Below are 144,179 nucleotides of genomic sequence, written 5' to 3'. Positions count from 1 at the left end.
TGCTGCTGTAGGCCCTCCTTGGTTCAGAACAGAAGCACTAGATCATCAACAAACAGTAGACATTTGACTTCAGATTCTAGTAGGGTGAGGCCAGGTGCTGCAGACTGGTCTAGTGCCCTCACCAATTAGTTGATATATATGTTGAAGAGGATGGGGCTTAAGCTGCATCCCTGTCTCACCCCACGGCCCTGTGGAAAGAAATGTGTGTGCTTTTTGCCAATTTTAACCGCACACTTGTTGTTTGTGTACATGGATTATATAATGTCCTATGTTTGTCAATTAGGGTGTGCAGGGTGAATGCGTGGTTTGGTCTGTCGTACAGTCATTTGGTAAAAAGCCAATTTGACATTTGCTCAGTACATTGTTTTCCGTGAGGAAATGAGTCTACTGTTAATGATAATGCAGAGGATTTTCCCAAGGTTGCTGTTGACGCATATCCCACAGTGGTTATTGGGGTCAAATTTCTCTCCACTTTTGTGGATTGGGGTGATCAGTCCTTGGTCCCAAATATTAGGGAACATGCCAGAGCTAAGGATGATGTTAAAGAGTTTAAGTATAGCCAATTTGAATTTGTGGTCTGTATATTTTATCATTTCATTTAGGATACCATCAACACCACAGGCCTCTTTGGGTTGGAGGGTTTGTATTTTGTCCTATAGTTCATTCAATGCAATTGGAGAATCCAGTGGGTTCTGATAGTCTTTAATAGTTGATTCAAAGATTTGTATTTGATTATGTATATGTTTTTGCTGTTTGTTGTTTATTATAGAGCCAAAAAGATTGGAGAAGTGGTTTATCCATACATCTCCGTTTTGGATAGATAACTCTTTCTGTTGTTGTTTGTTTAGAGTTTTCCAATTTTCCCAGAAGTGGTTAGATTCTATGGATTCTTAATTACATTAAGCTGATTTCTGACGTGCTGTTCCTTCTTTTTCCGTAGTGTATTTCTCTATTGTTTTAGTGGTTCCCCATAGTGAAGGCATAGGCTCAGGTTTTCTGGGTCTCTGTGTTTTTGGTTGGATAGGATTCTCAATTTCTTTCTTAGGTTTTGGCATTATTCATCAAACCATTTGTCATTGTTGTTCGTTTTCTTAGGTTGTCTGCTTGAAATGTTTTGATTTAATAGGGAAGCTGAGAGGTCAAATATACTGTTTAGGTTTTCTACTGCCAAGTTTATACCTTCACTATTACATTGAAAAAAAAATTGCAGGAAGTTGTTGCCTAATTATTTTTGGTAGTATTTTTTGGTAATATTATTCAGTTATTTTTGGCTTTGATCCCTCATGATTGAGTATTACTCTGTTCAAATGCTCAAGTAAATGTTGCTATGATCTGACAGGAGTGTCAGTGGGCTGACTGTGAACGCATTGAGAGACTCTGGGTTGAGGTCAGTGAAAAGGTAGTCTACAGCACTACTGCCAAGGGATGAGCTATAGGTGTACCTACCATAGGAGTCCCCCCGAAGCCTACCATTGACTATGTACATACCCAGCGTGTGACAGAGCTGCAGGAGTTGTGACCCGTTTTTGTTGGTTATGTTGTTGTAGTTGTGCCTAAGCGGGCATATGGGGGAGGGAATACTGTCACCTCCAGATAAGTGTTTGTCCCCCCCTCTCTCTCTCCTCTATCATGGATTGGCAGAGTGGTGACATTTATCCTGTGTGTCTGTGGCTTTTCTGGTTGGGTACTGGTTGGGCCGGGGCAAGCAGTGTGACCAACTAGGCTTTGTTTTATCTCTCTGCAGGCCATCACCTAACCATGATAGAAATTGCAGGGGACAAATTAGCCACACATGTTGAATAATAGTTACACCAATTGATTGGCCACAGATGCCATGTCTTTCTTCCCTTGTGTGTGTGTGTGTGTGTGTGTGTGTGTGTGTGTGTGTGTGTGTGTGTGTGTGTGTGTGTGTGTGTGTGTGTGTGTGCGTGCGTGCGTGCGTGCGTGCGTGCGTGCGTGCGTGCGTGCGTGCGTGCGTGCGTGCGTGCGTGCGTGCGTGCGTGCGTGTGTGTGTTTGTGCATGCATGCGTGCGTGTGTGTGTGTACAAGTGTGCCTAGGCTTGCGATTTATTGTGCCTGCCCGTGCTTGCCTGTGTGTATCTTTGTACTCACACGAGCATCGATTCTATGTCAATGGGTTTTCACCGCGCAACCATAGTGGTTTCCATACCAAAGGTGGCATTCCCAGGGTGGGAGGGAGAGAGAAACTAAAAAAAACAGCTCTGCACAAGCGTGATTCATTCTGTGATGCTTCTCCAACTGAGCCTCCTGCAGTGCCAGAGATGTTCACTTTGATACACTGCCTGATGTTTAATTGTCGGCTTTGGCCCATTGATCTTTTAATAAGGTTTGTTTTGACACGCAGAAAGGTGGTCAGACCGATTACTGGGACTCACTCTATTATCATACACAAGAAATACAGATCAAAAGCAAAGATGAGATTCTGTGTAATGAATCATATGATTGACAGGATCTGCATGGGCTGTTGTAATACACACTGGAATAACCTGATGACTTTGAGTCAGATGTTGATACAGAGAGAGGGTTGAAGTTATGGAAGAGAGAGAGGGGCAGTAATAAAAGAAGAGAGAGTTACAGACAGGGTAGGGACAGAGACAGAGACAAAGGGAGAGAGAGAGGGGCAGTAATAAAAGAAGAGTTACAGACAGGGTAGGGACAGAGACAGAGACAAAGGGAGAGAGAGAGGGGCAGTAATAAAAGAAGAGAGAGTTACAGACAGGGTAGGGACAGAGACAGAGACAAAGGGAGAGAGAGAGGGGCAGTAATAAAAGAAGAGAGAGTTACAGACAGGGTAGGGACAGAGACAGAGACAAAGGGAGAGAGAGAGGGGCAGTAATAAAAGAAGAGAGAGTTACAGACAGGGTAGGGACAGAGACAGAGACAAAGGGAGAGAGAGAGGGGCAGTAATAAAAGAAGAGAGAGTTACAGACAGGGTAGGGACAGAGACAGAGACAAAGGGAGAGAGAGAGAGAAACTCTGACAGCACACTGTGAAACACTTCTGGGAGAGACACAGAGGTGTCGCCATAGCGCCCAACGCTCTCCAGGATGATGAAGTGGCCAATGCTGAGCCATCCATTCCCGGCACCTCCTGTTTGTTTTTATTTCCCGCCGTCTGATTGGCTACCGGAGACGAGCGGCAAATGAGCTGCGAGCTTCCCTTCCTGGGCCGATGACAGATCTAAAGGATAGTTCCCTATCCCCCTTGTTACAAATAACTTCCTCTGACATGTTTGGGCACGCTGACAATATTTTGATTGAAAACAGCTTTCAGGCCTGGCCGGGAGACAAGCTTTCAACCCCTGGGGTGGGCTACTTCTTCAATTGCTGTTTTATCCCTCAAAAGAGAGACAGAGCGAGGGAGAGAGGGCTGGATTAAGGACTTTTGCCGTCTTCATGACAGAGAAGCGCCAGAAATAAAACCGTCTGGACTGTTGGTGTTTGGCTTTGTGGTAAGGAGTAGACTACCCCAACACACACACACACACACACACACACACACGCACGCACGCACGCACGCACACACACACACACACACACACACACACACACACACACACACACACACACACACGCACGCACGCGCGCACGCACGCACACACACATGCATACTCACACTAAAGTCAGTGGAGGGGAAGACATTACGAGGTGTGCCGTTGTTGACTCAGACAAGGAGGAAAGCATTGGCAGCATTTCAGATTCTTTGGCTGTATCTATTTTCTGAGGCTCGAATCATGTATTTATAAGCTGTTCCAGTTTGATGCATGTGCATTTTGTTATGGACAGACAAGAGCAGTTTCTACAGTATGCCACCCAGGTCAAAAATCATCAACCAACTAATTTGTATCTTCTGTATAATCTGATCTCTGTCTCTGTGCCTATTTCCCTCCCTCTTTCTCCCTCCCTTTTTCTCTATTCCTCTCTTCCTCTCTTCCACCTCTTCTCCCAGTGGTCCTGAGGGGCGAGTCTCAGTGATCAATCCCGATGTTATTGGAGTGTTCTTCTCAAACGCCTAATCAGAGGAGATGGTGAAATCAATGGGCTGGATCGTAACAGGAATCTGAAATGAATATCCAGTTGGATCAATGTGTTCTTGTAGTGTGTGAGATGAGGGGCTGAGCTTCGACCTTCCTCGGGACAACACTCTTATCATCCTATATTGGATCACTTTTGGGAAAGGTTGTGGGAGAGGGAGGGGCTGAGAGAGATATTAGAAATAGAAAAGAAGTAGAGGTTTCTAGAAGTGAGGCACTAAGTCAGCCACCACAAGCCACTTGAAATATTGTAGAAAACTACCATTCAATCAAAAAAAGAGACCACCTCTCCAAGGCTAACTGATGCTATAATTGACATATTATGCACCATTATGAAGGCTTGGATGAGTTCACTCAAAGAGGAGATGGGCGAGCCAATAGCCAAGAGATGCAGAAGAGGAGAGGAAACTAGACACAGGAAGTTAAAGAGGAGAGCAGTTTAGACAGTTGGATGGGAGAAAACAGGAGCACTGATGATTGGAGAGGTGAGGAGCACACACAGACTGTTGGATGGTTGGATGGGAGAAGAGGGGAGTTGGATAGGTGAGATGAAGAGACTTAAAGGAGGAGGCAGGAGAGGTGAGGAGATGAAGAGACTTAGAGGGGGAGGCCGGAGTCTCATCATCACCACTGTCCCATCTGGTCCTGATCACCTTTCTGATGGTCCCGCTGATGTCACCGTCACTGAAGATGTTAACTATTAGCGTCCATTGAAAACATCTCCTCTGGGGCTTATCCAGGTTGACTAGGGCCGGGTCGGGTTGGGTCTGGGGCCCTTGGAGCAGGGTACTGATGGGGTGCTGGGGGAGTGATGGAGCTCTGTGTCACTAGAGCAGAACGAGGGAATCTGAGAGCTTTGGGGAGATCCCTATCACTCCAACCAAGAGAGGGGACAGCCAGGGTAATATGGCCATGGTATAACCTACAGATGCCTTCATTTGAATGACAGTACTGATGGCAGACTTCAATATTGATCCCTTATAATAGTCATAAGGAGAAGGTTATTTTACAAAGGCAGAGTGAACATTGTGTTTTTCCCCATGATGTAGATAATGGCCGTCTGGCTGGGGGAAAACACTACATGACAAAGCGGCTCTGTCACCTCGGCACGAGTCGAGCGGCGCTGGCTTAGCTGGAGCTCCTCTTATTTCTTTATCAGGACCGGAGACGGGCTGAGCGCTTTCCCAGAATCTGTCAAGCTCTGGCGGCTTCAACGGCTCATCCATCACCAGAGCAGCTCCACAGGCTTTTCATTTGAGTCAGGAGTCAGACATCAGACCCCAGCCCCATTAAGTTTTCACATTCGTGTCCCAACGCCTGTCACTCGCCTCACATCAACACAACGGCAGCCTCTCTTTCTCCCCCTCGTTCTCTTTCCCTTTCCTCCCTCTTTTTTTACGAGGAGTGAACTCGTTTTTTAAGTTGTGACGTGATCTGGGGGTCAGGACTGCAAATCAAACACACGTTTCTGCACTCACCCAGACAAAGGGAGCGAGAGCACACATCGCTTCCAAAATGACACTGTGTGTGTGTGCGTGCGAGAGTGAACAAATGTGCATGGGTACTTGCTTTCCTTTTCCTCCAGACAGATCCACGTAAACACATCAATCCAAGATTGTCCATTTATGGAGAATATAGCTCCCTTATGATTATGTCAATTAAAAACAAACCTGTCACATTAAACAGGCGAGATTATGGCTTTCTCCTTTCCCACAATCAAAAACATTGTCTGCAACATTACACAGTAAAAGAAATAAATTCTGAATTGGCCATAAACAATATCAGATTCCTGCTGTTACATTATTTCCCCCAAATCATGGCGTGCAGTGTGTCATTTTTGAGTGTTCATTCAGGGCTAATGTTGTTGACAGTCAGATTTAGTCTTGAAAAATATCTGATGGCCTGATCTTTTTTCCCCTCAGTATTTTCAGGCCATTTGAAAGTGGTTCTGGGCTTCTGGCACAACAGAGCATCATTCCACAAACATTTACCCTAATAAGAATCCGATGACTCAGGGCAATTTAGCCTCATTTTGGAGTTACCGAAAACTATTGTGCAGGCGTGCAGCTTGACATTACTAGAGCCATGTTCTGACAGCCTCTATGGATTCCTCCTCCACCATCCTCACCAAGGCTACACTCAGAAAAAAGGGTTCCAAAAGGGTTCTTCGGCTGTCCCCATAGGCACACACTTTTTGTTTCCAGGTAGAACCATTTTTGGTCCCAGGTAGAACCCTTTTGGATTCCGTATAGAACCCTCTGTGGAAAGGGTTTTACATGGAATTCAAACGGGTTTTACCTGGAACCGAAAAGGGTTCTTCAAATGGGTTCTCCTATGGGGACAGCCGAAGAACCCTTTTAGGTTTTAGATAGCACCTTTTTTCGAAGCGTGTACAACACATACCTGAACTATACTATTTGTATTTATTATGGATCCCCATTAGCTACTCTCCTGGGGTCCAAACACATGAACCAAAGATATAACAGTACATCATATAACATTATTACACCACTACATATCTACAATACAAAATGTATAATACCACCATACAGCACTATTACAATGTACGTGTGTGTAGAGTGTGTGTGCTAACGCTTGTGTGCGTATGCATGTGTCTTTACCTTTGTGTGTGTCTCTTCACAGTCCCCGCTGTTCCATAAGGTGTATTTTTACCTGTTTCTTAAATCTAATTCTACTGCTTGTATCAGTTACCTGATGTGGAATAGAGTTCCATGTAGTCTTGGCTCTATGAAGTACTGTGTGCCTCCCATAGTCTGTTCTGGACTTGGGGACTGCATGGGTATGCATGGGTGACCAAGCTTTGTGCTAGTAGTTTAAACAGACAGCTCGGGACACTCAGCTGGTCAACACTTCTTACAAAAACAAGTAGTGAGGAAGTCAATCTCTCCTCTACTTTGAACCATGAGAGATTGACATGCATATTATTAATGTTAGCTCTACGTGTACATTTAAGGGCTAGTCGTGCTGCCCTGTTCTAAGCCCGTTTTAATTTTCCCAAGTCCCTCTTTGTGGCACCTGACCACACTACTGAACAGTAGTCCAGGTGCAACAAAACTATGGCCTGTAGGACCTGCCTTGTTGATAGTGTTGTTAAGAAGGCAGAGCAGCGCTATACTATGGACTATACTTCTTCCCATCTTAGCAACTGTTGTATCAATATTTTTTTACTATGACAGTTTACAATCCAGGGTTACCCCAAGCAGTTTAGTCCCCTCAACTTGCTGAATTCCCACATTATTCACTACAATATTTAGTTGATGTTTAGGGCTTAGTGAATGATTTTTCGCAAATACAATGCTGTTAGTCCTTTCCACCCACTCTGAAACTAACTGCAGCTCTTTGTTAAGTGTTGCAGTCATTTCAGTCGCTCTAGTAGCTGACGTGTATAGTATTGAGTCATCCGCATACATACCGCATACCACTGGCTTTACTCAAAGCCAGTGGTATGTCATTAGTAAAGATTGAAAAAAGTAAAGGGCCTAAACAGCTGCCCTGGGGAATTCCTGATTTTACCTGGATTATGTTGTAGAGGCTTCCATTAAAGAACACCCTCTGTGTTCCATTAGACAGTTAACTCTTCATCCACAATATAGCAGGGGGTGTAAAGCCATAACACGTACATTTTTCCAGCAGCAGACTATGATCGTTAATGTCAAACAAAATGTCTAACAAAACAGTCCCCACAATCTTTTTATCATAACTTTCTCTCAGCCAATCATCAGCCATTTGTGTAAGTGCTGTGCTTGTTGAATGTCATTCTCTATAAGTGTGCTGAAAGTCTGTTGTCAATTTGTTTACTTTAAAATAGCATTGTATCTGGTCAAACACCATTCTTTCAAAAGATTACTAAGGGTTGGTAACAGGCTGATTGGTCAGCTATTTGATCCAGTAAAAGGGGCTTTACTATTCTTGGGTAGTGAAATGACTTTTGGCCTGAAAGCACACACTTTCTAGTAGGCTTAAATTGAAGATAGTAGTGGCAATATTGTCCGCTATTATCTTCAGCAATTTTCCATCCAGGTTGTCAGACCTGATGGCTTGTCATTGTTGATAGACAACAATAATTTTTCACCTCTTCCACACTCACTTTACGGAATTCAAAAATACAATGCTTGTCTTTCATAATTTGGTCAGATATAGTTGGATGTGTAGTGTCAGCATTTGTTGCTGGCATGTCATGCCTAAGTTTGCTAATCATTAAAGTAGTTGGCAATATCAGTGGTTTTTGTGATGAATGTGCCATCTGATTCAATGAATTATGGAGCCGAGTTTGCCTTTTGCCCAAAATTTACTTTTAAGGTGCTCCAAAGCTTTACTATCATTCTTTATATCATTTATTTTTGTTTCATAGTATAGTTTTTAGTTTTTTTTGTCACATGATTTCTCAATTTGTGGTACGTTTGACAATAAGTTTTGCTGCAAGACTTATTGGACATACCTTTTGCCGCATCCCTCTCAACCATACAATTTTTCAATTCCTCATCAATCCAAGGGGATTTAACAGTTTTTACAGTCATTTTCTTAATGGGTGCATTCTTATTAGTAACAGGAATAAGCAATTTCATAAATGTGTCAATTGCAGTGTCTAGTTGCCCCTCATTACACACCACAGACCAGCAAATGCTCTTTACATCATCAACATAAGAATCCCTACAAAAACGTATTGTATGACCTCTTATACACTATATTAGGCCCAGCCTTTTGGAAATTTGGTTTTCCTAGATTGGCTACTATATTGTGATCACTACATCTTATTTATTTGGACACTGCTTTAAAGCACATATCACGTTTCAGGTAAGACCCAGATGCAGACAGTGTCGAAGTAACAAAAGTAGTAACAATTACTAGTACAGGGGCAGGCAAAACGACAGGTCAAGGGCAGGCAGAGGTCAGTAATCCAGATAGGGTGCAAAAGGTCCAAAACGGCAGGCAGTCTCAGGGTCAGAGCAGGCAGGGGTCAATAATCCAGTGTGGTGTGGCAAGGTACAGAACGGCAGGCAAGGTCAGGGTAGGCAGAATGGTCAAAACCGTGAAGAACTAGAACAGACAGGAGCAAGGGGGAAAATGCTGGTAGGTTTCACGAAACAAAATTAACTGCCAAAAGACAAACAGAGAACACAGGTATAAATATACCGGGGATAATGGAGAAGATTGGCGACACCTGGAGGGGGGTGAAGACAAGCACAGACAGGTGCAACAGATCAGGGTGTGACAGCACATTTCTGCAGCATTAGTAAAGATGTGATCAGTATGTGTTAATGATTTCATTCCTGTGTTTGTAACTACCCTGGTAGGTTGACTGATAACCTGAGTCAGGTTACAGGCACTGGTTACAGTTTGAAGTTGTTTCTTGAGTGGGCAGCTTCATGAAAGCCAGTCAATATTTAAATCACTCAGAAAATATACCTCTCTGTTGATATCACATACATTATCAAGCATTTCACACATATTATCCATATAATGACTGTTAGCACTTGGTGGTATATAGCAGCTTCCCACCAGAATGGGCTTTAGGTGAGGCAGATGGACCTGTAGCCATATTACTTCAACAGTATTTAACATATTATCCTCTCTAAGCTTTGCAGGAATGTGGTTCTGAATATAGACAGCAACACCTCCCCCATTGACATTTCTGTCTTTTGCGGTAGATGTTATAACCATGTATTGCTACCACTGTATCATCAAAGGTATTATCTGAGTTTCAGAGATAGTCAAAATATGAATGTCAACTGTTACAGGCAAGTTATTGACTTCATGAACCTTGTTTCTTAGGCTACATATGTTAATATGGTCTATTTTTGGCACTTTTCTGGGTTGTTTGATTGTTTTTAATTCTTTCCTGGGAATCTTATCAGAAGTAGACTTGCTCATGTTATTTATATAGGAGCTGATAGTGCACGGTGAGCTGCACACAGTGGACTTCCTACTAGGGCACACCGCCTCAGTGCCAACAGTGTAACTCTGGGTCATAGGCACATGATTACTGCATACAATAGCTCAACAGAGGTATTCAGGGCAGTTAGGGGGACATAAATTAAGTTACTTACATTGTGTCTGCCAATGCCCCTGAGATAATGTACATTTCAGGCAGCATTATTACAACTCAGCATCAGAATGGTAGGAATTAACTGAGCTGGTCTTGGGTCATCGATAAGTCATTGTCTCAACGCAGTCTTGAAATGCAAGTCCAGGACCCGAGATGATTTGGATGGACTACGTCATTCCTGTAGCGTATCTTCTGTTTCCAGAAGGTGTCAAAGTCATTTATAAAAGTGATTCCAACAGAGCTACAGTAATCTTTTAGCCAGGTGTGTAATGCCAGTAGTCTACTGAATCTTTCACACCCGCGGCCGAATGATGGTACCTGACCTAAAATGATTGGCCGCTTTTTGGAATCTTTCAATGCTAGAATCATCTATTTAACATCCATTTTCAGAATTTCCGAGCTAGCTCCCAACAGTAGATCTGGTGTAGACCTAATTTAACTCATTTTCTAAAAACAACCACAGCTCCCAACTCATTAAACATGAACAGGCATGATTCCTGCTCGATTATCCAGGCAGCTAGTTTTCATGTTGGTTTTGGTGTTGTTGACATAGGTTTACGTGGGCAGGAGGAAAGTAGGCCCCTGTGATAATGTTAGATCTGCGATAAAGCATTATTTGCATATCAACACTGTCTGCGCCACACTCACAGCACAGGAATGTCTACACTCCGGGCTGTCTGGTGATTCAAACCATACGCAAGGTGTGTCAGGTTCAACAGAGGTGTTGTCCCTTCATGTGAGATGTGTTAATCCTGTTATTACTATCTAAATAGTGATGAAAGAATGGGGTGTTGATAAATGCCAAAGCAAGTATTGATGAGGACAGACTCCCTATAGAATGGTTTATTTGTTTTCCTCTGTTTTCCTTGAAATTAAAAGTTTTGGACAGTTTTTCTTTATTTTTACTATTTTCTACATTGTAGAATAATAGTGAAAACATCAAAACTATGAAATAACACATACAGAATCATTTAGTAAAGGATTAAATCAATCAAAATATATTTTAGATTTTAGATTCTTCAAAGTAGCCACTCTTTGCCTTGATTACAGCTTTGCACACTCTTGGAACTCTCTCAACCAGCTTCATGAGGAATGCTTTTCCAACCGTCTTGAAGGAGTTCCCACATATGCTGAGCACTTGTTGGCTGCTTTTCCTTCACTCCCAATTGAGATCCAAAACCATCTCAATTGAGTTGAGGTCGGGTGATTGTGGAGGATTGTGGAGATTGTAATTTTTGTACTCTGACTGTCACGCCCTGACCGTAGAGAGTTTTTTATGTCTCTATTTTGGTTTGGTCAGGGTGTGATTTGGGTGGACATTCTATGTTCCTTTTTCTATGATTTGTATTTCTGTGTGTTTGGCCGGGTGTGGTTCTCAATCAGAGGCAGCTGTCTATCGTTGTCTCTGATTGAGAACCATACTTAGGTTGCCTTTTCCCACCTGTATTTGTGGGTAGTTGTCTATTTGTAGTTGCCTGTCAGCACTAATTTTTGTATAGCTTCACGGTTCGTTTGTTATTTTGTTAGTTTGTTTAATGTTCGTTCTTTGAAATAAAGAAGATTGTACGCATCCCACGCTGCACCTTGGTCTCCTCACTACGACGGCCGTGACAAACAGCACATCCCACGCTGCACCTTGGTCTCCTCACTACGACGGCCGTGACAAACAGCACATCCCACGCTGCACCTTGGTCTCCTCTCTTTGACGGCCGTGACAAAAAGCACATCCCACGCTGCACCTTGGTCTCCTCTCTTTGACGGCCGTGACAAACAGCACATCCCACGCTGCACCTTGGTCTCCTCACTACGACGGCCGTGACAAACAGCACATCCCACGCTGCACCTTGGTTTCCTCCCTTTGACGGCCGTGACAAACAGCACATCCCACGCTGCACCTTGGTCTCCTCCCTTTGACGGCCGTGACAAACAGCACATCCCACGCTGCACCTTGGTCTCCTCCCTTTGACGGCCGTGACAAACAGCACATACCACGCTGCACCTTGGTCTCCTCCCTTTGACGGCCGTGACAAACAGCACATCCCACGCTGCACCTTGGTCTCCTCTCTTTGACGGCCGTGACAAACAGCACATCCCACGCTGCACCTTGGTCTCCTCTCTTTGACGGCCGTGACAAACAGCACATCCCACGCTGCACCTTGGTCTCCTCCCTTTGACGGCCGTGACAAACAGCACATCCCACGCTGCACCTTGGTCTCCTCACTACGACGGCCGTGACACTGACGTGAAGGGAGTCTGGGATCTTTGGGTTGTCCGACAATTTATAGCCTGGCTTTTGATAATCCTTGGTTGCGGTCTGAGCAGATTATTTGCAAACGTAATAAGTAAGTCCTGGTTCTGAAGAGCCCTACTGTTCACTTTCACTCTTCACTCCTCTCTCTCATCCCATCCCTCTCTCCCCTTTTACCCGGTGGTTGACTTGGACTGAAATAGTTGCCGGTGTTCATGTTGGGTCCTTAAATACTGTTTATATTTAGGTGCAGGAGCTCCACAATACTTTTGTGCTAATATTCAATAAGAGAAACAGGAGCTCAAGCATTAGAACATACTCAGCTCCCGTGAGCACATACCAAAGTCAAGCACCGCTAGTAACTCCAGTCAGGAAAGAAGAAGGTGTTGTGAAACACTCTGCCTGCTTCCTTCACGTTGCATCTGTCAACTCCCTCAGAAAAACAGCAAGAAAAAAATATGTTTTTTTGAAAAGGACCTTGCTCAACAAATGTGTTTGTCTGTCTTTCTGTCGGTCTTTCTCTCTCTCTTTTTTCCCCTCCCTGTCAAGGTGTTTACATAATGAACATATTGCATTTGTTACTGAGGCTAAGTCTTATTTCCCTCTGCTCGGGGTAAATAAAAGGATAGCCCTTATATTAAAACATATGTTTAATTAAACCAATTAAAAGTTGTTTATGGTCCTGGGCTTGGGTTATGCCCACTTTGGGCATGCAATTGAACAATGTAGATCTTGTTTGGCTGTTGAAGCGGTCTGGCTGTTTGGAGGGTCCTGTTAACCAAGACTTTTAAAGAGCTGTGTTTTGGATCTCTGTCATTTGCCGTGCACTCGTACCTAATCCCTGGGCTCCTGGAAGCCCGAGGAGGACATTATCACATTTAGCAGAAAAACACACACTCTGTTTAATATTTTGTCAACCATACTCACCTCATAAACAGGGTTGCTTTTTTTCTTGGAGCTTTACTTCTCACATATTCAACCCAAATGTGTTGATCACATGCATGGTCACATAGCTCTCTGTAGCTGGCCATGTAGAGGTGAAGTTGATGGTTTTTAATGTAGGCCCATTTAAAAATTTGAAATTGAATCTAAGACAACAGTGCCAAATATTGTGTAGTTTTGATGAGCTAGTTTGTGTTTGATAAAATGTTATTTTCAAGTTTAGAATTTGTATTAGTCGTATATACGGGATACGCATTGTATACATCGTCCAACCAAATGCTTACTTGTAGGTTCCTTCTCGACAATGCAACAACAAGAAGAAATAAGAAAAGATAAGAATAGAAACATAAAGGCTCAGTAGAAAAGAATAAACATTGTAGCATAAGTATATAGTCCAATATTTACATGTGTATTGGAGAAGGGGGGATGGGGGGAGCGTATAAACTCAGCAGTATAATAAGAGTCTAGTAGCAGCAGTTATGATGTACGTGTGTGTGTGTGTGTGTGTGTGTGTGTGTGTGTGTGTGTGTGTGTGTGTGTGTGTGTGTGTGTGTGTGTGTGTGTGTGTGTGTGTGTGTGTGTGTGTGTGTGTGTGTGTGTGTGTGTGTGTGTGCGTGCGTGCGTGCGTGCGTGCGTGCGTGCGTGTGTGTGTGTGTGCTAAAGTGTGGAGAATCAGAGCAGGTGATCAGTCCAGTTCAAGTGTTCATCAGTCTGATGGCTTGTAGATAGACACTGTCTCTGAGCCTGTTGGTATCAGACCTCATACTCCAATCCTGTCTGCCCGACGGTAAAGGAGAGAATAGGTTGTGGCTGGGGTGTGTGTGGTCCTTTATGATGATGCCTTGCGGTTGTGGACAGAGAAATTCCTGTACCAGGCCGTGATGCAACCAGTCAGGACACTGTCGATGGTGCAGCGGTAGTATTTGGCGAGAACCCAGGGTAGCATGCCGAATTTATTCAGCTGTCTTAGGAAGTAGACGCTGTTGGTCATTTTTTTTCATTTATTTCCATTTATTCACAAATTAAAATATTCTGAAAGAACTAAATTGAGACTAAAAAGTATTAATGTTTCCTTTTTGTTGCTATAGCCATATGTCTGCAATGGGTTTGTTGATGTTTTCAGTTTCCTGAAGGTGAATAAAACAATCAAAATTATTCTCTGGCCCAGCTGCCACTATTAATGAATGACAAAAATCCAACTGCATCAATTACAACACAGTGTGAAAACTGGGAACTTCACCATTTAGCCTCTCGACAACTAAACTTTTTATGGATTGAATATAAATGACGAGCTAGAATGATGCATGATGGGCAGCTCCTGTCTAGTACACATGCATCATTCCAGCCCTGTTATCCCTTTTCCGTTTCAGAGAATGCTTTCAAAGACCACTGTTAAAAAGGTTTGTCTCAAGTTAATGGGCTTCTATTCACACTCGAGACTGAACATAACAAACAGAAAGCACTTATCACAAACAATATCCTTCATTACATCCAAGAGAGAATGGTTTAATAACAGCAAATTACCCCCACACCTGCCATTAAGTTTTAGATTACAGTAATGTTATTATTATATGAGTGGCTTAGAACATCTTTGTTTGATAAACAACATACTAACAGCTTTCTACTTGCATCAGACAGAAGTAGTTTAAAAGTTATACATCATAACTATTCAAATCTGCTCCTTGAGGTAATGATTTTAATTTCATTCTCACCCTTTAATCAGACACTGTTTTACCTGGGACACCAGCTGAGTGGAGTCTCTGACCAATCAGTGAATACCTTAAATGGTAAACGAGGAGGTGTGAGGGTGGTTCTCTGCATCATGCGCAGCGTTGTTTAGTTTTGAATATCAAACGGTTTCGTCTGCAACCATCGTGAACCCAGAGGTCGTCTTGTGTGGGAGGATTTCTTCTGGATAACCATTATCTTACATCAGGTTTGTTGTTGCAGGCCACGGCCCAGATCAGGTCTGAAATAAGTGGTTAATGAGAAATGTGTGTGGCGAGCTGGTTTGGTTGGCTCCAGTCAGATGGCATTAGCTGAAACAGCCCCACTAGCCCAGCTCTGGGTTATTTTTACTGTCTCCTATAAATGCCCCATTCAGGTCAGTATCCCCCAACCGTCCTAGCAACTCCAGCCAGAATACCTTCACTTCTGTGTACACAGGAGGACCACAGTCAGGCCTGCCAGCTGTTTACACACACACACACACACACACACACACACACACACACACACACACACACACACACACACACACACACACACACACACACACACACACACACACACACACACACACACACACACACACACACACACACACACACACACACACACACACACACAAATACAGACACATGCACACAAATACAGACACATGCACACAAATACAGACACATGCACATAGAGTACACACACATGCACACACACACACACACACAAATCTGTATACAGTAATTCTTCACTCACTTCGAAGAATATAAACACACACATAGCATATGATTTGGAACAGGACTGTCTGTGTGTTGGCAGATGAGAGGAACGGAATGTGTTAGCATGGTGCCCACACGTAACGCTGCCGCCCAGGCTGGCACTCCTCTCAGCCGGGAAGTGTACCCAGTGAACAGCAGGAAAGGAATGCAGACAAATAGCTGTCTTTATTAAACAATACTGCTGCAATTAATAGTCTCTCTGCCTCAGACTGCTCTTTATACATCTCCATCCAACACTCCTCCTCCTTGTCCGAACTGTGGCTGATCTGGGAGTCAATAAAGGCGACACGATCAGTGGCACAATCTGACGAGACAATGCTCATCACACTCCTTTATAGGATAATGAATCATAGTGATGAAACAGCTCTCTCTCAGGTAATGCATTTCTCCTAAGCAGAGCGCCATCACCAAGACTGACACAGAGTATACAAGCAAAACCGACATCCAGATGTTTCAGGGATCAGACAAAACAACATTCTTCGTGCGCTGCAAAAATGGCTTTTGGGAACCGTGTTAGTTTTGTGGAAGACACGGGACTCATCTAGATATAACTCTAATTCAAACACGTTGTCTTCCTTCCCTCAGAAACTTCCAGATAAAGGTTTTGATTGAACAGAGCGTTGAGTGTCAGCCACTCTATTAGCAGTCCAGGGCCTCTGTCTCTGTTCTTTTTCTTAACGAATGAATGAAGCAGTGGATGAGTTGGACTGTATTTTAAGGGCTGTGTGCCTGTGGTCTGTGTGGTCTGTCTCATTCACAGGAACCATGGGGGGATATTTTGGGCTGCAGGCTGAGCTGAGTCAGGCCCACACAGAATCGCTGACAGACACAGGCGAGAGAGAGGGGGATGTTTTCCTATGGGAGGAAGCCATTCCTGTATATGGAGGGGAAAGAGAGAGAGAGCGTTAGAAAGAAAGAGAGAGAGAGAGAGAGAGAGAGAGAGAGAGAGACAGAGAGAGAGAGAGAGAGAGAGAGAGAGAGAGAGAGAGAGAGAGAGAGAGAGAGAGAGAGAGGGAGAGAGAGAGAGAGAGAGAGAGAGAGAGAGAGAGAGAGAGAGAGAGAGAGAGAGAGAGAGAGAGAGAGAGAGAGAGAAAAGGATGTTCTTTAAGTTGTGCTGTTTCTCACTCTTTCACCCAGTAATTGTACTGTGAGTGATTTGTAATTCTTTAATTCAATTTGCTGTCTTTCTCACCCTGGACCAGGGTTTTGATATAGGAAATTGAATATAAAGCTTTCACAGTTGGGTCTGTGCCTCTTTAATGACACCCTAAGTCTGACCCCTTGACCCTACGTATGAGCGTTCTTCAAGATAGGTCCCACTCAAGGTCACGCATGCATGATGGCATAAACGAAACAATAACCACATGCATATGACCTTTTCCTTTCTTGTATAGTTATACAGATAACTTGCAGTAATCATATAGTTGCTATATTATTTTCCTCTTACTCCTCTCTATTTGTTTTATTAATAGTAAGTATATCAATGATGATGATAATAGTGAAATTTGTCCAACCTTCACATTTCTATTTCAGTTGTCTCACTGATTGGACTGATTCACGTGTTCCGTGTAACGGGGATACAGCTTTCAGGGTATAATTCCTCCATTAATATTTAATTGCCATCAAAGTGTGTTTTCAAAGTATAGGGTGACGTTCCACCCTCCCAGCCCAGTCACGATAGAGCCAATTCCGGACCAAGACGCTGAACACAGTGTGGTTCCAAAGAGCCGTATTTATTGTCATCTTATACCTCCCTCCTTGCGGGCTAGCACCTGTAGCGCCTCTCCAGCAACAGTAAATCACGTGACCATTTCCTTGCGAGGAAATCCTAATCCCCGGGCAGATCCGCCAGGCGCGGCCTGCTGCACCAACTCAAGACATGTTGAAACCCGAGGCTACGGCATTAAGAATCAAAAACGCTGGAAAGTGGTCCCCGTGCGCGGCTTGTTTTGTCATCAATGCTCCATTAGTGTCACTTTATTCTGTGCTGCCCCTCCTTCTCCCCTCATTGTGTTTGAGTCAATATCGGGAAAGCCTGCCCGTTTCTGCCCAAATGGTTATAATACACCTTCTTCACACCTAAAGAGCTGACAAAGGTTATTAGGCTGACCCACGCTGCAGTAGAAGGGGCCAAACGGATAAATCAGATCTGGACCAGCTATGTAATGTTGAGCCCCAAGCCCAGGGAATAGGATGGGGGGTTTTCAGATGGGGCAAGAAGTTAGGGAGCAGCATCTTGATAAGAATGTATCCCTAATAAACTATAAAACAAAATCACTTTAAAATAAACATTCCGGCATTTTCCTCTTGTTGGTCCTTTCTTTCCATCAGTTTTCCTCCACTATATCTTCCCTCTTCAACATGGTGTTCCATAGAGTGCAATCCTACATGTTGGACAAGCCAATTGTTTTGTAGGTCTCTCCTGCAACTACAGGTCAGGACTCAGGAGAGATGAAGCCTAAGTGAAGGTGGAGCCTGAGTGGCCTGCTGCATGGTAATGTCGACACTATGGCAGGCTGAGACAAAGCTGTTGTTTATGATGTGGCTGGCCCAGGTGGTCCACCCACGACCACAAGCCAACCGAGCCCATAATCCACAGATCTATAGCCTGACACACACACACACACACAGACACACACACACACACACACACACACACACACACACACACACACACACACACACACACACACACACACACACACACACACACACACACACACACACACACACACACACACACACACACACACACACACACACACACTGCCTGTCTTTACATATTGAGGACAGCAGCTAGCTCTGCTCTCACCCAGTAAAAACATCCTCTGCATAAAAGTAAACTGGGAAGTTTTATTAATTTGGTGATGCCACATAGCTAATAAGCCATATCTAATGACACTAATATAATGTATTATTGTGTTATTATTGGGTAATGCACACACTGCATATTGTCTTCTTCCATTGTTTGAGTCCTTGTTTCTTACAGTATACACAACATATATGTACACTACACTACACACACACACATACATCAGGGCCAGTAACAGAACTCTATAGTGCCCAGCCCTAGTGCATTCCCAGTACTTAAATAAATAAAGCAAATAGCATTAACAATAACTTAAACTACTTGATTGGGGCTCTAATATGATGAAATTAGCATCAATGTTTTAAGGTTTGGCCATTTAGGTGAAATCCTAAGCCAGAGAGGGAGTAATTTGGAGGTAGGGAAATTGAATTGGACCATCAGCACTTTCTCATTTTCAAACAGTGCCAGCAGCTAACCAGGTTAATTTCTGTTAAACACATTACACAGGTAGCTTCTCCTTTCCTCCATAATGATTATGTGTCTCAGTTGAGGAATTGATATTTAAGAAAATTATCATACTGGAAGGAGGAAATTAAGACAGAGTGAAACCTAGAAGTAGGTCTTATATTTTCATTTTTGTGAAGGGTGAACGTGTAGATATCAGATTTCTCCTGCTGCATTGGAGAATGGCTGTCTGGACGCATCACTAAGAATACAGTGATACAGGGCCCACAGTAAGTGGTGCAACAGGGACATGGGCAGGAGCAAGTGGGCCATCTGTTTCAAACGGACAAAAGTAATGTGCTGTGCATGCTATTTTCTGTTTATATTTCTAAAAGAGAGCTAGATCTTTTTAGAATTTTCTGTTGCTTCATTGACTTGCTCTAATTCCGAGGTGCTTCTCCTGAGCCCATTTTAATTGTAATTTGCCTTTTGCCTTGCCGCTGATAACCCAATGGTCAGTTAGTGTAATCTTTCTTCACAATGAATGCTCTAGCTGGGACTTTAATCAGCTTCAATAGGCAAACCTGTCCATTGAAGAGTAACTGTGATGATCTATGGTCTCATATGAATAGATAAGATTTTCCCTTAGAGCAAGCTAGACTACGTAGCTTTTTACAATGAAGTGTCTCGTGTTATCAGGACAGGAGTACTGCACCCCAGTCATTTAGCCAGTGTCTGGGACTGGGTCCTCCTCACCCCAGCTCTGTGGCCTGCCTGCCTGCCTTACTGTCTGTGGCCCAGCCATGGTGGTTTAAGTGGAACCACATGCAGGAACCTGATACTGGTGATACTGGACTAGAGAAGGAGTTAACCTGGCCAGGCAGCTATAGACCTCCAAGATGGATGGTGATCACAGCCATTGATCCTGACCCTCCCCATAGAGACAGACAGAGACACAGGCACACACACACACATCTACAGTATACATGCACATATGGACACACACAACTACACACACACCTTATCCATCCTACACCATCTCAGGGGTTTCTGCGGCCATATTGCCTTCCAGAGTGGCCGACCAACGAGGAGCATTTACCGTAGGCCAATTGGCATGCTAACAACACCAAACACACTAATGGGAGAGAGGGAAAGCCACAGCCCACAGATATCCAGTAAACAGCAGACCAGACCACAGTCTAAGAGATGTATGCTTCCTGCTCCATTTGAAGGTACAGGTACCCCTCACACAAACCAGGGTTGTGACTTTCTCAAGTCTTTGTGTATTATTTGCTGTGTGGTCAGCTGGCTGCTGTAACTTAAGTGTCTACAGAGCACATAGGAGAGAATCAGCTACTGTGGGATAACAGTGTCATTACCTTGGCTTCTCTGCAACACCCTTCTACCATGATGCAGTGGGGCAGTAGAGTGAGTTTTGGGGTTGACCAACCTGTCATCTTCTGTTAGGCTATGTGAATATTTCTCTCTGTCTGGAGGTGTGGCCGGACGCCCCCTGTCGGCTCTGAGAGAGATGGATCTGCTGAAGGTGGAGCCGGCGGCAGAAGGCGAAGCCGTCTCTCTAATGTACACTGTGCCATGTGCTTCCAGTTAAGGCAGCAGTTGGTCCTGAAAAGGGGTTAAGTGAAACTACCTGCTCCTCTGTGTCTGGCGATTACTTGCTTTGTTCACTGTGATGCCAGATCATAAAACACTTGTGTCCACTTCTCCCCCTCTCCCCCAGTCCCTCAGGTCATTACTGTTACGCCTCCAAGTGTGACCAACAGGACCTGCTTTCTGTGTCATGCTGTGACAGGGCAAAGATTGTTTTCGCTCACCTCCATCACCAACAACACATACTATAAACAATATTTCAACAAAATCTTATCACATCTTCTAAGACCTTTCCAAAATATTTGACAATGGATGGGCTTTTCCCATTCTTTGATGGACACAATATTGATGAAGTTCGAATGAGCTTGTATGAAAATAATAAATAAAGAAAAATGAGGTTTCTCTTGGAAAATGAAATGAGACATGAAAGCAGTCCTGAGCTCTGGTTCTAGTTTCCTGTCTGAATCGTTGTTAATTAATTTCCCAGACGGACCATAATCATTCACTGGCCTGCTGCTGCCTTCACTCAGGCATCCTACAGGACTACTAGTCATAACCTTGGTTTGCCACTCCACCACTCCTTAATGCCCTCTCTTATTGTATCTCTCTCTCTCTTGCTCTCTCTGTCTCTCTCTTACCCAGTTCGCAGGGAAGGTCCAACTCAGATCAAGACATTTTCACCCCCTATCAGTTTTGAAAGCCAGTCCGATGATTTCCAAAACCAGATGTCATACATTTTTTTCCCTCCTCCTTATTTCATTTGTAGGATCCGAACATCAAAAGGGCATCGAGATCTTTTGAGATGAGCCCTAATCGCTTGAGCTCCAGTGCAGTCATTAAATGAGGTAGTATGGATGTCTTGCCCTGGTGCCAGCTCAAAAGGCCCTCTCTGCATTTCTGCTCTCTTTAACAGACGCCACTTATGGGGAAACATTGGCGCCTCCCATAGACTGTGATTAAAGTAAATGAATGAAATAAGATACAAGGAAATTTAAATGATTAGTTTTTATAGTAACCACGACGACTGGCAAGGTCCCACTGCCACAGAACAGGAAGGCTGGGCCAATAAACCAACTCCATTCAACTGTGAAGAAGAATGAAAAAAGAGGAGGGTGAGAGCAACATAGCAGAATAAGACAAAAATGACATTGATTATATATCCCAATCCATCCATGTACTTCTCTTGGAAATATGATAGGCTTTCAAACATGGTTGAATTTCAGAGGTAAAGTAAAAAAATCCTCCAAAACAATGTCTGGTTTAGATCATTGACAGACACTGACATTTCTGTCATGCAAGAATGTTATTCACTGCAGAACTGTACTTTGACGTCTCCTATTTCTGTCCAAATGTTTAGAAATATAGAACCTAGAATGTTTAATGAGGGAGGGAATACAACTGTGGATGAAAAAGAAATGTTCTGAAAATGTTACAGCTCAATGCAATACAATTACAAATGTGAAATAGTGCACTGTGTACAAATATGTACTTTCAACATCCTTGATTATACTCAGGGAACATCTACGGAGAGGATACATAATTATATATATATTATATTATTCATTTCTAGTTCCTCACACATCCAACCGTTTCTCATACTTACAAAAAAATAGAGATGCCCATTCTCAAGTGACTCAAATTATGTTCAAGCCATTTCATAAATATTAATTTATTGGTCGTGTACACAGTTTAGCAGATGTTATAGCTGGTGCAACAAAATGCTTATGTTACTAACTCCTAACAATGCAACAATCCAGACATAATGGGACCCATCTCATCCAAAAACTTGACTAAAGTTTGCCAAAAAGCACCTGGAAGCACCTGGATGATCATCAAGACTCTAGGAAGAATGTTCTATGGACAGATGAGTCGAAAGTATAACTTTTTGGAAGACATGGGTCCCATTATGCCTGGCGAAGACCAAACACTGCATTCCACAGTAAGATCCTTATACCAACGGTCAAGCATGGTGGTGGGTTTGCCTTAATAGAATGAACCATGAATTCTGCTCTGTATCAGAGAATTCTACAGGAGAATGTCAGGCCATTGTCTGAGTTGAAGCTGAAAAGCAGTCTATATGAAAATGGCTAAAAAGCAACAAATATGACATTTTGGAATGGCTTAGTCAAAGTCCAGACCTGATCCCAATTGAGATGTTGTGGCAGGACTTGAAACGAACAGTTCATGCTTCAAAAGCCACACATTTCGCTGAGTTAAAGCAGTTCTGCATGGTAGAATGGGCCAAAATTCCTCCACAGCGAAGTGAGAGACTGACCAAAAACTATAGGAAGCGTTTGGTTGGAGTCATTGCAGCTAATGGTGGCACAACCAGTTATTCAGTGTAAGGGGGTAATTACTTTTTTACACAGGGGCTTCGGCTGTTACATAAACAAAGTTATGAAATAAATTAAATAATTGTAATTGTTATGTAATTGTTATGTTATTTGTTCACTCAGGTTTCTTTTATCTAATATTAGGTTTTGGTTGAAGATCTGATAACATTTAGTATCAAAAATAGGCAAAAGTAGTGACAATCAGAAAAGGGGAAATACTTTTTCACAGCACTGTATGTCAAGAATCCAGTATATATACTGTAAATAAATATGTGGTGGGTAAACAGGGTAACTAAAATACAATGTACAGTTGTAGAAATATTAGAATGATCTATGTCGAGAATGAAGTATTTAAATACACAGGACAAAACCCCATGGCAAAATGGCTAGAATTGCAGGAAATTAGCTTCTGGACCATAGAGGCCATTAGATTCCGGAATATAAATATATACACTACATGACCAACAGTATGTGGACACCTGATCGTCAAACATCTCATTCCAAAATCATGGCCATTAATATGGAGTTGGTCCCCCCTTTGCTGCAATAACAGCCTCCACTCTTCTGGGAAGGCTTTCCACTAGATGTTGGAACATTGCTGCTGGGACTTGCTTCCATTCAGCCACAAGAGCATTAGTGAGGTTGGCCACTGATGTTGGGGAATTAGGCCTGGCTCGCAGTCGGCGTTCCAATTCATCCCAAAGGAGTTTGATGGGGTTGAGGTCAGGGATCTGTGCAGGCAAGTCAAGTTCTTCTACATCGATCTCGACAAACAATTTCTGTATGGACCTTGCTTTGTGCACTGGGGAATTTTCATGCTGAAACAGGAAAGGGCCTTCGCCAAACTGTTACCACAAATTTGGAAGCACAGAATTGTCTAGAATGTCATTGTATGCTGTAGTGTTAAGATTTCCTTTCACTGGAACTAAGGGGCCTAGCCCAAACCATGAAAAACAGCCCCAGACCATTATTCCTCCTCCACCAAACTTTACCGTTGGCACTATGCATTGGGGCAGGTAGCGTTCTCCTGGCATCCGCCAAACCCATATTTGTCCTTCGGTCGGTCACTCCAGAGAACGCGTTTCCACTGCTCCACAGTCCAATGGTGGCAAGCTTTACACCACTCCAGCCGACGCTTGGCATTGCACATGGTGATCTTAGGCTTGTGTGCGGTTGCTCGGGCCATTGAAACCCATTTCATGAAGCTCCCGACAAACAGTTATTGTGCTGATATTGCTTCCAGAGGCAGTTTGGAACTCGGAAGTGAGTGTTGCAACCGAGGACAGACAATTGTTACGCGCTACGCGCTTCAGCACTCGGCAGTCCCATTCTGTGAACTTGTGTGCCTACCACTTCACGGCTGAGCCGTTGTTGTTCCTAGATGTTTCCACTTCACAATAACAGCACTTACAGTTGACCAGGCAGGGCAGAAATTTGACAAACTGACTTGTTGGAAAGGTGAGCTCTTCAGTAAGGCCATTCTACTGCCAATGTTTGTCTATGGAGATTTTATGGCTGTGTACTCGATTTTATACACCTGTCAGCAAAGGGTGTGACTGAAATAGCCGAATCAACTTATTTGAAGGGGTGTCCACATACTTTTGTATAATGTTTTTCATGCTATTTCATGCCATAATTTTGGGACAGTGCACTATTTAAAAGTGAGATGTGCACTCTCTCTCCCATCTCATCATCTCGACTTAATCCTCTTCCTCCCTCTTTCCATCACTCCCTCCCTCCATCCCTTCATCTCTCTCTTTCTCTCTCCATCTCAACAAGCATTGGTGGAAGTGGCTCTGTTCAGAGTGGGATCGTCACATGAGGAAGTGATTGGGTTCTAACCTCCAAATCATCACTGTACTCTCCTCCCGCCGGTATCTGACCCACTGAGTGGCGGGTGGTTTCTCCCAGTTTTACCACGTTTCTGGGGTTTGGTTTCCAACCCAGAAGCCACAGCCATGGTTGGGAGGCCTGTATAATCACACACTACTGAAGACAACAACGGCAGCTGCATCCTCTCTTCATACCATCATGTACCAACATCAGCCGCAAGCAAAATCCCCAACTTTAGATAATACAGGGTATTGAAAACAGTATTTCTGGATCTTTCCTCCACTTGCTATATCATCTGCAGGCTCACAGGAGCACATTGTGTAGAGTGGCGTTTTATGACGATCAAAATGTATGTTATTAATAGGATTCATATCAAGGTAGGAAATGAAACACAGCAGCTAACGTCTTTAGGCATTGAGCACTAATGACTTCAGTAACCCAGCCCAGGCAGTGAGCTGAGCACTGAACAGCCCACAGTGGTGAAAATCCCCATAAACAGACAGACAGAGAGAGAAACAGACAGACACAGACAGACAGGAGAGAGAGAGAGAGGGAGAGAGAGAACATGAGAAAGGAATGGAGGGGGGTTTCTGGCATGATTAATCTTATTTGAATTAAAACTGTCCACTCAATTTACCCCCCCACCAGCATCACCCCTCATTGCCTCTGCACTGTTTGATCCCAGCCCTGTGTCCACCCACCCTCCCTGTGCCTCCCCTGCCTCCAGCCCCCGCTATGTTTGCCCTCTGGCCAAGGAAGAAAGGCTGTTTTAACAGAACCCAGCATGGGCCGGGCCAAACGGGCCTTGTGCCATCCGTACATTTCCACATTCTCTCATCGGCAGCACTGCGTTTCCTCTCCAGAAGCCATCCATCACCCGCCACAGGCCCGCCGAGCGCCTGCCCCGCTCTGCCTCGCAAAACAACAACAAAGACCTGGACTAAATAAGACTAAATAAGAGGGGAGGAGGAGGAGGAAACGTAGGATGAAAGGTAGGAAGAGAGAGAGGAGGAGGAACCGGCATTAACTGACACTGGGCATACATCATTCCGGACACACAGTATAAAGCTGCCCTCTGAAAAGGAAATCATAGGGACGGGGGCTCCTTTGTGGACTGCAATAGTTTCTGCTGTGGGCAGGGTGGTGGGTTGGGGTGGGGTGATGGCTGGCTGCCAGGTTGGCAGACCCCAGTCTTCCCAGTAGGGCACAAGTTGTCACAGCCATCGCTGGCCAAGCCCAAACCATCATGACCAGGGGTGGAAGTGACATCATGCGCAATGGCTTGGCAAGCAGTAGTGATGGTCTTATAATGGGGATGGTGTAGCAGAGGAGGAGAGAGCCAATAACCAGTTAATCACAAGGGGAAAAAGCCATGGGGGTGCAATAAATGAAGAGACAAAAGGGAAGATTGCTCTTTACTGTCGAGGCATGTTCCAGAACAACAATCTAATTTGTATAATTTTCTCCACATCCCAAGTCCTCAACCCCCAACAGAATAAATAGTATGGTATTCTACGGTTTGTTTCTCCAGACAAGGCCACAGACCAGACCGATTCAGTCCATACAACCATCGCTGGTGCAGGATTTTGAGATTTGGAGGTCACTGTGGCTTATAAATAGGGGTGCAAAGGGAATTTTTCCGGAAATGTTCCATGGGAAGTTAAGCCCGGGTATTTAAGACAGGAATTTGGGGAATTTTGCTTAAATTCATTTTAAAAAGTTAGCTTATAACAGGTAACCTTTTTTGTGGGATACACAAGGCAATTCTAGGTCTTGTGGCATATTTTGGTTAAACTACCCCAATTCAATGGAATTGCAACTCTCTGCATGTACAGTGCATTCTTCCATCACATGTGCAGTGCACTCATCCATCACATGTACAGCTGATTCTCAAGATCTTGCACACTAATGAGATGCTATTGAGCCCACACTACTACACTGTCTGAGCCAAGGACTACATGCTTTCTGGTAAGTTTTGATTACAGTACTGGGTGGGGTGAATATATTTTATATGACATAAATATTCAGAGGACAGATTAAACTAAAGTTGAGATGTTTGGAAGGAACACACAACACTATGTGTGGAGAAAAAAAGGCACAGCACAGGAACATCAAAACCTCATCAAAACTGTAAAGTATGGTGGAGGGAGCATCATGGTTTGAAGCTGCTTTACTGCCTCAGGGCCTGGACAGCTTGCTATCGTCGACGGAAAAATGTATTCCCAAGTTTATCAAGACATTTTGCAGGAGAATGTAAGGCTATTTGTCCACCAATTGAAGCTCAACAGAAGTTGGGTGATGCAACAGGACGACGACCCAAAACACAGAAGTAAAAACCAACAACAGAAAGGCTTCAACAGAAGAAAATAGGCCTTCTGAACTAACCCAGTCAGAGTCCTGACCTCAACCCGATTGAGATGCTGTGTGCATGACCTCAAGAGAGCGGTTCACACCAGACATCAAGAATATTTCTGAACTGAAACAGTTTTGTAAAGAGGAATGGTCCAAAATTCCTCTTGGCCGTTGTGCAGGTCTGATCCGCAACTACAGAAAACGTTTGGTTGAGTTTATTGCTGCCAAAGGAGGGTCAACCAGTTATTAAATCCAAGGGTTCACATACTTTTCCCACCCTACACTGTGAATGTTTACACGGTGTGTTCAATAAAGACATGAAAACATATTATTGTTTGTTCTGAGTTTAAGCAGACTGTTTGTCTATTGTTGTGACTTAGATGAAGATCAGATCAAATTTGATGACCAATTTATGCAGTCCAGGTAATTCCAAAGGGTTCACATACTTTTCTTGCCACTGTAACTACATAATCTCCACCCCTCAACTACTATTCTACAAGAGCACAGACACAAGGAACAACAGACACACCGGTCTCTACATTGCAGATGAGCTGAAGGCAGTCATCAATAACCTTGGACCACTGAAGGTATTTGCACTGGTGACAGACAATGCTGTGAGCATGAAGGCTGCTTGGTCTAAAGTGGAGTAGTCGTACCCTCACATCACACACATTGGCTGTGCTGCTCATGCATAGAATATGCTCCTCAAGGACATCATGGCACTGAAAACAATGGACACAATCTACGAGAGAGCCAAGGAAAAGGTTAGGTATGTGAAGGGTCATCAAGTTATAGCAGCAATCTACCTCACCAAGCAAAGTGAGAAGAATAAGAGCACCACATTGAAGCTGCCCAGCAACACCCATCTGGTGGTGTTGTCATCATGTTTGACAGTCTCCTGGAGGGGAAGGAGTCTCTCCAAGAAATGGCCATATCACAGTCTGCCGATATGGACAGCCCCATCAAGAGGATCCTCCTGGATGATATATTTTGGGAGAGAGTGGTAAGCACAGAGTGAAACCTATAGTAGTAGCCATTGCACGGATTGAGCGAGACAATGCCATCATGTCTGATGTTCAGAAATCCGTACTGCCCTGCACACTTCACTATTTGCTCCAAGCAGAGGAAACTGCAGTTCTGAAATACATCAAAAAGTATGAAGATTTCTGCCTGAAGCCCATACACGCCGCAACGTACGTTGGACCCCAAATATGCTGGCAAGAGCATCCTGTCTGGTGCAGAGATCAACAACGCCTCTGGTGTCATCACTACCGTGTCTCACCACCTTGGCCTGGACGAAGCAAACAGGGGCAGTCAAATGACAGGTCAAGCAGGCAGGGGTCGATAATCCAGAGTAGTGGCAAAAGTACAGGACGGCAGGCAGGCTCAGGGGCAGACAGAGTGGTCAGGCAGGCAAGCTCAGCGTCAGGACAGATAAGGGTCCAAAACCAGGAGGACGAGAAAAGAGACTGGGTAAAAACAGGAGCTGAGAAAATGCTGGTTGACTTGAACAAACAAGATGAACTGGCACAGACAGACAGAAAACACAGGTATAAATACCCAGGGGATGAGTGGGGAAGACAGGCAACACCGGGAGGGGGGTGGAGACAAGCACAAGGACAGGTGAAACAAATCAGGGCGGGAAACTTCCAAGCAAGGGCTTTGGGATGGAGATGCAATATGGCAGTCGTGCCAACATATCTCATCAGCCAGCCACCTGGTGGAAGGGATTTTGTGGATCTGAGGCTCTTTCCCCTGTTGCCTCCATCATCCTCCAAATCCCACCAACATCAGCCGCCTCAGAGTGCAACTGGTCCTTGTTTGGGAACACACACACCAAATCACTCAACAGGCTGACCAACACAAGGGTTGAAAAATTGGTGGCCATCCAGGCAAATTTGAGGCTTTTTGAGCCTGACAACGAGCCATCCTCAACAAGGTTGGAAAGTGACAATGAAGATGAGGCCTCAGAGTCTGATGTACAAGAGGTGGACATTGAGAAGGTCCAGGGAGAAGACATGGAAGCCTAAGAGAAAGACAACCAAAAATTGAGTTTCTAGACTATGTATGTTGAAAAAGTTTTTGGGAGATGCGATGGATCATTGGGGATCATTCAATATTTCCTATATTTTGTGGTTCAGTGAAATGATCCCATGTGAAGAGTCCTCATTTAATTAAAGTAAAATTTGTAACTAAATTGTTTTTTAAATTTCTATTGGAAGGATTTAATCATTTGCAATTATGTCTACTTATGATGATGTTAAAGTTTATGTTTCTGTCTCCATATGATATGGTAAATATATCCAATGCAAAAAACATCTACATTTAAATGGTATTAATATAATTTGCATATATTTCCGTTAATTCCCATATATTCCCGTTAATTCCCATATATTCCCGTTAATCTCACGGAAAGTTTCCACCTCTGAATATTCCCCAAAATGTGAAACCCTACTTATAACCTCACACTAAGTGCCAGTTTACATATTGCTTGTGGTCAAAGTTAAACAAATATAAAAAAGAAAGGTGGACAAAGAGTCCTGCTTTAGGCCCTATTTTCAAAATACTAAAGATCTATACAGACACACAATAAATTATACTCCTGAATGTGTGTTTATAAACAAGGCTCAATAATATTGTGAATTTTAATCTGAATCCGATAGATTATTCCTCTGTCAGTTCAGCTTCCTCTGCAATATGATCTGACATTACCTCCATCAGCTAGAGGAGACAAGCGCCTCTCTCTCTCTTTCTCTCTCTCTCTCTGTTTCTCTGTTTCTCTATTTCTCTCTGTCTCTAGCTCACTTACTATCCCTGTAACATCATCACAAGAGCTGGACTGGGCTCATGAGGGGCTGTGAGTCTGGAAACACCCCAACCCATTACTCACTCCCAGTCTGGTCTGGGGAGAGTCTAGCCGGCCTGCTAGTTACAGCAGGGAACATGCACCTCCATAGTATAGACTAACCCCATGCCAAACACAAGCCTTTCCCTCCGAGGTATTAGGCTTTAATGGACTCTGCTAAACACATTCTCTCCCTATTGGGGGGATATCTGGTTTCTACACCCTGTTTACACAGTTTCTCTCTATTTCTCTCTCTTTCTCCCTCTCTCTCTGCTTCTCTCTCTCTGAGACACACACACGCACACACACACATTATTTGCTGGAACTTTCCCCTCATGTATCAGGATTAAGAATAAATTCACACAGAATACTTTACATAGTACTCTGTGAGCTCTCCCTAAAGGGCTGGATTATAACCCACTGTAGAGGAAACACCTCATACGTTTACATACTGAACCCACAATCTCTACATCATTGGAGTGTTTAGAGAGCAATATGTGAAACAGTCCAACAGCCCAGGTCAGTTACTCTGGGATTCACTACATGACCAAAGGTATGTGGACACCTGCTTGTCGATCATCTCATTCCAAAATCATAGGCATTAATATGGAGTTGATCGCCCCTTTGTTGCTATAACAGCCTCACTCTTCTGGAAAGGCTTCCCACTAGATGTTGGAACAGTGCTGCAGGGATTTGCTTCCATTCAGCCACAAGAGCATTACTGAGGTCGGGCAATGATGTTGGACGATTCAGTGTTCCAATTCATCCCAAAGGTGTTTGATCGGGTTGAGGTCAGGGATCTGTGCAGGTAAGTCAAGTTCTTCCACAACAATCTCGACAAACCATTTCTATATGGACCTCGCTTTGTGAATGGGGGCATTGTCATGCTAAAACAGGAAAGGGCCTTCCCCAATTGTTGCACAAAGTTGAAAGTACAGAATCGTATATGTCTTTGTTTGCTGTAGCTTTAAGATTTCCCTTCACTGGAACTAAGGGGCCTAGCCAAAACAATGAAAAACAGCCCCTGACCATTATTCCTCCTCCACCAAACTTTACAGTTGGCACCATGCATTGGGGCAGATAGCGTTCTCCGGGCATCCGCCAAACCCAGATTCGTCCGTCAGACTGCCAGATAGTGAAGCGTGATTCATCACTCCAGAGAACGCGTTTCTACTGCTCCAGTAGTAGACGCTTGGCATTGCGCATGGTGATCTTAGGCTTGTGTGCGGCTGCTCGGCCATGGAAACCCATTTCATGATGCTCCCGACAAACAGTTATTGTGCTGACGTTGCTTCCAGAGGCAGTTTGGAACTCAGTAGTGATTGTTGCAACTGAGGAGAGACGATTTTCTTCAGTCCCATTCTGTGAACTTGTGTGACCTACCACTTCGCGGCTGAGCTGTTGCTGCACCTAGACGTTTCCACTTCACAATAACAGCACTTACAGTTGACCGGGGCAACTGTAGCAGGGCAGAAATTTGACGGACTGACTTGGTGGAAAGGTAGCATCCTATGACGGTCCCACATTGAAAGACACTGAGCACTTCAGTAAGGCTATTCTACTGCCAATGTTTGTCTATGGAGATTGCTCAGGTGGCTGAGGTTCTTGATGTCCTTCTTGGTCTTCCTGTGACACCAGGTGCTGAAGATGTCCTGGAGGGCAGGCAGTGTGCCACCGGTGATGCGTTGGGCTGACCGTACCACCCTCTGGAGAGCCATGCGATTGTGGGCGGTGCGATTACCGTACCAGGCGGTGGCCCGACAGGATGCTCCCAATGGTGCATCTGTCGAAGTTTGTAAGGGTCTTCGGGGCCAAGCCAAATTTCTTGTAAAAGACAATAGTTTAGAGGGAGGCCTGCTTGTTGCACATTAAACAAGTGGTCATGAGCCTCCACAACTTGTGGAAAACTCAGTTAATAATTGATACCGTTGTTCTTAAAGAAAGATCTCATTTACCACTTGAATGTCAAAGAAGCAACCTGGCAGTAGCTTGCATCACCAGATTTAATATTATATCATTGGTGGTGGTGTGAACTGGAGATAAAAATACCAATCAGTTGTTTTTTTTTACATGTAAAATGGTTTGTTACTGTTCCAAATGTTCTGATGGGAGGAAGCTGCTGTGTGTGTTCCGCGGTCAGTTGGTTTGATGTTGGGCCTGATTTGCTGCGTTGACCAAAGGGTAGATAGGAAGGACTGTTCCCCACACAGCTGTATATCCAGAGGCTGTTGGCAAGGCCAGGTTCCTACGCAGCTGTCCACAACAGAGTATTGTGAAGCAAAGTGAGAACTGTAATATCTAATTAAGCTTGTGGGGAAAGACGATGGGAACAGAGATGCGTAAACACATGACACTTTTGGCAACGCACAACCATGTGACACCTATATTGAACTTGTGTGTTTATGAATTAGTTTCTTGCTTTCATCAGTGCAACGTATCCAAATCTATTGATCTATTAATTAATTAATCTATTAAATCTATTAAGCTTTGATGAGTTCGAAAAAATAATGGTGTGCTTATTTCTATGGAGCCACACTACATGTCCTGTTTATGGTATAATTTTATTGATTGAGAATGGCCCTTTAAAAGTGATATCTATATCAACTATAGGTTTTTGGTTTTTACCCTATTACACATAGTTGCTCATTAATGGTGTTGTATGTCGCCCTCTTGTGGTCATGGGCATCCCATCCCCCCAGGTCCAGTAAGACATCTGCTCAACAAGAAAAGCAAATGCCCACACTTCTAATTCTCAAATTCCATTTACTTTTGTATTGCTGTCCTCAATAAAGGCTGCTCTCTCACTTTCATTTTGATCAGTAGAGGAGAGTTGAGTAAGTTTATTTATTTTTTACATTCAGCATCACTCTATCAAGGGAAATATAGTATTCTTCTAACAAAGATATCTACAGACAGTATATTTCAGGATGTTGTGTATCCCTGGAAATAATCAGTATTCATGTAAACATTACAGTTTTTAAAACATAGCTTGTCCAAACAAAGTGGTCTCTTGGCTCACCTTACACAACTTATGGGGACAGGGTAAGTTAAGCCACCTACACATTTCTGTACTGAATGAAATATTACCACTAACTTTTTAAATCATGTCTATCTTTATTTCCCAAACACAATTCAACACAATCACAATTGCTTTTTTGTCTTTTAATCGTTTAAAATATATTTTAGTCCAAGCTTAACACCTAACAAACACGTTGTACTTTAAAAAAAAACTTTTAACATAGTTGTTACTGTTGTTACCTCATATCCCAGTGATAATGCCTTGCAGTACGCCTGGGAAGAAAACGCTTCCATTTGCTCAACTTGCAATTGGCGCAACCATTGGCTCAACTTACCCCACAGCCATTGGCTCATTTTGGCAAACATTTTGACGATATTAGCCCACACAGCTACAAGGATGTACTTTCTTGTAGATTTAGGACCTCATATCGAAGCTTATGGAGACCCCAACTGATGTATAGAACAATCTTAATGATCTACTTTGGTTTAGATACAATAATTATGAAACCTCTAACACAATAAATTAATTTAACGTGGTGAAAATCTGTTTTTTGGACCTAACTTGCTTACCACTTTTCTTCCTTCACAGACTCCATGAAATGTTGACCTCTTCCTAAATATTTGGTCAAATGATGGTTTCCTAGAAACAAGGGTGGCTCAACTTACCCCTTTGGCTCAACCCACTCTCCCCTAATTATGATCATAAAGTTTGTGGATTAGCCTGAGTTCCTTTGGATAACAGCACAAGAGACATCTGTTTACCCACAATGTTGAGTCCGTGGTGCTGCTCTCCGTGGTCGTTTCTAGTGGAACAACCATAATGGGCTTTAATTGGGAATGTAAGTGTGTGTGGTGCAGAAAGAGCATTGACTACAAAACCAGTGGTATTTGAGTGCATACATTCATCGTTGTGTATGAATCACTCTCTAAATTATCTTATATCGCACACTTAATCCTTTTCCACTCGTGGATAATAAAATGGTTCAAGAAGAATCAGAACATTCCTTTCCATTATACAAAACATACTAATGTGAGGGATAGTGAAGCTTTTGGCTGAAATTAACGTGTGTCAAGCATTCATCACCATGTACGTATGCAGATGCAAAGATACGTTTGGTGTGACACATTTTACAAGGAGATGCATCTATGTATCCATGTGCAGCCTCCATTCATCTGTGCCCGTTGGCTATGTGTGAAGGCAGTGGGAGCTGTGAAATCAATGGGACACATTACAACTGCTAGAAAGAGATGATAATGACGTATTGTAGAGCTGGTTTCCGTTGATAATTCTGTGTGGGACATATGACAGTGTGAAAGATTGTGATTTCCTTCCAGCACGTGTCTGGGGCAGGCAAGAAGGAGAATTGCTTTAACACCTCTGGAATTATGGGCACAGGCTGGCCACCAGGCTGGCCACTAGACTGGCCACCACCAGGGCCATGGCTGTCATCACCACAGAGAATCTCACCTTCACCAGCAACCACACAGACAGGGAGGAACAGTGGGACAGTCAGAGTGTGTGAAAGAAGTGAGTGAAAAATTGTTTTGGAGAAAAGAGAAGTACTGAGCTATAGAGAGAAAAACGGTAGGTCGGTCATTAAAGGCATGTGTTGAACATACTGAGAAGCAGTGAAAGAACAAGGGAGAGAGAGAGAGAGAGAAATAAAGAGAGAGAGAGAGAGAAGAAGAGAGAGGGAGAGACAAAACAAGAGTGGTTGCGTCTGTCATGGTTTTACTGACTTCAGTGGTGGATTTGGTGGGGATGGAAAACAAGACGCCATTTCGTGTTCCATTAATATATGCGGCACCATGGCCTCCTATCCCCGCACATACACGGGGGGGCCTTGATCCCTTACATGTGGGGCTTCCAGCCCAGTGATAGCGCTCTGTAGTCGGGGTGATGCAGCTTCAGGAGTAGCTCCTCATATTGGAGGAGTGTGTTTGTGTTGGCCCAGAATTAATAACTTTTCATTTAGTGCGGAAATGACAGGAATAGTAATTAAGGAAATGGAATGATTTTATTGGCTATGATGTTTATATTAAGTTCCAGATGTAAGGCAGCTGCTCATGCAGAGAGGCCCTGCCCCCGGAGCGATATCACTGGGCTACAAGAAAGGGGGTGGGTTATTAAAGGAAGATAACAACACAAGCCAAATGCATTTCCCCATGTAAAAAAAACATATAGCAGTGGTGGGTAGCCAATAAGACCAATATAATGTGCTGTTTTATGAATCAGGAAAGATTATGAAGTACTCTGCTATATGCCATATTTATAAATGTCCCCTGTAGCATTTTTGCAAGTGTGCCTTGTATTTGCACATATCAAATTACCCTATTACAGGCCCGATTTGCCTGACTGGAAAAGTTAATATTGAAGAGTGGTGGTTCAGCATTTTTTGGGTGGCCCAAACCCATGGTCGTCCCATCTCCTACTGTAATGGGGGCTTAACATCCCTTAACAAGCAGTGACAGAACTGTTGAGTCTCTCTATTGGAGGGCTGTGGGGCCCAGGGCCAGCCAGGGTTCCTAATTTAAAGTCAAGAATTTGAACCTTGCTGGGGCCTACTCTCCTGTATGTCCATAGAAAAGACTGACACTGGTGGTTCTAGAATACGCCATCTTTGTCCACACTAACCCAGGTCTATTGGAGGTGGCGTGCCTGGTAACAGCAATCCCCAGTATGCGTCAACAAGCCTTTTGTCCAGATGGACACTTCCAGTAAACACAATATGGGTGTCCTCCTGGCTCCTGGACTAATTGTGTCTGATATGTTGTCTCTAAAGCTGATCTCCAAACAGTGTCATTAGAGTAATGGTCATGAGTGAGCTGCTTTAATCAGCCTTTACAGCTCTGGATGAGATGGGGATTTATTCAAGAAGGGCTGGAGGAGAAACAGTCCTACACATTGGAACATGGAAGGACTCTCTCGCTCCCTCTCTGAGAACATGCTTCCATTGATTTGGGGTGTTCACCCATTCAATTTATTTGTAATGGAGAACTCCTGAAGGAAGTTATTGGTTAATGTGTTGTGTGTGTGTGTGTGTGTGTGTGTGTGCGTGCGTGCGTGTGTGCGTGCGTGCGTACGTGCTAGCGTGTGTGCGTGTGTGCATGCTGTGTAATTACACGCGTGTGTGTGTGCTTGCCTGTGAAAGTGTGTTTATGATATACAACTGAGATACGTGTCAAAATCTGGAAAGATATTAATGGCACTAGAGTGATGTATTGCTCTTGAGTAACAACAAAGAGGACAAGCCACACGCTCATATTCAAAATTGCAGATACTCACACACGTATCATCATTTGCCAGAATTTAAGGATAACACGGAGGCAAAAGAACTGTTCCAAAAAAGCCTGTGTCAGGTTACTTTCTCCTTCACAATATCAAGATGAATGTTCTGCAAGCCACCATTTTGTGTTGAAATAGACAGTCTTTCAGTTGCTGTTGTTTTTAATGCACTTTGCCCTCTTTTTTATTTCCTATAACAGCAATGGCAGGGCCCTGCCCATTCCTTTAGTGCTGTTTTGCTTCGCTGTGATGTGCTCCCATCTGGTTCCCAGTGAAAATGCATCACTCCATTAACATTGCCTGTGATCTAGAGGATGCTTTAATCTAAGACTATAAACTCCACTTAATTACATCCTCAAAAAGAGCTCTATTAGTATAATGCAATCAAATAGGGAATACATCCATTCTGGCAAGTCAAACATGCTAAAGTTGCCATTTAACAGGGTTCACTATTGTCTAAAGAACAGATCTTAAAATCATATTTAATACATTCAGGCCACTGCATACTGTATTGAATTTGCCAAGAAAAGGATGTATTGTTGATTGGCATGAGCTGCCATTTTTTGTGCAGTGAAAGAGCATAACAACTGAGACTTCAAACAAATCAACAGTCACTGTCATGGTCTCTGGTCTCTGTCAGTGTGGAAAACTGAGGTCTGACTTTACGCTTGACCTTTCATGCTTTCTATTACTTCCAGTCATATCTGTAATCACACCATTATTTGATTAAACATCAGGAGAAAAAAAGTTAAAGTCTGGTTATAATTTCAACACAAAGACATTATTATGAAATGCAAGATGCAAAGCAATGACTTTTGTCATGGTGTCACGATAATAGATCTGGCTCTCACACAGTGACATAATAGCTACGGTGAATACTCAGATTGCTCTCTATCTGTTCATAATTTAACCTTTTTTTATTGTTTATGTAACTAATGCCTGTCTCCCTGACATATCCAATAAGTGTCATTGTTACTTGATCCTCAATTCTTACAGAACTTTGAAAAATATATACAGTACCAGTCAAAAGTTTGGACACACCTACTCATTCAAAGGTTTTTATTTATCTTTTACTATTTTTTACATTGTAGAATAATAGTGAAGACATCAAAACTATGAAATAACTATGTAGTAACCAAAAATGTGTTAAACAAATCAAAATATATTTTAGATTCTTTAAAGTACCCACCCTTTGCCTTGATGATAGCTTTGCACACTCTTGGCATTCTCTCAGCCAGCTTCAATTGGAATGCTTTTCCAAAAGACTTGAAGGAGTTCCCACATATGAAAATGTGTATTTTTTTTATTTAACTAGGCAAGTCAGTTAAGAACAAATTCTTATTTACAATGACGGCCTACCCCAGCCAAACCCGGACGACACTGGGCCAATTGTGCGCCGCCCTATGCGACTCCCAATCACGGCTGGATGTGATGCTGCCTTGATTCAAACCAGGGACTGCAGTGATGCTTCTTGCATTGAGTTGCAGTGTCTTAGACCGCTGCGTCATGCGGGAGCCCACTTGTTGGCTGCTTTTCCTTCACTCTGCAGTCCAACTCATCCCAAACCATCTCAAATGGGTTGAAGTCAGGTGATTGTGGAGGCCAGGTCATCTGATGCAGCACTCCATCCCTCTCCCTCTTGGTCAAATAGCCCTTACACAGCCTGGAGGTGTGTTTTGGGTCATTGTCTTGTTGAAAAACAAATGACAGTCCCACTAAGTGCAAACCAGATGGGATGGCGTATCGCTGCAGAATGCTGTGGTAGCCATGCTGGTTAAGTGTGCCTTGAATTCAAAATAAATCACTGACAGTGTCACCAGCAAAGCACCCCCACACCATCACATCTCCTCCATGCTTCACGGTGGGTACCACACATGCGGAGATCATCCGTTCACCTACTCTGCGACTCAAAAAGAAACGGCAGTTGGAACCAAAAGTCTCAAATTTGGACTCATCAGACCAAAGGACAGATTTCCACCAGTCTAATGTCCACTGCTCATGTTTCTTGGCCCACGCAAGTCTCTTCTTCTTATTGGTGTCCTTTAGTAGTGGCTTCTTTGTAGCAATTTGACTGTGAAAGCCTGATTCACACAGTCTCCTCTGAACAGTTGATGTTAAGATGTGTCTGTTACTTGAACTTTGTGAAGCATTTATTTGGGCTGCAATGTCTGAGGCTGGTCACTCTAATAAACTTATCCTCTGCAGCAGAGGTAACTCTGGGTATTCCTTTCCTGTGGCGGTCCTCATGAGAGCCAATTTCAATGGTTTTAGCGACTGCACTTGAATAAACTTTCAAAGTCCTTGAAATTTTCCGGATTGACTGACCTTCATGTCTTAAAGTAATGATGGACTGTCGTTTCTCTTTGCTTATTTGAGCTGTTCTTGCCATAATATGGACTTGGTCTTTCACCAAATAGGGCTATCTTCTGCATACCTTGTCACAACACAAACCTTGTCACAACACAAATTATTTGCTCAAACGCATTAAGAAGGAAAGAAATTCCACAAATGAACTTTTAACAAGGCACACCTGTTAATTGAAATGCTTTCCTGGTGACTACCTCATGAAGCTGGTTGAGAGAACGCCAAGAGTGTGCAAAGCTGTCATCATGGCAAAGGGTGGCTACTTTGAAGAATCTAAAATCTAAAATATATTTTGATTTGTTTAACACTTTTTTGGTTACTACATGATTCAATATATGTTATTTCATAGTTTTGATGTCTTCACTATTATTCTACAATGTAGAAAATAGGAAAAAATAAAGAAAAAGCCGTTTGACTGATACTGTATATGTTCTCAGGTCAGTGGTAGTATCTTACTGGAGATAATGAATGAGGTATATACATGTGTGGAGTGAAAACAAGGTGACTTTTTTTATCCACCTATCAATGTATTAGGCAGGACAGTATCCCCTTATTGGACAGGACAGTAGCCCCTTATTGGATTTCCCCCTTTATGAGTAATTATGTTTTATGTATTTAAAAAAATCTAAATACTATACAAATAATATTAAATATTTGATTGAAAATTTTTATGACGACCTGCAGTTCCGTTCATTGCGTAACATCCGACATTCAGAGTGAAGACTTCCTGCCTGCCAACCCAACGATGGCGTCCTGTTTTGAGGTTGGTGTTTTGACAAATGAAATCCTTCAATAATGAAAAGGTGTTTTTCATTATTTGTGATGAAGATAAACAATTATTGAAAATAAATATGGCATTTGAAATGTGTTAGTGTACCCAATGGAGTACTCCTGTCTTTTACAGTCCAATGGCCAACGCTAATAGCATTAGCAAGCTAACGTTAGGTAATTTGCTAGCATTTCAGACCATTCTCTTTCGAACTCTTAGCTAGTTAACGTTATATGTTTTCAATTTGCTTTTAGTTGCTGATGTTTGTAGTGGATTAGCATGATACGTAGAAAACGTTACCTTGCTTTGTCTTGCCACTGTAAGGTACAGCACGGATCCGACATTCGGAGTTAGTATTTTATGCAAGCTAGCTAATTAACGTTAGCTAAAACTATATTTTCCATAGGTATCTGCGTCGGTCACTGATGAACAGACCGAATGTGCTGCATCTCAGAAAAGAGAGGAGAGACTGCGAAAATTCCGGGAACTGCATTTCAAAAGGGTCTGTGTTCCAAGGTTATTCCATTTCAGACACATTTTAGTAACGTCATATGAAGCCTATCCTCATTTGAGTTTGGAAGTAGCTTGAGTTTACATGGTATATCTTGGATCTGCATTCTTTGTATTCACGTTCTGGAATTTATGTATTTTGTGGTATCCATTGCAGAATGAAGCACGCAAACTCAATCACAAGGAGGTTGTGGAGGAGGACAAAAGACTGAAGCTACCAACTAACTGGGAGGCAAAGAAAGCCCGTCTGGAGTGGGAACTAATGACTGATGAAAAGAAAAAGGTACATGTTCATCAACTGACTTATTTGTAATATATTAATTATATATGCCATTTAGCAGATGCTTTTATCCAAATTAGTCATGCTTGCATACATTTTACATATGGGTGGTCCTGGCAATCAAACACACTATCCTGGCATTTTTAAGCGCAATGCTCTACCAACTGAGCTACAGATGTCCACAGCTATGTTGAACATTATTATTATCACAGAGGCACTGCTTTCTGAATGAACCGTCACATGTGTAGGACAATGGTTTTTTTGTTGGCTGATGACAGAGAGCAGGATGTCAGAAGTCAACTGCAAGTTGTGTACCTTAGGATAATAGATAAGTAATAGAGGTCGACCGATTATGATTTTTCAACGCCGATACCGATTATTGGAGGACCAAAAAAAGCCGATACCGATTAATCGGCCAATTGTTTTATTTATTTGTAATAATGACAATTACAACAATACTGAATGAACAATAAACACTTTTTTTTAACTTCATATAATGCATAAATAAAATCAATTTAGTCTCAAATAAATAATGAAACATGTTCAATTTGGTTTAAATAATGCAAAAACACAGTGTTGGAGAAGAAAGTAAAAGTCCAATATGTGCCATGTAAAAAAGCTAACGTTTAAGTTCCTTGCTCAGAACATGAGAACATATGAAAGCTGGTGGTTCCTTTTAACATGAGTCTTCAATATTCCCAGTTAAGAAGTTTTAGGTTGTAGTTATTATAGGAATTATAGGACTATTTCTCTCTATACCATTTGTATTTCATATACCTTTGACTATTGGATGTTCTTATAGGCACTATAGTATTGCCAGCCTAATCTCGGGAGTTGATAGGCTTGAAGTCATAAACAGCGCTGTGCTTCAAACATTGCTAAAAGCTGTTTGAAGCAAACGCAGTAAAGTGCTGTTTGAATGAATGCTTACGAGCCTGCTGCTGCCTACCACCGCTCAGTCAGACTGCTCTATCAAATATCATCCTATACTTAATTATAATAAACACACAGAAATACGAGCCTTTGGTCATTAATATGGTCAAATCCGGAAACTATCATTTCGAAAACAAAACGTTTGTTCTTTCAGTGAAATAAGGAACCGTTCAGTATTTTATCGAATGGATGGCAACACTAAGTCTAAATATTGCTGTTACATTGCACAACCTTGATTGTTATGTCATAATTATGTCAAATTCTGACAAGTTAATTACGGTCTTTGTTAGGAAGAAATGGTCCTCACACAGTTCGCAACAAGCCAGGTGGCCCAAACTGCTGCATATGACTCTGCTTGCACTGAACGCAAGAGAAATTACACAATTCCCATAGTTAATATTGCCTGCTAACGTGAATTTATTTTAACTACATATGTAGGTTTAAAAATATATACTTGTGTATTGATAATAAGAAAGGTGTTGATGATTAGGTACATTTGTGCAACGATTGGGCTTTTTTCGCGAATGCACTTTTGTTAAATCATCACCCGTTTGGGGAAGTTGAAGTAGGCTGTGATTCAATGATAAATAACAGGCACCGCATTGATTATATGCAACGCAGGACAAGCTAGTTAACCTAGTAACATCATCAACCATGTGTAGTTCACTAGTGATTATGTGAAGAATTATATATTTTTTTATAAGATAAGTTTAATGCTAGCTAGCAACTTACCTTGGCTTTTTGCAGCCACAAGGTCCTTTTGATGCTGCACTCGCGTAACAGGGGGTCAGCCTGCCAAGCAGTCTCCTCGTGGATTGCAATGTAATCAGCCATAATTACGTCCAAAAAGGCTGATTACCGATTGTTATGAAAACTTGAAATCGGCCCTGATTAATCGGCCGAGCCGATTTAATTGGTCGACCTCTAATAAGTAACGTTATATAGTAATTGTATGCACACTGTTGCTGTTTAGTGACTTGGTGTGTGTCTGTGGGATTTCAGGAGTGTGCGGCCAAAGGGGAGGACTATGACCGGGTGAAACTGCTAGAGATCAGTGCTGAGGATGCTGAGCGGTGGGAGAGAAAGAAGAAGAAGAAGAACCCTGACCCAGGATTCTCAGGTGAGAGAGATTACACATTTTTTTTGAGCGAACTGGATAGCTATGCCTCAGCTGGTCAGTTTTTCTGAACAAGAAAAACTATGGTTTCTACTTATAAGCTATAACTGGTAAGGCCACATGTTCAGGAAGAGCTAAGGTCTGCCTCTTTAGCTGAGGGCCATTCAATCGTGCGCTTGGAGAGCATCTACCAGTATGTCATGCTGTACATCCTCAATCCATAAAAAAAAAAATGCTATCTAAAATAAGATACGCCTGGAGATACAAGTGGGAAAGTGTGACTTTAATATTGTACTGTAGAGCCTGGTTGTTTTTGAAGACACCACCTTGTTTTTGAAGACACCAAAGGCCAGTCAGTAATGCAGCAGAAGTTAGATTGTGGAAGACGACTACTGGAGGTGGTACTGTCATTCCACAACAGGGCAGCCATGTACCAAGGTATTCTGTAACGGAATTCTGGGTGCGTGTAAAGACCCCTCGGGATAAATCATTTTTAACTACCTCCAATTTAATCTGCCAAAAGGGATCACTGCGTTTCCCAAATATGGCTGCCATCTGTTGCATCAAAACGTCTCTGAATTAAACCTCTGGGGAGAAAATTATCACCAGAGGGGCTTGAAAGCGGCCTCCTCATCTCCCCTAACCAGACGCAGGTTTTGTCGCAGAGCTTTGCGCCTGCTTGTCGTTTGTTCCGGTAATTATAACCTCTCTTGTTTGCTGCCATTGGCCCGCAGGTTACGCGGAGGCCCAGCTGCGACAGTACCAGCGCCTCACCAAACAGATCAAACCAGACATGGACGGCTACGAGAGGCAGCGAGAGCAGTGGTGAGCCGGAGCCCCCTTATAAAACTCCTCTCTCATTTTCCATTACTGAGTGTCTTTGATATTGTCTCCAATGAGTCGACCGTGCAGGGTTGCCTCCCAATGTCCTCAAGCACAAGTCCTATATATTGGTTTTGAAAAGGCACATGTTTCAAAGACTGTTTCCCCCATAAAACGGGTACTATGAAATGTTTTAATTGTGTCAAATGGATAATTGACGCTACTATCACACAGTTTTCACTGATCATGTGCACAAAGGATTCAATTAAATGTCAGGCAGTGTGCCCCACTCCTGCCCCATGGTTAGTTTTGACATTGTCACAAAATCATTTAATGTCTTAAGTGTCAATGTGAGGCATACGCTCAGAGAGGAACGGTATGGTTATAGTTATGGTGGGTTTTCTTGATCAGCCAAAGATGAGTTCAGCACCCACAGGTTTTTCGCCTTAATTGCTGCCACATGTGGAGCTGTGAAGGGTGCACTACACTACAGCATAATGTTTCCAGTCATAGAGATGGGTCATATTCAGCTTGGAGAGATGGATGGTGTTGAGGAGGATCATTTAAAATTGATATTGTGTTAACCGACTCTCCTGTTCTGTCTCACAGTGGCGAGGACTTCCACCCCACATCCAACAGCCTGATCCATGGGACCCACATCCCATCCAAGGAGGGCATCGACCGCATGGTGGAGGATGTGGAGAAACAGTAAGTGTAACAGAGATGAGAGCGAGATCCTAACCTCCTCTGACCTCCCATTTAATGTACTGGAGTCCAAAACGAGGTCCATTTGTGGAAAGAGTGAGAGCCCTCTGTGAATGGGAGAGGCAGACATGTGCGTGCATGAAACCAGGGCATATCTGATGCCTACTGAATGAATCCCAGTGTTGGGAGCCTGATGGGACTGGCTGATAAGGCTCTTTTATGGTATCTCCCGCTGGGGAGGTGCTGGAAAACTTAGAAAGAAGATATGTGGCCTAGTTAATGAGCCCTCCTCTCTGATTCTCACCCCTTAGATTACCCTAGTTTCTGGTGCATCTGCATGATTTGGTGTTAAGTTGGTCAGAACAGATTTTCCCCAATAAAGTAATGCATGGCGGTGCCTTTCAAAAGAATGGCCATGGAATAGAGCAGTCGAGCTGCACGTTAGACCTTCCGTACCAGCTAAGGTCAAGTCCTGAAGTCCCTCACACCTGACCAGCATATTCCCTTCCGTAGTGTCCCTTGGTTACATTTGCCTTCTATCTTTTCTCCTCTCAGTGCTAAACTATTTTTGAGAGGCCTTGTGTTAGTGATGCTCCTGTGAGAGATTAGACAGAGAAGGAGCTGCCAGGGCATGACGCACATCTCTGCTTTGAAGACACTAAGTTAAGGCTGTGAGTTAGAAAAGTGACTGTGTGCCAGCCTGTGTGTTCGAGTAGAAGAGTAAGGTTTTCCATTGGTGCTTTGGCATAATTATGAACTTGTAGACTGTCTTCGTTTAGGGATTGTTGCCTGTGTGTGTGTAAGTCGTTCTGGAGAGGTCAGATTTTCAGTGACTGAATGAGGTTTTTCTACTATGATTGTCATTCTTTTGGTTTGTAAGTTGTGTCCTTTTTGCTTTCTTGACACTGATCCTTTGCTGTTCTTCACAGGATTGAGAAGCGGGCCAAATACAGCCGACGCAGGGCCTATAACGATGACGCAGACATCGACTACATCAATGAGAGGAACGCCAAGTTCAACAAGAAGGCAGAGCGGTTCTATGGCAAATACACAGCCGAGATCAAGCAGAATCTGGAGAGAGGCACAGCAGTCTAACTGGACTGGTCAATCTAATGGACGCTACCATTTCCACTGCTTTGTTGTAACTGAAGGTCATAATTAGTCACTGTGGTTACAGGACCGGCCATGTACATAGAAACCCCATTTCAGTTGGTCACAATGCTTACATATCAGAGATCTAAGTTTGTATTTTGACGCTGACATTTCTTTAGAGCCATTTTCTAACATTTTACTGTATTGTTACTATAACACTGTGAATCAGGTGGAATGGCTAACTCTTGAGTACAACCTGAATAATCTTGTAATGCTATTTCTGCCTTTCTGTCAATGTTTATCGTGTGAATGAACACGCATTAAAAAAAAAGAACACCTATAAAATAAAATAGCGTTTTTGTAGTATAGCTGATTTGTAGGTCTTACCCTCAGATTGCTGCATGCAGTATGGGTTGGGTGGGGGGGTGGCTTAACGTGAGAATGAAACGCTATCATTCACCTTAAGGCTACACTGTGTTTATTAGTTATGCCAGCAGAAGAATGTGCTAGTGTAGGTGCACGAGGGGATAAACAAATTAAACAATTTCATCGTTATCACTCATCTCTGTTAAGCCGACTGCCCCCAAGCAGAATATGAGCTAGGAGAGGCTTGTGACCTAAAATGAGATCAAAGACAGTCAACAGATTCACATGCTATATACAGTTTCTCATTCTGTATCAATGCACACTATGGGTTATTCAAAAATACGATGTGGGGGTCCTATAAACGCGAATAGAATTTGATCCTCATCCTTCGTAGTTTGAATCAGACATCTGTGTAATGTTTCGTCGTTCTGAATAAGCCTCATGGGATATGGTAATAAGATGGGGAAGAGGTGTTTCAAAGGTTAGCATGCAAGAAAATATTTACAAGTTTATGATTTCTTGGTAGATGAGGACGGAGTGTGGGGGGTATACACCCTAGTCAAAAAAATCCTATAGGATTTTGTGTCACCTTTATCAGAATCCTATTGGAATTCTATTTGACTAATTATTTCCTATTGGGAATCAAAAGTAAGGATTTTGTCACCCCAATCACAATGCTATTATAGCTTGTTTTCTCAAATGAACCCATTAAATTATAATTTGTCATTGGTTCCAGTACAATACAACAGCATTAATTACTACATTTCCATTGATCAGTTCTGTCATTTCTGTTTGTCACCTGTAAGAAAGCCTGTCCTTTTAAGAGTGACTGATGACGTCACAAATAACGTGCGCTTGCAGTGTTAATTATCCTAACACCCAAGTTTAGCTCGCCAACTGTGGCTGTGCAGAGAATCTCCGGTTTTCTAACATTATTATTCTAACTATTTTATCCTTCACTGTGCGTAAATGCAAACACTGTGAGCACAGTATTTGTTTCCTGACGAAGTTTGAAATGTTTTAGTGAAATTTTCGTAACTGCAGCATTTATCCACTCGTTTTTATGCTAGCTAAGAAACTATGGTAACAGTTGCTGTTAGCCACATTTTGCCTGTCAGCTGACTCGCTCGCTAGCTTTTGTAACTATTTGTATGTGGTTTTTGAGTCAGTGTATTGTTATAGCAGATGAGAAGTTTTTTCTAAATGTGCCTTTTTATTATAGGCAAGACTACGCCATTTTCACGATTTCTGGTAGATCCCTTGTAGAAAGATCCTATAACATTTTGGAATCAGTACTATTGGACTGCTATCCTATAGGATCTTATCTTATAGCATCGTATAGGAATCCAATACAAAAGTCCTATCAAATTTTGGAACCAGTCATATTGGACTCCTATTGGATAAAGGTCTATTGGATAGGTTCCAAAATATGATGATTTTCTATTGGATTTTTATATTTATTGGAATCCTTTTGGATTATTTGACTAGGGCAATCACTTTGGCATTTGATTCTACTTTGCAGAGTTGTTGGGACCTGGTTTGGTTCTCAGGTGAGGGTTGTTTCTTTTGGATTATCCTCTGATCAGCCTGAGGATATTGGCTGAAGATGTAAAGCAGGGGTGTCAAACTAATTTCATGGAGGCCTAGTGTCTGTTTTTTTCCTTTCAATTAAGTACTAGACAACCAGGTGACGGGAGTTCTTTACTAATAAGTGACCTAAATTCATCAATCACGTACAAGGGAGGAGAGAACCCGCAGACACTCGGCCCTCTGTGGAATGAGTTTGACACGTGATGTAAAGGAAATAAATACTACAAAACATTAAATAACCAGCTTACATTTAAGGCTATAAAACTATGATAGTGCTTTGCATTTTAGCCTCATGGAGAGCCAACTTTGGCAGTTATCTTTAGTGGTCTTAAATGGGCAGCACCATACATTTTATAGGTATTTCCTCTCCCTTTTCACTATTGGGCCAATCCACAATCATGTGCCTGATGAGCAGGCAATGACCCACAGATACCATGTCATGTTTTTCCATCAGAGAGATCACATGAAAGGGCTTTTTCCCCGTACAATGAGAAGAGAATGTGATAGGTTAGCCAAACGGCTGTTGGAAGTTATTCTCTTTGAAGATTGATTAGATAAGAGCGTGTATCAATTAGAAATCTGCATGGAATTTGATTTGTTACACAGTGATAACTATTGTTAATACCCGTATATGGTACAGGGCTAGGTGTTTTTGAATGAAAATCTAATTCATGTGATTTACCCAAATAGATGCTTGGTATCCCTGGTAGGATAAATGAAATATCAAATGAAGTTTGCCCGCAAGGGGAGACTTTTAGCATTTTTCTCACGACAAACTGAAAAGGCATTCTGTGTTCCACACACAATGTAATCCTTTATGCCCTGCTGTAAACACTAGTTTTTTTCTCTCCTAAAGATGTGTAAAGACACTTTTGTGGCATTGCCAGAATGTTCCCGATATAGGGCTCTATTCAATCAGATCCGCTTTAGCCGACATCTGCATAGCGGTTATTTTGATGGTGTAGGAGGTGGAACTGCGTTTGAGCTGTTAAATCCACAAGTGGCTCCCGGCATTATACCTAAAATGAACATTGCCATTGGCTGCGTGGAGTTGCATTAACAGAAATACAGCCTTGTTTACAAGTTGAAACACTGGAATGTGAGATGTAATCTACACCTCCATTAGGAAGATAGAAATGTTAATTTGAATGATTTCTCAATATGAGCGTCATTATTTCTATATAGCCTACACTTTCTCGTTCTGAACTTCTAATGCCAGGGGCGGGTGTGGCTTCATGACAATGATCGCAAGAGCAGCTGCTCAGCGATTTGACAGCGCAAATGCAGTTTCACCTCCTACGCTGCCAAAACATCTGCTATGCGTGTGTCTGCTATCGCCGGCAACCCCTTGATCTGATTGAATCTAGCCCTTATAGACTGCAGCTCCTTTTGTGGCCAGATCATACAATCAGAGGAGAGAAAATACCCTCATGTAAAAAGACAGAAGGGAGAATATCTGTCCTGAGGTGTGGCTGATTGCATTACTCCTGCCTGAACGCTTGCTCGTTATGCAGTAATTTATGCGTATAAAAGTAATGATATAAGAAAATCCTTGTGCATGAGGAATCCTCTAGACACACAAGGATGACAAGTCAGACCTGCCTTTCCTCCTCCCCATCTAATGAAATTACAAATGATTGTGGTTTGTTTGAGACTATGCACAATGACATTGATATTGACATCAAAGGTGTGGTGATCATACTTGCATTTTCATAGAGATAAGACAGTTGCTAAGCATGTACTGTATTGAACAATGTAGGATCTTTGTGTGGCATCTTTGATTGTGTGGCATGACATGGGAATATCAGATTCAAACCTCAAGCCATGGGATTGCAGTTTAATTTAATACTCCCCCATTGATAAAACACAGGAAATCACAGTTTATGGTAAATTAATCAGTTAAATTTACAGATCTTGTCATAATAATAGGCTTACTGAGTCTCAGGTAAAATGCATCTGAAGGAAAGTATCTGACTACTAGCCAGTTTTATGAGCCATAATGACACTTTGGGTTAGATCAGGTAACTCAGGAGAGAACATGTTCAAAAAAAGCTCAGTCATGTGTTAGCAGACATTTGGCATGTGTTAGCAGACATTTTCTCTCCTCTCCCTGAACAAAGAGTTTAACTCACCCGCCAAAACCAAACCCCACCTTCACAAATACTGCTCTATGAGTGTGGCTGTGACTTCTGGATGATGTATGGAAAGTTTATTACACTGAAATCTGAGCCTGAGTAAATCATTCATTAAAACCACTAAACATGAGGTGGCAGTGTTGAAGGTAGGTGCTATGACAAGCTAAGCTATGCAGTTTTTCTTTTACCGGGGGTCCAATTCAGACCTCAAATCACTAACATAGCCATTGTCCCCCAATCAATTACTTACATTTGATTGGCTTTAACCACCAAAAACCATTCCATCACTAAACTAGTTGTCAGTGTCACTCATCTCTTGAAGTGTTGACTAATCAGAATACGTTCTGCGCACTCACTTCAGTGGTGCAACTCTGACACTATGTGGTCAACATGTGCATCACAGCCAGGGGTGCAACTTTCACTGGGGGGAGCATGACCTCCTCACATTAGGAAATGTCAGTTTTATCATTCTATTGTGACACAAAAAGCGGCATCAATGTGCTTTAGGACCATGCGGACTCAGAGCGGTCAGGCAGGCTGTTTGGTGGTTTCAGCCGGCTGGAATTAGGATCGCGTGGACACCACAGAGTGCGAACAGAGGGAGCTGTTGTCTGTGTGTGTTTTTTCTTCTCTGAGTTGTAAAAGCAAGCAGAGCTACTAGCTACTCTATTTGACTGATGTAGCTGGCATGGTAACTGCTGTTTGATTTAACTAAAAAAAATATTTATTCCCAGTGCTGAGCTAGTAGTGTATCTGACATGTAACGTTAGCTAGTGTTTAATCCCCTCTCGAAGTTCAGTGTGAAGTGAATAAACTAGCTAGCTAGCTAGTTAGTAGATACCACAGCCAGTTCAGTTCTAGCCTCTAGCTATCTGTCAGGTAGCAGTGTCTAACAGCTTGTGTGTATGGAAATGTTTTGTCCTGTTTCAACAGAAGTAAATTAACTCTGCTCGTTTTTGCCAGTTGATGTATGATTGTAGCTAGATATTGTTTTTGCTACATTCACAGTCAGTATAGCAATGTAACATCAGTTTCCCTAGCTAATTTCCTACTTTTCACACTGACACGGTATGAACAGCTCTACAGGCTTCACTGTCATGGTGCACAGTCAGTACACAACACTGCTCATCATGTCTTAGCAGGATCAGATGGTGACAGGTGTCCCAGTATGGTCAGACAGCCAGGCAAGACCAGTCTACGGAGCTCAGCTGAATTTTGCAGTATATTAACAGTATCAGTGAATGATACAAAGTTCCCTGTAATTGATGGGCAGACCTACAGTAGCAACAGGACAGCAGTTTAAAGTTACAGTCTGGGATCTGGGAATAATGGTAATTTCAATTATTAAACCATTGATTCTATTCTTGGATAATATAATGTATAAATGTACACCAAGGTAATTCTTTGTCATGCCTCATTTTAGGAGGATCAGGTGGTGACATGGGGTCTCAGCAGGGTCAGGCAGCCAGGGAAACTATTTTAAGGCGGTCTGACAAACCTCAAGTTGATTTCCAAACTGTGTCAAGGATTGACAGTCTTTTCCCTGTTGACACAAAACATGTAAAACAAAAATGTGAGGAAGACCTGGGAGACACAACTGATGATGATGAATGGATTCAGATGTTAGAATGCCCCATCATGTTGATATAATCTCAGGCATATTACTGCAGTTTAAGACCATCCATAGAAGGTACTATATGCCAGTGAAACTGAACATCATGCATTTAGAAGTAGTTCCTCTGCTGGAGGAGTCAAATCCAAATGGTGACATTTCAATATGTTATGCTATTGTGAAGGCTGGCTGAATTCTGGGAAAGAGTATGTTCTTTTATCTCAGCATGTCTACAGATTCTCCCTTCTCCCTGTTTTTGTTTGCTTGGAAATGTGGATACTGGAGACTTATCAGAAGAAACTGTGTAACCAAGCATTTATAGTGGCTAAGAAATGCATTGCCATTAATTGGATGGTGGTTATCCTCCCACAATGTCACAATGGATGTTAAGTTATGTATCACTAGATTTGATTTATTACAAGATTAAGGGTATACTATGCAACTTTCATAAGGTCTGGATGCCTTATATGGAATACTGTACGACAAAAAGAGTGTATTGGAAACATGTCCACGTCAGGGGTGATACCTATTTAGGTGTTCCTTAGCTGCTAGGTTGCTCAGTCCTGGCCCTAGGGGTCTGCCGTACTGTTGGTTGTCACTCTAGCCTTGGCCTAACACATCTGAAACCAATAATGAATGGTTCATTAAGATCCTAAAGCTGAATGGGATGTGTTGGGTTGGGGCGCTGCAGGGCAGTGGACCCCTAGACGCAGGACAGGGTGATCCAGCTATATTGTGTGCAAGTAAAAAGAGCTCTACAGTATTGTTAGGTCTATGATTTGAATTACAGTGAAGCATTTTACTCCTACTTTTGGCTCTATACATAAAATCAAACGATGACGATGAAGTTAAAGTGCAGGTGAACATTTTTGTCTCATCTGATATTTTGGTTAAAAGACTCAGGCCACAAAAAATTAAACAATATACCATATTACTTCTTACTAGTAATATATTTATTGCTTTAGAAACAAAGCATGCTCAGCAACAAAAAAAATTGTTGCTGTGTTTTGTTGGTGTAATTTTAGCGGAGAAAATTTGTTTTGGCTGGTAAAAAAAATCTGAGTGGCTGATATATTTTAAAATCTACCTGCCACAGTGGCTGGTGGACGGAAAAGTACATTTCACAAACGCGAGTGAAATGCTAGCACTGTGGAGCCCTGACTTCCGTTGACTAGTGAAATAGACATTTTGGCATTGTACCCGCCAATGCCAACATCTACCTGCTCTTGGCAGGTGGCGGGCATTACATTAAGCCCTGAACATATTCTATTCTTATTAACAATAAAAGTGACACCAAAATGTTAAGAGTCAAATTAGATTAAATTCTGACTGAGGACCCCCAGACATCCCGCCAGGTTATGTCCCCCCCACTTCTAAAGCCAAAGTTGTGCCCCTGATTACAGCTGACTAATATAACAGCAGCAGCATATACTGGAGGAAACCTTGATTTGATTCTGCTATACTTAAAAATGATTTCATACTGCTGTATGCACACAACCTTTATATGTTGACTAATGCCACAACAAATTAAGTCATTCCTGTATTGGTAATTATTGAATGAGAAAACACAGTTAAGTCAAGGAGCAAGGAATTTATTTTAAGTGTATTGGTTCACTAATCAGCACTAGACACCACAATACGCTTCCGGGACCCAGTGACCAAACAGGTTCCTGCATGCTGTGAAGCACTCCACTCTTGGTGTTACTGTTGATGTGGTGGAAACTGAAATGGCTGTGGGCTTGGCCACTGAATTGTTCTGTGTGAACAAATAAAAGAGAAACTTTAGAATAATACAATTCAAGTGTGGCGCACAATACTTCAAGGAAACGTCTAAGAATTTTCAAATATAACATTTCTGCTAACTCAAACACTTGTGGCACTTACATGAATAATGCATGAGATTTATCTTCCTCTTGGGAGATATTTTAGGGATTGGGGAATCCTCAGGCTCTATGTTACTGTTCTGCAGCAAAGAGAAAACAAAAAGACTAAGTTGAGTAAAAATCATATCAGTTGCTTTAGCAGTTATTTTCTAGTCTCACTATCAACACACAAAGCATAACTATCAATACATTGTCCTAGATGAGCAAAAGCTCACTTGTCTACAGTACAGTCGTGGCCAAAAGTTTTGAGAATGACAAATATACATTTTCACAAAGTCTGCTGCCTCAGTTTGTATGATGGCAATTTGCATATACTCCAGAATGTTATGAAGAGTGATCAGATGAATTGCAAAGTCCCTCTTTGCCATGCAAATGAACCGAATCCCCCAAAACATTTCCACTGCATTTCAGCCCTGCCACAAAAGGACCAGCTGACATCATGTCAGTAATTCTCTCGTTAACACGGGTGTGAGTGTTGACGAGGACCAGGCTGGAGATCACTCTCATGCTGATTGAGTTTGAATAACAGACTGGAAGCTTCAAAAGGAGGGTGGTGCTTGGAATCATTGTTCTTCCTCTGTCAATCATGGTTACCTGCAAGGAAACACGTGCCGTCATCATTGCTTTGCACAAAAAGGGCTTCACAGGCAAGGATATTGCTGCCAGTAAGATTGCACCTAAATCAACCATTTATTGGATCATCAAGAACTTCAAGGAGAGCGGTGCAATTGTTGTGAAGAAGGCTTCAGGGCACCCAAGAAAGTCCAGCAAGCGCCAGGACTATCTCCTAAAGTTGATTCAGCTGCGGGATTGGGGCACCACCAGTACAGAGCTTGCTCAGGAATGGCAGCAGGCAGGTGTGAGTGCATCTGCACGCACAGTGAGGCAAAGACTTTTGGAGGATGGCCTAGTGTCAAGAAGGGCAGCAAAGAAGCACCTTCTCTCCAGGAGAAACATCAGGGACAGACTGATATTCTGCAAAAGGTACAGGGATTGGACTGCTGAGGACTGGGATAAAGTCATTTTCTCTGATGAATCCCCTTTCCGATTGTTTGGGGCATCTGGAAAAAAGCTTGTCCGGAGAAGACAAGGGGAGCGCTACCATCAGTCCTGTGTCATGCCAACAGTAAAGCATCCTGAGACCATTCATGTGTGGGGTTGCTTCTCAGCCAAGGGAGTGGGCTCACTCACAATTTTGCCTAAGAACACAGCCATGAATAAAGAATGGTACCAACACATCCTTCGAGAGCAACTTCTCCCAACCATACAGGAACAGTTTGGTGACGAACAATGCCTTTTCCAGCATGATGGAGCACCTTGCCACAAGGCAAAAGTGATAACTAAGTGGCTCGGGGAACAAAACATTTATATTTTGGGTCCATGGCCAGGAAACTCCCCAGACCTTAATCCCATTGAGAACTTGTGGTCAATCCTCAAGAGGCGGGTGGACAAACAAAAACCCACAAATTCTGACAAACTCCAAGCATTGATTATGCAATAATGGGCTGCCATCAGTCAGGATGTGGCCCAGAAGTTAATTGACAGCCTGCCAGGGCGGATTGCAGAGGTCTTGAAAAAGAAGGGTCAACACTGCAAATATTGACTCTTTGCATCAACTTCATGTAATTTTCAATAAAAGCCTTTGACACTTCTGAAATGATTGTAATTATACTTCAGAATTCCATAGTAACATCTGACAAAAATATCTAAAGACACTTAATGCTGCCCCCTATCCTAGAGAAGTTTTCACGTTTGGATGTAAAGCATAGCCAAATTAAACTGCCAGCTACTCATCCCCAGAAGATAAGCTATGCATATTATTAGTAGATTTGGATAGAAAACACTCTGACATTTCTAAAACTGTTTGAATCATGTCTGTGAGTATAACAGAACTTATTTAGCAGGCGAAACCCCGAGGACAAACCATTCAGATATATATATTTTTTTGAGGTCACTCTCTTTTCAATGGGATTTCATTGGGAATCCAGATTTCTAATTGACCTTCTTGCAGTTCCTACCGCTTCCACTGGATGTCAACAGTCTTTAGAAATTGGTTGAGTTTTTTTCCTTTGTGTAATGAAGAAGTACGGCCATCTTGAACGAGGGTCACTTGAAGTGTACTGTTTGTTAGAGGCGCGTGACCAGAAAGCTAGCTACAGTTTGTTTTAATCCTGTATTGAACACAGATCATCCAGTCTTTAATTTTATCGATTATTTACGTAAAAAAATACCTAAAGTTGTATTACAAAAGTAGTTTGAAATGTTTTGGCAAAGTTTACAGGTAACTTTTGAGATATTTTTTAGTCACGTTGCACAAGTTGGAACCGGTGTTTTTCTGGATCAAACACGCCAAATAAATTGACATTTTGGATATATATATCGATGGAATTAATCAAACAAAAGGACCATTTGTGATGTTTATGGGACATATTGGAGTGCCAACAACAGAAGCTCGTCAAAGGTAAGGCATGAATTATATTTTTATTTCTGCGTTTGTGTCACGCCTGCAGGGTTGAAATATGCTTCTCTCTCTTTGTTTACTCTGTTGCTATCCTCAGATAATAGCATCGTTTGCTTTTGCCAAAAAGCCTATTTGAATTCTGACATGTTGGCTGGATTCACAACAAGTGTAGCTTTAATTTGGTATCTTTCATGTGTGATTTAATGAAAGTTAGATTTTTATAGTAATTTATTTGAATTTGGGGCTCTGCATTTTCTCTGGCTTTTGGCCAAGTGAGACAGTAGCGTCCCGCCTAAACTCAGATTTTTGAATATAAATATGAACTTTACCGAACAAAACATACATGTATTGTGTAACATGAAGTCCTATGAGTGTCATCTGATGAAGATCATCAAAGGTTAGTGATTAATTTTATCTCTATTTCTGCTTTTTGTTACTCCTCACTTTGGCTGGAAAAATGGCTGTGTTTTTCTGTGACTTGGCTCTGACCTAACATAATCGTTTGGTAGGCTTTACGACGAAAGCACAATTTGAATTCTGACATGTTGGCTGGATTCACAACAAGTGTAGCTTTCATTTGGTATCTTTCATGTGTGATTTAATGAAAGTTTGATTTTTATAGTAATTTATTTGAATTTGGCGCTCTGCATTTTTACTGGCTTTTGCCCAAGTGGGACGTTAGTGTCCCACATATCCCAGAGAAGTTAAGCAGCAAACTTTGACACAAATATTAATTTCCACATTCTCAACTTTTGGCCATGACTGTACATAGCTTCAACAAACAGCAGTTCCCATGCACCCTTTCTTTATTGAAGTCAAAGCTAAGCATCTGGTCATTACAAGAATTCTACAAGGGTCGTTTTCAAAACAAACAAAATATTGTAGAAAGAAAAATCCCTTCTGTCTGAGTGGCATGGTGATGATGCAGTTCTCCAAACCCCATCCAGAACACCACTTGTGTACCAAGTTATCTTTGGCATATGGACGGTGGGAGTTTGGTCTGTTTTAAGTTCTCTTGTCAGGAATACAGTCACCATAACACAGTCGAAATGCCTGGTGCTTCTTCAGAGTGGGAGGGAGACTGCTAAATAACAATGTTCCATTTCAACTGTAAGCAATGATGTATCAAATTGAATAGACATTTAGTTTGGGAGAGTATACAGTGTATTTGGAAAGTATTCAGACCCCTTCACTTTTTCCACATTTTGTTACATTACAGCCTTATTCTAAAATGGATTAAAACGTCCCGCCCCCACCCCCCCTTTCCCCAATCTACACACAATACCCCATAATGACAAAGCAAAAACAGGTTTTCAGACATTTTTGCAAATGTATAAAAATAACTGAAATATCACAATTGTGACTTTTTTCAGGAAACTAGGTGTATGTCGCACGTCACTACTTCACAGGAGAGGCATTTGAACGTAATTTTTTTTTTAAATCAAAATGCGTTTTTGTCAGATGCCTTCTGGAACATTAACTTTCATGTGCCTTAATAACAAACTTGTATGCCATCTGTAAATACGAATAAAATGGTTAAATTACAAGCCTAGTTGGTCACAGGAGAGGCATTTGAACGTAATGTAAAAAAAAAAAAAAAAAAGCGTTTTTGTCAGATGCCTTCTGGAACATTAACTTTCATGTGCCTTAACAAACTTGTATGCCAGCTGTAAATACGAATAAAATTGTTAAATTACAAGCCTAGTTGGTTTAGCCACAGAAAAAGCTGGCAACCTTGCCTCTAGCCATGATTGGCTGAGATAATGGATGGGCTGGACATGCCGAGAGAGGAGAGAGGATTGGTCTGCCATGTAGCAGGCTTCTGTCTATAACATGAGCTGATCAGTATGTGTAGGTAATCATTTCTAACACGTAAAAAAAAAAAAAAAAAAAGATATCACGTAGAACTGCGAAAGTGTTGCTCTCCACTTTCTGCAGGACCGAGTTTTGAAATCAGTGGAATGCCCAGTAGAATTTGAGTATGACAGCTATGGACATGGAGAAAATTCTGGCGTTTGATTGCAAATATGCAGAGGGAGTCGAAAAGAGAACACACAGAAGGCTGTTGTATAAAACACCTTTCTCCGGATTACATCTTCAAACTATTGGCAACCATTGCATCCGTGACAGACAGGGAGAAGCGTCCATCCATGTGTACGGGTAAAAGTCTAGCTAGCTACTTTTTCAGATATAAGTTTCTAATTTTGTCAGAAAGTCGTTTTCATTTCAAGTTAAAGCATACTGCTGGCTAACGTTACTTGAATGATCTGTGCAGTAATATTATTTGTATCTCAGAGCCATTTGCATTGCTAGTTATAGTCTGTCAGCTAGCTAGCTAACATTGAACCTGGTTGGTTCGCTACCTGCAGATTCATGCAGGGTAGTAACGTTATGAGTTGGGATTATGGTTCATTGTTTGGCTAGCTAGCTAGCTACATGTCTAAACAAGACTCCACTATGCAAGCAACAATTTAATTGTACTGTTTACACCTTCTGTATCCTGTGCGTGTGACAAATAAATGATGATTTTATTTGATACATTATGTGTTTACCAGAGATGATAATGTGAAGACCAACATGACTTGCACCAAAGTCAAATTAGGATACAACGTTAGGCCAACAAGACAGTGTACAAGTTCTAAAATTCTCCAGTAGAATGCCCTGCTTTTATTTCATCACACTCACAACTGTAAGCTATTTTCTGTAATTGGCTTGCCATTAACTTGTAAATAATGATCTTGTAGTGAGTTTTTTTCCCTGTAATAATGAATACAAATGTGCTAAAGTGAAAACGTTGTCAGCTATATGATATGGTCATTATTTGAACTGGCTAGCCAGCTAACTTAACATTAGCTAGATAGCTAACAAGCTAGAACTAACCAAAACTTTGTTTAGAAAGTTGCTTTAGTTGCCTGGTTTGCTAGATTGACAGATACTAAATACATTTTTAAGCGTGTGGGTTTATTGGTGTTAAAATACACTAGTTAGGCTGTTTTGGACCACCAGGCTGCTGATGTCATTCACCCTGTAGTTTTTGTGTTTATACTTTTTTTCATAACAAGTTTGATAAGCTGCCTGCCATCCAGGACCTCTACACCAGGCGGTGTCAGAGGAATGCCCTAAAAATGGTCAAAGACCCCAGCCACCCCAGTCATAGACTGTTCTCTCTACTACCGCATGGCAAGCGGTACCGGAGTGCCAAGTCTAGGACAAAAAGGCTTCTCAACAGTTTTTACTCTCTGTTTATCATATATGCATAGTCACTTTAACTATACATTCATGTACATACTACCTCAATCAGCCTGACTAACCGGTATCTGTATGTTGCCTCGCTACTTTTATAGCCTCGCTGTTGTATATAGCCTGTCTTTTTACTGTTTTATTTCTTTACTTACCTATTGTTCACCTAATACCTTTTTTGCACTATTGGTTAGAGCCTGTAAGTAAGCATTTCACTGTAAGGTACCTGTTGTATTCAGCATATGTGACAAATAAACTTTGATTTGAAATAAAAGATGGAGCTTCAGACCCTAATGAGTCCCTTCCACCTGTGAGAAATAAACTTTGATTTGACATGTGAATCCTTAAAGAGATGGGTGGTGCTAAGGCTTAAGAGGGTGCTGAATGGATGTAGACAAAGAAGAGCTCTCCAGTACGTTTACCAAAATATTTTCTCAAAACTGGGGTTATAAGCTGATCAACATTCAAAGCAGAATTACTTTCCCATTTTTCCTCAACTGTAGTATATGATATACCATTTTCTAGCTCTGAGTTTCTACTTTTATCCAATGAAAAAAACACAATTTCACATTTTGCTACATAAGACCAAATCGAGCCGGTTGGTCTACACGCTTGGCACACCTGTATTTGGGGCGTTTTTCCCATTCTTCTCTGCAGATCCTCTCAAGCTCTGTCAGGTTGGATGGGGAGCGTCGCTGCACAGCTTTTTTCAGGTCTCCAGAAATGTTCGATCAGCTTCAAGTCTGGGCTCTGGCTGGGCCACTCCTGTGTTGTCTTTGCTGTGTGCTTAGGGTCATTGTCCTGTTGGAAGGTGAACCTTCCCCCCCAGTTTGAGTCCCTGAGTGCTCTGGAGCAGATTTTCATGAAGGATCTCTGTACTTTGCTCCATTCATCTTTGCCTCAATCCTCACTAGTCTCCCAGTCCCTGAAACTGGAAAAACATCCCCACAGCATGATGCTAATACCACGATGCTTCACCGTAGGGATGGTATTGGCCAGGTGATGAGCGGTGCCTGGTTTCCTCCAGACGTGACTCTGGGCATTAAAAAAAATATTTTCCTTTTCCCTACACATACTGTAAGTGGCTATCGTGCAATTTGGAAGATGCATTGTATGTATATTCTAAAATGATTTTATACAATAGGCTTCATGTCGGTACCAACTTTCATTCAGAAATGATGGCTTAATAATAAAAATGGTGCTCTTGTAGGGTACCTAAAAAAAAATAGCACTACAGCAATTGTTATAATAAATGTAAAGCAATTGCGACGTGTGGTCAACTGATAATTCCAGCACTGGGACACCTTCATTGCGCTGATATGAGACAAGCAGCTTGATAAATCAATCAATGTCAGATTTTTGTTTTCACTGAATCTCCGTTTGGATATTTGGTTACAATAAGGCTGGGAAATGTTCACTAAGTTGAGGTAAGAAAGAGTTCATGGGTCTACCAATTGAAAGCAATGCAGATCTTCTCTACACACACACACACATTAGGCCTCTAGCCGACCCGATGAGCTTCCCTGATGTTTTCCTGAACTTTCCAAGACTTTTCTGATGCATTTCAGTCACTTAGCCTACTGATGTGAATAAACATTTGTACACTTCCCATAGGCGATTCAAGTAATTTGACATATTGTTTAAAAAGGTCATAAGGCCTACAATCGATTTAATGAATTAATAATAAGTGTTGATTGATTGATTTATCATTGGGAAAGTCACAGCGCATGGAAGAAAACAGCACTGCAGGAAGGGGTGCTGGAATTGCTGCAGATACAGTTGAAGTCGGAAGTTTACATACACCTTAGCCAAATACATTTAAACTCAGTTTTTCACAATTCCTGACATTTAATCATAGTAAAAATTCCCTGTCTTAGGTCAGTTAGGATCACCACTTTATTTTAAGAATGTGAAATGTCAGAATAATAGAATGATTTATTTCAGCTTTTATTTCTTTCATCACATCCCCAGTGGGTCAGAAGTTTACATACACTCAATTAGTATTAGGTAGCATTGCCTTTAAATCGTTTAACTTGGGTCAAACGTTTCGGGTAGCCTTCCACAAGCTTCCCACAATAAGTTGGGTGGAATTTGGCCCATTCCTCCTGACAGAGCTGGTGTAACTGAGTCAGGTTTGTAGGCCTCCTTGCTCGCACGCGCTTTTTCAGTTCCACCCACAAATTCTCTATAGGATTGAGGTCAGGACTTTGTGATGGCCACTCCAATACCTTGAGTTTGTTGTCCTTAAGCCATTTTGCCAGAAGTTTGGAAGTATGCTTGGGGTCATTGTCCATTTGGAAGACCCATTTGTGACCAAGCTTTAACTTCCTGACTGATGTCTTGAGATGTTGCTTCAATATATCCACATAATTTTCCTCCCTCATGATGCCATCTATTTTGTGAAGTGCACCAGTCCCTCCTGTAGCAAAGCACCCCCACAACATGATGCTGCCAACCCTGTGTTTCACGGTTGGAATGGTGTTCTTCCGCTTGCAAGCATCCCCCTTTTTCCTCCAAACATAATGATGGTCATTATGGCCAAACAGTTCTATTTTTGTTTCATCAGACCAGAGGACAATTCTCCAAAAAGTACGATCTTTGTTCCCATGTGCAGTTGCAAACCAAAGTTTTTATGGCTGTTTTGGAGCAGTGGCTTCCTCCTTGCTGAGCGGCCTTTCAGGTTCATCAAGTTTATTTTATATAGCCCTTCGTACATCAGCTAATATCTCGAAGTGCTGTACAGAAACCCAGCCTAAAACCCCAAACAGCAAGCAATGCAGGTGTAGAAGCACCTTATGTCGATATAGGACTCGTTTTACTGTGGGTACAGATACTTTTGTATCTGTTTCCTCCAGCATCTTCACAAGGTCCTTTGCTGTTGTTCTGGGATTGATTTGCACTTTTCGCACAAAAGTACATTAATCTCTAGGAGACAGAACGTGTCTCCTTCCTGAGCGGTATGGCGGCTGCGTGGTCCCATGGTGTTTATACTTGCGTGCTATTGTTTGTACAGATTAACGTGGTACCTTCAGGCGTTTGGAAATTGCTCCCAAGGATGAACCAGACTTGTGGAGGTCTACAATGTTTTTTCTGAGGTCTTGGCTGATTTCTTTTGATTTTCCCATGATGTCAAGCAAAGAGGCACTGAGTTTGAAGGTAGGCCTTGAAATACATCCACAGGTACACCTCCAATTGACTCAAATGATGTCAATTAGCCTATCAGAAGCTTCTAAATCCATGACATCATTTTCTGGAAATTTCCAAACTGTTTAAAGGCACAGTCAACTTCGTGTATGTAGACTTCTGACCCACTGGAATTGTGATACAGTGAAATAATCTGTCTGTAAACAATTATTGGGAAAATTACTTGTCATGCACAAAGTAGATGTCCTAACCGACTTGCCAAAACTATAGTTTAATTAACAAGAAATTTGTGGAGTGGTTGAAAAACGAACCAACCTAAGTGTATGTAAACTTCCAAATTCAACTGTAAATTGAAATACATTTACCAAATGATATAATTACGCCTATCCCTATAAATAAATTAAATCATTAAAAATACTACACCAGCATAATTTAGCCACATAGGATCAATAGCTTTTTTAAAAATGCTGTAGATTGTGATTTGTCACATAATGAGCACATAGGCCTAGTCTACAGTTGGGAATCCCGCAATTGGGCAGTCCACACGGCAAATATAAAACAGCCGATTGTTGAGTTGTGGCTGTCAATGAACAGCAGGCAGCAGCTAGAAGGTATTTTGCAATATTTCAAAATACAATTGGGGGGAAAAGTCTGAATAGGTGAATGCCACTGGCAAGTTGGTGGACTAGGATTTCCTCATATTGTAGGCCTAAAATCTGTGTACCCACTCTTTTCATTTGCCTATGCTATTGATTGCATTTAAGACATGGGTCCTTCGTTTTGTTGATCTCAGTATGTGAATGTCGGAGTAGCTTGTCATTCTTGTCATTTGCTGGGAATAAAAATATATTATTGTAATGTGTCGAGTCATGTAAAATGACATAGAATTGCAGGGAATTATTTTAGAAAGGCCCTTTTTTCCTCTGACCCACAAACTCCTCTGCCCCTGGTCTTCAGGATTGAGCCCCAAATGTTATAAAACTCGGGTGATGGCCCAGATCCAGAGCATCCCAAACATGCTCAGTGGGTGACATGTCTGGTGAGTATGCAGGCCATGGATGAACTGGGACATTTTCAGCTTCCAGGAATTGTGTACAGATCCTTGCGACATGGGGCTGTGCATTATCATGTTGAAACATGAGGTGATGATGGCAAATTAATGGCACAACAATTGGCCTCAGGACCCCGTTTTTAGAATGTAAATCTTTGTGGGGCACACTCCGTAATTTTTTATATTTTTTATGCATGCCAGCAAAGCCACTACACAACACTAAACAATGCATTCATTGCACTATAACAGTGACAAACGGTGCCCACAAACTGTTAGGGCCTACATAAAGCTGCCCCAACAGCAGAGCTTTCTTTTCAGCACCATCAGTCTTGTCTGGCAGCGAAACAGTTCATTCAGCCTAATTTACTGCCTTTAAAAAAACATTGCTGATATGGCTTATTTGCTTAAACAAATGTGGTTTCTACTGACAATTGAGATGTACAAACTATGGCATAAGTGGACGACGAGCGGATAAGAGGCAATCCGTAATTTTGATTAACACATTAATGATCGAGCTAGGGCGGACGTAGTCAATAACTATTTGTTCAATGACCTTTAAATGGCGTCAGACCAAGGCTCTGCATCGGTCCTCGTGCTCCTAGACCTTAGTGCTGCTTTTGACACCATCAATCACCACGTTCATTTGGAGAGATTGGAAACCCTAATAGATCTATATGGAAAAGTTCTGCCATGATTTAGATATGTCGGAACGATATCAGTTCGTCTCTGTGGATGGTTTGTCCTCTGACAACTCAATTGTAAGTTGCAGTGTTCCTCAAGGTTCCATTTTAGGACCACTATTGTTTTTACTATAAATTTTACCTCTTGGTGATAACATTGTTTCCGAATGACAACTTTCACTGCTATGCGGATACACAGCTGTACATTTCGATTCAACACGGTGAAGCCCCAAAATTGCCCTCCCTGGAAGCCTGTGTTTCAGACATAAGGAGGTGGATAGCAGCAATTTTTTACTTTTAAATTCAGACAAAACAGAGATGCTAGTTCTAGGTCTCAAGAAACAAGGAGATCTTCTGTTGGATCTGACAATCTTGATGGTTGTACAGTCGTCTCAAATAAAACAGCGAAGGACTTCGGCGTTACTCTGGACCCTGATCTCTCTTTTGACGAACATATCAAGAATATTTCAAGGACAGCTTTTCGTAACATTGCAAAAATCAACTTTTTGTCCAAAAATGTAGAAAAGCTAATCCGTGCTTTTGTAACTTCTAGATTAGACTACTGCAATGCTCTACTTTCAGGCTACCCGGATAAACACGGCTGCTAGAATCTTGACTAGGACCAAAAAAATAAACATTTGATCATATTACTCCAGTGCTAGCCTCTCCACACTGGCTTCCTGTTAAGGCTAGGGCTGATGTCTAGGTTTTACTGCTAACCTACAAAGCATTACATGGGCTTGCTCCTACGTATCTCTCCGATTTTAGACCTACCGTACATACCTACATGTACGCTACGGTCACAAGACGCAGGCCTCATTGTCCCTAGAATTTCTAAGCAAATAGCTGGAGGCAGGGCTTTCTCCTATAGAGCTCATTTGTATGGAGTGGTCTGCCTACCCATGTGAGAGACGCAGACTCTGTCTCAACCTTTGTCTTAATTGAACTAATCTCTTCAGTAGGTCCTATGATTAAGTGTAGTCTGGCCCAGGGGTACGAAGGTGAACGGAAAAGCACTGGAGCGACGAACCGCACTTGCTGTCTCTGCCTGGCCGGATCCCCTTTCTCCACTGGGATTGTCTGCCTCTGACCCTATTACGGGGGCTGAGTAATTGGCTTACTAGTTCTCTTCCATGCTGTCCCTAGGAGGGGTGCGTCACTTGAGTGGGTTAAGTCACTGACGTGATCTTCATGTCCGGGTTGGCACCTCCTCGGGTTCGTGCCGTGGGGGAAATTTTTGTGGGCTATACTCAGCCTTGTCTCAGGGTAGTAAGTTGGTGGTTTGCGGATATCCCTCTAGTGGTGTGGGGGCTGTGCTTTGGCAAAGTGGGTGGGGTTATATCCTGCCTAGTTGGCGTTGTCCGAGGTTATCGTCAGACGGGGCCACAGTTTCTTCCGACCCCTTCTGTCTCAGCCTCCAGTATAGTATCTATGCTGCAATAGTTTGTGTGGGGGGCTGGGGTCAGTCTGTTATCTGGTGTAATTCTCCTGTCTTATCCGGTGTCCTGTGTGAATTTAAGTATGCTCCCTCTAATTCTCTCTCTCTCTCGCTCGCCTCCCGGAGGACCTGAGCCCTAGGACCACGCCTCAGGACTACCTGGCCTGATGACTCCTTGCTGTTCCCAGTCCACCTGGTCATGCTGCTAGTCCAGTTTCAACTGTTCTGCCTGCAGCTATGGAACCCTGACCTGTTCACCGGACGTGCTACCTTGTCCCACCCCCTCTGTTTTTGACTCTCTCTCTCGCTCTCTCTCTCTACCGTACCTTCTGTCTCGAACTCTGAATGCTCGGCTAAGAAAAGCCAACTGACATTTACTCCTGAGGTGCTGACCTGTTGCACCCTCTTACAACCACTGTGATTATTATTTGACCCTGCTGGTCATCTATGAACATTTGAACATCTTGGCCATGTACTGTTATCTCCAACCGGCACAGCCAGAAGAGGACTGGCCACCCCTCAGAGACTGGTTCCTCTCCAGGTTTCTTCCTAGGTTCTGGATTCTAGGGCGTTTTTCCTAGCCATTAGTGCTTCTACATCTGCATTGCTTGCTGTTTGGGGTTTTAGGCTGGGTTTCTGTATAGCACTTTGTGACATTGGCTGATGTAAAAAGGGCTTTATAAATACATTTGATTTATTGGTTCATCACTTTTGAAATGTACAGTGACAGGATTCAGAACATGGGCCGTTCTTACAGTATTCTCCCTGGACACCAAGTCAGAACTGTAGGATAAATAGTTTTCACAACAATCGGTAATCTGCATTTTTGGATGCTGATTATGGCAGATTACATTGCATTCCACGAGGAAACTGCGTGGCAGGCTGACCACATGTTACGCGAGTGCAGCAAGGAGCCAAGGTAAGTTTCGAGCTAGCATTAAACTTATCTTAAAAAAAACAATCAATCTTCACATAATCACTAGTTAACTACACATGGTTGAGGATATTACTAGGTTAACTAGCTTGTCCTGCGTTGCATATAATCAATGCGATGCCTGTTGATTTATCATCAAATCACAGCCTACTTCGCCAAATGGGTGATGATTTAACAAAAGCACAATCGTTGCACGAATGTACCTAACCATAAACATCAATGCCTTTCTTAAAATCAATACACAGAAGTATATATTTTTTTAACTGCATATTTAGTTAAAAGAAATTCATGTTAGCAGGCAATATTCACTATGGAAATTGTGTCATTTCTCTTGAGTTCATTGCACGCAGAGTCAGGGTATATGCAACAGTTTGGGCCGCCTTGCTCGTTGCGAACTAATTTGCCAGAATTTTACATAATTATGACATAACATTGAAGGTTGTGCAATGTAACAGCAATATTTAGACTTAGGGTTGCCACCCATTCGATAAAATACAGAATGGTTCCGTTTTATTTATTTATATTTGACCATATTAATGAACTAAGGCTCGTATTTCTGTGTGTTTATTATAATTAAGTCTATGATTTGATATAGCAGTCTGACTGAGCGGTGGTAGGCAGCAGCAGACTCGTAAGCATTCATTCAAACAGCACTTACCTGCGTTTGCCAGCAGCTCTTCGCAATGCTTGAAGCACAGCGCTGTTTATGACTTCAAGTTTATCAACTCCCGAGATTAGGCTGGCAATACTATAGTGCTTATGTAACAGTATAACTTTAAACCGTCCCCTCGCCCCGACACGGGCGCGAACCAGGGACCCTCTGCACACATCAACAACTGACACCCACGAAGCATCGTTACCCATCGCTCCACGAAAGCCGCGGCCCTTGCAGAGCAAGGGGCAACACTACTTCTAGGTTTCAGAGCAAGTGACGTAACTGATTGAAACGCTAGTAGCGCGTACCCGCTAACTAGCTAGCCATTTCACATCCGTTACACTCACCCCCCTTTCAACCTCCTCCTTTTCCGCAGCAACCAGTGATCCGGGTCAACAGCATCAATTTAACAGTCTTACTTTAGTACGTCCCCTCGCCCCGACCTCGGGCGCGAACCAGGGACCCTCTGCACACATCAACAACTGACACCCATGAAGCGTCGTTACCCATCGCTCCACAAAAGCCGCGGCCCTTGCAGAGCAAGGGGCAACACTACTTCTAGGTTTCAGAGCAAGTCACGTAACTGATTGAAACGCTACTAGCGCGTACCCGCTAACTAGCTAGCCATTTCACATCCGTTACACCTATAAGAACATCTATAGTCAAAGGTATATGATATACAAGTGGTCCCGTGTGGCTCAGTTGGTAGAGCATGGCGCTTGCAACGCCAGGGTTGTGGGTTCATTCCCCACGGGGGGACCAGGATGAATATGTATGAACTTTCCAATTTGTAAGTCGCTCTGGATAAGAGCGTCTGCTAAATGACTTAAATGTAAATGTATAGAGAGAAATAGTCCTATAATTCCTCTAACTACAACCTAAAACTTCTTAACTGGGAATATTGAAAACTCATGTTAAAAGTAACCACCAACTTTCATATGTTCTCATGTTCTGAGCAAGGAACTTAAACGTTAGCTTTTTTACATGGCACATATTGCACTTTTACTTTCTTCTCCAACACTGTGTTTTTGCATTATTTAAACCAAATTGAACATGTTTCATTATTTATTTGAGACTAAATTGATTATATGTATTATATTAAGTTAAAATAAGTGTTCATTCAGTATTGTTGTAATTGTCATTATTACAAATATATATATATATATATATATATATACTGTATATAAAAATCGGCTGATTTAATCGGTATCGGCTTTTTTTGGTCCTCCAATAATCGGTATCGGTATTGAAGAATTATAATTGGTCGACCTCTAGTAACAGCTTACTACACAACATACACTAAGTATTACTTTCTTAGCTACAGTATACATATCTCCTGGCATATTACATCATTTATGCAGCAGCATACAAGACATTTTTTGGACTCACCTTGTTATGCTGGGCTCACTTGCACAGGAAGGTGGCGCGGTGGTCCTTGTGGGCAAATTTTGTCATCAAACTTTGTCTCAAAGTCTGGCATTCTCTGGATTCATGGTGCTTTCAAGACAACTAGGAACTCTGGGAAAAAAACAAGTTGAATCATGACGTCAGTGGTCTTCAGGTCGGAGCTCTAGAAAGAAGAGTCCCAGATTTGGAATTCCGAGTTCGATGACCGTTCAAAAGTTGACTTGAACTCACTGAAGTCTGAGATTTCCCAGTTCCAAGTTTCCATTTGTTTTTAATGCGGCAGAAGTCATGCTAGATTGACAGCATGGCCAATGTGGTTGCATGTGAATGTTTATCCTTTTAAGCTTGGAAAAGAGACCCTTAAACCCTGACTTGGACCACACACCCACTCCATTGACTAACAGGCTAGTGATTGCTTTGCAATGCTTTCAGTTAGCCACTTATTCCTTCCAAACCACTCATTGTTGAATTTGCGATTTCCAACTTGGCCGATGAGCACCGACACATTTTATCATGAATTGTTCTTCATATGACAAGGATTGAAAAGGATTTGCCAGTAGATTGTCGACTTGATTCATGATGACTGCTTGTCTAGCTAAGATTTTGAAAGTATGATGTTGACATGATCACTCCAGATAAAGCTACGGTAGATATGTGATTTGATTTCATAACAGGCAACACATTTTAGTTTTTTGCTAAACAGCTTTTGTGAGCCCCACCATTTTATCCCTGAATTTTATTTAACTAGGCAAGTCAGTTAAGAACAAATTCTTAGTTACAATGACGACCTACCTACAGGGTCAGCCCCTGGAGCAAATTAGGGCTAAGTGCCTTGCTCAAGGACACGTTGACAGGTATTTCACCTTTTCGCATCGGGTATTCAAACCAGCGAACTTTCGGTTACTGGCCCAACGCTCTAAGCGTTAGGCTACCTGCCGCCCAAATTAATGACGGTCCCCACGGTATCTCTGTGCATTCAAATTGCCATCGATAAAATGCAATTGTGTTCGTTGTCTGTAGCTTATGCCTGCCCATACCATAACCTCACCATGGGACACGCCGTTAACACCGCCATCTGCCCAGTACAGTTGAAATCAGGATTCATCTATGAACTGTACACTTATCCAGCGTGCCAGTGACCATTGAAGGTAGGTATTTGCCAATTGAAGTTGGTTCTGCCCACTATGATTTGCACCCATTGGAAACGACAGGCTGTGCTCTATCTTGGGTTATTTTTTGTATTATTGAAATGGTGTATAAACTGTGATGGAGTGGAGTTTAGTCTGCTGCTTGACCAAACTAGCCATAAAATGAAGTCAGCCTAGGTCATCGAGTGTCGCTTTTGAAAATTCCACCCTGCAATCCCTTCCCCTTGAAAACATTTCGCTTGTTCTTGAGGGTCAGTTTGCTACAGGCAATGCGCGTATTCTATGCTCTTTCCACAGCAGTTAGGACGGTGGGGTGATTAGTAAGTCTTTCCCAAATAGAGTGCACATTATGTGGTTTACAAACAAAGTTTATTTTCAATACACCGGAGTTGCATTAAAGAGTGGACATTGTTTTGGACGAGTTTACTGTTTACTGGCAGGCAACCCGTACAAGCAGTATGAACCATAATAGATCTATAAAAACATGGATCGTACTAAACACAACGCGAGAAAATAAATATCGCGAGAGAGCAGCATACATAACCTCTCCCCTGCTTGTTAGCAGCATAAACAAGCCGCGAATACAGGCGGAGGTTATTCTCGAATTTATAATTAGTTGTTATTTTGCAGTATTCTTTTACAATGGAAATTCTAGAGCTCTTGCCATCAAGCTTCGGATATGTCATATTTACATACTTTTATAGCTGGATCATGTTGAGTTATCTTGGTATTAAGGTTGGAGCTGCCAGAAAGAAATACGATGTGAAGGTAAGTACATGACGTTTCTGTCTGACGATGATGCGGAAATAACTGCGCTGCAATGCCAGATAAGCACATTTTAGCACTGTAATCCGTCTGGAACATAGCTTTGTTCTGTTCTGATCCGAGTTTATATAAATTTGAGCAGGATTGGATCCTGCTCAAAGTGGGAGCTTCATTGCCTTGGCTTGACCGTACTTGAGGGGCTATGTACTTGGTGAACTTGACCTGCCCTATGTATAGTAGTCTGTTATGCAAACAACAATGTGTACATGAGAAATACAGGTCACCTGATGATGGAGACGTTGTATATGTTAATGTCTTTCCCCTCTTCCATTATGTCAAGTATTTTGAATCTGGTCTCCAAGAACTTGGCCCGAATGCACCACAACTCCATCCTAACGATGATGATGCAGTAGACGGCTACTACTATCCCTATTGCTGGTACAGGAGCTCAGAGAAAATGAGTATTACTATGCCACTTCTCACTGACATTTTTTCTCCTCTACTGGGCAGTACCCTACCATGTACAGTGACAAGGAGCAGGTGTTCAACTGCATCCAGAGGGCCCACCAGAACACACTAGAGGTCTTCCCACAGTGGCTTGTGTTCCAAACCATTGCAGCTCTTGTCTATCCAGTATGTATCTGCTTACACAAACCAGCATTACCAGGTTACATCACTTACACCGCCACACACATAGGTTGGATTTAATGTCAGCTTACATTTGAGTGGCTCTTTCACAACCACATTCAGAAAGTAGTAGTCACCCATTTTAAAATCCTCTAAATCCTCTTCCAAATTACTGCATGCTACTACCTAGTTGAACAGCATTCTTTTGTCAACTCACACACAGTGCACTATTGGCCTTATCCCTGTGTAAATACTGATAGATAAATGCTTCTAAAGAAAGGTTTATCACCAGTGTAATTTTCTGATAATAAGTAAACCAAGTGGGAGTGGCATACCATGTTCTCTGGATGATCATTGACAGCATTTGCTGCATTTATCTGTCCTCTTTACACAACCAACGACAGCACATACTAGTATAGACCACACCTCACTGGTGTTGTGACAATGATTCAGCGTCTTCTCTGTTTGACAGTTCACTGGCTATTACACTGTCCTACTTCCTCACTCTGTGTTTTACCCTTTTTCCTGTTACCCAATCACTCATCCCTCCACTTATAAGACTTCTGCAGCTGTGCTGGGAGCCATCTGGGTCACCAGCAGGTTCTCCTATGCCTGGGGTTACTACACCGGAGGTAAGACCATCTGTTGTAATGACATTCCACATCATGACATGAACACCTCTTATCTTTGTTTATTACTTTTGAGCCAGTTTCCATTCAATAGTTCACAAACAGGGTCACAGGGCATGAGTGAAAAAGGTTAAACTCCCAATACACTCCTTGTAGATTAGGTATGCTTTTAGCAACTATTTAGTATTTCAACCATAACTGCATTTTATCATTATTGTATACCATTATGAAAATTAGTACTAGAGCTGTATTTTATGAAAATGTAATGTGAAACGTGCTGAAATATCCCCACATTCTGCAAAATGGTAGCAGGTAATGATAGGAAGAATCACACTCTTATTTAGCATTTTATAAATGGCTGTAAACTATAATAATTATATTTCCCCCCCAGATCCAGCCAAGAGGATGAAGGGTGCCTATGGGTACATTGGTTATTTTGGAGTCATCATTCTATCCATCGCAGTGGCTTTGCAGTTGCTTGGAGTCTTGTGAGCCAGCTGGTTCTGTCCCCTATTTGCACTTTTTACTAAAGAAATATATCTCTTGCAATTGCTTGTGCCTTTTTATTCAAACAGCCACTATGATATGTAGCTGAAAAATATATTTTCAATTATGATGGTATTTTAATTGCTGTCGTCTTACCAGTGTGTAAACAATTATAGGCCTATAGTTAGTTGATACTGTGAGGACCATTTATTGTGATGTTTTTTTATATGATTATCAGGCATTTGTAACCTTTCATGCCCATCTACTGACAACGCTATGTTAATAAAGATTAATGTAAACATTGTCAGAAGTTATTTATCTCATATTCAACCATGTTATAAATTCCTATGTGCTAGACTTGATATATATAATTTTCCAAAGGGTAGAGAAATATAGAAGGCAAGTAATATGACACTTGTGGTCTCTCGTGACTGTTTCATGTAAATTGGTGGAATTGCACATCAAACTAGGTCATGAAACAATCTACCAACCAATGGTCCCCCACGCCCCTTAATATGCCAGTGAGATGCAGACAGTAGCTTAAACTGTTGTGGCCCACTGGCCCATAGTGATTCTCTGTGATCCTTGACTTCACACCGCTCTATGAATACTCTTTTCAAAATGTTTTTATAAAATAGTGCAATTGAAACACTTATTTAAGTAAGGTCAACTGAATTGATATTGAACAGTATATGTCAGTTAGCAGGCCCAGTCCTGGTTGTAGCCTACAGTGTCTGTCTGCAATGGAATTTTATGAATGCCCATCCATGTGAGTCCCTGTGCTTATGGATAACTTCTATTTCCTTTCATCTCGGCAAGGTCAAATGAGGAAATTAATCATTTTATAATTTTTCTAGCTGAAAATTAGATCTCAACTAATTTTCTTGTTTATGGTTTCCAAATTGGATATAGTAACAGAAAACAAATAACAATGTATCACATTTTTTATTGAAATGTTTGCCTTTTGTTCATACCTGAAAGTACACGCCCTCAAATATAATATTCACAGCACATAGCCGGTTGAACTGCAGTACTGTCAGCAGCACAGAGAAAGGATTAGACATTTGTGTGACAGGAAGATAAAAATAGTAATGTTAGTGTAACAGTATAACTTTAGTACGTCCCCTCGCCCCGACCTCGGGCGCGAACCAGGGACCCTCTGCACACATCAACAATGGTCGCCCACGAAGCATCGTTACCCATCGCTCCACAAAGGCCGCGGCCCTTGCAGAGCAAGGGGCAACACTACTTCTAGGTTTCAGAGCAAGTGACGTAACTGATTGAAACGCTATTAGCGCGTACCCGCTAACTAGCTAGCCATTTCATATCCGTTACATTAGCTAAAATGCTTAACTTATCATGAAGTTAGCGTGCTAATTGAACTAACTCAGCGAAGCGCAAAAAGTATGAATGACCTGACTGCAGAGGCCGTATCACTCTAAATGCTCCACGGCCAATGCAGATGTCAGATTGACCATGCAGTGTCATTAAATTAGTCCCTCTACTAGTAGTAGCTAGCTAGTGGATATAAATTAGCATGAAAGGCGCTGCATGGTCAATCCAATGTCTGCAGTGGCATTACAGCATTACTGTGATGCGGCCTCCGCAGAAGTCAGAGCAACCATACTTTTTGGCTTCATGGAGCAGAGCGGTTGTGAAGGAAGTTGTCAAGGAAGTCAGTTTGTGATTATAAAGGACCTCCCTCCCCCACCTACAGTGAACCGATCATGTCAATGCGGAGCAATACAGAGCTCTCTGCAATGATACACAATTTGATAGGCGCATGGCGATGCGGCTTGATTTGGCCTCTGCATGCCTCCGGAGGCTCCGCATGTGCGTCACACAGTCCATATGAAACCTCTAACCACATTTTTGGATCAAGCATACATTGGCTTTAAATTGGCTTTTCCTGCCTAACTGGCGGGCTGGTGTGGCGAGATTACTTGATCCGTTGGTATATGACAACACGAGCGCTTATTTCAAAGAGCGCTCCATAAACCACTCCCCAGTGGTCATATATAGGCATGTCAGTGGTGGGAAAAGTACCCAAATGTCATACTTGAGTAAAAGGAAAGATACCTTAACAGAAAATGACTGAAGTGAAAGTCATCCAGTAAAATACTACTTGAGTAAAAATCTGAAAGTATTTGATTTTAAATATACTTATAAGTATCAAAAGTAAATGTAAATTCAAACATTAATTTAAGTATCAAAATTTAAACTATACATAATTTCAAATTCCTTATATTAGGCAAACCAGATGGCACAATTATTATTTTATTTATTTATTTACGGATAGTCAGGGGCACACTCCAACGCTGACATAATTTACAAATGAAGCATTTGTGTTTATTGAGTCCGCAAAATCAGAGGCAGTAGGGATGAGCAGGGATATTCTCTTGATAAGTGGGTAAATTGGACCATTTTCCCGTACTGCTAAGGATTCAAAATGTAACAAGTACTTTGGGTGTCAGGGAAAATAAAAAGGTAAAAGTACTTTTTTTCCTTTAGGAATGTAGTGAAGTAAAAGTTATAAAAAATATAAATAGTAAAGTAAAGTACAGATACCCAAAAAACAACTTAAGTAGTACTTTAAAGTAATTTTACTTAAGTACTTTACACCACTGTCCGCCGTTGTTCTGTGTAGCCTTGTTATGCTAATGTTTTGAGACGAGTGTATTGCAGTTAATTTTGTCTTTGACTTAATAAGTAAAATAATTTTGAGTAGTAAACAGTCAAACCACGAGTCCCAGACAGCTCGCAATGTGGCAGGGTCTACAGACAATCACGGACTACAAAGGGAAAATCAGCCACGTCACGGACACCGACGTCTTGCTTCCGGACAAGCTAAACACCTTCTTCGCCCACTTTGAGGATAACACAGTGCCACCGACGCGGCCCGCTACCAAGGACTGTGGGCTCTCCTTCTCCGTGGCTGACGTGAGTAAGACATTTAAGCGTGTTAACCCTTGCAAGGCTGCAAGCCTAGACAGCATCCCTAGCCGTGTCCTCAGAGCATGCACAGACCAGGTGGCTGGAGTGTTTACGGACATATTCAATCTCTCCCTATCCCAATCTGTTGTCCCCACTTGCTTTAAGATGTCCACCATTGTTCCTGTACCCAAGAAAACAAAGGTAACTGAACTAAATGACTTTTGCCCCGTAGCACTCACTTCTGTCATCAGAATCATCTAATATCAGGATGATATCACCTCTATCTTACCTGACACCCTAGACCTACTTCAATTTGCTTCAATAGAGGAATACCTATGTAAGAATGCTGTTTATTGACTAAACAGTTGAAGTCGGAAGTTTACATACACTTAGGTTGGAGTCATTAAATCTAGTTTTTCAACCACTCCACAAATTTCTTGTTAACAAACTATAGTTTTGGCAAGTCGGTTAGGACATCTACTTTTTGCATGACACAATATTTCCAACAATTGTTTACAGACAGATTATTTCACTTATAATTCAAACATACATGAAGTTGACTGTGCCTTTAAACAGCTTGGAAAATTCCAGAAAATGATGTCATGGCTTTAGAAGCTTCTGATAGGCTAATTGACATAATTTGAGTCAATTGGAGGGGTACCTGTGGATATATTTCAAGGCCTACCTTCAAACTCAGTGCCTCTTTGCTTGACATCATGGGAAAATCAAAAGAAATCAGCCAAGACCTCAGAAGAAACATTGTAGACCTCCACAAGTCTGGTTCATCGTTGGGAGCAATTTCCAAACGCCTGAAGGTACCATGTTCATCTGTATAAACAATAGTACGCAAGTATAAACACCATGGGACCACACAGCCATCATACCGCTCAGGAAGGAGATGCGTTTTGTCTCCTAGAGATGAACGATAATGTACCATAATGACCATCGTTATGTTTGGAGGAAAAAGGGGGATGCTTGCAAGCCGAAGAACACCATCCCAACCGTGAAACACGGGGGTGGCAGCATCATGTTGTGGGGGTGCTTTGCTGCAGGAGGGACTGGTGCACTTCACAAAATAGATGGCATCATGAGGGAGGAAAATTATGTGGATATAATGGAGCAACATCTCAAGACATCAGTCAGGAAGTTAAAGCTTGGTCGCAAATGGGTCTTCCAAATGGACAATGACCACAAGCATACTTCCAAAGTTCTGGCAAAATGTCTTAAGGACAACAAAGTTAAGGTATTGGAGTGGCCATCACAAAGCCCTGAACTCAATCCTATAGAAAATTTGTGGGTAGAACTGAAAAAGCGCGTGCGAGCAAGGAGGCCTACAAACCTGACTCAGTTACACCAGCTCTGTCAGGAGGAATGGGCCAAAATTCACCCAACTTATTGTGGGAAGCTTGTGGAAGGCTACTCGAAACGTTTGACCCAGGTTAAACAATTTAAAAGCAATGCAACCAAAGACTAATTGAGTGTATGTCAACTTCTGTCCCACTGGGAATGTGATGAAAGAAATAAAAGCTGAAATAAATCATTCTCTCTACTATTATCCTGACATTTCACATTCTTAAAATAAAGTGGTGATCCTAACTGACCTAAGACAGGGAATTTTTACTATGATTAAATGTCAGGAATTGTGAAAAACTGAGTTTAAATGTATTTGGCTAAGGTGTATGTAAACTTCTGACTTCAACTGTAGCTTAGCATTCCACACCATAGTACCCTCCAAGCTCATCATTAAGCTCGGGGGCCCTGGGTCTGAACCCCTCCCTGTGCAACCGGGTCCTGGACTTCCTGAATACTTATGTCATGCAATAAAATGCAAATTGATTACTTAAAAATCATACAATGTGATTTTCTGGATTTTTGTTTTAGATTCCGTCTCTCACAGTTAAAGTGTACCTATGATAAAAATGACAGACCTCTACATGCTTTGTAAGTAGGAAAACCTGCAAAATCGGCAGTGTATCAAATACTTATTCTCCCCACTGTATATCTCACTGATCACCCCCAAAGCCAATTCCTCCTTTGGTCGTCTTTCCTTCCAGTTTTCTGCTGCCAATGACTGGAACGAACTGCAAAAATCTCTGAAGCTGGAAACACTTATCTCCCTCACTAGCTTGAAGCACCAGCTGTCAAAGCAGCTCACAGATTACTGCACCTGTACATAGCCTAATTACATATCTATAGTTTAGCCCAAACAACTACCCCTTCCCCTACAGTATTTATTTATTTATTTATTTTGCTCCTTTGCACCCCATTATTTCTATTTCTACTTTGCACATTCTTCCACTGCAAATCTACCATTCCAGTGTTTACTTGCTATATTGTATTTACCTCGCCACCATGGCCTTTTTTTGCTTTTACCTCCCTTATCTCACCTCATTTGTTCACATTGTATATATACTTATTTTTCTACTGTATTATTGACTGTATGTTTTGTTTATTCCATGTGTAACTCTGTGTTGTTGTATGTGTCGAATTGCTATGCTTTATCTTGGCCAGGTCGCAGTTGCAAATGAGAAGTTGTTCTCAACTAGCCTACCTGGTTAAATAAAGGTGAAATAAAAAATAAGAAAGTCAAAGAGGAAATTAAGTGCAATACTACACAGAACGACGCCGGACACATAGTAAAATGAGAGGCTTTTTATCATATTAAAACGTGTCCCAGTGCAACATAATTGCTCTGCCCACTGGGGCGTGCGCTTTTTGAAGTAAGCGCTCGTATTGTAGTATTTCAACGGATCGAGATGCCCTACCGGTGAGTACAGTACACTGCCGTACAGTGCAGAGCAGATCGACAAAAATGCGCAACTGACGCTGACATTGGCACCTCTAACATCAAAGAGGCGTGGAAAGTGAACTGAGCAGGCGTATGATTGAGCTCACTCGGAAGCAAAGTAATAAACGGCGTCTAGGTGGGTCCATAACGAACATAACAAAAAAAAAAGGTAATTTATTACCTATGAATATTAGGTGACAGTTTAATTTCTAATGTTTGTTTGTTATTGCTGTTAAGATATTGTTGTATTTTGGGATATTGGGTCTTGCGTTGCGAACAACACAAAGGATCGTTCAAGGAAGTGCTGGTGCACCCAATGCTTTGAACAATAGACTGCGATCAAACTCACACATGGAGATGGCGCAGTATCGATTTATTTGAAACAATATTTAGCTATCGATTGATACACGTGTATATTATCATAATTCATTTGATTCAAGAAAACTACGTTTGTTCTGGTGGTTGTTGATTAGATTATTTGTGTTTGAGATCTTATGCGCTTTAGAGCATCGTAACAGCTTTGTGTTTACGCAGCTTGACCTAATTTTACACAATATGGATAGGTGTAAAAAGCATTTATGGGGCACTAAATAGGTGAATCCTTAGCACTGAAAGCTCAGGTAAACTGAGTCGGCATAGCAAATAGCAGATGCTTGCCAACTAAACATTCGTTTCACAGTGCTGAATTGTTGGATTCTTGTTATAAATATAGCTAAATAGCTACCTCGTCCATTTTACGTGTTGATACACCACATGTGTCATGAAGCTATGCGGTATACTATTCCGTATGCATGGAGTAGGTACCTGGCACTTATGCCATCTCATGAACTAGTATCTGGGCAACATTTTACCAGTAGTGGGTTTGATAAGTAAATGTATTCATTGGGCAGGTATTATACATGAACTGTAATTAGCTACCTAGCTGTAATAGTTAACTCCATCCCTGCCTGGGTCTCTTACACTAACCCAGCTCCTTTTCCCTTCACAGCTCAGAACCATGTCAGGGTTTTTGAACAGCATCCAGTGCGGAGAATGCGAGTGCAATGTGGACTGGGGAGAGAGGCGAAACACCATGGCATCTATAGCTGCTGGAGTCCTGGTATGTTTTACTTTACTATCACATTTGACAACTGTACATCACTGTGAAGTGAGAAAGAAGGCGTATTCCTAAATCCTAATCCATATTCCTGCAGTTTTTCACTGGTTGGTGGATAATCATTGATGCAGCTGTGAACTATCCAGATGAGGTGACTTTCCATCACGCCTATCACGCCTGTGGTGTCATCGCTACTGTGGCCTTTCTCATGTAAGTCATGCTGTATTGTGAATGTGTCCAATGGAGTTGTGGTCAGTCTCATTTTAATTCAGGAATTCAGTCTGTTGAAATTCTCCTTGAAAATAAATTGAGCTCTTTCAACTTTTGTCTTTGGTATTTCTCTAGGATCAATGCTGTCTCGAATGGCCAAGTGAGAGGGGACAGCTACAGTGAAGGTTGCATTGGACAGACAGGTATGTGTATGACAGGATTATTCCATTCTAACTCCATTCCTTTTCCTAACTGCATTCCATTCCTTGAATTTAAGATTCAGTCCTAAATGCAGAATGATGTAGATAAATCGAGCAGCTCAGAGCTGAACCTATGTGTTCGGTTGCTGACGTTGCTGAATGCAGGCCTCACTCTGTGGACAATTCTTTGTTTTATTGAAAGAGTACGGCCGGATGAGCTATTTTTGACAAAAATAGCATCAGTTTTGTCAGGAAATGTGTACTTTTCCACCTAAAATATTAGCGATCCTTGTATGTAGCCGACTGCCACAGCAGTGGAGATGGGTAACAACTTCCTATGAGCACCCTATGGGGTTTGACCCTGCTGCGTAGAAGCTTCAAGATATGCCCTTATATGGAGCATGATGTCACGGATAAAACATTTTGGGGAGTGAGAAGGAGCTGAGAAGAAGGTACCAAATGTCACTGTTTTCTGATAAAAGATACAGAGAGATGCAGAGGATGATTAGCAGCAATTTTAAATAGTAAATACTATGTAAATACTCCTGCAGCCCACATTGCACCGCTGCGTGTGTAGCAAGCACTTCAGCGACGATGCATATGAACGGGATATGCAATCTGAAATGATGGGGACAATAAACTGAAGGACACTGAAAGATACAGCTGTGGCTGTATTTCCATGGGCTGGATCTGGTGCAGTGGCAAAATACAAAGGAATGTTTGAGAAGAGAAAGCGGCAAAGCAAGCGTGCAGAATTATGTAGCCTAGCCTGATTTGACGTTCGAGGGGTTCTTATTGTGTTATTACCATTGCATCATCATGTAGGCATACTTTTGTATATATAGTGTATGCGGACACCCAGCCATTCAATCTCCATAGGAAACATTGGCAGTAGAATGGCCTTACTGAAGAGCTCAGTGACTTTCAATGTGGCACTGTCATAGGATGCCACCTTTCCAACAAGTCAGTTCTTCAAATTTCTGCCCTACTAGAGCTGCCTGGTCAACTTTAAGTACTGTTATTGTGAAGTGGAAATGTCTAGCAGCAACAACGGCTCAGCCGCAAAGTAGTAGGCCACACAAGCTCACAGAACGGGGGCTGCGTAGCGTGTAAAAATTGTCTTTCCTCCGTTGCAACACTCACTACGTAGTTCCAAACTGCCTCTAGAAGCAACTTCAACTGTTTGTCAGGAGCTTCACAAAATAGGTTTCCATGACCGAGCAGCCGCACACAAGCCTGAGATCACCATAAGCAATGCCATTGGACTCTGGAGCTGTGGAAACGCGTTCTCTGGAGTGATGAATCACGCTTCACCATCTGGAAGTCCGACGGATGAATCTGGTTTTGGCGGATGCCAGGAGAACGCTACCTGCCCCAAACCATAGTGCCAACTGTAAAGTTTGGTGGAGGAGGAATAATGGTCTGGGGCTGTTTTTCATGATTCGGGCTAGGCCCCTTAATTCCAGTGAAGGGAAATCTTAATGCTACAGCATACAATGGCATTGTAGACGATTCTGTGCTTCCAACTTTGTGGCAACAGTTTCAGCATGACAATACCCCCGTGCACAAAGCAAGGTCCATACAGAAATGGTTTGTCGAGATCGGTGTGGAAGAACTTGATTGGTCTGCACAGAGCCCTGACCTCAACCCAATCGAACACCTTTGGGATGAATTGGAACGGCGACTGCTAGCCCGACCTAATCCCCCAACATCAGTGCCCGACCGCACTAATGCTCTTGTGCCTGATTGGAAGCAAGTCCCCGCAGCAATGTTCCAACATCTAGTGGAAAGCTTTCCCAGAAGAGTGGAGGCTGTTATAGCAGCAAAGGGGGACCAACTCCATATTAATGCCCATGATTTTGGAATGAGATGTTTGACGAGCTGGCGTCCACATACTTTTGGTCATGTAGTGTAGGCTTATGTGCTCTACACTGTGCTTATGTGCTCTATAATTTGTCCACACTTCGCAGATTTCTGAATCATGAATTCACTGGCAACGGAGCAGAGCGAGGTCTGCATCCAGCAACGTCACGAGTCACATGACCCATTTTTGCAGCTTTTTCATTACAGCACTATGGGGAGAGGGCAAACTCCACTGAACTAGTTTAAATGTATGGAATCACTTGGGAGTTTCTGGATTTTGGGTAAACATCTCCTTTAATTTGGATTTTGGGGGCCTAGAAGCTGTGACTTTTTGCTCTTACAATACGCACACACACAGAGAGAGATTGGGGTGGCAGGTAGCCTAGTGGTTAGAGCGTTGTACTAGTAACCGAAAGGTTGCAAAATCGAATCCCTGAGCAGACAAGGTAAAAATCTGTCGTTCTGCCGCTGAACAAGGCAGTTAACCCACTGTTTCTAGGCCGTCATTGAAAATAAGAATTTGTTCTAATCTGACTTGCCTAGTTAAATAAAGGTAAAATTAAAAAATATATATACACACACCCACATACAGTTGAAATGGCAGCAGTTTTACCGGCGCCCAACCAATTGTGCTATTATGTGTTTGTTTTTTTGCGTTATTTGTAACTTATTTTGTACATAATGTTTCTGCAACTGTATTTTACTGCAAAAAAAGAGCTTCTGTATATTAGGACAGCGATCACTCACCTCGGATTAGACAAATATTTTTTTTCTTCAACAAACAAGACACACAAGACATTCTCCAAACACCCCACAGGGCCGACATCCCCGTTATTTGCAAGAGGAAGCGACGCAAAGAGCCGGATGCCTGGTCGGTACCCGAAAAAGGCGAGTGGGAAAGCTGCCTTTACCGTCAATACTACTCGCCAACGTGCAATCATTGGACAATAAACTAGACGAGGTACGATCACGAATATCCTACCAACGGGACATCAAAAACTGGAATATCCCATGTTTCACGGAATCGTGGCTGAATGACGACGTGGATATTCAGCTAGCGGGATACACGCTGCACCGGCAAGATAGAACCGCACACTCCGGTAAGACGAGGGGGGGGTGTTCTGTGCATATTTGTAAACAACAGCTGGTGCACGAAATCTAAGGAAGTCTCTAGATTTTGCTCGCCTGAAGTAGAGTATATTGTGATAAATTGCAGGCCACACTACTTGCCTAGAGAGTTTTCAGCTATACTTTTCGTGGCTGTTTATTTACGACCACAGACAGATGCTGGCACTAAGACCACACTCAGTCAGCTGTATAAGGAAATAAGCAAACAGGAAACCACTCACCCAGAGGCGGCGCTCCTAGTGGCCGGAGACTTTAATGCAGGGAAAATTAAATCAGTTCTACCAAATTTCCATCAACATGTTAAATGTGCAACCAGAGGGAAAACATTTCTAGATCACCTGTACTCCACACACGGAGACACGTACAACGTTCTCCCTCGTCCTCCATTTGGTAAATCCGACCACAACTCTATCCTCCTGATTCCTGCTTACAAGCAAATATTAAAGCAGGAAGCACCAGTGACTCAGTCTATAAAAAAAGTGGTCAGATGAAGCAGATGCTAAACTACAGGACTGTTTTGCTATCACAGACTGGAACATGTTCCTGGATTCTTCCGATGGCATTGAGGAGTACACCACATCAGTCACTGGCTTTATCAATAAGTGCATCGAGGACGTCGTCCCCACAGTGACTGTACATACATACCCCAACCAGAAGCCATGGATTACAGGCAATATTCGCACTGAGCTAATGGGTAGAGCTGCCGCTTTCAAGGTGCGGGACTCTAACCCGGAAGCTGACAAGAAATCCTGCTATGCCCTGCGACGAACCATCAAACAGGCAAAGCGTCAATACAGGGCTAAGATTGAATCATACTACACCGGCTCTGACGCTCGTCAGATGTGGCAGGGCTTGCAAACTATTACAGACTACAAAGGGAAGCACAGCCACGAGCTGCCCAGTGACACGAGCCTACCAGACGAGCTAAATCACTTCTATGCTCGCTTTGAGGCAAGCAACACTGAGGCATGCATGAGAGCATCAGCTGTTCCAGGCGACTGTGTGATCACGCTCTCCGTAGCCGACGTGAGTAAGACCTTTAAACAGGTCAACATGCACAAGGCTGCGGGGCCAGACAGATTACCAGGACGTGTGCTCCGGGCATTTGCTGACCAACTGGCAGGTGTCTTCACTGACATTTTCAACATGTCCCTGATTGAGTCTGTAATACCAACATGTTTCAAGCAGACCACCATAGTCCCTGTGCCCAAGAATGCAAAGGCAACCGGCCTAAATGACTACAGACCTGTAGCACTCACGTGAGTAAGACCTTTAAACAGGTCAACATGCACAAGGCTGCGGGGCCAGACAGATTACCAGGACGTGTGCTCCGGGCATTTGCTGACCAACTGGCAGGTGTCTTCACTGACATTTTCAACATGTCCCTGATTGAGTCTGTAATACCAACATGTTTCAAGCAGACCACCATAGTCCCTGTGCCCAAGAATGCAAAGGCAACCGGCCTAAATGACTACAGACCTGTAGCACTCACCTCTGTAGCCATGAAATGCTTTGAAAGGCTGGTCATGGCTCACATCAACACCATTATCCCAGAAACCCTAGACCCACTCCAATTTGCATACCGCCCAAACAGATCCACAGATGATGCAATCTCTATTGCACTCCACACTGCCCTTTCCCACCTGGACAAAAGGAACACTTACGTGAGAATGCTATTCATTGACTACAGTTCAGCGTTCAACACCATAGTACCCTCAAAGCTCATCACTAAGTTAAGGATCCTGAGACTAAACACCTCCATCTGCAACTGGATCCTGGACTTCCTGACGGGCTGCCCCCAGGTGAGGGTAGGTAGCAACACACGCTGGTCCTCAACACTGGAGCCTCGCAGGGGTGCGTGCTCAGTCTTCTCCTGTACTCCCTGTTCACCCACAACTGCATGGCCAGGCACGACTCCAACACCATCGTTAAGTTTGCAGACGACACAACAGTAGTAGGCCTGATCAACGACGAGACAGCCTATAGGGAGGAAGTCAGAGACCTGGCCGGGTGGTGCCAGAATAACAACCTATCCCTCAATGTCACCAAGACTAAGGAGATTATTGTGGACTACAGGAAAAGGAGGACCGAGCACGCTCCATTCTCATCGACGGGGCTGTAGTGGAGCAGGTTGAGAGCTTCAAGTTCCTTGGTGTCCACATCAACAACAAACTAGAATGGTCCAAACACACCAAGACAGTCGTGAAGAGGGCACGACAAAGCCTATTCCCCCTCAGGAAACTAAAAAGATTTGGCATGGGTCCTGAGATTCTCAAAAGGTTCTACAGCTGCCACATCGAGAGCATCCTGACTGATTGCATCACTGCCTGGTACGGCATCTGCTCGGCCTCTGACCGCAAGACACTACAGAGGGTAGTGCGTACGGCCCAGTACATCACTGGGGCTATGCTTCCTGCCATCCAGGACCTCTACACCAGGCGGTGTCAGAGGAAGGCCCTAAAAATTGTTAAAGACCCCAGCCACCCCAGTCATAGACTGTTCTCTCTACTACCGCATGGCAAGTGGTACCGGAGTGCCAAGTGTAGGACGAAAAGGCTTCTCAACAGTTTTTACACCCCCAAGCCATAAGACTCCTGAACAGGTAATCAAATGGCTACCCGGAATATTTGCGTTGTGTGCCCCACCCCCAACCCCTCTTTGTACACTGCTGCTACGCTCTGTTTATCATATATGCATTAGAGGTCGACCGATTAATCGGAATGGGCGATTAATTAGGGCCGATTTCAAGTTTTCATAACCATCGGAAATCGGTAATTTTGGACGCCTATTTTTTTTAATATTTTAATTTTTTTATATATATATTTTTTTATACCTTTTATTTGACTAGGCAAGTCAGTTAAGAACACATTCTTATTTTCATTGACGGCCTAGGAACGATGGGTTAACTGCCTTGTTCAGGGGCAGAATGACAGATTTTTCCCTTGTCAGCTCAGGAATTCAATCTTGCAACCTTACGGTTAAACTAGTCCAATGCTCTAACCACCTGCCGCACGAGGAGCCCGCCTGTTACGCGGATGCAGTAAGAAGCCAAGGTAAGTTGCTAGCTAGCATTAAACTTATCTTATAAAAAACAATCAATCAATCATTATCACTAGTTATAACTACACATGGTTGATGATATTACTAGTTTATCTAGCGTGTCCTGCATTGCATATAAACGATGCAGTGCGCATTCGCGAAAAAGGACTGTCGTTGCTCCAAGGTGTACCTAACCATAAACATCAATGCCTTTCTTAAAATCAATACACAGAAGTATATATTTTTAAACCTGCATATTTAGCTAAAAGAAATCTAGGTTGGCAGTCAATATTAACCAGGTGAAACTGTGTCACTTCTCTTGCGTTTATTGCACGCAGAGTCAGGGTATATGCAGTTTGGGGCGCCTGGCTCATTATGACATAACATTGAAGGTTGTGCAATGTAACAGGAATATTTAGACTGATGGATGCCACCCGTTAGATAAAATATGTAACGGTTCCGTATTTCACTGAAAGAATAAATGTTTTGTTTTCGAGATGATGGTTTCCGGATTCGACCATATTAATGACCTAAGGCTCGTATTTCTGTGTGTTATTATGTTATAATTAAGTCTATGATTTGATAGAGCAGTCTGACTGAGCGATGGTAGGCAGCAGCAGGCTCATAAGCATTCATTCAAACAGCACTTTCCTGCGTTTTGCCAGAAGCTCTGCTGTTTATGAATTCAAGCCTATCAACTCCCGAGATTAGGCTGGTGTAACCGATGTGAAATGGCTAGCTAGTTAGCGGGCTGCGCGCTAATAGCGTTTCAAACGTCACTCGCTCTGAGACTTGGAGTAGTTGTTCCCCTTGCTCTGCATGGGTAACGCTGCTTCGAGGGTGGCGGTTGTCGATGTGTTCCTGGTTCGAGCCCAGGTAGCAGCGAGGAGAGGGATGGAAGCTATACTGTTACACTGGCAATACTAAAGTGCCTATAAGAACATCCGATAGTCAAAGGTATATGAAATACAAATCGTTTTGAGAGAAATAGTCCTATAATTCCTATAATAACTACAACCTAAAACTTCTTACCTGGGAATATTGAAGACTCATGTTAAAAGGAACCACCAGCTTTCATATGTTCTCATGTTCTGAGCAAGGAACTTAAAATGTTAGCTTTCTTACATGGCACATATTGCACTTTTACTTTCTTCTCCAACACTGTGTTTTTGCATTATTTAAACCAAATTGAACATGTTTCATTATTTATTTGAGGCTAAATTGATTTTATTGATGTATTATATTAAGTTAAAATAAGTGTTCATTCAGTGTTGTTGTAATTGTCATTATTACCCCAAAAAATCGGTATAGGCTTTTTTCGGCCCTCCAATAATCGGTTTCGGCGTTGAAAAATCATAATCGGTCAACCTCTAATATGCATAGTCACTTTAACTATACATTCATGTACATACTACCTCAATTGGGCCAACCAACCAGTGCTCCCGCACAGTAGCTAACCGGGCTATCTGCATTGTGTCCCAACCACAACCTGCCAACCCCTCTTTTACGCTACTGCTACTCTCTGTTCATCATATATGCATAGTGACTTAACCATATCTACATGTACACACTACCTCAATCAGCCTGACTAACCGGTGTCTGTATGTAGCCTCGCTACTGTATATAGCCTGTCTTTTTACTGTTGTTTTATTTCTTTGCCAACCTATTGTTCACCTAATACCTTTTTTGTACTATTGGTTAGAGCCTGTAAGTAAGAATTTCACTGTAAGGTCTACTACACCTGTTGTATTCGTCGCATGTGACAAATAAACTTTGATTGGAAAGAAAAGATGGAGCTTCAGACCCTAATGAGTGCCTTCCACCTCATTGTATCACTGATTGCAGGAGCGCGTGTGTGGCTCTTCATTGGCTTCATGCTGGCGTTTGGATCTCTTATTGCTTCCATGTGGATCCTGTTTGGAGGCTTCGTAGTGCCCAGTAAGTCCAGCATTCCCACTCAGCATGTGATTATGGTTATGTACCCCAAACTAATAGCTCATGGACATTGAGCGGTCACTGTGCAAAAAATTGTAAAGAATGATAGTAAAGTTTTATTATTATTATTTTTTAATAATTTTTTTAATAAATCTGTTCACAGAGAAACCTGTTGTGTATCCTGGTATTGCGGTTTTCTTTCAAAATGCATTCATTTTCTTTGGGTAAGTATTCTTCAAAATGTTCATCATGTTTTACCTTAATTAAATGTCATTTTCTGTTAAGTTATATGTACTATAGATATTCTCAGATATTCCCTTGGAATGTATTTCTGGCCTAGTAGTGAATCCGTCACTTAAATGTATTAGAGTCTAAAATGAACTATAATACCTTTTAAATAGAACTACATTACAATACATTGTCTATGCTAGTTATTTTCTCTAAATAGACACCCAGTCTTTTCTTGCAGGGGCTTGGTGTTTAAATTTGGACGCACCGAAGACTTGTGGCAATAATGATTTCTCTCCATGTCATATGATCTGTTCTCTTTTTCTGAGACAGTTTACACTTTGTTCAATCAAAACACCTACTTTCTGTTTTTCAAGCGATACAAAATGAATATTTTGTATGATAACTTTTTTTTTGGCTTTTAGATTAACATGTGTTTAATTTATTAGTAAATTGGTTGTTGTACAAATGCACTTTTTACAATATAAAAAGCACAATTTGCAATTTATCATCTCTTAATGCAATGTTATTTTCTTTTCACTCAAAGTATGGAGCTATTCTGTTACAATTTACCATCTTACATTATTTATAATGGAAACCTTCAAAAACAGATTATTTACAATACCCATTTGTGCACTCTAATGATATATTTTGCTCCATTTGATGAGGAAATTTTCATTATTAAGGTACAAACATCTGAGGGGGAAAAGACAGGACATATGTATATATCTCTCAGAGTGTTAATGTTGTAAGTAGACTTACTTACTGTACATTTACTGAAAATAATGTAACCTTGAATGTGGGCAAACAAAAGTTTTACAATAACTTGTCTAGATGTGGAGTCTCTAATTGGGTAGTTATACTGAACCATCATTTGAAGGTTCTTAAATCAAGCTGTAGTTTTAGTGTGGTTTGATTCTTCAAGGTTTCAATGCGTCTCTATTCTTTGACTATGTATTTGACTGTAATGCTTATACATTTACAGTACTTGTATAATAACCTAACCATGAGGTCACTTTTCTGATCCTGAGAAACCACGGCAGCATTAAACACAAAATGTACAACACACACGTACGAGATGACAAGTCTTTATTCGCAGCTCTCACAGGCCAGGTTCTCTCTTTTCTTGGCTAATATTTAAAGTTTGACTAACACAAAATAATCACAATCACATATTCCAGTGCAGTTTTCACATACTACACATTTTGAAAAATGTAATAAGCTGAAGATGCATGGGAATATTGTATGGTTGAAATGATGCATTGGTTCATTGCTCTCCTGACACTCAACACTTGTTCCTTTTTTCTTTTCCAACCTCTCACCTTTTCCCTGCTAGGTGGGGAAACTGAAAAACAATGATTTAAGTTAGACAGCATAACTTTAGAGGCACAAATGTATTGCTTCAACTGCATGCATATATTTTTTAACCTATCAATTGTTTGATACAAACTGAGCCTTTCTGTCATCACTGATTACTTACCTCCCAGAAGGCCTGGTCATCAAAGCATTTCTTGTTCTGGGGTGGCCTCCAGAAATCACATTTCAGAAGAAAACCTGAGCAGGAAGGAACATGTTTGTGGTTAAAACTCCAATTCACCAGTGAGTCCAATAACATACGTACAGTACTGTTGAAAGTCACCTGTGATGAGTCCCAGAATCATGCTCAGGCTCAGGGTGATGAGGAGCGTGCAAATGTGGAACACAGCAAATCGGACGGCCCTGAAAGATGCATAACATCATTCAAAGGAAACCCCCATAAATTTGAAAATGTTCTTATGTATTCACCTTAAATGATTTATATAAGTAGAGTGATTGTTATAATGTAATGCCTTATCAAATGCGAAGATTATTATTATTTTTTTTTTTAATATGTCCCCAATGCTCTTCCATTCTCTTCATATCCTGTAAACATAGGTGCTTTTAATGCTGCGTACGTTGTGAGATCATCAGAGTCAGCAATCTGTAGGAGAAGTTGAACCATCCACCCCAGGATTCCAGGCAGACCATGGACACTAAGGACTCCGCAGGTGTCATGACACTCAAACGCAAACAGCATGAGGGGCTGAAAGATAAAAAGCAGTAATATGAGATAGTGAAAGCCCATGGGCAATTCATGAATTTGTTTATACGTACCTTAATGTATCGGGATCCCAAGGTTGATATCAGTGCAGCAGCAAATCCAATCGCCATAGCTACCCACGGCAAATGAACAGCTGACATAGCAACCCCAATAGCAACACCACCAGCAAAAGTACATCTCTGAATATGAAACTGAGAGGAGAAAACATCCACACACAATTATTTTTAGTGGATCGGATAGGGCAACTCTATCCCTCAAGATGACAAAATATGTGAAATTCTTAAATTGTACTTCTATTCTACTTGATCAATATCCCACTTTAATGGCTAGCGCTGCCCTTTAACTTCCCACCTATGGGTGGCCCTGGCCATTCAAACATGTTTTCAGGTCATTACCAGGTTGAGTTTCCCTTGGGGACTAGTGAGGACAGAGAAACCAGCAGCTGTGACGGCACTGACTGCCAGGGCCAGGTAGGTGCTGTAGACAGCTCTCAGGTTCCTCCCCCTGTCAAGATGATCAACCTCTACCAGCACAGAGTTAAAACTGGGCCAGAACATCCACAGGAACAGAGTCCCTGGAGAGCAAGAGATGCACGTACCAACCAGAAGTTAACACTTGTATTATTGCAAACAGCATAGTCGAACAACAAACACATTATTAGTGGAGCACTAGCATTTCCATGTACCCATTACAGAGAACAGACCGGTCTTGCGGTCAATTTTCTCTTTCTCATGCTGTTGCTCGGATCCCTGTCTGTACAGGACCCATGATAACATCAGTCCAAAGAAGGCCCCAAAGATGTGGAGCAGCATGATGGTATTCAGAAACTGCACCTGTGTGTAAACAGACCACCCAATCATCAGTATACAGTCTAAAAACACATCATCATCAGATTCATCACTTTATCGGCTTACCTTTAGGAATGTCTGGAGTAGCCAGCCATTCAGCACAAATCCAGATATCTCCAACAGGGCAATAAGAAGGAGATGGACAGGATTGGTCTTCCCAAGGACAGCACCTATGGCAATGAGGGAGGAAGCTGTGCACATCTCTGCAACAACCAAGCTGGTCCAAACACAGGAAAAGGGGTTCAATATTTATGATATATGCTTCCAACAGATAACTAAATATAGATATTAGCTATAATCAAAATAATAAAAGAAGAAAATGCCTATCCAATACACCTCAACTTATTTCTCAGTACCTTCTCATATTTATCCCGATCTTTCCTCTGTGATACATAGACTCAACACCGTTCAGGATAACTGCCCACTGGACAGCCATGGCTGCCACTAGGAGGGTAAATCCTGCTCCACTGAAGCTGTACCGCACCAGGAATGTGGCCAGAAAGCCAAAACCCAGAATCACCATCACATGAACATCCTGAAATTCTGTGAGGAAAGAGGGGACACCTAATATGTCACAGCTGGGAAAGAGATTGTATCACTAGTCTTGTAAGCCTGTAAGAGGATAGAGTTGAATTGTTTTGTGTTGCCCCACACAAATATTGTGTATCACTGAAACTGTGCACAATGCAGCTAGCTGTTATGTGGGAAGGCTTTGGGAGGCCATATCCACCCCAACAAGTCCAGCTGCAACTCTTGCTGGCCCCACCAGATTAAGCACTTATCACTCATAACCAGTGTTGGCAGCCCCTACTCATTTTTTGGTTCTCTCTCTCTCTCTCTGACTGTCTGTCTGTAAACAAACACTGTAGGCTATAGCCTCAAAACAATGTGAAAACTATCATTTTGATCTCATGGATGAGCAGTCCTTGTACCCATTGTTTGTCTATTAATTTGAGTGGTTATATTTCTCCAGTCCCATCCTCCAGCCTCATCACTCAGCTGTAGTGGAGAGATGGCTTTGTTGTTTGAAATGCTGATTACATTTAACTAATATATTCTCAGAGCATGCTTTAATAAGAAACTTTTTGTCTCCTAATAACAATATTAATAATTATCTTGAAGTATACCTCTGTACACCACCTCTCCAAAAAAGCACATTACAATTGTTCTTTAACTCACCTGCGTAATAGTTGGTGAATGCATGTTGTTTAGTTTGTACATTTTGTTCAATTTCAACATAACGAAATACTACGATGAATCCCGTCTGCAGAAAAAAGAGCAGAGGCAGCAGACGAAAGCGGAGACTCTGTGCGTATTGGGGAGCCATCGGCGCTTCTAACCAAAAATGACCAAATGGTTCCAAAACAGAATTGTCTGCGCGCAACCCCTTCTACGTGAAACTGGAATGTCCCATTGGGCAAGGAAGAGCAGCTACTTTACCCTCTGTTTTATCTGTTTATGTTTACAAGTCAAAATGTCGGCGCTGCTGCAGGTGTTTGGGCAATCCCTATTTTGTATCGATGTGCATGTAGAGTAGATGACGTTACATATTGGTGTTTTCATTTTAGATAAATAATATCAGTTTACTTTAAACCGCATTTGTAAGTGAAAAAATATGCTAGTAGGCATAATCCCAGTAGAAAATCGTCTGCAGGAGCCTACTGTAGCCTACATTTATCAAAAACGTTTCATATATAAACCCTATGTAATGTGGCTTTTGTCCTAAATAAGGAGCTAGATACTCAACATAGGCAACATATTTAGCACCCATAGCATGTGTATTGGCCTTTGACTCAGATATTAACACAACAATAATTTTGATCTGGATTAAATGTTTTGAAAACCTGTGCCCAGGTTGTTCAAATTGCTCCAGTGTGAGTGGTTGAGTCTGAATAATATAAACGTTATCCTAAAGTGTGCACTTGTTTACTACTCCCCACAAATCTAAAAGTATAGACCGCTTTCCAGTACACGACACAAACGTCATGCACAGATGACGCGACTCTCGCAGTAAGAAAGCCATCACCATCTGCACACATTCAACATTATTACAATGTTACTTCCAAACAAAACAACTTTTTTTAGGTTCTCATACGCTTGCAATGATGTTTTGATTATTGCTTGAACAGTCGCTAAGATTATATTTGGCTGTGATCTTTGCAAAATAACTATTTTGTATGCAGCAGTTGTTAGCTAGTATGCTAACGCTCATTGATATAGGCTGTAGCAGAAGCTCAGTGGTGTAAAGTACTTAAGAAAAAATACTTTGAAGTACTAGAGTAGTTTTTTGGGGGTATCTTTACTTTACTATTTATATTTTTGACTACTTTTACTTAACTACATTCCTAAAGAAAAGAATGTACTTTTTACGCCATACATTGTCCCTGACATCCAAGTACTCGTTACATTTTGAATGCTTAGCAGGACAGGAAAATGGTCCATTTCACACACTTATCAAGAGAACATCCATAGTCATCTCTATTGCCTCTTATCCAGGGGACTCACTGAACACAAATGCATTGTTTGTAAATTATGTCTGAAAATTGTACCGTCTGGTTTGCTTAATATCAGGAATTTGAAATGAGTAATACTTGTACTTTTGATACTTAAGTATATTTAAAACCAAATACTTTTAGACTTTTACTGAAGTTGTATTTCACTTGATGACTTTCACTTTTACTTGAGTCATTTTCTATTAAGGTATCTTTACTTTTACTCAAGTGTGACAATTGGGTACTTTTTCCACCACTGCAAAAGATAGCCAAATAGCAATTTTACTGGTTGAAGTTGAAGTGTTTTAGTATACTGCAGTTGATTTGCGATGATGACACAAACATTAAATGAAGCAGGACATTCAAACTAGCCTTAAAATCCAATTATAATCCAAAAGTAGTGTGAAATACACTCATAAGCAACATGTAAATAGAGTTTTTATTATACTGAACAAAAATAAGTGCAACATGCAACAATTTCAATGGTTTTACAGAGCTACAGTTCCTATAATGAAATCAGTCAATTTAAATAAATAAATTAGGCCCAAATCTATGGATTTCACATGACTGTGCAGGGGCGCAGCCATGGGTGGGCCTGGGAGGACATGAGCCCATCCACTGGGGAGCCAGGCCCAGCCAATGAGAATTAGTTTTTCCCCACAAAGAGGGTTTATTACAGACATAAATAGTCCTCAGTTTCATCAGCTGTCCAGGTGGCTGGTTTCAGGCGATCCCGCAGGTGAAGAAGCCGGATGTGTAGGTCCTGGGCTGGCTTGGTTACACGAGCTCTGCAGTTAAGAGCCAGCTGGACATACTGCCAAATTATATAAAATGACAAATGCGGCTTATGGTAGAGAAATGAACATTAAATTATCTGGCAACAGCTCTGGTGGACATTCCTTCAGTCAGCTTGGCAATTGCACGCTCCCTCAAAACTTGAGACATCTGTGGCATTGTGTTGTGTGACAAAACTGCACATTTTAGAGTGGCCTTTTATTGTATCCAGCACAAGGTGTACCTTTGTAATGATAATGCTGTTTAATCAGTTCCCAGATTTTTTGGGGTCAAAATCCAAAAGTTATGCTGTATGTACTACTGCAAAAAAACGTTCTGGGCTAATAATGTAAGAAATAACACAAAAAAAAAACTAAATACTGCAAAGTTGCTTAGGAGCCAGAAACATAGCGGCCATGTCTATCGGCGCCATCTTGTCTCCCAGTTGTCTTGAACGCACTGAAGATTTCAGAGTCTGAGATCACTGTTCCCAGATGTTTTAAATGCGGCACCAGTCATTTTGAAAGCACCAGTAGCCTACTGCTGTTAATTTGAGAAGGGCTCTCCTCCCTGCTTTTGCCAGTTCACGTAACAGGCCACGGGCCATAGAACGGTGTGCACCGCAGCTACCAGTGTGTTGTGAACAACAAAGTAAGCAACAATAGTGGAATCAACAGTTCGCTTAAAAAAAAAGAAAACCGATACAATTAGATGAAACATTCCACAATTGGACTAGATCATGCTAAACAAGGTTGGAATGTTGTTATATAAATTCAACAAAAGACAATTATTAGTTAATTTGTCCGAAAATGTAAAAATCTGTTGAAATCACACTGGATGTATCTTCAGAATTGCATTGGGGGCATACTTATATGCAGTGTACAGCCAAACCTATGGATTGTGCACCCATGAAATGGGGTATCAGCCTACTCAGTGACACCCACAGAACACAATTCTCAAGAGTTCAACACATAGCAAAGTTCAATTGGTGGCGTTCTGAGTTAGGCGCAGTAATAATGTCAGGTCATCACATTGGGTAGCCATAGCAATTGACATGGAGCAGAGAGTGAGTAAAAACATTACCTTGTGGAATAATGGACTCCTTTTACAGCAATACAAAATGGAGATCAAGGGTACTATGTAAAGATTGCAAAAATACCTTGCTGTGTAATACTAGGCATTCAATAAAGTTGTGATGGATATTGTCCTTGATTATGAATTCTGGCATCGATGCCCTAAATAAAATAAAAACAGTCAGATGGCAGCAGTTGAAGTATCTATACTGAACAAAATCTAAACGCAACATGCAACAATTTCAAAGATTTTACGGAGTTACAGTTCTGATAAGGAAATCAGTCAGTTAAAATAAATAAATGAGACCCTAATCTATGGATTTAACATGACTGGGAATACAGATATGCATCTGTTGGACACAGATACCTTTTTTTTTTAAAGGTAGGCGCGTGGATCAGAAAACCAGTCAGTATCTGGTGTGACCAACATTTGCCTCATGCAGTTTGACACATCTCCTTCGCATAGTGTTTATCAAGCTGTTGATTGTGGCCGGTGGAATGTTGTCCCACTAGCCTCTTCAATGGCTGTGTGAAGTTGCTGGGAATTGGTGGGAAATGGAACACGCTGTGGAACACATCGATCCAGAGCTTCCCAAACATAATCAATGGGTGACATGTCTGGTGAGTACTGTATGTAGGCCACGGAAGAACATCTTCAGCTTCCAGGAATTGTGTACAGATCAAATAAAATAAAATGTTATTAGTCACATGTGCCGAATAAAACAGGTGTAGGTAGACCTTACAGTGAAATGCTTACTTACGAGCCCCTAACCAACAGTGCAGTTTAAAAAAAATAAAGATAAGAATAAGAGATAAAAGTAACAAGTAATTAAAGAGCAGGAGTAAAAATAAAAAAAAAGACAATATATACAGGGGGGTGCCGGTACAGAGTCAATGTGTGGGGGCACCGGTTTGTTGAGGTAGTATGTACATGTAGGTAGAGTTAATTAAAGTGACTATGCATAGATGACAACAGGGAGTGGCAGTGGTCTGAAGAGGGGGGGGGGGCAATGCAAATAATCTGGGTAGCCATTTGACTAGATGTTCAGGAGTCTTATGGCTTGGGGTTAGAAGCTGTTTAGAAGTCTCTTGGACCTAGACTTGGCGCTTCGGTACCGCCTGCCATGCGGTAGCAGAGAGAACAGTCTGTGACTATGTGACATGGGGCCGTGCATTATCATTCTGAAACATGAGGTTATGGTGGCGGGTGGCGGATGAATGGCATGACAATGGGCCTCAGGATCTCATCACGGTATCTCTGTGCATTCAAATTGCCATCGATAAAATGCAATTGTGTGTTCATTGTCTGTAGCTTATGCCTGCCCATACCATTACCCCATCGCCACAATGGGGCACTCTGATCACAATGTTGACATCAGAAAACCGTTCCCCACACAATGACATATATGTGGTCTGCGGTTGCGAGGCTGGTTGGATGTACTGCCAAATTCTCTAAAACAACGTTGGAGGCAGCTTATGGTAGAGAACTGAACAATCAATTATCTGGCAACATGCCAATTGCAGCATGCCAATTGCACGCTCCCTCAAAACTTGAGACATCTGTTGCATTGTGTTGTGTGACAAACTGCAGATTTTACAGTGGCCTTTTATTGTCCCCAGCACAAGGTGTACCTTTGTAATGATAATGCTGTTTAATCCACTTCTTGATATGTCACAACTGTCAGATGGATGGATTATCTTGGCAAAGGAGAAATGCTCACTAACAAGGATGTAACAAATTTGTGCACAAAATTTGAGAGAAATAAGCTTTTTGTGCATATGGAATATTTCTGGGATCTTTAATTTCAGCTCATGAAACATGGGTCCAACACATTACATGTTGTGTTTATATTTTTCTTCAGTGTATGTATGTTTGTTTTCCAAAGCAGTAATTTCAGGGCAAAGCATTAATACATTTTGTGACAAAGGAATGAGAGATTGTTTTCTGTCAACTACAGTGCATTCGGAAAGTAATCAGACCCATTGACTTCTCCACATTTTGTTATGCTACAGCCTTATTCTAAAATAGATTAAATTGTTTTTTCCCTCATCAATCTACACACAATACCCCATAATGACAAAGATAAAACAGGTTTTTAGACATTTCTGCAAATGTATTAAAAAAAATAAAAAAAAAATATCACATTTACATACAGTGCCAGTCAAAAGTTTGGACACACCTACTCATTCCAGGGTTTTTCTTTATTTTTACTATTTTATACATTTTAGAATAATAGTGAAGACATCAAAACTACGAAATAACACATATGGAATCATGTAGTAACCAAAAAAGTGTTAAACAAATCAAAATATATTTTGTATTTTAGAATCTTCAAAGTAACCACCCTTTGCCTTGATGACAGCTTTGCACACTCTTGGCATTCTCTCAACCAGCATCATAAGGTACTCACCTGGAATGCATTTCAATTAACAGGTGTGCCTTGTTAATTTGTGGAATTTATTATCTTCTTAATGCATTTGAGACAATCAGTTTTGTTGTGACAAAGTAGCGGTGGTATACAGAAGATTTGGTAAAAGATCAATCTTCTACAGCTGCACCATTGAGAACATCTTGACTGGTTGCATTACCGCTTGGTATTGCAGTGGCTTGGCACTACAGAGGGTAATGCATATGGCCCAGTACATCACTGTCACTTTATACATACAGTGCCTTCAGAAAGTAGTCATACCCCTAGACTTATTCCACATTTTGTTGTGTTACAGCCTGAATTAGAAATGGATTAAACAGATTTTATTTCTCACCCAGCTACACACAATACCCCATTATGACAAAATGAAAAAATGTTCTTAGAAATGTTTGCAAATGCATTTAAAATGAAATACAGAAATATCTAATTTACATAACTATTTACACCCCTGAGTCAATACATGTTAGAATAACATTTGGCAACGATTACAGCTGTGAGTCTTTCTGGGTAAGTCTCTAAGAGCTTTGCACACCTGGTTTGTACAATATTTGCCCATTATTATTTTCTAAATTATTCAAGCTCTGTCAAATTGGTTGTTGATCATTGCTAGACAACTGTTTTCAACTCTTGCCGTAGATTTTCAAGCAGATTTAAGTCAAACCTGTAACTCGGCCAATCAGAAATATTCACTGTCTTCTTGGTAAGAAACTAGTGTAGATTTGTCCTTGCTTTTTAGGTTACTGTCCTGCTGAAAGGGGAATTAATCTCCCAGTTTCTGGTGGAAAGCAGACTGAACCAGGTTTTCCTCTAGAATTTTGCCTGTGTTCTGTTTCTTTTTTATCCTGAAGAACTCCAAAGTCCTTAACGATTACAAGCATACCCTTAACATGATGCAGCCACCACTATGCTTGAAATTATGGAGAGTGGTACCATCCTCAGTTTTCTCCTATCACAGCCATAAAACTCTGTAACTGTTTCAACTCCCCGAGCAGTTTCCTTACTCTCCGGCAAAGGAGTTAGGAAGGACGCCTGTATCTTTGTAGTGACTGGATGTATTGTTACACCATCCACAGTGTAATAACTAACTACACCATGCTCAAAGGGATATTCAATGTCTGCTTTTTTTACCCATCTACCAATAGATGCCCTTATTTGCAAGGCATTGGAAAACCTCCCTGGTCTTTGTGGTTGAATCTGTGTTTTAAATTCACTGCTCAACTGAGGGACCTTACAGATAATTGTATGTGTGGGGTAGAGAGATGAGCTAGTCATTAAAAAGAATGTTAAACACTATTATTGCACAGAAAGTGAGTCCATGCAACTTATTTTGTGACTTGTTCGGCACATTTTTACTCCTGAACTTATTTAGGCTTGCCATAACAAAGAGGTTGCATACTTATTGACTCAAGACATTTCAACTTTTCATTTGTAATTCATTTGTAAATTAAAAAAAAACATTATTTAACTTTGACATATGGGTATTGTGTGTAGGCCAGTGACAAAAACATAAATGTAATATATTTTAAATTCAGGCTGTAACACAACAAAATGTGAAAAAAGCAGAGGGGTGTGAATACTTTCTGAAGGCAATGTATCTACCTCAATTACCTCGTACCCCTGTACATCAACTCGGTACTCCTACCCCTTGTATATAACCAAGTTATCGTTACTCATTGTGTATCTATTATTACATGTTTGACTTTTCTAATATTTCTCTATTTTCTTTCTCTCTGCATTGTTGGGAAGGGCCCATAAGTAAGCTTTTCACTGTTAGTCCACACCTGTTGTTTACAAAGCATATGACAAATAAAATTTGAGTTTATATATTTTTATTTGATTTGATATACTGACTGGGATGGTGATTCCCTCAGTCAAAGTCCTGCAATAAGAGTTAAAACACTAATGTTTGTTTAATCTCTACATATGTGTTCTGAGGATGTCACTGAGTAGGCTGATACACCATTTCATGGGTGCACAACAGTGGAGGCTCCGCAGAGGAGGACCATCCTCCTCAGTGAATTTCATAAAAATATATTTAAAAACAAATTTTTTATCTAAAAATTATATTTTTATAGATAAAACTATGCTAACTATATTCACGTCACTAAATCATTTATTAAAACACACTGCTTTGCAATGAAGGTCTACAGTCGCCCCAACAGCACTCTGTAGGGTAGCCGGAGGATGGTTAGCTTCTGTTCTCCTCTGGGTACACTGACTTCAATACAACGCCTAGGATGTTCATTGTTCATGCTCATGTTGTCCACCCAATCAAAGGATCAGAGAATGAATCTAGTACTGAAAGCATATGCTACAGCTAGCTAGCACTGCAGTGGATAACATGTGAGTAGTTGACTCAAAGAGACACAATAGTTGAACAGTTGAACAAATTCATTACTTCCAAAATGAAGGGGAAGCAAGAGAGAGAGATTGTTATTTTTTTCACTTACTTAGCAAATGCAGCTATCTAGTTTTGCCTACTCAAATACCCTGCTCAAACAGAGGAATGCTATGTTAGATAGATGGCTATGACTATCCAACACAACACTGGAACTCTTCCAAGTCAAGGTAGGCTTTAGGTTTTACTAATTTATTGCCAACATGGCCCACCAGTATAAGTGCTAAACTGCTTACTGACTGTACACTGTAACGTTACTTTATGATTCTAGCGGGTTTACTAACGCATTAGTTCTATTCGTTATTTTGACTATGACATCACTTTAGCTAATATGGTGACAATGATGTAGGCTGTGTGTAGCGGTTTTGATATGGTTTGGCTTGGAAAGGTTTTTTCGTCTCAAAAATTTAAGTCAACAAGTGAAGGGAAAAGGTGAGAGGAGGAGAGCACATAGATGCAAGAAGGAATACAACGTGGCTGTTATGAAAAGGAACTGTAATTACTCGTGATCAGGGGTTCATTCATTCCGTAGATTCTGTTTAAAAACATTTCTTAAATGGAAGCAAACGGAACGGGGATAAACATACCTGAATCTGTCCAATATAAACTCTCTTTTGCCACTGTTGGACTAATGATTACACCCTAGATCAGTTAGATGCAGGCAAGAGTGTGCAAGGTGAAATGTAATGTGCCACTGTCTGTACATGTGTCACTGTCTGTCACCTCAATTTTCTCTCGACCTGTGTGCACCCACGTTGTAACGTTGTAGGCTAGGTTGTAGCAACTTCATGATGGGTATAGTGAAAATTTGAGTTTCACGTAGTAGCCTAAACCTATCGCTGTTATACCAAACTGGGTGAATGGAATATGAATGACAGTCATCCAATATGCTGTAATAAACATCTCTGACCGCCACTGGTGCACAATGCATTGGTTAGGCTGTACAGTGCACTTTGAATGTCCAATACACACAATAGACTGGGATGGTGATTTCCCAGAGTCAAAATCCTGCAATAAGAACTATGGTGCTAATATGTGTGTAAATTCCTTAGAATTGTGTTCTGTGGGTGTCACTGAGTAGGCTGATACCCCATCCATAGGTCAGGCTGTACGCATGCCCCCAATGCAATTCTGAATTCAAATACATCCACAATGCGATTAACTGTTAGGCCTAATTATCTTTTGTTGAGTTTTTATAATAAAATTCCAACCTGGTTGAGCATTATCTAGTACAGTTGTGGCATGTTTTCATGCCAATTCCACTATTGTTGCTCACGCTAAATGTTGTTCACGACACACATGTACAGCTGCTCAGGTTAATAGAACTCCCTGGGCTAGTTCGACGTTGCAGCCGACAATACAGGCGACGGCCGACTGACTGATCTACAAGAAACATTTGATTATAAATAACTACTCATTATTTGTAGATCGGTCAGTCAGTCACAATTTACCCTTGATACATTACAGTTTTGATCCTCTCGAACACGGCCCCTCCTTGTTCGCGCGTCTTCGGTGGGCACGAGCAATATAAATGGCTCATCTTTGCGTCAATCAAAATAAGAAGCATTGGCAAATAAAGTGATTGGATAAATCGTCTGTCTCATAACCTGACAGACGTAAATTATAGCGCAAGCTTGCGCTGAGAGAAAAGAGGAGGTTCTTAAAGAGAGTTTTAATTATTTATGTTTCCAGTAGAAAAATAATTACAGCGATATTGCACAGGGACTTAATTTGTTGTCTTTGTCTTGCCATGCAAGAAAACTGGATAAGATTACAGTAGGAAATCAAAAGCTACAGCGAAGGAGAGGAGGATGAAGCGGCGCAATGCGGATTGCAGCAAACTCCGACGGCCGTTAAAACGGAACCGAATCACCGAGGGCATATACGGCAGGTATATGAAGCCAAGCGATGGGTTGGTTTGTAAGACTCCTTCATTGCATGGCTGGGTTGTGTGCGAGTATCTAGTTAGCTAGTTACTGTGTCTCTCATAAATGTAAAATGTCACACTGACACTCGCAGTCAAGTGAAATTGGCTAGATATCAAGTAGGTAAGTTAACTAGTATATTTGTGGACATATTAGCATAGATAACTGGAGAGGTGTAAATTATCTTTGGAGTAACGTTAGGCTACTACCCATTGATAGGCCCCAAACCATAGCCCGGGGCTGTCTTTAACACCCCTGCTCCAATTAGGCATCTCGATTAACTATGTATCCCATATTGTCTGCAGTAGCTAGCTAAATTCACCCTACTAAGACAGCCCCCTAGCTGGGGTATGGAACAGTTATACCAATTTCAGACAGGAGCTGTTATGTTACGTATAAAAAAAAAAGGTCAATGTTGATGACCCTTTTCAAACAGCACCTTATTTGCAGGTATAACCCTTTAATACGTCAGTGGGAAACTGACAAATTGGGAAGGGTGGGGAGTGTTAGTGAACTAAACTCCATGGTGAAGGAAGTTTATGATGAACTTCACCAACAGAGTGGATCAGAGGCCAGGCTTTGGAATCGAGTTATTTTTGATTGGATCAATACTTAAATATATATATATATACACACACTGCTCAAAAAAATAAAGTGAACACTTAAACAACACAATGTAACTCCAAGTCAATCACACTTCTGTGAAATCAAACTGTCCACTTAGGAAGCAACACTGATTGACAATACATTTCACATGCTGTTGTGCAAATGGAATAGACAAAAGGTGGAAATTATAGGCAATTAGCAAGACACCCCCAATAAAGGAGTGATTCTGCAGGTGGTGACCACATTTGTGGCCTGCTGGAGGTCATTTTGCAGGGCTGTGGCAGTGCTCCTCCTTGCACAAAGGCGGAGGTAGCGGTCCTGCTGCTGGGTTGTTGCCCTCCTACGGCCTCCTCCACGTCTCCTGATGTACTGGACTGTCTCCTGGTAGCGCCTCCATGCTCTGGACACTACGCTGACAGACACAGCAAACCTTCTTGCCACAGCTCGCATTGATGTGCCATCCTGGATGAGCTGCACTACCTGAGCCACTTGTGTGGGTTGTAGACTCCATCTCATGCTACCACTAGAGTGAGAGCACCGCCAGCATTCAAAAGTGACAAAAACATCAGCCAGGAAGCATAGGAACTGAGAAGTGGTCTGTGGTCACCACCTGCAGAATCACTCCTTTATTGGGGGTGTCTTGCTAATTGCCTATAATTTCCACCTTTTGTCTATTCCATTTGCACAACAGCATCTGAAATTTGTCAATCAGTGTTGCTTCCTAAGTGGACAGTTTGATTTCACAGAAGTGTGATTGACTTGGAGTTATTGACATTGTGTTGTTTAAGTGTTCCCTTTATTTTTTTGAGCAGTGTATATATATATATAATGAAACGTCCCACCTATGTTTGTCCTCTTGTTGCGTGCCTCTGTTTGGTGAAATCCATACGTTTTCAATAGACGTTAATCAAATACAACCAGCGGCGGATTTAGGTATAGGCTACATGGGTAGCCGCCCAGGGTGGCATTTTGCCAGGGGCGGCACGGGGCGCCCGCACAATACATTTTTTAATAATAATTCGAAATGGTGACGTTTTCGCGATCGTTTTTTTTAATCGCTCATTTGCACGTCACGGCAATGATATGTCACCATGTGGGACTGTGGGTCAATTATCCTTGTCGGAGTGGGCGCCCTGATGCTAGTTTGTGAGCTAGGCAGGCTACAACCTGGGAAGGTCTGTGTGCCACAGAAAGTGTTTGACTCTAGTCACAAAATGAAGGAAATTAGAAGGGAGTATTTCGGCAAGGCAATTTTCTTGCCTGCCAAAATTCCCCCGTTTGATTTTAAACGTTAAATCAAATACCGAAATGATTTGACTCGTGACAAAATTAAGGAAATTAGAAGGGGGATTTCGGCAGGCAAGAAAATGGCCTTGCCAAATACTCCCACCTAATATCCTCAATTTTGTCACGAGTCAAATTTCGGTAGTTGTATTTGAACGTTTATTGGAGAAAAAAAATAAAGGCACGCAACAGAGGACAAGGTAGGAGTTTTCATGATTTACATTTCTTGAAATATTGACCTTGGGCGAATCAATGTAATCGGAGCTAGATTCAACAAAGTCTGGTCTCGGCTCCATTTAGTTGAAGTCCATCAAACTTCCTTCACCGTGGAGTTTAGTTCGCTAGGGTGGTGTTTGCAATTCAAATTAGGGAGGGGTCTGGGTTCTCACTCCACCCTTGTACTTGATTGATGAATTAAGGTCACTAATTAGTAAGGAACACCCCTCACCTGGTTGTCTAGGTCTTAATTGAAAGGGAAAAAAATTAAATCCGTTGACACTCCGCGGAATGAGTTTGACACCCCTGTGTTAAACAAGGTAAGTGTTAATAAATTTACCTGCAAAAAAGCAGAGAACCATTCACGCTGACCCGATACCTGTATTTTGGTTACAGGGTATGTGAAAATGCAGGAATCATGACAGGGACTTTAGGTGGCTTATTTTTCCATGTTCTACCCGTACTCCTTTCAAATATACAAAAAGCAGGTATAAAAATGCAGGCATTGTAAGTTAGTGATTTGTCTGCATATGGAAGGGATGTTAGTAGCACTAAACCACCCCACTTCCAGTTTATTTGCAAACTCAGTTGGTCAAACAAATTTTGCCTTTATTGCACCCCATCATTCAGAATTGAACAGTGTAATTCAGCCAGCAGAAATGTCAACGTGCATCTAAATAAGACTACCTAATTTAAAAGCTTACTGTCAATTCCCCTTTCTTAAATTGTAGGCTACAAGTTATAATTTAGGCCTACACTAGTTACATAAAAAAGCTTAGTCTGCATGCATCTGCCCTGTTTTTACCTGTGACAGCAAGCACCTCTCCATGTAACACCTGCAGCTAGTAATCTGTTGAGGTGGAATAGCTCTCAAACCCTTCTCCGTAGGGTTGTCAGCAGTTAGTTTCGCCCACGGTTGGATGCGTGTGAACTGCATAATTCTCAAAAATGATGTTGAACATTCTATTCTCTGACAACAGCTATGATGAACATTCCTGCAGTCAGTATGCCAATTGCATGCGCCTTCAACTTGAGACATCTGTGGCGTTGTGTGAGAGAACTGCACATTTTAGTGGCCTTTTATTGTCCCCAGCACAATGTGTACCTATGTAACAATACTTCTGTTTAATCAGCTTCTTGATATGCCACACCTGTCAGGTGGATGGATCATCTTGACAAAGCAGAAATGCTCACTAACAAGGATGTAAACAAATGTGTGCACAAAATCTAAGAGAAATACACTTTTTGTGCATATGGAACATTTCTGGGATCTTTTATATCAGCTCATGAAACATGGGACCAGTACTTTACAAGTTGTGTTTATATTTTTGTTCAGTGTAGCTGCTTGCTTGTCAAGACATGACAATTATTTACACATAATTTGTCATTGTAATAATGCTATTCTGAAGTCTATATAATTGTTTTAAAAAACTGATTAATTCCCAAATCTGTTAATGACCTATGTTATCAGTGGAATATGAACTGTCAGCTGGCAAGTGTGCAACTCCTGCTCTCCATGGAAATAAATGTGTTCTAATAAACCCAGTCACTTCACAACATTACATGCAATCTTGGGGAAAAGGCAACCGTTTTGATGGCAATTATTGAAAAGAGCGAGATCCCAGCATTCCGGTGCTGTTAGATTTTTTTTTCTCAACCCAAATTTTTGGCTAAATTGGTGGGATTTTATGAGAGAGTCTGGCTTGACAAGAAAAAAAGTTACCGCTGAAGCGCCTCATGGCCATTGGAGTGCATAAATGGTAGGCCTATATTCACACAATTACACTATTTATAAACAGTCAAAAAATCTACCATTTTTATTAGGCTAGTGGGAGTTTTTATTTAGGAGATTTAAACAAGCAACAAGAGAATATTTTGCCTGCTCTAGATAATGATTCAACCATTGGGGTAAACAATGCAGATGATCAACCCCATGCTTCAGCCATGTAGCCAGTCTAGCCACGATGCTGCATCAGGTTACAGTTGATGATGCTTAATGCTAAAATAGCACACATGCCTACAATATGAAGCATGTACACTACCTAAACATTTGACGTTTCATGAATGTTATTGGGCTCATTTCTGGAGGGGAATATTACATTTGAAACGGTTTCATATGTTAAGGCTATTGTCATCATTGAGATGGTTTTATAAAATGTTTCTAAACAAAAATCAGTTTAAATATCAGATTGTATGGTTGGCTATTGATACTTTCCCAGACTGCAAATGAAACATGAAGTCACCCATGATTGAAATTCTGCGTGCATGACTTGCTTTCCTGTGATCTTGGCCCTGACCAGTCATTTTCTCATTTTGGCCAGTAGTTTTCTCTTTGTACTGGGCTGGTGTGCCACTGGCAAATTTACCTGAATGTCAAGCCTTGAATACTAACCTCAAAGGTGTGTAGTAATTGCTGATATGAATTTTTTCGAAACCGTACCACCAGCACTGCATTTTAATGTTCAGAATGTGTGTCGGGGCTCTTAGCAAAACTCCCCCAGCCAGAAAATACTAGCGTCAGTAGGCGCTTAAGGTAGTTGACGTCTGGGAATAGGTTAGAGGTGGAGTAGCTAATCCTTGAGTTTTTGATCAGGTGCTTTTTAAAGCCCACACCTTGACACAATCCAGTCTTATTGAAAAATGGTTGTGGTGTTGGACACAAACTCATGAATGTCTCTCTTTCTCTCATCCAGTACCTTCCTGTACCTGAAGTTCCTTGTGGTGTGGGCTCTGGTGCTGTTGGCAGACTTTGTGCTCGAGTTCAGATTTGAGTACCTGTGGCCTTTCTGGCTCTTCATCAGAAGTGTGTACGACTCCTTCAGATACCAGGGGCTGGTGAGTGTCTGGCTGTCTCCTGGGTGGGCCTGACTGATCTTTATTTATTTTATTTAGTTAACCTTTTATTTAACTAGATTTGTGGTTTAAAGAGCAGGCCTATGTTGTTCTCCAGAAGCTCCATCTAGCCTAAGCCCTTCTCTAGCTCTGCCTTGTTTTTCCACCACCTGCTCCCGAATCAGTGTTTTCCACTAGCACATGGAGTAGCTAGCAAAGTAGAAAAAGCTTGCTGTTTGTCAATCAAATCACAGTAAGCCTATACGCCAGAACTTCGTGGCTACATATGAAACAAGTGATAGAAAATGTATGAATGTGCCAGAAAACAATAGGCTAAGGGGATTTCACTCATCATTACCACATTTTATATGGGACGTGCAAATTGACTCACATAGACGATGGAGCGTCATTCTCTCCCTCCGTGTAAAGAAATTTGACTGCAACCACAGAGTACACAACACAAAACACCCAAGTACCAGGAGGCGAGAGAGACAGCAGACTGTCAAACCAGCAGTGTTTCCCTGTCATCACTCACTTTGACTGACAGGTGCCTGTCCTATCAATAGATCACTAGAAGATGCATGTTGTTCATTCTAGCGGGAGGGCTCGGGCGACTTTTTTTCAGACTTGCGAATTGTAAAATAAATATTTTAAAAAATAAAGTAGCGTAGTCAATTTAAGTGGAGGCTTTGATGTCTTTTGCAGATTTGTTGTGTTTAACTTGTGATTTAATCATCAAGCAATAAATGTTGATGGGGATAATATGTGACCCACATCTCTCATTGTTGGTAGCAATGTGTTTTTCTGCTTTTTGGCAGATCTCCTACTTACCCCCCTCACATCTCCTCTCTTCCAGGCATTCTCTCTGTTCTTTGTGTGTATGGCGCTTACCTCTGACACCATATGCCTGCTCTTCATCCCAGTACAATGGCTGTTCTTCGCTGCCAGTACCTACGTGTGGGTGCAGTACGTGTGGCACACAGGTAAGCCTTCTTACTCACCTGCCTTTTAATGAGGGGAAAGAACTTAACGATTACAGTGAATTAGTGTGTGGGTATACAGACTATGATCACTGTATTGAACTATTTAAGCCTAGCTGTAAAGAAATGGGACTAGTGACAGGAGGTTCACAGGATCAAATCTCACAATACTATTTCCTGGAGTGAGGCACCAGCTATAGTATACACAGAGAACATACCGTGCATTCGGGAAAGTATTCAGACCCCTTCCCTTTTTCTACATTTTATTTGCAAATGTATATACAAAAATCAATAAAGAATACCATATTTACATACGTATTCAGACCCTTTGCTCTGAGACTCGAAATTGAGCTCAGGTGCATCCTGTTTCCATTGAGATGTTTCTACAACTTGATTGGAGTTCACCTGCGGTAAATTCAATTGATTGGACATGATTTGGAAAGGCACACCTGTCTATAGAAGGTCCCACAGTTGACAGTGCATGTCAGAACAAAAACCAAGCCATGAGGTCGAAGGAATTGCCCCTAGAGCTCCGAGACAGGATAGTGTCGAGGCACAGATCTGGGGAAGAGTACAAACATTTCTGCAGCATTTGAAGGTCCCCAAGAACACAGTGGCCACCATCATTCTTAAATGGAAGAAGTTTGGAAAACTAAGACTCTACTTAGAGCTGGCTGCCTGGCCAAATTGAGCAATCGGGGGAAAGTGCCCTGGTCAGGGAGATGACCAAGAACCCGATGGTCACTCTTCCAGAGTTCCTCTGTGGAAATGGGAGAACCTTCCAGAAGGACAACCATCTCTGCAGCACAACACCAATCAGGCCTTTATGGTAGAGTGGCCAGATGGAAGCCACTCCTCAGTAAAAGGCACATGACAGCCTGTTTGGAGTTTGCCAAAAGGCATCTAAAGGACTCTGACAATGAGAAACAAGATTGGCCTGAATGCCAGGCATCAGTCTGGAGGAAACCTGGCACCATTCCTATGGTGAAGCATGGTGGTGGCAGTATCATGCTGTGGGGATGTTTTTCAGCAGTAGGGACTGGGAGATTAGTCAGGATCAAGGGAAAGATGAATGTAGCAAAGTACAGAAAGATCCTTGATGAAAACCTGCTCAGGACATCAGACTGGGGCAAAGTTTCACCTTCCAACAGGACAACGACCCGAAGCACATAGCCAAGAAAACGCAGGAGTGGCTTCAGGAGAAGTCTCAATGTCCTTGAGTGACCCGGCCAGAGCCTGGACTTGAACCCAATTGAACATCTTTGGAGAGACGTGACCTAGCTTGAGAGGATCTGCAGAGAATGGGAGTAACTCCCCAAATACAAGTGTGCCAAGCTTGTAGCATCATACCCAAGAAGACTCAAGGCTGTAATTGCTGTCAAAGGTGCTTCAATAAAGTACTGAGTAAAGTGTTGAAGTGTTAAAAATTGAATAAATGTGCAAAAATGTCAACCTGTTTTTGATTTGTCATAATGGGGTATTGTGTGTAGATTGAGGGAAAAATAACTATTTAATCCATTTTAGAATAAGGCCGTAACGTAACAAAATGTGGAAAAAGTTTAGGGGTCTGAATACTTTCCGAATACACTCAACTTGAGTTACCTACATTGACAAGCTCTCCTAGTAACCTCTGAACACACATAGGTGTGTGTTTCTCTGCAATGGGTGTGAAGCATGCGTTACCAGATTTATTCCACGTTCCAAGTCTATAGTGTTATGTTTACGAGCCGGCTTACTTCTCAGAATCCCGTGCAGCGTCAGTAAGCGATTGTGGATGTCTGTAACAGGTGTCAGTGCGATTTAGCAGTAGCCCCTGTTGACCAGGACATGTTGGGCTTCGGTGTCAAATTGAACTCCTGACGAGACCAAATGCCACAGTAGAGCAGAGACCCCAAGCGCCTGCTGCATACACCACACCATCAGGCTTTGACATTAATGCTTGTCCAGGGCAAGTTTAAAAAAATGGCGGACAACCAGAATATAGATTTCAATTGTCCGAATGGGATAAGTTAAAAAATCACTATCAAACAATTACTCCAATCAGAATTAGCTCAGCCAATGCAGGGCAGTGTGTGGTTGACATTCTGACTATTGCCTATTCCTATTTGCTTTTGCTCATTTCAATAAATTTTATATTTACACAAAGCAAGAGAACAATGTAGACAGAGCTAAGAGTCTCACCAAAGCAGCGCAAAATGTCCGGTCAGAATAACATTTTTAAAATGTGGATGATCTGGGCCAATAGCTGAAGTCTATAGCGGACACTCTGGTGTCTTATTGTTATAGAAGACCAAATGTTCTATTGTCTCCAGTTGATATGAATATGACTTGGCTTATTAACCCTCCTGTTGTGTTCGTTTCCTGTTAATTAATTCTGTGTTCCCGGTCCAAAATGACCACCCCATTATAGCTGGTTATATATCCATAATAATACATATATTATCACCTAATGTTGTGTTAGATCTTTTTATCAACTTAAGTTCTTGTGAACATTACAAGTTTTGAACTTCTATTTGCTATTCATGGCTGGAGGCTATTTGCTATTCATGGCTGGAGTTGGAGGCCACGGAAGGAATGTTGTATGGCATTGAAGCTCGTTTGGAGGTTAGTTAGCACAGTGTCCAAGGAAGGGCCAGAAGTATACAGAATGGTGTCGTCTGCGTAGAGGTGGATCAGGGAATCACCCGCAGCAAGAGCGACATCATTGATATATACAGAGAAAAGAGTCGGCCCGAGAATTGAACCCTGTGGTACCCCCATAGACTGCCAGAGGTCCAGAAAACATGCCCTCCGATTTGACACACTGAACTCTGTCTGCAAAGTAGTTGGTGAAAAACCAAGGCTGTTGAGTTTGCCGATAAGAATACGGTGATTGACAGAGTCGAAAGCCTTGTCCAGGTCGACGAAGACGGCTGCACAGTACTGTCTTTTATCGATGGCGGTTATGATATCGTTTAGTACCTTGAGCGTGGCTGAGGTGCACCCGTGACTGGCTCGGAAGCCGGATTGCACAGCGGAGAAGGTACGGTGGGATTCGAAATGGTCAGTGATCTGTTTATTAACTTGGCTTTCGAAGACTTTAGATAGACAGGGCAGGATGGATATAGGTCTGTAACAGTTTGGGTCTAGGGTGTCACCCCCTTTGAAGAGGGGGATGACCGCGGCAGCTTTCCAATCTTTAGGGATCTCAGACGATACGAAAGAGAGGTTGAACAGGCTGGTAATAGGGGTTGCAACAATGGCGGCGGATAGTTTTAGAAAGAGAAGGCCCAGATTGTCTAACCCAGCTGATTTGTACGGGTCCAGGTTTTGTAGCTCTTTCAGAACATCTGCTGTCTGGATTTGGGTGAAGGAGAAGCTGGGGAGGCTTGGGCGAGTAGCTGCGGGGGAGGCGGAGCTGTTGGCTGGGCTTGGAGTAGCCAAGAGGAAGGCATGGCCAGCCGTTGAGAAATGCTTATTGAAATGTTCGATTATCATGGATTTATCAGTGGTGACCGTGTTACCTAGCCTCAGTGTAGTGGGCAGCTGGAAGGAGGTGCTCTTATTCTCCATGGACTTTACAGTGTCCCAAAACTTTTTGGATTTAGAGCTACAGGATGTGAATTTCTGCTTGAAAAAGCTAGCCTTTGCTTTCCTGACTGACTGCGTGTATTGGTTCCTGACTTCCCTGAACAGTTGCATATCGTGGGGACTATTCGATGCTATTGCAGTCCGCCACAGGATGTTTTTGTGCTGGTCAAGGGCAGTCAGGTCTGGAGTGAACCAAGGGCTATATCTGTCCTTAGTTCTGCGTTTTTTGAACGGGGCATGCTTATCTAAGATGGTGAGGAAATTACTTTTAAAGAATGACCAGGCATCCTCGACTGACGGGATGAGGTCGATATCCTTCCAGGACACCCGGGCCAGGTCGATTAGAAAGGCCTGCTCGCAAAAGTGTTTTAGGGAGCGTTTGACAGTGATGAGGGGTGGTCGTTTGACTGCGGACCCATAGCGGAGACAGGCAATGAGGCAGTGATCGCTGAGATCCTGATTGAAAACAGAGGTGTAATTGGAGGGCAAGTTGGTCAGGATAATGTCTATGAGGGTGCCCATGTTTTCAGATTTAGTGTTGTACCTGGTGGGTTCCTTGATGATTTGTGTGAGATTGAGGGCATCTAGCTTAGATTGTAGGACTGCCGGGGTGTTATTAAGCATATACCAGTTTAGGTCACCTAACAGAACAAATTCTGAAGCTAAATGGGGGTGATCAATTCACAAATGGTGTCCAGGGCACAGCTGGGAGCGGAGGGGGGTCGATAGCAGGCGGCAACAGTGAGAGACTTATTTCTGGAGAGGTTCATTTTTAAAATTAGAAGTTCAAACTGTTTGGGTATAGACCTATCACAGTGCCATCCGTTTTGTCACCAAAGCCCCATATACTACCCACCACTGCGACTTGTATGCTCTCGTTGGCTGGCCCTCGCTTCATATTCGTTGCCAAACCCACTGGCCACAGGTCATCTATAAGTCTTTGCTAGTTAAATCCCCACCTTATCTCAGCTCACTGGTCACAACAGCAGCACCCACCCGTAGCACGCACTCCAGCAGGTATATTTCACTGGTTACCCCCAAAGCCAATTTCTCCAGTTCTCTGCTGCCAATGACTGGAACGAATTGCAAAAAATCACTGAAGTTGGAGACTCATATCTCCCTCACTAACTTTAAGCATCAGCTATCAGAGCAGCTTACAGATCATTGCACCTATACATAGCCCATCGAACTACCTCATCCCCATATTATTATTATTATTATTATTATTATATTTTTTTGCTCCTTTGCACCCCAGTATCTCTACTGGCACATTCATCTTCTGCACATCTATCACTCCAGTGTTTAATTGCTAAGTTGTAATTATTTCGCCACTACGTCCTATTTATTGCCTTAACTCCCTTATCCTACCTCATTTGCACTCATTTGTATATAGACTTTTTTTTTTTTTTTTTTTTTTCAAAATATAAATGTTATCCCATTTTCTCCCCAATTTTCGTGGTATCCAATCGCTAGTAATTACTATCTTGTCTCATCGCTACAACTCCTGTACGGGCTCGGGAGAGACGAAGGTCGAAAGCCATGCATCCTCCGAAGCACAACCCAACCAAGCCGCACTGCTTCTTAACACAGCGCGCCTCCAACCCGGAAGCCAGCCGCACCAATGTGTCGGAGGAAACACCCTTGGTTAGCGCGCCCGGCCCGCCACAGGAGTCGCTGGAGCGCGATGAGACAAGGATATCCCTACCGGCCAAACCCTCCCTAACCCGGACGACGCTATGCCAATTGTGCGTCGCCCCACGGACCTCCCGGTCGCGGCCGGCTGCGACAGAGCCTGGGCGCGAACCCAGAGACTCTGGTGGCGCAGCTAGCACTGCGATGCAGTGCCCTAGACCACTGCGCCACCCGGGAGGCCCGTATATAGACTTTTCTATTGTGTTATTGACTGGGCGTTTGTTTATTCCATGTGTAACTCTGTGTTTCCGTCGCACTGCTTTGCTTTATCTTGGCCAGGTCGCGGTTGTAAATGAGGACTTGTTCTCAACTAGCCTACCTGGTTAAATAAAGGTGAAATTTTAAAAAAATGACCTGAGCTCATACAACTCGTTTTTGAGTTTAAAAAAAGCATAATGTATGGATTATTTTGACTATAACAAATACCCAATTAAACATATTGTGCTATTTATCACAGACTACTTTGTGTCAAAGTTTAACAAGGACATTTGTTTTGAAACCTTTTCACATTTTTAAATAGTGGCAGGATTTTATGTATTCAACCCGGGATATTGCATATCTCGTTGGCCCTGGGGTCATCCTGATAACATTTTCAGCCGACCTCTCCTCTCAGGTGGGGATGACGACCAGGACAAATTCCCATTCTTTGACCGGAATGTAACAACCTCAGCAGGGCCCTCTTCCTCATCACTGGATAGCTCCACATCGGTTATTTCTTGGTCTGGATCATATTCTGTGTTGTCTTCAACTGCTGACACTTCCTCCTCTAATGCATCTTCACTGTCAGTTTCCTGGCCTCTCCTCCTCACCAGTGATATGATCAAGAGCCTCACATACAATATATCGTTTGGTCATTGTGCTGCCACAGAATGAATTGTGAGCAAGGTCTCAAAAAAGCTTTATATACCAGAGCTGTTAGAAAAGTTCTATATATTATTGAAACAATGTTGCGATTGTTTGTTTGTGAGAATGCCAACAGGTGTGGTTCCTGTGGGGGAAAGATTCTATTGGGGAAAGGTTCCCCTGGGGGTTGCCATGGAAGCCAAGAAGGGGAGTGAGGTGTGTGTGCGTGCTCAAACACACATGCATGTGGGGTCTGGGAGAGGAAGTGTGTCCATCTGAATGGGCATGTGCCTGAACTCATTTTTATACACTAATTATAGTCTAACCAATTAATTTCTAATGACCGGTAATTTTTGACCAGGAACACCACAGGTGTACAAAAGTTAAATAAAACACCCACAATTTTATGAAAATGATCAAAATCTATTTTGTGTGGACAGTCATGGAACCTTATGACAATCAGATTAAATGAACTACATTTTTCAGAGAGAACTTGTAAATAGGTCTAATTTGACCGGAACCCAGCAGGAGGGTTAAGCCACTCTTTCAGTTTAATTCATGCTAGATTATTTTTTTCCTCTATTGTCCAAAAATAATATTGCGATTTGTTACAGGCTTTGGTTTTTCCATTTATATTTGTGAGATTGAGGTTGCATGTTGGGTGCACCGATTGGTGTCACCTTGTTAGGCAGTATGTTTTACACCTGTGCTGGCTTGTCATCTCGTTAGTCAGAAAGAATTTGGCTGGCCCAGTGTTCCAGTTGTCTTGAGAGATGTGGAGGGTTAACACCTTAGGTTGTTGTGTCTTTTGTAGTAGTAACATAAGGCAACTGGATGCTAATGGTAGAAGAGACATATAGTCTGACAATTCCAATAAGACACATACCAGAGAAATATGCCTAAGACAATTGGACACATTAATGAAAGGGGGAGACACATGGTCTGCTGACCTGACACACTAATGATAAAAAGGACCCATAGTCAGCTCCTTCTAAAAAGAAGGCGTATAAGACAGAATCTGCTGATTCCAATAAAGGCAAACTGAACAAAGAGTACATTGACATATTAATGAAAGGAAGTGACAAATTATGCTGACACACTAATGATAGATATGCTGACACACTAAGATAGAGGGTCCGGTCACCATTATAAACTAATTGAAAGCAGATATGGGCGTTATTGGGCGTGAACAAGTAGGAAGCTTGAACTAAAAGATAATGGTGGTGAATGACTTAAAAAAGAGAAACTTCATTTGCATAAGGGATGGACATAATACTATGTGTGTATAAATATAAGAGCTAGAGTTCTGGGAAAGGGTGTGTTCCGCGGACATTCCAGATTGCAATACAATTTGTATTAAAAATCATATTTGAGTTCACAAAGTTCTTGTAAGAGTTATATTTGAAGTGATTTTCCACGACATAATTGGCGAGCTTGCCAGGAGTGACAGGGACGGAGATGTTCTTGGCTGACGGGTTCTTTGGACAATCTAAACAAACAGAGGTGGCCACCCAACTATATACGGTAAGCAAGTTCTTACAATAGTTGAAATGTTTGTGTAGATTGCTTCAGAGTCCTGTCTCAGCGGGAGGAATGTCATGTAGGTCTCTCTCTCAAATTTCCTAAAAACGATAAAAACGAAAGAACTTTTGAATTCAAATAAATGTGCATGCATGTGTGAGTTTGGGTTTTGTATGAATGCGCATGTCTAGAGATTGAGTGAACTGGAACTGTGAACTTTGATTGTGTCGGGTGTTTGGCTGGGGGGAGCGGGCATTTGTTCTGGTTGGACTGCTCGAGACAGGTTCATGTGTCTGGTTTGATTGGGGGAGTTGTTCCGTCTGATTCTGCTTGGCCGGGTTCGACCGTATCAGGATCTGTTTTGGGATGTGCGTAAACACACCTCAGTCAACCTGAGCGGGCGACTCGTGTCGGGTGTGTGTGATTCGGACTGCCCCTCTCGTCGGACCATTCATTTTGAGCAGCCTTGTGTGGGCTGATCGGCGCAACTGTTTGTACTCTCTAGTTGAGCGGCTGGGCTCAGGCGCAGGGCTACAACTAGTAGCTGATACAGTCAAAGCATAAATCAGTAGGTTGTAGGAAAAACGTTGGCCCGATTGTGCGACGTTCAACTGCAAAAGTAGCTTATACGGTCAAAGCATAAATCAGTAGGTTGTAGGAAAACGTTAGCCCGATTGTGCGGCGTTCAACTGCAAAAGTAGCTTATACGGTCAAAGCATAAATCAGTAGGTTGTAGGAAAACGTTAGCCCGATTGTGCGGCGTTCAACTGCAAAAGTAACTTATACGGTCAAAGCATAAATCAGTAGGTTGTAGGAAAACGTTGGCCCGATTGTGCGGCGTTCAACTGCAAAAGTAACTTATACGGTCAAAACATAAATCAGTAGTTAAATAAATATTCATAGTTTCCGCTCTGAAAGGAGGACTGTATGAGTGAAGTAGTAGGTGCAGGAAAAACGTTGGCCCGATTGTGCGGCGTTCAAATGCAAAAGAAATCCTGCGAATAAAAAACCGCTCTGTCTAGCTACCAGGGTTTGGTAATTCAGTGGGTCACGCTACAATACTACTCTAATAATAGAAGAGAAGATAAGTATTGGGGGTTGAATAGGATATGAGGACAAGCTGATCCGATTAGACAGTAGTCTCGTCATATTGTAGAAGTCTAGGCTTATGTAGGAGGAAGTGAATTAAGTCAATGAAGAAAGACTGAGTTGTTTTGAGGTAAAAACAAAGGGATTGAATGAACGGATGAAACATAAAAGGATGAATGAAAATGTTGTAAGAAATGAGTGGATCTGTGTAAAGATAGAACATTAGGAAGAAAGATAGGACAGGTTGTGTGCGTGTAGGCAGAGCGTCCTGAAGAGGGTGCGCGCAGCCTTCCTGTGACAGAGTAGAACGTAAAGAAAGGGTGCCTCTAAATACTAAGATAGAGGGAACGAAATTAAGAAACATCGAAGTAAAATAAGTTGTAATCAAGGATAAAAACACTGATGTGATAAAGTAATAAGCGACCATAGTAGAATTACTAAAAACGGTGTCAAAACAAATAATAAATAAAAATACTTAAAAAGGCGTTAACCGAATAGTATAAATACGGATAGAAAAGTGTGTAACAAAACAGAAAGTAGAATCGTTGATAAAATGAAATTGTACTATAAAGTTAAAAACGAATCTAGGTTAGTTAAGATAAATAGTGATAAATAGTGAAATTCAGGACAGATTAAGGATTCACGAACGGTGTAACAAAGGAAGAGGAAAAAACGGGCCGTCGATCACTCTGTGTCTACAGAAGCTACGGTCTAAAAATAGCCTGAAGGACAGAGACCAGAATATGAGAGGTTGGTTTCACTAAAACCGTGAATCAGGAATTAAACAGTAAAATGGGATAAAAGACAATGAAACAATAAGAATATAGAGAAGAGGTAAGAAAGTATAGACAAAATAAATAACTAAAGGTAAAAGTAAGACGTTAGATAGAGATCTTAATGGAACGGGCAGTGGACCTGTGTGGCTCAGTTGGTAGAGCATGGTGCTTACAAACGCCTGGGTTGAGGGTTCAATTCCCACGGGGGGACCAGGATGAATATGTATGAACTTTCCAATTTGTAAGTCGCTCTGGATAAGAGAGTCTGCTAAATGACTTAAATGTAATGTAAATGTAATCATAAAATTGATTAGAGCTATAAGAATAGAATAAACCAAACGGATAAAATGAATTAATAATGATATCCGTAAAGGGAAAAACACAGTGATATTTGAAGTACTGTACTAGAATAAGACATTAAGTCTTCTGTAGTATTCAGAAATAATGTCTGTACTATAAAGAGTAGGCTTTGATAAGAGAAATTAAGTGATGTGACAAATGAATTATTAATTGGAAAGGAGATTAGCTCTACCTCGGAAAAATAATAAATAAAAGGTGTATAATACATGGGAGTATTTAGGAAAATAAATAAATAAATAGTGGCATGAAAACAAAAGGATTGTTTCACCATAGCATTGAGGGATTTTTTAAAAGAAAGCCATGGATTCACTAAAAGACGCGCACATTAGTTCTACCGACTTCGGATTGAATATGAAAAAACTGGATAAATGGGGGACGCCATTACCTGGTAACATTCTATCATCAGCAAATACATTACTATAAAAGACAAATGTGGTTCCACTCGTCCTCGCAGACGTGCGGGTGATTAGTAGAACTATTGACAATATCTAAAAACAAATAAGAAAATAGCTCCCTGTTTTGAATATGGAAATAGCGGGTTATGGGGAAAATTAGTGTAAAGTGACACTAGAACTTAGTGTGGTAGCAGGAAATGCCGATATACGAGAGTTTATTTCCTTGTCAAAATAACAAACAACTAATCGGTTTGAGGTTAGTGTGAATGGAATTTTTACTTGGCGGTGTATTGTCTCTGAGCGAACAATGAGTGGTTCATAGAGATTACAGTTTATATGTGGTCAAGACGAAGTATTAGATCACGTTTGACTTGACATATAGTAGAGTACAGATGGAATTTTAATTGTTAGACATTCTATACCGTCATTCTCTGAAAAATGTTAAGATGTTTATGGAATAAAAACTATTTGCAGATTAAAAGCTGACGTTGTGAAATTAACGATATGTATACTTTCTTTTCCAGAAAAAAAGGGTTTAATCTTCTCTGGTCGAAATATCATTGGAGTCTGCATTACTGTGGAAAGCAGTTAATTAAAGTCAGACGCTTTAAAAATAAAAATATCTGGATAAGGCTAAAACATGGAGTTCTGGATGAGTGAGTCCAGTCCCTTTGCGATTATTGGCTTATGATTCACTAGTGAGTACACCATGTACTGGGAATGAATATGCATTAGTAGATATATTGGAAGGGTTTTTTCCAATTCAGTTTCAAATTGGGTATGCAAAAGGATGAACATGTTTTTGAAAAATGTATTTAAGTTGCTCCTAAAGAAAGGGGGAGTGGAAACATATTAATGGTCTCAAAATGCCCTGAATCCTAGGAATTTCTTGTGAAAGACTGATCACCTTTTACTAGAAATTGTTGGAACAGGTGGGATATACTTATAAAATGTTTAAGACACCAGACTCTATTCAAACTGTATAATTACTTTGAAAATCTATTATGTCCCTGGGAAAATTATGAAGAGTTGTACCCTTAAATTGAATAAGTTATTCGAATAGGTTTATTTTAATTTTAATTTTCGATATAACATGGGTTCATAGGTAAAACTATCAGTTCTTTGGGGTTATGGTCTTTGGGGGAATACACAAATGTGTTTTGTTCATTATGCATATAAAAAGTGTTGAAAGTTATTCTAAAAGGGTTTATTGGAGTGTGGGTTTCTGTAAGGGTTTTGTTGATAAAAACATCATCTATAATTCATCTGAGAGAACACTGGTGGAATAAGGGAGTTATCATAAGAAGGTGACTTCAGAATGCTTTAAGGCATGGGAGAGAGAATATCACCACAAGTGGGTGTGGAGATCAAACCCACCCTAACCGACTGAACAGTGAGGGACAACTGTGTCTGATGACCTGTGAACTGTATCTAAAAAAAGACATGCTGAAATGACATTATATTTGTTGGGAGAATAATGACTTAAAGTTATTGGGGTACTGATTTTTTTATTATCAGGCCATTCATGAGAGAAACTGAGACAAAAGGGCTATTGGGAAAATAGATGGTACTGGTAATTAAAGTGTTTAGTATAAATGTTAATTATTAAAGGGATGATGTGTATTGAATTGATAAGGTCAAATTTGAGTTAAAGTAAACACTGAGGATTGTTATCCTGAATATTGGGTTGGAAAATGTATTAAAAAAAAAAATAAATAACTGTTTAGTTATTTAGATATAGCACTGTTTAAATTTAATAGGCCTAGGGCCGCTCTGGAATCTAATCCTGGGACAAGGAGGTTGACAAAACTTCCAGAATATTTGATTATAGGTTTTTTGTTTCTTTTGTTTTATAATGTCATTGGAATTGTAATGATAAATTGTATTGTTTGATTGACTATAAAGGTAGTCTGTTGTGCGATGATACCCAAGAATGTAGAAGAAAGAGACCAACAATAACATTGGCATAGATTGAAAAGGATGGACGTTTTCCCCAGGTTTAATTACATTACAAATAGTGGTAATATTGCAACTGTGCAATTATTGTAATTTCTTTTTCTCTTTTTCTCGTTTGGTCAATTTATTTGTGTTTTGAGGAACATAAGGTTGTGAATATGTTCCTAAGGGGGGACTGATATCTATTTTAAATTGATTAGAAAAGATTTGAGAATGTTTTAAGAATGTATTTTACAGCAGTTGCTGTAGGGACCATCATTTGATTATCATTATGAATATTTCTGTGGCAGGAGGCCAGGTATTGAGGCAGAATGTTTACATAAGGCTGTTATTTAAATATTAAGATTTAGTGATCTTGCTATAAGAAGAAAGTCTGTTGTCAGGAAATAACCCATGTGTTAGTGTGTATGTCCTCAGGAAAAAAAAAAAAAGAAGAACAGCCAGAAATGGAAGGGCTTGGGCTGCATTCTGGAGACTGAGTGTACATCAAGATACACCAGGCTGGGGGTATACTTCTTACAACACTGCAGTGGTAAAGATTTTCATGTCTCTCTTTGGTGGGTGCATAAGTCTCACGAGAAGTGAGGTCCAGCTGAATAATGGGTGAGCTTGAAAACACCATGACAGAGGACGTGGAATCAGAGAGAGAGAGAGAGAGAGAGAGACTAGATTTCACTATAGACATACTGGGTTGAGTTTTGGGGCTACTATAGACATACTGGGTTGAGTTTGGAGGCTACTTGTTTTATTTTTAATACATCATGTGAAAGAGAATGGATGATAGGATATTATACTCTAAACAAACATGTTAAAGGGATTGATATGAAAGCATATACAGTGTTGAATTAATTCAAGAAGAGAGAATGTTAATTGTAGGTTATGCACATGATTATCAGTTGAAATGGAGTAGATGGGAAACTAAGTAAAAATGACATGATTTGGGAACACCTCTCAGAACCTGTGGCCGAAAGGGGAAGACTGGGTGGAAGCATGAGGAAGCTTTTTAGGGCTTTTATTTTTGTGGAGTCCAGCAGAAAAGTATCCTGGAGGCATAGAGTCAGGTAAAGAGAGAGTGGGAATTGTCATGGTCTCAGATTTCAGTTTGCATGAATATATTTATGCATAACACATAACATTGTCAATGCTGTTATGTTTTGTCTGTTGTTTTCCAAGTCTTATGTTTAGGAAACCAGAAGGAGAGGGGTTCGCCAGCTTCAGCTGGAATGTCTGTTTGTTGTGTGATGAGTGATGGAAGTAAGAGGATGTATGGTGCAATCTTAGAACAGAGGCCATAAGTCTCTAAGTATGAATGCTTCACAGAAAGTAGGCAGAAACCTGAACCAGGATGAGAGGTTCTGCGTCTGATGATCCAAGGGGACCAGAAGGACCTCTCTCAGTGATACCAGGAGATCTAGTCCACGTTGGAGGGATCCGGAGGAAGTGGGATCAACCGAGGAGAGATGGACCCTATGAGGTGGCCAAAGCAACAAGAACGGCCGTCCAAGTGAAAAGAAGCCAGACGTGGTACCATCTGAACCACTGCAGCTGAGTCCCAACAGAGAGAAGGATACAACCACATAGAGATGAGGACACTGAGGATGCTGATTCACCAGGAGGGAGCCCGGAGGGAGCAGGAGCAGCGGAAACGATTGAGACGCCAGGGAGGAGCCAAGAAAACAGCAAATGAAGTGAAAGCCAAAATACGACAAGTGCACTGACTAATGCACCCATAAGAGGAGGAGAGGCCTCACAAGGCACAGAATGAGAACATCTTTTCCCTAAAAATTGAAACCTTCCAGATGGAAGTTAAGTCCGGCCTGAGGAGGGAGCCTCAGGTGAAGAAAGAGGAGGAAAAGTCCTGCAAGCTGAAGAAAATGGGGATTTCCCCACAATTGACTTTTAAACTTTTGAATGGCCTCCTTTACAGACAATTGATGTTAGAAGAACAAAAGAATAATGACATTGACATAACAGAAGCAACAGTGAATGCTAGTATAGAAACAACAGACTAATACACAATCAAGAAGTATGGTGGAAGCAGGAAGAGAAGAGAGGAATCAGCCGAACAATTAAAAAAGACTGACAAGGTTAGAATCTCTGTTCCACCTCAACTCATAACTGAAACAGGAGAACAGAAGACAATCTCAATCAAAAGGATCAAGCCTCTACCTGAGATTGCATTCTGTGGATGGACACATCACCAAACAAAGGGAGAAGTCATTTGGGACCCAAAAGGATGTGACCTGACATTAACCAAAGAAGTAGACGAGTGGGTGCTCACCATGAATCAGATTGAACCAGTTGAAGGTGAAGACTTAATAGTTGAAATAACGAGAACCAGATTGACCAAAGGGAGTAGCACCACAGTCATTAGAATTGGTCCTACGCCAATACCTAAACAGGAAGAGCTGGTGATAACTAAAACGACAACAACAGTGGAAACTGCTGCAAGGATTACAGCGGTTACTACCAAGGTATCATCCATTGCTATTAACAAACAGTCTAATGTACCCACAAAGAAACCTGAGGCATCAGAACCAAAAGGGTTTTTTACTGACATTTGGAACTTTCTGAAAAACACTAACAATCTGCCTCGAGAAAAGGACAATGTGACTCCAACTGATGCTTTAACCCCAGAACTATACAAGGACAAATCATTGAAGAAATTAGTAGGAAATGAATGGTATGAATGGGCTCAATATACAGCAATGAAATTAAAATTGACAAATTGCTTACTATGTGCACCCTCTCCGCTGACAGAATTAGTGGTGGTACCAAGTCCTTATGATTACAAGGACTGTGCTGATTTTAATAAGAACTTTTGTCATTTGAGTAGACCAGAAAGGCCTTATTGCCCAGCTGAATGTTTGTCATATTTGGGTAATCCATATTATCATCAGTATTACAATCAAACTGGTTGGGGAAAGTGGTGTAAAGAATTGGATATAAGGATGGAAGTACAGAAGCTAGAGGTCCCACATAAATATCGGATAGATTATCAACAAACATATGAATGTTTTAACAGCACAAAAGGACAGAATGAGATGGGGAAGTTTAAAGGTCAATGCGAGATCACATGGCACTTAACTACGGATACCACATGGAATGCAGACACTCCAAGAAGGGCTACTTATCAAGCAGCTGGAAGTTGGGTGGGAAAAGTGGTCATTCATGATAGTTGTCAAAATCAAACTCTAGCACTACCTTTAATTGCACCATATGAAGAACAGACCAAGGTAGTTGCAGATTTCTTCTGGATATGTGGGGGAAAGAGATTAAGGGCAACATTGCCAAAGGGATGGACAGGTCTCTGTGCAAGAGTTAGGTTGATTCAACAGATAACTATCATTGAATGGGATCCTAGTGATGCTAGGCAACAAAATACTAAAAATAGAGTAAAAAGAGAATATGAGTCTGACCCCAAGGTCTATTTGGATGCAATAGGCCAACCTAGAGGTGTTCCTAACGAGTACAAAGCAAGAGATGAGATTAAATCAGGATTTGAATCAATCTTTTTGTGGATAACACCTAATAAGAATTTAGAGTGGATTAATTATATTTACTATAAACCAACAGAGATTTATTAACTATACCGACTCGGCTCTAACAGCGTTGGGGGAACAGGTACAGGCTACAAGTAAAATGACTTGGCAAAACAGACAGGCTCTCAATTGGCTATTAGCGGAGAAGGGTGGAGTTTGTGTTATGTTTGGAGATGATTGTTGCACTTTTATTCCCAATAACACTGATGGATCCTTCGCTATCGCTATGGCTAAACTTAAAGGTTTACGAGCAGAGGTTAAGGCAAATGCTGGGTTTGACTCTCATGTTTGGGATTGGTTGGATCTAGCATTAGGAAAGTGGGGAGCTGTGTTTGCTAGGATGGCTATTGTGCTGGGAGGGGGGTTATTGGCTCTGGGTCTTGTATTTTGTTGTGTTTTACCCTTGATAAAATCACTTGTGGTCCAGACAACAGTTAAACAGATGTCTGTAAGGAGTGCTGACCCTCCAGTGATAATTAATCCTGTACCTGGGAGCCCAGGCCATTATACCAATAAATATGGAAAACTTTGCAATGCAGTTGGTGGACCTCTGGACTGCCCCTTTGGCAATCCAAACTGTCTCTATGGAGTGATGCCGGGAGGTGGTTATGCTTGCCATGATTTCAGTAAGGATGGTCTGCCTGTATATGCTGTATTCCCAAATTCAGACGACTGTCTACTGGTACATGTCCACAAAAAGTGTCATTTGCGCCGTAGGTGCAAGTGGTGCACAAAATTTAATGTGGAAGGCCATGACCATCACGGAGACCCCGTGTTTTGCGCAAAATGACAAAGAGGTGATTGTAGAATCTGTCAGGATGAGGACTGTGCTCCTATGTAAGGATTTTAGTATATCTATTTTTGTTTAAGGCCTTGTGTTTCTGTATGTTTGGTTGAATTTTTAGATATGTATATCAATGAATATATATATGGTTTCCTTTAATTAAAGCTAGTTATGCCTTCTAAAAACTAGGTTAATTTCAAAAAAACATGTTAGGTAACAAAGGGTATTCCGGTTACAAGTGTCTATGGACCATGTCCTTAATCTTCTAAACAAAGGTTGATATCATTGATATCACTTTATTAGAGAGGTGTCTGCGAGGGAGGATCATGTTGAAATGCTTAAATTTAGAATGATGTTGTGTCAATTTTCTTTTGTAACTGCATGTAGGTCTTTGATTTTTTTCTTATTCATTTATTATTATACTCCTTGTATTATTTTGATTTTCACATAACTGAGATAACCTCAGGCAAGGCTATGTACCTACACGCTCATGCTTCATCAAATATGTAATATTTTATCCTTATATTTTTTATACCAAATTTGATCTATTACTCTTATGACAATTGGAGATGTTTGGTCTAGTTAGTTTTTGTTTTTTTATGTTTCTGATTAGATCTTTTACTCCTATTTCACATTGGAGATGTTTGGTCTAGTTGGTTTATATGCTTCACTTTGTTTTTATTTTTTGTATTTTCTTGTTTATCATAGGTATTTTCTTTTACTATCCCAAAGTCTTATTTGTATCATTTATGTGGCTAAATAGCCCCAGAGGGGGGATTGTAGTAGTAACATAAGGCAACTGGATGCTAATGGTAGAAGAGACATATAGTCTGACAATTCCAATAAGACACATACCAGAGAAATATGCCTAAGACAATTGGACACATTAATGAAAGGGGGAGACACATGGTCTGCTGACCTGACACACTAATGATAAAAAGGACCCATAGTCAGCTCCTTCTAAAAAGAAGGCGTATAAGACAGAATCTGCTGATTCCAATAAAGGCAAACTGAACAAAGAGTACATTGACATATTAATGAAAGGAAGTGACAAATTATGCTGACACACTAATGATAGATATGCTGACACACTAAGATAGAGGGTCCGGTCACCATTATAAACTAATTGAAAGCAGATATGGGCGTTATTGGGCGTGAACAAGTAGGAAGCTTGAACTAAAAGATAATGGTGGTGAATGACTTAAAAAAGAGAAACTTCATTTGCATAAGGGATGGACATAATACTATGTGTGTATAAATATAAGAGCTAGAGTTCTGGGAAAGGGTGTGTTCCGCGGACATTCCAGATTGCAATACAATTTGTATTAAAAATCATATTTGAGTTCACAAAGTTCTTGTAAGAGTTATATTTGAAGTGATTTTCCACGACACTTTAAGTTTGATGTGGGTTTTTATTTTGTTTGCCTCTTCTTGGGCAAATTTAGTGGGTGCTCGTGGTGGGTGTCTTGGATCCCAGTTGTTGTTGCTAGTCAACTTTCAGTGTCTTTCAGGACCACTCCTAAAACCACACCTGTTTTGGTTGATTCCAGTTACTCTTTGTTAGTTCCCCCTTCTGTTTGATCGGCAACTTCAAAAAAGTTGCCCTTTTGTGGCTGTGTGTCTCATTTCGTCACTCAAAAGCTAATCTACTCTGCTGCTGTCGTGATGTTTGTGTTCTTGGTCTGGTGAGGGAGGCTGCTGTTCTGACCACCCTGTAAACCTCTGGTTTCATGTTCAGAGGAAGTAAATCTGCATATATACAGTGGGTCAAAAAAGTATTTAGTCAGCCACCAATTGTGCAAGTTCTCCCACTTAAAAAGATGAGAGAGGCCTGTAATTTTCATCATAGGTACACTTCAACTATGACAGACAAAATGAGAAAAAAAATTCAGAAAATCACATTGTAGGATTTTTTTATGAATTTATTTGCAAATTATGGTGGAAAATAAGTATTTGGTCACCTACAAACAAGCAAGATTTCTGGCTCTCACAGACCTGTAACTTCTTCTTTAAGAGGCTCCTCTGTCCTCCACTCGTTACCTGTATTAATGGCACCTGTTTGAACTTGTTATCAGTATAAAAGACACCTGTCCACAACCTCAAACAGTCACACTCCAAACTCCACTATGGCCAAGACCAAAGAGCTGTCAAAGGACACCAGAAACAAAATTGTAGACCTGCACCAGGCTGGGAAGACTGAATCTGCAATAGGTAGGCAGCTTGGTTTGAAGAAATCAACTGTGGGAGCAATTATTAGGAAATGGAAGACATACAAGACCACTGATAATCTCCCTTGATCTGGGGCTCCACGCAAGATCTCACCCCGTGGGGTCAAAATGATCACAAGAACGGTGAGCAAAAATCCCAGAACCACACGGAGGGACCTAGTGAATGACCTGCAGAGAGCTGGGACCAAAGTAACAAAGCCTACCATCAGTAACACACTACGCCGCCAGGGACTCAAATCCTGCAGTGCCAGATGTGTCCCCCTGCTTAAGCCAGTACATGTCCAGGCCCGTCTGAAGTTTGCTAGAGCGCATTTGGATGATCCAGAAGAAGATTGGGAGAATGTCAGATGAAACCAAAATATAACTTTTTGGTAAAAACTCAACTCGTCGTGTTTGGAGGACAAATAATGCTGAGTTGCATCCAAAGAACACCATACCTACTGTGAAGCATGGGGGTGGAAACATCATGCTTTGGGGCTGTTTTTCTGCAAAGGGACCAGGACGACTAATCCGTGTAAAGGAAAGAATGAATGGGGCCATGTATCGTGAGATTTTGAGTGAAAACCTCCTTCCATCAGCAAGGGCATTGAAGATGAAACGTGGCTGGGTCTTTCAGCATGACAATGATCCCAAACACACCGCCCGGGCAACGAAGGAGTGGCTTCGTAAGAAGCATTTCAAGGTCCTGGAGTGGCCTAGCCAGTCTCCAGATCTCAACCCCATAGAAAATCTTTGGAGGGAGTTGAAAGTCCGTGTTGCCCAGCAACAGCCCCAAAACATCTAGCTCTAGAGGAGATCTGCATGGAGGAATGGGCCAAAATACCAGCAACAGTGTGTGAAAACCTTGTGAAGACTTACAGAAAACGTTTGACCTCTGTCATTGCCAACAAAGGGTATTTAACAAAGTATTGAGAAACTTTTGTTATTGACCAAATACTTATTTTCCACCATATTTTGCAAATAAATTCATTAAAAATCCTACAATGTGATTTTCTGGATTTTTCTTTCTTATTTTGTCTGTCATAGTTGAAGTGTACCTATGATGAAAATTACAGGCCTCTCTCATCTTTTTAAGTGGGAGAACTTGCACAATTGGTGGCTGACTAAATACTTTTTTGCCCCACTGTATATATATATATATATTTTTTTTTTAATGTAGATGTGTGGTTATGACCAGTAGTCTTTTCTGTTCTAATACTTATTTTTCTTCCACAGAGAGGGGGGTCTGTCTCCCCACAGTGTCTCTTTGGATACTCTTTGTGTACATAGAGGCAGCCATCCGATTCAAAGACCTGAAGAACTTCCATGTCGACTTGTGTCGCCCATTCGCTTCACATTGGTAAGTTAAGTGTTTTGTCCAAGCCCTGGCAGGATCTTTGTCTAGGCTATATGTGTGGATCTATGAGGAAGCTGGACTAAGATTCCGCCTCAGACCCACAGGCCAAGGAGGGAAGTGTTCTGCCCCATTTGACTCTCAGAAAACAATATTATTTCCGCTTGTTAAGCATAATATACAAGTAATGATGTCTGTATATCCCCCAAGCTCAGACACCACTTTCCACAAAAAGAGTGCATGCTGGTTTCAGTCTGTAGCATTATTAAAAAGCATACATATTCTAAGATGGCTTATGGAATATTTCTGCCCAAGATCTGTAAGGTCATACACCACTGTTTGGTTGAAAATACCTACATTTATGGTCTAAATACTCTTTAAGACATTTGAGTGGATTTAGATTTGAGCCTGTATGATGTGCTGTAATTGAGCTGTTATGTAGTAATGCAGGATATTAGGGCAAGTCATTCCTCCAGCTTTACTTTCTGGAGTGATATTCATCTCAAGGCTTTTTTCATAGCACCTATGCTTTTCAACTTGTGAATCATTGTCTTGGTGATGTGTTGTCTGAACTTACTTACCCCCCTGAACTCTATCCATGTCTCTGTAGCATTGGCTACCCAGTGGTGACACTGGGCTTTGGATTCAACAGCTACGTCAGCTATAAGATGCGCTTAAGAAGGCAGGAGGTGGTGCAGAAGGAGAATGAGTTCTACATGCAGCTCCTGCTGCAGGCCCTGCCACCAGAGCAACAGATGCTCCAGAGACAGGAAAGGGAGGCAGAGGAAGGTGAGAGATGCACACAACTGATGCTCCAGACACAGTCCAAGTGATGTTGGTCAAATATGTGTTTAATCTCACTCTTTCATTCTCTCCTTTCTTACTTCCACCTTCCATTCAGCTGCATTAGCTAAAGGGATATCTGAGATGGACTCCACCCCAGTCTCACAGAATGGTGCCCCCGCCAGTAAAAAAATGGCAGCTATGCTGCCGGAGCTGGAGTACAGAGATAAAGGGAAAGAGGGCCGCGAGGCCAAAAAGCAACACAACAGCATCCTGCCATCATCGGTAGACTCTAAACTCCAGGAGATGGAGTACATGGAGAACCATATGAACAACAAGAGACTCACCACAGAGCTGGTGGGCAGCACAGAGAACCTGCTGCTGAAGGAGGAGAACTCCTCCTCGAAAAACTACAAGAACTCCAGTGGAAACGCGGCAGTCAACTCCTTGCCCTGCGGACACTGCGCCACCAACGGCAGCGTCCCATCAGCCCCTTCCTCCTTTTCCTGGGGGAAGAAGCAGAAGTGTGCAGCGGGGAAGGGCCCAGCAGTAGGCTCCCACAGGGACCCAACAGACAACTGCATCCCTAACAATCAGCTAAGCAAGCCTGAGGCGCTCGTACGGTAAGAGGGACTTTCTATAAATTAGGGTACCATTGAGGATTTCCTACACTGGACAAATTGTTACAGCTGTTAAGTCATTGATGATCTGCCTTTTTTTTTTTTTACACTACATTAAGATATAATGGGGGATCATAGCTATATTCAATAAAATTCACCAGTTGATTTAAAGCCTGTGTTTAACCCTTTATCATGGTTGGTGTCTTGACGGATTTGTCCAAAATCGTGTGACATAAAACATTATTTTTCTGTCCTTGCATTTATGCCAGTATAAGTTGTCGTTATCATATATTAATCAGTTACAGTGCCTTCAGAAACTATTCACACCCCTTTCCACATTGGTGTTAGCCTGAATTTAAAATGGATTAAATTGAGATTGTTTTGTCACTGGCCTACACCCAATACCCCATAATGTCAAAGTGACATGATGTTTTTTAAAGTTTTGACCAATTAATTAAAAATGAAAGCAGATGTTTTAAGACAATGTATTCAACCCCTTTGTTATGGCAAGCCTAAATGGGTTCAGTAGTAAACATTTGCTTAACAGGTCACACAATAAGTTGCACGGACTCTGTAATAGTGTTTACCATGATTTTTGAATGACTACCTAAGTTCTGTACCCCACTCATGCAATTGTCTCAGGTTCCTCAGTCGAGCAGTACATTTCAAACAGTGCGATTCAACTACAAAGATCAGGGAGGTTTTCCAATGCCTTGCAAAGAAGGGAATCTATTGGTAGATGGGTAAAAATGCAGACATTGAATATCCCTTTGAACATGGTGTAGTTAGTCATTACACTTTGGATGGCGTATCAATACACCCAGTCACTAAGATTTCCTAACTCATTTTCCGGAGAGGAAGGAAACTGTTCAGGTATTTCACCATGAAGCCAATGGTGACTGGTGGTCCTGCTGAAAGGTGAATGTGCCTCCCAGTGTCTGGAAAGCAGACTGAACCAGGTTTTCTTTTAGGATGTTGCCTGTGCTTAGCCTTATTCTGTTTCTTTTTATTCTAAACCCTTGGCAAAAAAGGAAATACGAAGCGTAAACTCTGGTCCTTTTAAAACCTACTTTTCTAAAATATTGTGAGCTATAGCTTGCAAAATAAACAAATGTGATTCTGGGTGACACGGATGTTTTTCCCCCAACATTTTCCTCATGAAATTGCTAAATGTATTTGTTTCCTTTGCTTCCTTACTTCCTAGTATTGCAATACTGGTATTGTGACAACACTAATGTATTAACAGAAGTAGGTCCTGGATGCCTGGATGTCACAGTTCTCATATTTTCAGGCCAAAGTATCAGTAACTTGCTGGTGCATGATGGGTGCTTCCCTTTTATCAGATACCACAGTCCCTGACCTCAAACGGACCATGCTGCACATAGATAGGTGTTAAGTTGAGCTGTTTCAGCTGTGATATCATTGGACTGGGGTGTGAGAAAGTTGGACTGTTACAATCTATGGTTTGCCACAATTATGCTGGCTGAAAAATGAGAACTTTGAGTTGTTTGTCTGACTCTTTTGGCTCTTTAGTTGTACAACTGGCTGTGTGATGGTGCTGTACAGACATATTGGTGTGAGTGAGTGTGGGGGTGTAAGGTTGTTGGTGAAATCAGCAGAAAGTCAAGTGAATGATGGTGTTTGTGGCAAGTTGTCATGGGAACATGTGTGCCCTGCTTTTGCCTAACTACATTATTTGGACAGTAGTAGGGCTGTGACGATACCAGTATTGCAATATTTTTTCCATGGCAAAAATGGAACCGCGAAGCAGACCTAACACTTCGGTCCTTCAATAACCTGCTGTGTATATAAAATATTGTCTTCTATAGCTTGTAAAATAAATATGACTGGATAACATGTTTGTCTCCAACATTAGGGCCGTTTTCCTAAAAGTTAAATCAGCTTTGTTTTGTTAGTATCGTGGCAAGGAAACAATTATCGCCATACTGGTATCGTCCCAACCCTAGACAGTAGCCTATAGGCTTAGTCCAAATGTGTTTTTTGCTGTATACACTTTTGGCTGAAGGGTGTTTCTTACTGGTTAGTGTTGAATTGATTGTACACTTGTAAAGACAAAAGCTGTGTCTAGTATGAAAGAAAAGCAAGTAATTTTAAAGCGCAAAGGAGACATTTCATCAAATTTCAGAACCACACATAATTAAATGGTTACAGCTTAATCAACAATTTGGAATATCAAAACACTGACTATATCAAATTGGCATTGACCTGATTGGCTAAGGAAAACAACTGACGACAGACTAACGCTAAAACAACTGTCAGGGACAGGCCAACAGCCAGAATGGAGGGCTGAAGGAGAATCTGCTATCAGCAGGAGGCTTTGACAGCAGTAATACTTAGGCCAAATACAAACCACTACGCAGCAGCACTCCACAGAAAAGAGTTGAGTACAAAGATGGCCCTACTGAAACAGTCTTATGAGCAGATGAAACCAATATAAACCTTTACCAAAGCCTGGAGAAAGGAATTGTGGATGATCCAAAACCTACGGTTTCTGCATAACGCATACACCAAATCTTCATCAAATTGTTTCTCTCATCCTTCTCTATTCATCCCTTCCTCATTTTCTTTCCTTTCCCCCTCTACCACTGCAGGCTGGAGCAGGATGTGAAGAAGCTGAAGGCAGACCTTCAGGCCAGCAGACAGGTGGAGCAGGACCTGCGCAGTCAGATCGGCTCCCTTGGCAGCGCTGAGCGCTCCATCCGCTCTGAACTGGGCCAGCTGCGCCAGGAGAACGAGCTACTGCAGAACAAGTGAGTGGGCAGGTTAAAGGTCAGGAATTGACCACTGGATCTGATCACCTGCTGGGACCAGTGGGGCTAGCGTTGCTAATAAAGTTAGGTAGCTTGCTTAATTTTGACAATATGGTCAAACCTTCTACATTATCCACATTGATACGTTTGTAATTGACAAAAAAGGATGTCCTCTTCTGGTTAAATGTGAAATGTCGCAACTCGGGTAACACAATGACCAAGTTTCCAACTTGGTCATTGATGTGAAATTTCCCACTCCGAACTTCCAATAGCACGTGAGGTTTTTCCTAGTCAGGGTAATGCAGTCAGGAAAAACTCAGGGGACCTAGTTCAGACCTAAAGGTTATCACTGCTTGAAAACCCAGGACTGAGCTTGGAATGTCCATGTCAAAATGCTTGTCTAGGGACAAGAGCTAGTCTGAAATACAAATAACTCTGGGTTAAAACATTCTGGCGTGAGGACTGGTCATAATAGTGAAGTTTACAGATGGGATCCTGTCTGCTTCTCCTCTCAGTGCAGGCTTCATATCACGGCAGCAGAGAGAGCACTTATGCATCTGGCTGCTTTAATTGGCCAATTAAGTAATCACTGACCAGCTGGGGACTCCTGGGTGTCCTTGGTAAGGAGCATTATTTAAGACCACCCTAATATGGTAGTTAGCATTTACATACAGACACAAACTCGGTGGTTATGGGTAGTTAATTATCTGATGCAATTAAAGGTGACATGTAGGCCCTCCCAGCCTGCCCCAAATGACCAGCTGATTCCTATTGCCGCTCAAGAGAGCCTGTTTCACTCGTTCTGTCTGTTGGTGGAGACTGGTGCACATAACTCTGTTGGCTATGCTCAAAGCTAGGCAAAGGATGCTAGGCTAAGGATTACGAAAGTGCAAAGAAATTATTGAAAAGTTTACTTGATTACCAAACTGTCATCCTGCCCTCTCACCATCTCCACAATACACACTCTGTTAACTTACATGATGAAAATGACTACCTTTTAGTACTGTTAGAGTGCGCGTGCACACACTGGGGGTGGAATGGAATCTCACTGGCTGCTGGCTAGCATGGTGCTGCATGGTCTGTGGCTCCTGTGTGTGTGCAGACTCCATAACACTATCCAGGCCAAGCAGAAGGACAAGCAGACCATGGGCCAGCTGGAAAAGAGGCTGAAAGTTGAGCAGGAGGCCCACGCCAACGCAGAGAAACAGCTTGCAGATGAGAAGAAACGCAAGAAGCTGGAGGATGCCACCGCAGCCAGAGCCGTCGCTCTAGCAGCAGCATCCAGGTATAGGCTCCAGAGATATTCACAACTATTTCATAAATACATCTGTGTTTAGTTGAGTTCTCTCTGTCTGCTCCTCAGGGGGGAGTGCACAGATACAATGAGGAGGCGGATCACGGAGCTGGAGACAGAGTGTAAGAAACTAACCATGGACATCAAGCTCAAAGAAGACCAGCTCAGAGAGCTGGAGATGACCGTGCAGGTGAGGTTCAGTTAAGATGGGTATGTTTTGTTGAAAACAGTACGTCAAGAACATGTTTGGTTAAGGTAGCTAAAATGTTGACTCTATATACAGCCCAATATTAGCCCTAATTATTTAAGAAGACTAAGGGCATTCCATATTGACAGTGTGTGACATGTCCTGGTCCAGAAATACTGAGGAGAATTTGTCTGCAATAAAGCCCTTTTTTATGGGGGAAAACTCATTCTGATTTGGGTGGACCTGGCTCCCAAGTGGGTGGACCTATGCCCACCCATGGCTGCGTCCCTGCCCAGTCATGTGAAATCCATATATTGCGGCCTAATTTATTTCAAATGCCTGATTTCCTTCTATGAACTGTAACTCTGTAAAATGACTCATTCACACCTGCTGTACACTGGCACACAGACAATGTCACTTATAGTGACGTGTTCTTCCCCTCTCTCAGGAGCTCCAGAAGTACAAGGAGAATGAGAAGGACACAGAAGTGCTGATGTCAGCGCTGTCGGCCATGCAGGAAAAGACCCAGCACCTGGAGAACAGCCTGTCTGCAGAGACCCGCATCAAACTGGACCTGTTCTCAGCACTGGGTGATGCCAAGAGACAGCTGGAGATCGCACAAGGTCAGTGTCTAGCCTGGGTCTAGCCCCTCTGTAGTACTGCCTCAGTCACACTTATTTCCTACTGTATGTGATTGATGTAGAATAGGTTGCATGACATGAATGTCTTGTCTGACATTTTGTGTGTGTCTGTCTCAGGTCAGATCCCGCAGAAGGACCAGGAGATCAAGGACCTGAAGCAGAAAATAGCTGAGGTGATGGCTGTCATGCCCAGCATCTCCTACACAGCTGACAGCAGCAACATGACTCCTGTGGCCCCCCACTACTCCTCCAAGTTCATGGACACAAGTCCCTCTGGCCTGGACCCAAATGCCTCCATCTACCAGCCACTCAAAAAGTGAACGCTCCCTCCAACCCGTCATTCTCTTTTTTATTTTTTTTTAAAGCTGACCTCCTTGCCAGGTCCAAAGGATGTTGTATTGGGACTATTTATTGTAGTTTTTTTTTAAAGACTAGGACATCACATGTAAACCAGTTCTTTTTTCTTTTGGTAAATCTCTAGTGAAACCTTACAGAATTGGGCTTATGTAGGATGTTTCCGTTCCCCCTTCTACTCCACCTGTTACTTGGTCTCTGGTCTTGGTTAATTCTGGTGTTGGTTTTATTCATTTAACATCTGGGATGTGGATCTCTGCTAGGAGTGCTCACCCTTATTTCCATGTTGGAAATTCTGATCGCTGAGTGCGGATACCCATTTATTTATGGTAGGACGTTACAATCTGTACGTTGGTATGGACTCTAGCCCTGTTTTGTCAATGGTATTTTTCAGTTGTGAATATCAGACCAAATTGAACGTTCCATTGGGTGTTCATGGGGTTTTGTGGTATTGGTTCTATTATGTTTGAAAGTGGATTGTGTGATCTCCTATTTACTTGTTGATCTTACCACAAAGTTGAAGAAAAAAATCACTGGGATGAGAACAGAGCTGTACCAAGATGTTATGTTAGAATAACAAGGGATAAAATACTGTCAATGTAAACCATCCTCAACAACACCAAATGTTGAGTATCATCTGCAAAATGACATTTATTTCCCAAAAAGCACCCTAATTTCTACAATACTTTCCAAAAGTGTTAAGCAAAGGCAGTATTTAAGAGAAGTTAATATATGATATGCCTTCTCTTTAAGCTCAGAATAGTCTTATGCAAATTGTCATGATCACAGTGCCTTGAGACAGGACCTCAGTGGTTGGAGTTAGTATCCTGCTATGCTAGAAAGGACTGAAGTACAGGGCTTTCCAACCACATACAATTATAACCTGGACCCTAACCATAGGTTCAGAAAAGATAGCCCATCTACTTTCTCAACAGTTTGGACAATATGGCCACTTTTGTCTGGTCTAGCATGGTCTAATATGGTAACGTTACTACTACTCCAAACAGGCTCCCAGCATGGGAGTCTACTGCATCCAACTATAACACAGCTCTCTACTGGAAACTCCTGTTCGTTTAACTATTGTCCCTACTTATGTTATTGTTTTGACTTAATTGCACGGTAAAAAAAAAAAAAATCTGTTTGGAAGGGAAAACCGCTGATGGATTTTGTGTCTCTGACCTGTATGTGTGTGTCTCTGACCTGTGTGTGTGTGTCTCTGACCTGTGTGTGTGTGGCTCTGACCTGTGTGTGTGTGTGTGTGTCTCTGACCTGTGTGTGTGTGTGTGTGTCTCTGACCTGTGTGTGTAAGTTATACAAGAAATTAGGCTCTGGAAATGATCAACGTTACATTTTTTTCCCACAGAATTCTGCATGATAAATCTTTCTCCTTTTTATTGCTGAAAACTCAACTTCAGCCCATTTGCCAAGAAAGGATTACTTGTTTTCTAGGAATATACTGCAAAGACATTGGTTGACGTGTTTGACAAACATTCTCCTCTGACTTGTCTGAAGTATGTCAAGCAGGTGGGGAAACTGCTCACCTGTTTGTAAGTAGACTGTTTACGTAGTTTAAAGTTTTGTAAATGTTACAGTATTGGCTACTTCCTGGGACATAGGCGTTAAGAACAGTCAACAATTTCTTCACTACTCTTTGGTATTGTTTTTTTATTTTATTTTTTATTTAACCTCATTTTCATTCCCTGCAGGGAGGAATAGCTTGAGCCTGATGTGGTTTGCTGTCATCTGAAATGGTAATTTGTGTGTTATGACCTACTGTATATGGAAACTTTTTGTACAGATTAGTTTAGTCAATTGGTCCTTCAACTGATGTTGAACGTATAAAAAGCTTTTATTTTATTTTTAAAAATTATGCCCAGTCATTGCTCTGTTTCTCCCCAAGTCTGACCTCGGCTAGGCTTGAACACTGAGGTTTACAAGGAATAAATTATTTTCTTGCAAATGTTCAGTCGGGAGTTCCTTTATGACATAATACTTAAACATCATCAGGCAGTAGAGTTAAGTCTGAAAGAGCAATTAAATGTTACGGTCATCTCACTCCCACTAGGAGGCAGTGTCCATCTCTTCAGTTTTACAAAGCCTCTGGTCCTCAGCTCACTCATGTTAAGCTGTGTGGTTTGGTGATCTTAAATGTGCATCAGTGTGTTTTTTTGGGGGGGGGGTTTGCACTCTAAAATGAAATCCAATCACAGCTAATAAACTAGCTGCCCCTGTGCAATAGGCTGTTCAGCCAAGCCTGGGACACATAAGATGGTAATTGGTGGAGGTCGCAGGGCTAATATATTGATTACCTTAATCCCCAGACCAGTCTGAGCACTTAAACCCACTGCCCTGTTTTCTTATATCACTGAACCCTCTGTATTCTCTATCCACATCTTTGGCTGTCTGAGCGACAGAGTGAAATAATCACTAGAAGCTTTTAGAAATAGAATGACCTCAAGGCCAACGATTTCTAAATAACAGAACTGTAAATGGAAACAATATGGGCTGCCTGTATGTTCACTTAGATTTTTGCATTTCCGGTTCTTCAAGATGTTGCTCTCAATTAACCCTTTTAAGACCAAGCATGGCTTTGGCAAAGAATTCCCTCAAATGCTTTGTATCCAAATACGCTGACAAACACATGGATCAAGTTTTGGATATTGTTGCATGGGCATTCCACACTGCAAGGCGTAGAGGTCCCCCAAGCCATGCATATTTGGCCAGTTCACATAGTTCACATCAGGCATAAATCTGCAAAATATGAATTAATTGCATATATTTAATCCTTTGTTCCAAGTTAATGTCTCAATTTGGCACATCGACCATTCAGATTTGACAGATTAAAATGGGTATTTTCAAGCAATCTGAATCTGGCAAAGTATGCAGTAAACAAATCATGAAGCCATTATGCAATGCAAATTTAGCTCAGCATTTTGATTTGTTTCGATTGTCTGCTATTAAATAGATATCTACTGTCCTGGCAATGAGGATGTAATATAAGAGGCCATTGGTGTGAATTACGTGGGGGACAATCAGTACTCCTGTGGATAGACACTCGCTCACCACAACTGATTTTTAAGACTATGGCCAAGATTGATATTATCAGACTGTCAAACAAACATGATGTGCATGAATTATAGTTAAGTAGTACATTCATTATACATTAATAATGATTTCACACATGTTCCCCCTGCCAGCAGAGCAAGAGTTGGCTGCATTTATGTTATATCAAATATGTGCCTTCAGCGACTGCCTACATCAAATGTTATTGGTTGCATACACATATTTAGCAGATGTTATTGCCGCTGTAGAGAAATGCTTGTGTTTCTAGCTCCAACAGTGCAGTAATCTCCAACACACACATCCAAAATTGACCTACTCACTTGAACCTGTCTTGGATCACTTTCTTTCAATGCTGAATTAATTGATTCTGAAAAATATAAATTCCATTCATCTTTTTGCTTTAGTCTAGGATACTGTCATTTGTACTATTTCAAACCAAGCTATGCTAATGCACCTGGGAACACTACATTGTAGAACTTTCTTTATCTGTGGCATGTCATCTCCTTTGAAATCTGGAAGTGCTAGATATTTTGAGTTCCAAACCCCTGAGTGCACAATGTGAATAGGTGATGACTGATGTAAACTCAAGGAAATTAAATGTGGAAAGTGCACCTTTTGCTGGGGTACAACATAAGGATCTTTATCGATACTGAAAAAATATATAAAAATGCAACAATGTCAAAGATTGTCCTGAGTTACAGTTCATACAGCTCACATCAACAGCATCCTCCCGGACACCCTAGACCCATTCCAATTCGCATATCGCCCCAACAGATCCACAGATGACGCAATCTCAAGCTCACCACTAAGCTAAGGACTTTGGGACTAAACACCTCCCTCTGCAACTGGATCCTGGACTTCCTGACGGGCCGCCCCCAGGTGGTAAGAGTAGACAACAACACGTCTGCCACGCTGATCCTTAACACTGGGGCCCCTCAGGGGTGTGTACTTAGTTGGCGGAAAGGCGAAGGAGTGATGCTTTGTCCAGATGAAGGGTGAAACTTAGCTTTGGAGGAAATTGAGCGTCAGATTGAGGAGGAACGACATGCTGATGAACGTTGTCACCTATTGGATGTGCAGGCCCGTAGAGCTCTACAGGAATGGGAATTCATTGCCAAGGACCTGGCACAGCAGCGAAGGCACCGTCAAGCCAGAAGGGAATTGGAGGAGGCACGGATGGTCTCATCCTTCCTGGAGAGGAACGAACAGGGAGTTGACCTGACCACCCCTCCACATGGACCTGACCTGTCTGCCTTTCTTTCCCAATCTGCCCCTCTGGTACAGCATGGCACACAGGCTCCGGGGTCAACAGCCAACACGGAGCACGGGGGACAGGCCGCTCCACCAACGCCCTCTATGCCAGTGACAAGTTAGCATTCCTCCATCTGGACAAAGCATCACTCCTTCGCCTTTCCGCCAATTACCAACCACGGCAAATCGTTCCTCTCGTCCAGGGCCAGGCCAGTCCTCAAACATCAGGTGGGAGGGCTCTCACCCAATTCCGGCTGCCACCAATGGCGGGTCTGGGACAGCAGGCAACCGGCCCAATGAGGCCACAGTGGGCTCATCAGAAGTCCCGGGTTTATCCTTCACGCAACCAGAAGATGGAGCCAACATTATGAAACTTCTAGTAGCCTCAGCCTATGGAATTCCCAGACCCAAACTGCCATACTTTGAGAGCGGAAAGGAGAGTGAATGTGTCCTTTTGGAAATGGCATTGGAGAGCCTACTGGGTATTCACAGTCATCTGTCAGAACGCTACAAATACCAAGTACTAATGGATCATTTGCGGTTTCCCAGTGCATACAGGCTGGCCCAATCCTTTATGCACTCCGCAACACCATACACTGCCGCTCTCCAGGCCCTGAAGGCGAGATATGGTGAGCCACGCCAGCTAGTCCAGAATTAACTAAACATCCTGAACACGTCTCCAATTAAAATGGGAGACCATGCTGCCTTCCAAGAGTTCTCCCTGGCTGTCCAATCCCTGACCTCGATGCTCCAATCCGCTGAAGGAGAAGACGGGAACGAGCTGAAATGTGGCTCCCACGTGGACAGGCTTCTTAGCAAGCTTCCAGTGTACCTCAGAGACAGTTTCATTGAACTTTATTTGAACAAGGGCATCCTGAAAGAGGGCTCGAGAAGCACCTATGCTCTCAGAGACCTGGCCGCATGGTTGGAGGTGAAGGCAAAGGCGAAGAGCATCGCTCACCAGGCCACAATCTCAGCCATAGCCACCGGGGGAAGGAAGGAGTTTGAACGCCAGGAGGGACAGAAAAGGCCAAATCCCACTACCATGTACTTAAATAGTGAAGCCGGGGAGGAACCGAGGAGTGTTACAAAATGAAGGGAGAAGCATTGATACATTCGCCGTTCTAGATGATGGGTCAGAAAGAACAATCATTCTCACGGCGGCCACCCGTCAGCTAAACCTGGAGGGGACCCCCGAGACCCTTAATCTCAGAACGTTGCGACATGATGTTATCCAAATGAAAGGCTCTGCTGTGACCTTTAGCATTTCACCTTCAGGAAACAGGGACGTGGCCTATAACATCACTAATGCCTTCACGGCAGATGGCTTGAATCTCACAGAGCACTCCTGCCCAGTAAGTGTTCTACAGAAACAATATTCTCATCTACAAGGATTGCCTCTTCCTCACCTGGCCAGAGCCACTTATCCTGATTGGGTCAGACCACCCACATCTCGTCACCCTGACTGAGCCTATACGAGCTGGACCAGAAGGAGGGCCCATTGCTGTCCATAAATCCTTGGGTTGGGTTGGGCTGTGCAAGGTCCAGCCCATCTACTTCTCTCCACCCAAACTGTACAGTGACAGCAAGTCCTCTTCACCAGAAGCAATCCAGCTCCATCCCCCTGTGCAGCCACTGACCTCCTTCGGAATGTAGAGATGCTCTGGAAGATGGACACCTTCTCCAACCGGAAGCTACAGGAGGTCACCCGCTCGAAACATGACTCCTATGCATTAGACCTCCTGGAGAAGCGCACCACCACCACTGAACTGGATGGCGTTCAGAGGTACGCGACCCCACTGCTACGGGTGGCCAACCATCCTCCTCTGGCAACCACAACACGGGCTGTACTCCCACTACTGCGTGGAACGGAGCGACGCCTGGTGAAGAATCCTGAGCTTGCTGAAGTTCATAACCAGGAGATTCATAACCTTGAAGGCAGGCTATGTCACAAAAGTGACCGATCATGAAGAGGGAAACCCACTCAGCGAATCCTGGTATCTCCCTCACCATGTTATCCAGCAACACGGTGGGAAGACCCGACTTGTCTTCAACTGTTCATTCCAAGCTGCTGGTCAAAGCCTGAATGACTGTCTACTCCCCGGACCAACCTTAGGTCCTTCCTTGCTCGGTGTCCTTCTCCGGTTCCGGCAGCACTCAACAGCCCTCAGTGGAGACATCAAAGCCATGTTTCATCAGATTTGTCTACTGCCTTCCGACACCACACTGATCCGGTTCATATGGCGAGATATGGAACGAGACGCAGAGCCCACCATCTATGAATGGCAAGTACTCCCATTTGGCACCACCTGCAGTCCTTGCTGTGCCATATACGCTCTGCAGATACACGCACGGGAGCACCCAGACAGTGACCCAGAAGTATGGGATTCAGTGGAAAATGCCTTCTATGTGGATAACTGCTTACAGAGCATCCCATCCACGGCTGAAGCGAAAGCACTCCTTGATAAAGTACGGAATCTCCTGTCCAAAGGGGGATTTGAGGTCCGACAGTGGGCGAGTAACAGAGCGGAGGTTATCCAGCACCTCCCGCCACAAGCCAGGTCCAGTAGCAGTGAACTATGGCTATCGCAGTCTGGCGCTAACCCACGAGAGCCCACTCTAGGACTGAGATGGAGCTGCATACCGGATACCCTTGGGTACAAGCAACGCTCAGCCCTGAGTACCGAAACCCCCACTCTGCGCAACATCTATCGGATCCTGGCCAGTCAATACGATCCCCTTGGGTATATCCTGCCATACACAACCCGGGCCAAAGTCTTAGTCCAGGACCTGTGGCAGACCAAGAGGGACTGGGATGAACCGATCCACCCGGCTGACCTAGTGGAACAATGGATCTGTTGGGAAACAGAGTTATCGGAGCTCTCTGAAGTCCAAATGCCAAGATGTTATGTACCACCCTGTGCTGACCAACTGGGATCATGCCTGGAACTGCATGTGTTCTGTGACGCTTCCGAGCGAGCTTATGGGGCGGTTTCCTATCTAAGAGTGGAGGATAAGGCAGGACACACCCATGTCTCCTTTGTCATGGCCAGGTCCAGGGTCGCACCCAAGAAGCAGTTGTCAATGCCTAGGCTGGAACTCAGTGCTGCCCTTTCCGGAGCCCAGTTGGCCTCTACCTTGCCAGCCGAGCTCACCTTGCCAATCCAAAGGGTCATCTACTGGAGTGATTCGACCACTGTATTGACCTGGCTCACATCGGAGTCCTGCAGGTATAGGGTGTTCGTCGGAACTCACATTGCGGAAATCCAAGACCTAACAGAAGTCCAGGACTGGAGGTATGTTGATAGCATAAACAATCCTGCTGATGACGTTACTCGCGGTAAAACCCTTAGGGAACTGGCTCAACCCCATCGCTGGAGCTTGGGACCACCATTCTTGTCCCAACCAGAGGACGAGTGGCCGACAGCCCCCAGGCATGCGGCCTCTCCGCAACCAACTGAAGCTCATGAGTTAAGGAAGGCCGCCCAATGCTACAGCATCTCTACAGAACCAACAACAGCTCTCCCTGACCTAGCACAATCCCAAACACTGCCAGATCTGATCGCCGCCACAAACCAGACCTCAGATGAGGTGGCTTCTATACCCACCTCCCTCGCGGCAGAGACACCTCCTCCAGCATGCACAAGCAGTTAGCTTACCTGAGGAGCTAAAAGCTCTGAAAGCCGGTAGGGAAGTTGCTAAGGAGAGCCGTCTTCTCTCTCGCGCCCCAGAATATGATCAAATACTTTGAGTGATCAGAGTCGGTGGGAGCGCCAAGCAGAAGTTTTGGACCCCGATGCTATCCACCCAATTATCCTTGACTCCAGACACCCTCTTACCAGGCTCCTCATCAAGAGTTATGAGAGGCTTCTCCACCCAGGGCCAGAGAGGGTCTATGGGGAGATGAGGCGGAAGTACTGGATACTTGGAGGACGAGGAGCCATTCGTAAGCACCAATACGCCTGCGTAGAATGTCAGATGGCGGGCCGGAGCCACTGTGCCCAAAGTGGCAGATTTACCCCCTGCTCGCTTGCGCCTTGTCAAACCACCCTTCTGGTCAACAGGAGTAGATTGCTTTGGCCCCATGACGATCAAGCTAGGTCGTCGAGTGGAAAAGCGCTGGGGCATTCTATTCAAGTGTTTGACGACTAGGTGTGTCCACCTGGACCTACTGGAGAGTTTGGATACTGAAGCCTTCCTCATGGCCCTACGGCGGTTTATCTCCCGACGGGGGAAACCCTACGAGATCCTGGCTGACAGAGGCACAAACTTCAAGGCAGGAGAAGCCAAGTTGGAGGAAGCCTTCCAAGCCATGGAACCCAGCCTCCAGGATCAGCTGATGGACCAACAAATCTTATTCAAATGTAACCCTCCAGGAGCTCCTCATTTTGGAGGAACATGGGAGCGAGAGATCAAATCTGTAATGACGGCCTTACGAGTCGTCCAGGGGGACCAAACTGTCACTGAAACTGTCTTGCGGACCGTCCTGATAGAGGTGGAAGGGATATTGAACTCCAAACCCTTGGGATATCTCTCTGCAGACATCGCTGACCCCAATCCGGTTACACCGAATATGCTCTTGATGGGACGCCGAGATGCGTCACTTCCTCAAGCCATGTATGCTGATACCAACCTCGTTGGCAGACGCCGGTGGCGACAGCCAGATCTTGGCTGACCATTTCTGGGCCCGATTCATTCGGGATTACCTACCAAGCCTACAGCACAGAGGGAAATGGCGGAGAGAAATGGCCAGCCTGGAAACTGGCCAAGTAGTAATGATGGTGGACCCTCAGCTGCCTCGAGCATCCTGGCCAGTGGGACGTATCACTAAGTCCATGCCTCTGACCGATGGTCGCATTAGATCAGTGGAGATCCAGGTAAAGAACCGGACATATATCCGGCCAGTTGCTCGACTAATTCCTCTCCATGAGATGACGGAGGACAGGGAGCAATAAGCCTTTTTGAGGAGTGTGGAATTTAACACATTTCCATCGTGGCTGTAGAAAAGGCCCATGGAGTTGGTGGAATAATCCTTTAATTCATGGCCACTTACTCAGCTGGGCCAGGGGCACTTTAATTAGGTCAGGTGGCAATGACCGACAGATCTCATCCACATAAAAGGAGGAAAACGCCATCACCTGATCTCGCTGCTTTCTCTTCCTTAACTCCGTCTGCTCCAGAAGTTCTGTACGTCCATGAATCCACGTAAGTCCACCGACTCTGTTACCTTTCATGTTACCTTTCATCTGAACTATCTGTTGTGATCGGGAGAGTGGGCCATCAGTTATTGTTTATAGTTATTACCGCGGAGCGCGGCTTGGAGCACACGCTTCAAACATATGGTGTAATGTGAATTGTCAATGATCGCGGCCCTACGGATCCTCATAGGCCAATTATGCAATCGATATGGTTAATATGTAATTAAATTAATTACATGTACACATGAAGACAATTGAAAGGGTGAAATGAGAAACGTCATTATTTGCTAACTGATCGACTTTGGTATCAAACTAAAGGGGATTATAGATTGAATGACCATTCACTGTTTGTATTCTTTCATGATAAATAGTTACGAGCCTAAATGACTCACGGGTGATTACTATTGACTTCTTAATGAACTGGATTGTTGAATTCCCTAATTATGTTAATAATGAATGATTGTTATGATTTGATCATGGATTTGATTGGATACATGTTATTTTGTTTCCTTTATGCAGCACAGACTACTCAGTAAATATACCACTTTATGGTTAAAGAAATTCCTGCCTCAGTCTCATCCATTCCTCTGTCACCTGACACGTGACCACCTGTTCACCTTCACTGTCAGTCATCCTACCTGTCCAGCTACCCACACAGATTCCACTAATCTTTCACCTTCTGTATTCCCACGACTGCGTGGCCAAACACGACTCCAACACCATCATTAAGTTTGCTGACGACACAACGATGAGACGGCCTATAGGGAGGAGGTCAGAGAACTGGCAGTGTGGTGCCAGCACAAAAACTTCTTCCTCAATGTGAGCAAGACAAAGGAGCTGATAGTGGACTACAGGAAAAGAAGGGTCGAAAAGGCCCCCATTAACATCGACGGGGCTGTAGTGGAGCGGGTCGAGAGTTTCAAGTTCCTTGGTGTCCATATCACCAACAAACTATCATGGTCCAAACATACCAAGACAGTCGTGAAGAGGGCACGACAAAACATTTTCCCCCTCAGGAGACTGAAAAGATTTGGCAAGGGCCCCCAGATCCTAAAAAGGTTCTACAGCTGCACCATCGAGAGCATCCTGACCTGTTGCATCACCGCCTGGTATGGCAACTGCTCGGTAAGGCTCTACAGAGGGTAGTGCGAATGGCCCAGTACATTGCTGCGACCAAGCTTCCTGCCATCCAGGACCTATATAATAGGCGGAGTCAGAGGAAAGCCCATAAAAATTGTCAGACTCCAGTCACCGAAGTTATAAACTGTTTTCTCTGCTACTGCACAGCAAGCGGTTCCGGAGCGCCAAGTCTAGGACCAAAAGGCTCCTCAACAGCTTCTACCCCCAAGCCATTAGACTGCTGAACACTTCATAGAAATTGCCACCGGAC

The 144,179-nt window shown here is 42.2% G+C and overlaps 5 protein-coding genes and 1 long non-coding RNA gene across 13 annotated transcripts; 4 read left to right on the top strand and 2 right to left on the bottom strand.

Annotated features, from left to right (window-relative positions):
• The first annotated feature begins 39,363 nt into the window (after window positions 1-39,363).
• Window positions 39,364-45,297, top strand: syf2 (SYF2 pre-mRNA-splicing factor). 2 transcript variants are annotated; one of them, XM_071366265.1, is made up of 7 exons: window positions 39,364-39,464; window positions 39,877-39,972; window positions 40,138-40,263; window positions 42,196-42,313; window positions 43,045-43,135; window positions 43,742-43,840; window positions 44,767-45,297. In XM_071366265.1, the coding sequence occupies exons 1-7, from the start codon at window positions 39,372-39,374 to the stop codon at window positions 44,930-44,932; spliced, it is 789 nt and encodes a 262-aa protein (XP_071222366.1). In that variant the 5' UTR covers window positions 39,364-39,371; the 3' UTR covers window positions 44,933-45,297. The 2 variants fall into 2 exon arrangements, with proteins under 2 accessions (XP_071222366.1, XP_071222367.1); XM_071366266.1 differs by having other exon boundaries at window positions 39,428-39,504.
• Window positions 45,298-52,208: 6,911 nt separating this feature from the next.
• Window positions 52,209-67,636, bottom strand: LOC139553679 (uncharacterized). Its single transcript, XR_011670701.1, has 3 exons — window positions 67,508-67,636; window positions 52,517-52,595; window positions 52,209-52,388 (listed from the first exon to the last, which is right to left on the bottom strand). It is a non-coding gene; the product is annotated as an uncharacterized lncRNA (long non-coding RNA).
• Window positions 67,637-69,178: 1,542 nt separating this feature from the next.
• On the top strand, window positions 69,179-71,483 carry mgst3b (microsomal glutathione S-transferase 3b). The gene is made up of 4 exons (XM_071366263.1): window positions 69,179-69,441; window positions 69,949-70,071; window positions 70,625-70,697; window positions 71,086-71,483. Exons 1-4 carry the CDS (start codon window positions 69,316-69,318, stop codon window positions 71,184-71,186), a joined length of 423 nt encoding a protein of 140 aa, XP_071222364.1. The 5' UTR covers window positions 69,179-69,315; the 3' UTR covers window positions 71,187-71,483.
• A 5,400-nt stretch (window positions 71,484-76,883) lies between these two features.
• LOC139553677 (transmembrane protein 50A) lies at window positions 76,884-87,669 on the top strand. 4 transcript variants are annotated; one of them, XM_071366260.1, is made up of 7 exons: window positions 76,884-77,071; window positions 77,891-78,001; window positions 78,096-78,208; window positions 78,344-78,411; window positions 86,284-86,376; window positions 86,537-86,597; window positions 86,843-87,669. In XM_071366260.1, exons 2-7 carry the CDS (start codon window positions 77,900-77,902, stop codon window positions 86,886-86,888), a joined length of 483 nt encoding a protein of 160 aa, XP_071222361.1. In that variant the 5' UTR covers window positions 76,884-77,071; window positions 77,891-77,899; the 3' UTR covers window positions 86,889-87,669. The 4 variants fall into 4 exon arrangements, with proteins under 4 accessions (XP_071222361.1, XP_071222363.1, XP_071222362.1 ...); XM_071366262.1 differs by having other exon boundaries at window positions 76,884-77,096; XM_071366261.1 differs by having other exon boundaries at window positions 76,924-77,038.
• Window positions 87,670-87,673: 4 nt separating this feature from the next.
• On the bottom strand, window positions 87,674-90,956 carry rhd (Rh blood group, D antigen). The gene is made up of 10 exons (XM_071366258.1): window positions 90,709-90,956; window positions 89,886-90,072; window positions 89,596-89,746; window positions 89,367-89,514; window positions 89,077-89,255; window positions 88,735-88,872; window positions 88,536-88,663; window positions 88,241-88,320; window positions 88,082-88,155; window positions 87,674-87,946 (listed from the first exon to the last, which is right to left on the bottom strand). The coding sequence occupies exons 1-10, from the start codon at window positions 90,854-90,856 to the stop codon at window positions 87,920-87,922; spliced, it is 1,260 nt and encodes a 419-aa protein (XP_071222359.1). The 5' UTR covers window positions 90,857-90,956; the 3' UTR covers window positions 87,674-87,919.
• A 9,377-nt stretch (window positions 90,957-100,333) lies between these two features.
• LOC139553675 (macoilin-2-like) lies at window positions 100,334-135,241 on the top strand. Of its 4 annotated transcripts, none has more exons than XM_071366254.1 (11): window positions 100,334-100,586; window positions 105,420-105,561; window positions 106,415-106,541; window positions 126,510-126,633; window positions 127,238-127,416; window positions 127,529-128,033; window positions 130,643-130,801; window positions 131,904-132,086; window positions 132,165-132,285; window positions 132,731-132,905; window positions 133,041-135,241. In XM_071366254.1, exons 1-11 carry the CDS (start codon window positions 100,507-100,509, stop codon window positions 133,241-133,243), a joined length of 1,998 nt encoding a protein of 665 aa, XP_071222355.1. In that variant the 5' UTR covers window positions 100,334-100,506; the 3' UTR covers window positions 133,244-135,241. The 4 variants fall into 4 exon arrangements, with proteins under 4 accessions (XP_071222355.1, XP_071222354.1, XP_071222358.1 ...); XM_071366253.1 differs by having other exon boundaries at window positions 100,334-100,607; XM_071366255.1 differs by lacking the exon at window positions 100,334-100,586 and adding an exon at window positions 102,623-103,046.
• Window positions 135,242-144,179: the final 8,938 nt, after the last annotated feature.

Source organism: Salvelinus alpinus, chromosome 25 (genome assembly GCF_045679555.1).
Source record: "Salvelinus alpinus chromosome 25, SLU_Salpinus.1, whole genome shotgun sequence".
NCBI classification, from domain to species: domain Eukaryota; kingdom Metazoa; phylum Chordata; class Actinopteri; order Salmoniformes; family Salmonidae; genus Salvelinus; species Salvelinus alpinus.
Note: the sequence above shows the minus strand (reverse complement) of the source record. Positions and strands in the feature narration are given on the sequence as shown.

What these genes read in the sequence shown, in the direction of transcription:
- syf2 (XM_071366265.1), top strand. Translation starts at nt 39,372, where the DNA reads ATGACGACCTGCAGTTCCGTTCATTGCGTAACATCCGACATTCAGAGT. An exon ending in GAGAGGCAGCGAGAGCAGTG is followed by an intron (nt 43,136 to 43,741) that starts GTGAGCCGGAGC and finishes TCTGTCTCACAG; the next exon opens with TGGCGAGGACTTCCACCCCA. An exon ending in GTGGAGGATGTGGAGAAACA is followed by an intron (nt 43,841 to 44,766) that starts GTAAGTGTAACA and finishes TGTTCTTCACAG; the next exon opens with GATTGAGAAGCGGGCCAAAT.
- mgst3b (XM_071366263.1), top strand. Translation starts at nt 69,316, where the DNA reads ATGGAAATTCTAGAGCTCTTGCCATCAAGCTTCGGATATGTCATATTT. An exon ending in GAAAGAAATACGATGTGAAG is followed by an intron (nt 69,442 to 69,948) that starts GTAAGTACATGA and finishes TCTACTGGGCAG; the next exon opens with TACCCTACCATGTACAGTGA. An exon ending in CTGGGGTTACTACACCGGAG is followed by an intron (nt 70,698 to 71,085) that starts GTAAGACCATCT and finishes TTTCCCCCCCAG; the next exon opens with ATCCAGCCAAGAGGATGAAG.
- LOC139553677 (XM_071366259.1), top strand. Translation starts at nt 77,663, where the DNA reads ATGAAGCTATGCGGTATACTATTCCGTATGCATGGA. An exon ending in TACTATTCCGTATGCATGGA is followed by an intron (nt 77,699 to 77,890) that starts GTAGGTACCTGG and finishes TTCCCTTCACAG; the next exon opens with CTCAGAACCATGTCAGGGTT. An exon ending in CTATAGCTGCTGGAGTCCTG is followed by an intron (nt 78,002 to 78,095) that starts GTATGTTTTACT and finishes ATATTCCTGCAG; the next exon opens with TTTTTCACTGGTTGGTGGAT.
- rhd (XM_071366258.1), bottom strand. Translation starts at nt 90,856, where the DNA reads ATGGCTCCCCAATACGCACAGAGTCTCCGCTTTCGTCTGCTGCCTCTG. An exon ending in CCCAAGGGAAACTCAACCTG is followed by an intron (nt 88,873 to 89,076) that starts GTAATGACCTGA and finishes TTCTCCTCTCAG; the next exon opens with TTTCATATTCAGAGATGTAC. An exon ending in ATGACCAGGCCTTCTGGGAG is followed by an intron (nt 87,947 to 88,081) that starts GTAAGTAATCAG and finishes ATTGTTTTTCAG; the next exon opens with TTTCCCCACCTAGCAGGGAA.
- LOC139553675 (XM_071366253.1), top strand. Translation starts at nt 100,507, where the DNA reads ATGAAGCGGCGCAATGCGGATTGCAGCAAACTCCGACGGCCGTTAAAA. An exon ending in GGAAAGGGAGGCAGAGGAAG is followed by an intron (nt 127,417 to 127,528) that starts GTGAGAGATGCA and finishes CCTTCCATTCAG; the next exon opens with CTGCATTAGCTAAAGGGATA. An exon ending in GCTCTAGCAGCAGCATCCAG is followed by an intron (nt 132,087 to 132,164) that starts GTATAGGCTCCA and finishes TCTGCTCCTCAG; the next exon opens with GGGGGAGTGCACAGATACAA.